Raw genomic sequence first — 144,179 nt, 5'->3', positions numbered from 1 at the left:
ATAGCTTGAAGAATCTGGTGCACGAATACGTTACAGCAGACGATTCTGAGAATGCTAAAACCATAGTCGTGAACCAACCCTGCATAGTCAGATCCAAAAAGAAGTGGGAAATCACAACCGAGCCTCTACATAAAACATTGCGAGTTGTTTTTGATAAAAGGGTCCTGACCACCGACTATAAAACACTGCCTTATGGTTATTAGGCCCATTAGAGAGACAGCCGCCACAGCATGGACACCAGGTTACAGCATCCATTCTCCTGCGTGCTAGCAGGACCCTCAAACTGTGGTAAAAGCTACTTTATAAAAAAGCTCTTAGAAAATGCCAACTCTGCTTTATCACAAACCCCTAACAACATTGTGTGGCTTTATTCATGCTGGCAGCCTCTTTATACAGACTTGGGCAGTCGGTTCCCACATATCAAATTTATAGAGGGTATACCGAATAACCTCAACGATGATGAACTACTACCACCAACCCTTGTAAATATGATAATTGTTGATGATCTGATGCGTGAAGGTGGTGATCATCCAGAGTTAGAGAGAGCTTTTACTCAATATTCACATCATCGCAATCTAAGCATCTGCTACATTGTGCAGAACTTGTTTTACAAAGGCAAGAACAGTAGGTCTATAGCTCTCAACGCTTCATACCTTGTTTTATTTAAAAACCCTCGGGACAAACAACAAATAGCTGTCATAGCTAAACAGATGTACCCCGGAAACACACACTTCTTCATGGAGGCCTTTAACGACGCTACATCAAAACCCCACGGGTACCTGTTGGTAGACTTAAAAAACGAAACTCTAGAAGACTATAGACTAAGGGCTGATATTTTTCCCCAAGAGCTACCTGTAGTTTACACACCAAAGCCCAAGACCAGGCCCTATAAAAAGCAGCGGTGAAGTCTTTTAGAACCATTTACAGGCCAGCCCTTATAACGCTCAGTGGTGACCATGTCTACACACCTACGCCGCAATTTAGCTCTCCTGAAAATGCTTGTTACAGCCAGCCCCCAACACCGAAAGGCCATCCTGGGCACCGCTTCTGACGATTTAGTGGCCGCCATTTCAGAAATAGCCCTAAACACCCTAAAAGGCAACGTCCCTATATCAAAGCGTCAGTTACAGGTTCTGAAGAAGAAGAAGGGGCTCATCAAGAAGCTCAGTAATAAAAGGGGCTCACTCATAACAAAGAAGAAACTGGTGAAACAGTCTGGAGGTTTTATAGGTAACTTGCTGGGCATAGCTATACCTGTAATTACAAGCCTCCTCTCGGGTCAGTGATGGATCATGCCACAAAAATGTATCTGGTTCCTAGGCAGCAAATGGAGCAGCTGGGGTCCACCACGGACAATGCCTGGGATATCCGTAGAAATGAGACTCTACGCCTGTATACTGAAATTAAGGACATTTTGAGCAGGACTGATCTAAACCCCTACGACAAGGCTAACCTTTACAACAGCACTCTAAAAAAATTCTTAAATTACTACACCCAGTGGAATACTGAGAAGAACAAGTTGACTCTATATACCCCAGACTCTGAACAACCAGCTGCTCAGGCCCCCGACCCTCAGCCCCTACAACCGCCTCCCGATGGGGCGACAGCTTCAGATACCTTTGCTGGAGACCTCCTAAAAAATATAGGTCAAAGGCACAGAGGGGCTGCGCAGATGCTGATGAGTAAACTAGCCGCTTCTAAAGACCTAGCCTCTTGGAATGAACGCGGCGAGTTTCTCTACAAGGGCCAACCTGTTGCAGGGTCGCATATGTACGATCTAGTCAAAGGTCTGACACACCCCAAAATCCTAACGCCTCAAAATGCACCGAGAGGCTGGGAGCAGTTTCTGAGGGCCGCTGCTGAACTCAATATACCCTCCACGCTTGTTGGTAATAATGAACACCGGCGCCTGCTAGACAATTTGAAGAGTCCCCTACTGCCATCGCCTACAGGTTCTGAAGGCCCTAGACTATCTCCTACTTGGTCTACCCCTACCCAGCCGACGACATCTCGAAAAAAAAAAAAGACATTGACCCAGCCATCCATCGCTTGGATTTTTGATTAATTGTGTGTGATTTTTTATTCCTAGGTTTCTGCAGTAAAGTTTTGTCAACTAAATATTTGTAATAAACACCTTGTTATAACTTTACAAGCCGTCTCAGTCGTCTTTCAAAAAATCATTTCATGTTGCATGTATATTGAAATAACGAGTCTGAATGCATGTTTTTTTAAAATATAATGTCTTTTATTTTAAACGTTCAACTTTAGACATACAACTGTTATAAACCCTTACAGTTTTGACAAGGTACATATTCTGTTTTCACAGGTCTGACCGACACCCAGGTGTTTTCTTTTACATATTTCGCAACTATACGGTCATTGTTAACAAGATCCCCCGGATATAGATTTAAGAAATTTCTAAACGAAAGACCCTGTGACATTTTACTGATAAAATAAATACAATGTTCCCCGCATGTGATGGCCATGGAATCCTGCACCCTTAGTTTGTTATACTCCACCACAGCTGCAGCTTTTTTCACAAACTTGAATATAGGAGTTGTATAGAGTCTGTGCTCAGGGAACTCTGCGGTACTGTCAAACACTATAACCTTATCAACATCTATAAACATGGCCGCCCAATGTGTCCCAGCCTGGTCATGCGGGTCTGTGTTAAAGACTAGGGTGCAGGGCCTTTCTGCCCCTATTTCGCCTGGTAACCCATCGCTAGGGAAAACACCCAAAAAGTATTTCCTGGCGTATTTATGTCTGCTTAAGAAGTCACGTATCTGCACCGTATCCATTTCACCAATGTTTTTAAAGATAGTCAAACAAAATCTGCCTTGCGTGGTTGATCTGAATGATGCTGTCGAATACAGAGAATACGACCATGTTCACATTAGTCTGTAGTGGAGCTGCGAATCGTATTTCAGCTTTTAGATTCCCATTTTTGACCAGGTTGTAGTGATCGCCATCTTCCATGTCCGGTGTCAGGTCGAATGCGAACAGCGTGTATCCACGGCCATAGCCTTCTCTTGACACGGCTACACCGCAGTCCCTTTGATGCTTTCCTGTTATCGAAACCAGTCCTTGATATTCCCTGATGTAATGCCTTGCTTCAAAACTGGGGGTGTAGGGTTTTGCAGGAATCACATTGCCCTCGTGGACCAGCGCTGCGTAGTTGATGTTGTAGTGTTTAAAATTGAAGGGGTTTGAGCCATAGGTGCCACTAAAAGCTGTATTGTCCACAAACCCTATGATGATGAGTTTTGGTAGCTGTCCCAGAAATAAATTCTGCTGTTGTGTTAAGCGGGTACCTGCAGGGATGCTGAATACCTTCAGAGCTACTCTTTCCACAGCGTACTTGGCGTTGGATATTTGCAAAGCTTCGGCGTGCGCTAACCTGACGCTCGGGGACACTTTCACTCTCTTTACAAACAGACTCGCAGACAGTATGTTCAGCTTGTACTGTTCAGCATCCCCGTTGATGAGGCAGAATGAGTCCTTGTTGCGATTGAGCTTGATCTTAAGATCAATTCCGTTGATGAGCAGTTTATCTTGGAAGAAGAGGTCCGAATGTATGCGCCCCAGGAGGTCAAAGGTACGGCTGGCTGCAGCATGCCCCGCTCTTTTTATAAAGCCCTTATTATCACCATCCAGAGCTGTGATTTCAAACTGTCCGTGTGTATCCCTGTGAAAGAGACCCGCTGAAAGTTGTGTGTCAAGGGCTTCGCTACTGTAATTTAGAATGCTTTCTATGTAGGCTCTGTAGGCGTACATGTTATCGTTCTGGGTGATAAGTCGGTCGCCCAGGGTGATGTCCACTTGATTAAACATGGTAGCTAGAGGGTAAGCGATCGGTGCCACTTTAGCGTCGTCGGCAATGTCGGACCCATCCGCTTTTACGATTTTACACATAAGATGCAGCAGAGTGTTGTTGAGATCCAAATACATATCCGTGGCCCCTGACACATAAAACTCTATAGGTGCCAGAGGTGTCAATGCTGCTAAAGGTGACACCTCCATGAAGAAGCTGTTTTCGATGCTTGTCTGCGTAGGTTTTAGACTAAACAAGTCTAACTCTGATTTGGCGCACTCTCCAGATCCACAATGTACGAAGGCCATGGCTGTGTTTACAAGTCTTTAAAAAATATTTACTTTAGAGCCGGTTCGCTTCTTCGCAGCTCTCTTCCGTCTTGGAGCTCTTCTTTTCTGAGGACGTTTTGAAGAGGTCCTCCTTTTTTTATAGGGGGCTGGGGGACCCCTGCGTCTGGAAACACGCCGTTTCCTTTTGACACTAGCGCGTGGCTTATACACCAAACCAGCTCCTTCTTGAGGTTGCTTGTTCATGCGCTCTGCAACTGCCGATGTAACAGACCCCACCACCTCCTGGGCAATGTTCGTGGCAGCAGCCTTAACATGAGGCTTTGCAATTTCATAGCCTCTTCTCAGGAAAGGCATAGCTCTTCTAAACAGACTCCTAAAGAATCCCCCTAATCCAGCCCCGTACATAACAGGTGAACCTTGAAAGTACGGTGGTCCTCCATAACCGGCTTGACTTCTGTAATAGTCTCTGTACATAGACGGATCTCCGTAGGTTTTCATAACCACCATGATGGCTGCTTAATACCCTCTGTCGTGTCTAGGCCTTAAATGAAGCTTGACAATAACTTTCCCGTATTTAAAGGCCACCGGCTCAGACTGATCATCGTAGATCATAATTGAAATAGTGTCAAAATGGTTTTTAGAAACTGCGACGTAGTCGGGTTTGTTAAATTGTATGTTGACCATGGTATTATTATCACCCTGTACATGCACCCACCTTAACAACGGCGAGTAACTATCACCTATCCTCTGAGACTCTACAATATCGCTGTACACATAGAGCGTGTAGAACCCCCCATTAATATCGGGGCACGTGTGATCTTGTTCCACGGGGCTTTTCACATGTTGTACTGTCCCTAAAATCCTTCTTAATTTACCTGAACAGTTAAACAGGGTGTTTTGATTTATGGATTTAAGAAACACCTTCCTTCTCACATTATCTAGCACCAGATGAATATTCGGATGTGGTTCTATACTGGCTATGGATTTGTTGATGGCTTCGATAATGCTTGTTACGTGTGGGTAGTAGCCTGGTGGGAAGGATGTGTGTATGCCCATGGGGTCCTGGTCCCTCTTGATGTAAAACTTGGTTTCAGCCGCTGTAAATGTATTCCATGTTCTAGGGTATTGTATTTCTGTTAGGGCGACCTCCCAGTCCCCCTTCAGGTCCACAGCCTTAGCCAATTTGACGGTGTAATTAGAAATCTGATTGTTGGGGAACATGTCCTTAGAAGCGTTGGATGGTAAGGTTATATAAAAGGGTGTAGTCTCCATCGTCGCAGCGGCTTTTAGTTCACACACCCTTCAGGGAGCTGGCCAACACCCAACTGTTAAATTTCTCAGGCCATCCGCGCCATTTGACATATGCCTGGCTCTTAGCACCGGTACCTTTCCTTTTCAGAACCTTTTCAACCCTATACACGCGGTTTGGATCATCGGGCACCTTTTGTAACTCTTCCTTGTAAAAGGATCCTGACACCGTTTCCCCATCGTAGTCCTTTAGCCTGTAAATATACACCCCTTCCTTAAGCTCCACACTTTCCACTATAAATATTTCATCACTAAAGGTCTGTTGGTAACCCTTCGTGAAGACTCCTTTCAGTTTTGAAATCCTGACGTGATCACCATTTTTAAAAACAGACTTCTTCACCTTTGTACCAAAGTTAGACCCATACACGTTTCTCCAGGCAGTTAACGAATTATCAGTTGTTACCTCTTCAGGTGCCATTTTGATGGTCCTATGATAACTGGCATTATATACAGCTATAAAAGCCTGTAGAACATCCACGTATCTGTATGTATTGTTGGCCGTAAAATACCGCCACATCTTAGACTTTAAAGTTCTGTTAAACCTTTCTACAACCGCTGCTTTTACCTCCGTGTGTGTTACAAAATGTTGAACATTATGCTGCTTTAATAATTTCTGAAATGACTTGTTTAAGAATTCTTTTCCTGCGTCTGTTTGTAGTTTTTGAGGAATACGCCCCTTATCGAAGATGGCTTTAAAAGCGTCTGTGACGCTAGCTCCACTTTTATCACGCATCGCCTCTGCATACGCATACTTGGACAACACATCTATGACTGTTAATATATAACACACACCGTCGTTATGTTTTGCTATATCTTGAAGGCTGATTATGTCCGCTTGCCACTGATAATCTATACACGCATTAACGATTGTGGGTCGCCTCTTAAAACGTCTTCTGGCAGGTTCATGTAGTGAATATGCCTCCTCTCCTGATAACCATGTCTTCACAGCTTCTCTGCTTACAGACTCCTTTTCAGCCACAGCCCTTCTATATAGAGCTGCGCCGCTTCCAAAGCTGCCAACCCCTCTTGTATCATAATAAAGTTTTCTTAACAGGCCCTCCGACATGTTAGCGGGCATTACAGTACAGGAAATGAAAGACGCTTGTTTTGTGTAAGAACATTTTATTAAAAAAGAATGAGTATTACCATATCACAGACATTTTACATTATTACATAGCAAGTATGGTTTACATAAAGGTATCTTGAGGGTGTAACATTCTACTACATTACTTTAAATGCACGCTATAAGGTCACAATACATCAGGCCTTATCTATTATAAAACAGCCTTTGTGGTGCCAAGGATACCACTTTTCTGTTTTTTAGATACAGATTACACATGCGCCTTTCTATAAGTCTCTGTGCCATCTTTTTGTCACAACACACACCTGTGCCTGGCATACTTCTTAGTTTTGCGTATGGGTCGTTGGCATAGCGTATCTCCTTGACTGTCGCTATAATGATCTTCAGCATGTTCGGATGGACAAAACTATTTTCAGCGCTCAGGCCGTGCACCACCCTTAGCAGTTTATGCATCTTGTACGGGTCTAGCATACTACATATGTACCGGATTACACGGTCTCTGTATGATCCGGATAGACACTCGTGCGCCCCCTGTTCAGGGTCGTTAATACGATGGCCGAAACACAGGCTGTAATAGTCCCTTTTGACGCATGTGTATACAACCACAGCTGCGAAACCTTTAACACTTGATATGTCATCAGTGGTGAACCCAACTCTGGTGAACCCTGGCGTTGGTTTTTCAGAGTCGTCGTTCTTAGAACACTCTTCACACTCCTTAGACATAGGTGTCCCCAGATTTGTGGAACTCCCCGTCTGGTTTGCACAGCATATACAAGACAGATTCAAGCTGCGACCTTTTGCAGTCTGCCCCTGGGCATCAGTTCTTTTCGGTGTTTCATCCTAGGTTCAAAAGATAAATATTGACAACCCGTTAGCGTTAGAAAGACAACAAACGTTCATGTAAAGGGTCTACTCCTAACATTTTATTTTTTTTGACTTACCACCACATTTTCACCATCCTCTGCAGCGCCTCTGAAATCTTGAGAGTCGGTAATATCCATTGGGGGCCCTTCATCTTCCACGCTTGTACCAGGCTGTTGCACAACTACTTCCTGAGGACTCGTCATGTGAACATCCGGGGTTTCATAGATGGGTGTGTTAGGAGCTGGTGCTCTCTAGAGGGGCCAAAAGTAAGATTAACGTTTGGTAGTTGAAGAAATAAAATACATCCTTATGCAAAATAGTTGCTCCTAACATTTTAACTCACCTCCACATTTTCAAACCCCGCGTCGGCTACTCTGACATCTTGAGAGTCGGTAATATCCATTGGTGAGCCCTCATCTTCCACGCTTGTACCAGGCTGTTGCACACCTACTTCCTGAGGACTCGTCATGTGAACATCCATGGTTTCATAGACGGGTGTATTAGGAGGAACTATGGATTCTTCCTCATCCTCCAACTCCAAGAGCATGCTTTGCTCAGACGCCAAACCGTCACTCGAACACTCGCTAGAGCTGCTGTAACGCTTAATCGGGTCCACCCGGCTCGGCCATTGTTTAGCAAACCCACAGCCATAAGGTTCTCCTGGTTGAGCATTATGTTCCATTACCGCAGGTCTGGTTCTGTAAAAGCTACTGACGGGGATCTCTGAGCCACCAAACCAATGTTTTCTCTCAAATGGTTTGTAGCTCTTCCTTTCTGCCATGGTGACCCTTCACGTTGTCCAGCGGCTGCTTGCTACCCCAGGCTCCTGACAAAGGCTTATATGTATTCAAAGAAATCACCACCCCTAAAAGAGGCGTATACCTCTACACCACAACAGGGACACATGGCCATAGGGCTGCTTTGCCACGCCTTTACCTCCAAAAAACAACCCGCCCCCCTGTGACTCATACGCCCCTTCCGGGGCACCTGTCGGTCCTTGTCAACACACGGGCCACCTGTCACTTGTTTGAGACCAGCAGTTTAAGGCCAGGACTGTTTAAGACCAGGCCTGAGCACTCCTGGGCATGTCCATTTTTGCTGCCCTAGCTGTTAAATTTAAGGCCCGAAGTTTAAGACCAGACTGTTTAAGGCCAGATCAAACCCTGGTCTTAAACAGTCCTGGTCTTAAACTGTCAAAATTGAGACCAGAAGTTTAAGACCAGACATGTCAAAAGCTGTCAAAATTGCGACCAGCCTTTTGCGACCAGACATGTCACTTTTGCGACCAGGAATTTTTGATGAGTGGTATCCCGACTTACTACTTACAGCACACAGAACTCTACAGCACACAGCACTCTACAGCACACAGCACTCTACAGAACACAGCACTCTGCACTCTACATCTGAGTCAGCCTTCTGTTTTTCATGGCCCTCGTGGTAATATTTACTTAATCAAATGAAAATGTTAAATAAATATGGGCATTTGCAGTAAAAAAAAATATTTTGATAATATGTTCCGCTAGAAATGTCATTATACCACATACAAGTGTGCACTGTGTAGAAATGAGTCCATCAGATTCGCCAGATATTCCATAATGAGATGGTTACTCACTCAGCACATAATTAGCAGGAAGGACAGCTGAACGTTGGAATAATTGTTTACTTATGCCCGACAACAATATCGCACACCCACAACTGTACTGCAACCTTTACTGGGGTAACCTGTAATATATAAAGAGCGTCGAGCCCTGTTTTTTTCCAGTTACAAATCAATGTTATGTACTGTGCCAAACTGACTAATACTGCAACTCCCACAATGCACTTGTTGTGCTTTGTAGAATGCTCTGTTGCTGTCAAATAAACAAAGAAGAAACCCGGAGCTGGAAACTCTGTGTCTCATATCGCACGGAGTAATGTAGTAGCCCCAAATCTGCTCGATCGGGAAAGGAGATTCATTTTTTAGGTGCATAGTTAGATTTGATGTATAGCAGATTCTTAAATTACGCATAAATGCAGACATCTCGTAAATATGGGTTTAAAATGTATCATACAAACTGTGTCTAGGATGTAAGGTGTCGGTTATTTTTTGCATGCTATAAAAACTCTTAAACAGCAAGACTTTTAAGAGAAACGGAGGTCACAGGAACTGCAGGCCTTATTTGAAATTGAAATTGCATTTATATAGCGCTTACTACTCCCGAAGAGGCTTTTGTCCGCGTGTTACTTACTTTGGGTCTGTGGGCTGCACTCTTACGTGTCTATGGTGAATGAATGCCAGCGCAGGTACGCATGTATGAGGGGTGGGGGCGGTTCGAGAGGTACAGTAAGAGTCGAAGCTTCAGGGGCCGATGTGTCAAGCCCGGGCCCCACCCCAATCCCGCGGGCTGCACAGTGCTGAGACGCTGGCAAAAGTGCCACCTTCGGGGCACACAGGAAGCAAAGTCTGCGGCCCTGTAGTTGGGGCGTTAAAGGACAACCTCTGAGTGAAGTGCACACTTCAGGTGGACGCCAGGCTCCTGGTGCCCGGGGAATTACGCAGCACCACACACTTCAGGAGGGAGCAAGGGCCTCAGTGCCTAGGGCACTGCGGGGCACCACACACTTCAGGTGGGTGACAGGGCCCTTGTTCCCCGGTGCACTGCGCCACAGCACACACTTCAGGTGGGCGACAGGGCCCTGGTGCCCGGCGGAGTGCACGTAATACATAGCCCTCCCCCCAGAGTTAGAGGGCAACAGAAAGTCTGGCAAAGAAACGTGGTACCGGAGAGCTTCTTTGGTTATAAACAACAAAAAGTTACACTAATGCAGTGCGAGGGTTCTGCCATGGGACCCCCGGACCGGCCCCAGCTGCGGCCTCACTGTGCACAGACAGCCATGGGCTCAGGATCCTTAGCTCGAAACGCTGTAAACACCCAGCGGTCTGCCACAAACTCTTCCTCATGGTTCTCCAGCGCCCAGGGGTGCTCAGAATATCAAGCACGCACACCCAACAGACAGTTCCTAACCAGGACCTCTTTCACGCTCTCACAAGTGCACAGAGTAGGAGCAGTGACGGGGGCCAAGGGCCGTCTGCCCTCTGCCCCGCGTCCTGTGTATTACTAACACAGAGTGAGGGGCAGGGCAGAGCTGAGCGCACGAGCGTGCAACAAAACCCGGGCCGGTGCAAACGGCAGCACGGCCAGAGCCGGGTACCGCTCGGGTGACACTGCTTCTGCACGTCAAACACCCGGGCCCTTCACAGTTCTCCGGGGAGCGGGGACGAGAGTCTTCTGGACTCTTGTTCCACCCCCTGGGATGCGGAACCGTCGGTGCCCAGCACCAGTGGCTGCCCTTGTCACACCTTACCTCGAGAAGGCACCTAGATTCTCGGGGCACCAGTGGCCTGCTCCTGAAGCACTAGTGCCATTGAAACCCGGCACTGAGAGCAGGAGTGACCATCACTAATCCCCCCCCACACACACACACACCAACGTGTCACACTCCTCAGTGAAGTGAGACTGGCAGTAACCTGACAGCAGCGCCTGTCCTTGACACACCTCCCCCCAGGGGGCACAAACAGTCTCAGGCAATAGTGCTCCTGTCACCTGCACTGTGAGTGTGAGGACAGGTCACCGGGACAGACGATCTCCTGGCATTAGTGCTCTTTTCACACAATTTCCCTGTGATGCGGGACTGCCAATGTCCCTACACTTGACCTGTCAAACATCCCCTCAGCTGCACTGATAGACTCTAGGCGCTAGCGCTCCTGTCAAACCTCCCCCTTCAGCAACACCGATAGACTCCCGGCGCTAGCTCTCCTGTCAAACCTCCCCCTTCAGCGTCACCGATAGACTCCCGGCGCCAGCGCTCCTGTCAAACCTCCCCTCAGCGGCACTGATAGACTCAAGGCGCTAGCGCTAATGTCAAACCTCCCCCTTGAGTGGCACTGGCAAACTCCGAACACTAATGCTCTTGTCACACTTCGTGGGCATGCGAGTCCTACATTTGCAGTTACTAGCGCCTTATCGCATTTCGCTTCGCAGCGGACCTGACAGTCTTCCATGCGCTAGTACTCTTGTTACACACTCCTTGGCTATCATTTGTGTTTGATGGGTATTGCTTTTGTCACACCTCCCCTCGGCTGATGGAGCCACAACTTTACAGCATTAGCGCCCCTGTCAAGCACACCCTCCCGGCTGCGGGACCGGGGCCCTTGGCCTGGTGACACCTCCCCACGGGGACTAGCGCCCAGCAGACTCCCGGAGAGCGCAGCACATCTGTCTGCGAGAAGCGCCAGCCACTCCCCGGCGGAGCCTCAAGCTGTCAGACTCTGGGCGCTGGAGAGGGCAGGAGGGAGGCTGCAGCATGCCGGGGGAAAGTTATGCGATGACTTCCAAAGTTTGTCCTACCTGCTCCCGCGGGATGCAGGGCAGCGAGGTCCTCCGGTGGGACTTGGTGCCGCCGCCGGACATCTCAGTGGAGACCACGGAGCTGGAACTCCTCCTTCTCCGGAGCACCGGGGTCTCCTCCTCGTCCTCCCCAGGTCCAGCGCATCGGGCGGCCGCAGGCTTGGGGGCGCCCCTGGTGGGGGCTGCGGCCGGCCCGCGAGTTCACTGTGAGTGAGAGGTCTCCCAAGTGCCCTCGTTGACCGGGCCATTTCATTTTTTCCCAAGCAGTATTAAAAAAAACTTTCGGGCGAAGAGAGTCTGGTGGAAAGCAGTGCTCTCCGATGGGCTGCTGAGAACGGCACCACGCACCACAGAGCAAAACAAGAAAATACAAGCCGTGAGCGTGCACACTCCCGAACCTCCGGTTTCGGGATGTGCACGCTCACGGCTGTCGTGGGGCGGGACTTCCGTCTTTGTGAGAAGCCCGCGCCCACGGAGTGGATGGCCCAGAGGACCGGTGGCAGCAGAAGTCAGGAGTGGCGGCTGAGGCCACTGATGCGGTAAGTGGGGCTTGGGGGGCTTGGCACGTGTGTGTGTGTATCTGCGCGTGTGTGTGTCTGCGCGCGTGTGTGTGTGTCTGCGCGCGTGTGTGTGTGTCTGCGCGTGTGAGTGTGTCTGCGCGTGTGTGTGTGTCTCTGCGCGTGCTGTGTGTGTCTGCGCGTGTGTGTGCCTTCGGCCTGCCTGCGTAAGCGCGTCCACAGACCCTGGTCGGCTCGTGCACCGCTCTGTACTCCCTTGCGAGCTTACTCGGCGACAATAGTTCTCGTTGCCGAGACCTAAAAATGACTATACAACAACTTTGAAAACCAGAAATGATCTCCATGAACACAGAATCTGCGGTATAATTAATAGTACACTTACATACACATCATAAAATAGAGGTAATAACTGTATGAACAATTTTGGCTATAAAGCATAGAGGTAATAATTATATGCATAATTCTGGCTCTACAGCCTGACTTGAAGGAGAAAAAACACAGCAGACAAGTGACTCAATTGGATAGCACTAAACTTGCTCCCAAAAGACCCTGTAGAAAGACATTTCACCTTTACCAAAAAAAACCAAAGAGGAACAAAATAACTGCTGAATATAAAGTACACATTACATTGGCAAATGCCTAAAATGATACAAATTGCTCCTTACAGTCCCTGCACCATAAAGTCGCAGAAGAATGATGATCAGAAGCTGGTTCCGAATAGATGACGATGGAACTCTTAAAATATTAAGTCCAAATACAACACAAAAACGTGTACCTGTTGCACAGTTCCACTGTCTTTGAGCCATGCTGTTAGCCGAAGAGGTGCTGAAGACTTAACAGAACTGGATAAATGAGCACTGGGACTTCTTTCAGACTTGTGCTTTAAATGCGCAATAAATACTCAAAGCTTGCAGCTTCTGCCAACCGCAAGATTGCGGCACGTTCATGACGCTGAGCTGGATGGCTCACCACACCAAAATGCAGCAAAGCGTCTCACAGCAGCGCGAAAACTGCGTACCGCCAGGAACATCACAGGGAACCTCACGAGCTGGAGAACACTGCGCGAGCTGAAAAGAGGCTCGTGCTGGACCACAAACGACGGTTGGATGCAGGTGAGTTAAAAGATTTGAAAAATGTGATTAAAAAAAAAACTTTGGGAGGAACGACAGACTTTTAGATGAAAAGGAATACCATAGTATCAAAACCACACCAAATAGCACCTACGCATAGGCACCACACCAACAAAGTCTGTCGCGCAAGAAGTCACTGTCCACAACTTCTTGGTTAGCAAGAAAGGCCACTTTATTAAGACAGGTGTAAATAAAATTCTGATCAAACATCTTCCAATTCATTCTTTAATAAACCAAAAAATTCCTTCAGCTTATCTTAGCATCCTTACTAAAGAGGAAACCGCCACCAAGTTAACCCAAACAAACCCAGAAGCAACTGTCTCTTGTTGATACCCCCTCCTTTCCTTTAACTGCCCGTTTAGGATGGACCAACCCACTCCAGGCTGCCCACGCCCCCATAAAAACCCGCCTAACAGCCGAAAATGAAACTAAAACCTGTCTTAGCGAGGCAAGCCTACGAACATCCCCTACCATAACTAAAGCCCTGAAACCTAAAGGGAACCAGAAAAGAGAGAAAAGAGAAAAAGAGAGAAAACGAGGGAAGGGTGGGTGGGGCAAAAACAAACTTCTCTACCCGCCTCCCGCTGGCACAGTTCCCTCCCCTCCCTTTTCACTTCTATTTATGCCCTCTGCTGCTCGCTAACGGCCTGCCTAATTACCACCTGCTTCTGTGGCCAGCCCTCGCGCGAACCTACCCAGGGAGAGACCGGCTCACACACGGCTCTCCCTGGGTCCGCCCTCACGCAAGAACTCACTGTCCACAACTTCTTGGTTAGCAAGAAAGGCCACTTTATTAAGACAGGTGTAAATAAAATTCTGATCAAACATCTTCCAATTCATTATTTAATAAACCAAAACATTCCGTCAGCTTATCTTAGCATCCTTACTAAAGAAGAAACCCCCACCAAGTTAACCCAAACAAACCCAGAAGCAACTGTTTCTTGTTGATACCCCCCTCCTTTCCTTTAACTGCCCTTTTAGGATGGACCAACCTGCTCCAGGCTGCCCACCCCCCCATAAAAACCCGCCATCCAGGAAAACCGAATACAGCTTTCCTGCCCCACCCAAAAAGAAGTCAAACCCGTTCTTTAGAGCACCAGAGATGAACACCCAATAGCTTGGCAATCAAATCCCGCAATTCCAGTAAATAGAAAGACTGTCCCATCTGAGAAAGGTGGACCCCATCTTCCCGGAAAAGGTGCCGTTCATCAAGCTGTAAATGAGGGTGAGCCAGCGTGTTTTATAACCAATCCCCTTACAAAAAAGTCTCATAGCTCTATTCAGTTTCCTCCTTGCTCTTTCCATAGCCGCTTGATGTCTTGCTCCTCTCCAGTGCAGTCGCGGAATGAACTCAGTCCAGATCACCATGGTGCTCAATCAGGTGTCCTTGATGACCGCCAAATCCAATTGCATAAGTTTAATCAGAGTCAGGCCAGATAAAGCCACCAGATCGTTCTCGCAGGTGGAGTACCAGCAGATCTGGAGGCCCCCCCACACAGAGGGCAGACAACAAAGGAAACAATCCCCCCCAACGTATTGCCCCTTTACCATGCCAGAAAATCTCATATATAAAACTGTTGAGTCCAAGCGATCTCCCACAAATCTGCCGCTCTGCATAAACCGCGGCCCATTTGACGAAGGCGTGGCCCACAATCCAAGTCGTCCTTTTACCTTTGACAATCCTGTGCAGTGAACCTAGGCAGAAAAACATGTATTAACAAGAAACAAATAAAATGGACTACTTTCTAACATACTTTTCGCAGCACTTCGACCTCCAGCACCCAATTCTGCCTATTTGTGACCAGTCTCATCCCAACCTGGCAGCCTCAGTCACCGCCCCAATACGGAAGGAATGCATTCCAAAGAGCAAAGGGTTCTCCCCCAAAGCCAACAACACCTTCCTGAAGACAGCCAACAACTGGGCAATGGAGATTGGACTCCTGTCCACATGACAGAATAGTACACCAGGCGTGAAAAAAGAAGAAACCATTAAAACCTCCCATTTCTGAACCAGGCAACAGAAATCCAAACCACTCCTACCCAAGAAAACCCATTTGCCCCTGCCCAACTGATCCATCTTAGAAGCCTTCAGCCAAAGTCTCAACCTATCACCCTCCGCAAAGACCTCATCGCTAGTCATGCCGGCCCTGGTCCTCAAACCCAAGAGCTCGGAAGCCCGGAACGCCCCAAAAAATAACCATAAAAAACACAATCTAAATTTTCCACTTTCAAAAGCATCATAACAACAAGAGGGCAACTGAAGCAACATCTTCGGAAGCAAATCAAACGTCACTGGCTGCCGCAACCGCTTAGAACCAGCCTGTTGCCTACCCAAACCTTTCAGTACCTTTTTCACCAAACCCCCCCACAGGATCCCACCCCCACTGCAACTGCCCATAAAAAGAAATCCCAGCCAGCTTACCAGAGATAGTGGTATGTGAAAAGCCCTTATCAATCAGGTGCAAAACGAAATTCAACAAAAACTGCTCCCCAGACGGGGAACATCCTTTACAACGCTGTAATGACACCACAGTGCCATTACAACGCGGGTTTCACAACGCAAGTCGTTACCACGACTTGCGCTGGAGGGCGCTCTAGGCTAAGGAATAGTAGATTTACTATTCCAGCACCTTCCCTACTGTACGTAGGCTGGTGTTGGAATAGTAAATCTTACTATTCCTAAGTCCAGCACCCTACAGCGCAAGTTGTGGTAACGACTTGCGTTGTAAAACCTGCGTTGTGATGGTCTGCGTTGTTTTATAATGCGTTGTACCGTCATACATCCCCCCAGACAACCCCCAATGAGAAGGAAACTCATTACCATAGCTCAAAAATTCCTGCCATGCTTGCCGATAACTCCTTCTCGTGGACTCAGCCACCGAATTCTCGACCAGCTGGACAATCCTCAATCCCCCCAAGCCCATACGTACTGTGGGATCGGAGTCTGGTTGAGCTCTGCCCCAGGAGCCAGTCTGCAGAACTCCATCCACTGAAAACGAGACAAAGCGTCTGCTATGCAAATATTGACTCCTGGGATATGCCTTGCTTTGAAAATAATGTTCAGCTGTAAACACCTCAACTTGAAAGCGCGCAGCAACTTCAGCACATGCAAATCCTTCGCTTTCTGCCTGTTAATCAAATTAACCACCGCCAAGTTATCCACATGGAATAACACCGTTCTGCATCGAAACTCCTCACCCCAGACATACAGAGCCACCAGCAGCGGAAACAACTCCAAAAAGGCAATACTGTGGGCCTGACGCTGCCAGTATACTGGCCAACTCGCAGCACACCAGCACCCTTCCCAAAATACGCCAAAACCTTTTGCACCAGAAGCATCCGTGTAAATCTGTACCTGCCAAACCATATCTTCGTCCGCAAAAAACAAAGACACGCCATTAAAATCCTTGAGAAAAGACAACCAAATGGACAGATCCGCCCTGACCGCTGCAGAAATGCGCACCTGATGATGTGGAAGAGAGGCCCCAGACAAAGCCATACCAAGCCGCCTACAAAATGTCCTGCCAGCTCGAACCACTTGGCATGCAGAATTCAAGTAACCTAACAATTTCTGCACTTTCCTGAGCTCCAACTTACGCTCCTCCACAACTGACGACAAAAAGGCAGAAATTTCCGGAACCTTGTCCGCTGGCAAACGTGCTGTCATGTCCAGGGTGTCAATTTCTATCCCCAAAAAGGTCAAAGTGGTGCAAGGACCCTCCGTTTTGTCAATAGCCAAAGGTACACCAAGTTCCTGCGTCATCGACTGAAAAGTCTGCAAAGCCAACTGACACTGCCCAGTATTTTGCACACCAATGAACAAGAAATCATCCAAATAGTGACAAACCAGGCCATGGCCACTGATGAAAGTAAAATGCCACTGTAAAAAGGTGCTAAAGGTTTCGAACAAAGCACAGGACACTGAACACCCCATAGGCAAAACCTTGTTCACATAGAACTCCCCTTGAAAGTGCATCCCCAGCAGACCAAAATCGGAAGGGTGAATAGGCAAAAGACAGAATGCGGACTGTATGTCACTTTTTGCCAACTGTGCCCCCCGTCCCGCAGATCTCACCAACTGTAAAGCAGCATCCACAGAGGCGTAAGCCACACTTGAATCTTCCGGTGCGATAAAATCATTAATGGAAGAGCCCTCGGGCCAAGACAAGTGATGGATCAATCGGAACTCACCAGCTTTCTTTTTAGGCACCACCCCCAGGGGAGAAACAATCAAATCAGGCAGCAGACAATGTACAAAAGGACCAGCAACCCTGCCGGCCTCAACTTCAGCCCTCAACTTCATCTGCACCACCTGTGGAAATTCTTTGGCAGATTTCAAGTTGTCCGACCATCGTCCCTGACGTGGGCCCCGATACCCGATCTTGAAACCCACCTGGAAGCCCCACAGCAAACGTTTGGCCGCATCCACGTCTGGATAGTCCGCCAACCATTGTTGCTGTTCACAATAAACACTGGCGTATATAAGGAAGGCAGACGTCCAATTCTCAATCGACTTCGGGACCCTAGGCCGCCGAGCTAACTCCCAGTCCTCCACTTTAGACCCCTCCTTGGCCTGAATATCCCGATGGAGTAATTAAAAAACATCAACAAAGTCATGGCGCCAAATTCTAGACTTAGTCTTCTCTGACAAATGGGAACGCACTGGCATGCCAATTCCCACGTAAGGCAACTTTTTATGTATGTTCTTATCCTCCTCCAACTGTTCCTTGGAGGTAGAATCCCCCACAGGAATCCCATGGCTGACAGCGACAGCGTTCCCCACAACTGTCCCCTTGTCCGTAGCCTGCCACACTGGCAGCGTCTTTTCAGCACTTGCTCCACAATCATCTCATCCCCAATTCCAATAGACTTGGTACGCTTAGTAAAAATACCCTCCCCTTTGCCAAACAGACCACCATCCTGTGTTACCTTTTGGCAACTGTGACATTCTCCGTTGAAACGCAGCAGGGTCCGCCTGCCGGGACTTGATAGCCGAGGAGACACGTATGTTTGCTGGGCCCGCACCTGACTCCTGCAAAACACTAAGACAACTGGATTGCCCCAAAACACCCATCGTATGTTTCACTGTAACATTTCCAACATCCCCATCACGTAGTTCACCTTCTTCCAGGTCATCATCATCATCAATATCCAAATGTATTGCATCACCATGTCCAAAGCAATCCCCACAGCCACCAGGCAACTCCCCATCACCAACTCCCCCATCATAAAACTGCCATTGAATACCATCACTGCGCACTGCATAGCAGAAGAGAAATCCGCTCTAGATTTGCATATGGCCATGTCTGAACTGGGATGGCAGAGTGGGCTAAAGAACGGTGATGGATTAAACCCAGATCTGTTGACTGGGTGTGAGTGTTTGATTGGTTCAGATTTTCCGTCCATCACCACCCCCTTTTGTACCACTTTGTTCACCATAAGTTGGCAGGGTATGCTCAGACGTGAGTCCCCTGCTCACTTTGCCACTGGATTCAAGCAAGCCGGGCTGAAGACGGCTGAAATGCCAGAAACCGGTCCTCGGAAGCTTGTTTCCGGTCCAGGGAAGGCATGGCTTGGCAGTTCGGGCTGGACTGTTCCCATGAGGCACAGGGTCCGGCTGATTTGCATATGGCCATGTCTGAACTGGGATGGCAGAGTGGGCTAAAGAACGGTGATGGATTAAACCCAGATCTGTTCACTGGGTGTGAGTGTTTGATTGGTTCAGATTCTCCGTCCATCACCACCCCCTTTTGTACCAGTTGTTCGCCATAAGTTGGCAGGGTATGCTCAGACGTGAGTCCCTTGCTCACTTGGCCACTGGATTCAAGCAAGCCGGGCTAAAGACGGCTGAAATGCCAGAAACCGGTCCTCGGAAGCTTGTTTCCGGTCCAGGGAAGGCATGGCTTGGCAGTTCGGGCTGGACTGTTCCCATGAGGCACAGGGTCAGACTGATTTGCATATGGCCATGTCTAAACTGGGATGGCAGAGTGGGCTAAAGAACGGTGATGAATTAAACCCAGATCTGTTGACTGGGTGTGAGTGTTTGATTGGTTCAGATTCTCCATCCATCACCACTCCCTTTTGTACCACTTTGTTCGTCATAAGTTGGCAGGGTATGCTCAGACGTGAGTCCCTTGCTCACTTTGCCACTGGATTCAAGCAAGCCGGGCTGAAGACGGCTGAAATGCCAGAAACCGGTCCTCGGAAGCTTGTTTCCGGTCCGGGGAAGGCATGGCTTGGCTGTTCGGGCTGGACTGTTCCCATGAGGCGCAGGGTCAGACTGATTTGCATATGGCCATGTCTGAACTGAGATGGCAGAGTGGGCTAAAGAACGGTGATGGATTAAACCCAGATCTGTTGACTGGGTGTGAGTGTTTGATTGGTTCAGATTCTCCGTCCATCACCACCCCCTTTTGTACCACTTTGTTCGCCATCAGTTGGCAGGGTATGCTCAGACGTGAGTCCCTTGCTCATTTTGCCACTGGATTCAAGCAAGCCGGGCTGAAGACGGCTGAAATGCCAAAAACCGGTCCTCGGAAGCTTGTTTCCAGTCCAGGGAAGGCATGGCTTGGCAGTTCGGGCTGGACTGTTCCCATGGGGCACAGGGTCAGACTGATTTGCATATGGCCATGTCTGAACTGGGATGGCAGAGTGGGCTAAAGAACGGTGATGGATTAAACCCAGATCTGTTGACTGGGTGTGAGTGTTTGATTGGTTCAGTTTCTCCGTCCATCACCACCCCTTTTTGTACCACTTTGTTCGCCATAAGTTGGCAGGGTATGCTCAGACGTGAGTCCCTTGCTCACTTTGCAACTGGATTCAAGCAAGCCGGGTTGAAGACGGCTGAAATGCCAGAAACCGGTCCTCGGAAGCTTGTTTCCGGTTCAGGGAAGGCATGGCTTGGCAGTTCGGGCTGGACTGTTCCCATGAGGCACAGGGTCAGACTGATTTGCATATGGCCATGTCTGAACTGGGATGGCAGAGTGGGCTAAAGAACGGTGATGAATTAAACCCAGATCTGTTGACTGGGTGTGAGTGTTTGATTGGTTCAGATTCTCCGTCAATCACCACTTCCTTTTGTACCACTTTGTTTGCCATAAGTTGGCAGGGTATGCTCAGACGTGAGTCCCTTGCTCACTTGCCACTGGATTGAAGCAAGCCGGGCTGAAGACGGCTGAAATGCCAGAGACTGGTCCTCGGAAGCTTGTTTCCGGTCCAGGGAAGGCAAGGCTTGGCAGTTCGGGCTGGACTGTTCCCATGAGGCATAGGGTGAGACTGATTTGCATATGGCCATGTCTGAACTGGGATGGCAGAGTGGGCTAAAGAATGGTGATGGATTAAACCCAGATCTGTTGACTGGGTGTGAGTGTTTGATTGGTTCAGATTCTCCATCCATCACCACCCCCTTTTGTACCACTTTGTTCGCCATAAGTTGGCAGGGTATGCTCAGACGTGAGTCCCTTGCTCACTTTGCCACTGGATTCAAGCAACCCGGGCTGAAGACGGCTGAAATGCCAGAAACCGGTCCTCGGAAGCTTGTTTCCGGTCCAGGGAAGGCATGGCTTGGCAGTTCGGGCTGGACTGTTCCCATGAGGCACAGGGTCAGACTGATTTGCATATGGCCATGTCTGAACTGGGATGGCAGAGTGGGCTAAAGAACGGTGATGGATTAAACCCAGATCTGTTGACTGGGTGTGAGTGTTTGATTGGTTCAGATTCCCTGCCCATCCCCACCCCCTTTTGTAGCACTTTGTTCGCCATAAGTTGGCAGGGTATGCTCATACGTGAGTCCCTTGCTCACTTTGCCACTGGATTCAAGCAAGCCGGGCTGAAGACGGCTGAAATGCCAGAAACCGGTCCTCGGAAGCTTGTTTCCGGTCCAGGGTAGGCATGGCTTGGCTGTTCGGGCTGGACTGTTCCCATGAGGCACAGGGTCAGACTGATTTGCATATGGCCATGTCTGAACTGAGATGGCAGAGTGGGCTAAAGAACGGTGATGGATTAAACCCAGAACTGTTGACTGGGTGTGAGTGTTTGATTGGTTCAGATTCTCCGTCCATCACCACCCCCTTTTGTACCACTTTGTTCGCCATAAGTTGGCAGGCTATGCTCAGACGTGAGTCCCTTGCTCACTTTGCCACTGGATTCAAGCAAGCCGGGCTGAAGATGGCTGAAATGCCAGAAACCGGCCCTCGGAAGCTTGTTTCCGGTCTAGGGAAGGCATGGCTTGGCAGTTCGGGCTGGACTGTTCCCATGAGGCACAGGGTCAGACTGATTTGCATATGGCCATGCCTGAACTGGGATGGCAGAGTGGGCTAAAGAACGGTGATGGATTAAACCCAGATCTGTTGACTGGGTGTGAGTGTTTGATTGGTTCAGATTCTCCATCCATCACCACCCCCTTTAGTACCACAAAACAGCTTTGGCCACACCTCCGGCTGCCTTCCTCGCGGGGCGCGTTAGCCCCACTCACGCCTCACCAGGAACACCAGGAAGCAGGAGGTCCTCCCTGCCAGCCTCGCACAGGACCTGGATGGCCCTCTTAATCGCCGACGACGCCTCCATAGCCAGATCAAAACTCCAGATACGTGACGAAGCCCAAAACGGAGCAAAGACGGGACGCAAAAACAAACTTCTCTACCCGCCTCCAGCCGGCACAGTTCCCTTCCCGCCCTTTTCACTTCTCTTTATGCCCTCCGCCGCTCGCTAACGGCCTGCGTAATTACCACCTACCCCTGTGGCCAGCCCTCGCGCGAACCTACCCAGGGAGAGACCGGCTCACGCACGGCTCTCCCTGGGACCCCCTTAAAAAAACATGTCGGGGTGAAAACACAATGGCACATCCAGAAGAAGCAAAGTCCCAAAACATGTAGGCTGTTGCAACACACAAAAACCCTCATCCCTCTCATAGCTCCTCCAAAGCTGCTCTTCTAACATGAACGGTGAAATGTACATCAGGGACACGCCCCAGTAGTTGCTCCACGTTACATGCAAGGACTCTAGAAGCTACTACCACTGGTTGCCACTTATAACTCAGGTAGTAGGCAGGTAGCAGGGAAAACACAGCACCGAGGGCTAAATCCATACACAGTGGTGGAGAGACACAGTTCAAGCAGTGATGAAAACACCACAAAATGACTTAAATCGGCGGCTGCAGGAGACAGGCAAAAGATGAAGAATGGCACCATAGCTCCAGTACAGTTGAAGCAGAACCAGCGAGTACTGGCACACTCGGGTTGTGGGCGACCAATGTCAAGGTCACTGGTGAGCCTCAGAGGTGCCAGTTTGCTCTAAGATACGCAGCTGTTAGTTACAAAAGAAGTTTCTTTACCTTGAAGTTTTTTCAGGCTTCAAATTTCTGTAGAAAATGTTTCCAATTGTCAAAGCTTCAATCATTCAGGAGTAATACATGGGTTCTTTTAAAAATTGTCACCAAAATGTAGTGAACTAAAGTAGATCTGGTCCAAGTAGTTTCCATGTAAGTTTATTCAAGATTGATGTTACAGCGTAGAGCCCCACCAGGAGCAGCCCTCCTGCTGCTCAGCCCATCCTCCTACTTACATCCTCACTCATCCAACATTCCACTGCCACCTCTCACACCAACATTCCATCAACCCAATCACCCTGGCTGAGCAGCAGGTATAACACTGACCCTGTGACTTTCTCCTGGTTTCGCATGACCAGATACCCACTAGTGGCCTTATTTTCACCTAAACCTTTAAAATTATATATCTTCAGGTCTACTAATTTGATTTTTGTCATTTTGGTCTTGATTTATTTATTAAATATTGCTTTCTTTTTTAAACTGGTGTGGGGTTGTTCTAGTGCTGTGTTTTCACTTTATTATTGTTTGAAGTGCTGCATACATACTTTACACATTGCCTCTAACTTAAGCCTGACTGGTCTGTGCCAAGCTCCCAGAAGGTTGAGCACAGGCTAATTTGGTGTTTGCTTGTGTCTCACTCTGATAAGGATTGAAGCTCCTGCTTGAGCAAGGTTTCACCCCCTCAACCAGTAACCCAATGTCTCACAACACATTTCATTGGAAAATGCCCACCAGACTAGTTGTGTCAGGTATTTTTACATTTTTCTTGAACTTAATCCTGCCAAAGGAACTGCAGTTCAACCAGGGAGTTTATGGCACTATATAGGGGATGTTTACTTCTAAACTCAATGGTACCCATTTTATTAGTTTTGGTAGTACGAAAGGCTTAATGGAGCCGCCAGGATTCAGACATGTGACCACAGAGCCAAATACAGATGCATGTAGCAGAGGAATTACATAACTGATCCTTTAGACCCAACATCTGGGAATACTAAAACCAAAGTTAGACGTGCTGACTTATAAACTCCCAAATAAATTACCACAACAAAATTAAAATATACGAGAATGTTTGTCTTCTGTTCTTTCAAAACTATGATACAGGGTTACACCATTCTTACCATGTGAATTAAATTGGACATGCATTTGACTATGTGTTTCTCTAGACTATGGCAGTTAAGCATCTTTGTTTTATTCATTTTAGTTCTCACCTGAGATAGTTGATGACACAGGTGACCATCACTTATTTGCGCATAATTAACTTGCATAACCATGACTCATGTGATTTATACACCTGACTTATGCATTATTTTGCATAATTATTTCACATATGTTGTTTTATATTTAGGTTAAGCAGACTGAATGAACGATATGTTTTAGTTAACTTTAGTAAGCACATGTGTATAATAACATTATCGTGAGCAGTAGGGCTAGGTGCCACACTCTATCATAAATAAACATTGTGTTTCTGCTTGTTGTACATACCATTGTTTCTGCTTCAGGCACCAGAGTCACTGTGTGCTCATTTAGAAATGTTTTTCTTTGCTAGCTTATAGTTGGAAGGCTGTGGAGCAGCAATTAATTAATTAGTACAGTGGCTTCAGCACCTGCATGGGATGGGAAACTGAGGCGATGAATACTCTTTTGTGAAATATTGTGGAGGTTGAAATGAGAGAAGAAGTTGGCACTGTATTATCTATGAGAAGGAGGCCGACTCCAAGTACGGAGAGGACATTGGGTTTCGATTGGTTATTGCCTGGAGGGAACCTGAAGAATGTATCACTTGGATGGAACTTATATTTCAACTATGTGAAGCTTGCTAGTTATTTAGATAACTTGCCCCTGTCCACCTTTGCAGGAGGACATCCTATTCATCTCCTGAAGCCAATGCTCCTTATTTTTCTGCTCATAGACTTACTCTCATTAGTAAGCATATTCCTTCTCGTTCTAATCAGAACCTTCATTTGGTTCTTCTTTCAATGCTATATTTGCTGCTTCTGAGATTCCTTGTCCTGCCCAGAATTTTAGCTTAGCATTATTGAATTTCCTTTATGGAAAAAGAGTTTTCTTTGATTTGCATATGTTGCCTTTAATAATGCAATATTCACATTATTAATTGATTTACTTGGGTTATATGCATATGTGCTGTATTCAGGTGAATATTGAATCATGCTTAATTGATTTGATAGAGATTGTAACTTTACTATTTTGCTAATAGACCTTTATGGGTTGCAAACTCACTCCTCTTTATTGTTATTATGTGGCAAAATCTGCTACACTGCCATTGCAATGTTATTGAATTTGCGATTTCAGCCTCAGTTTCAGAAAAAGGTCCCTCTTAGTGGACATGACAAAGTTCTGAGTTTGTGCTAAGTTAGTCCGGTGTAAACACCATCCTTATCTAACCCACTATCAGTGTTTCCTAAACATTTTATTAGTTTACAAGGGGCTTAGAGCTTACCATTGCTTTCCTTTGGTTGGCTTAACTTTCACTTTTATTTCCTTGCTTCTCTTTGGTCAGCAGGTGCCAGCTTCACTGCCTCTCCCTCCCCTGGAGCTTGGCTCCAATTCTGCTTACTTGTTCATCTGTGTGTCCTGCTACTGCTCTCGCTTTATGGGGATCTTTTCCTTTTTTGTTGCTTGGCATCATCATTGCTTGTCCTTCGATCCTTTTTTGCCCTATCTCTTCCCATGGTGTTGCTTTTGCCTGGTCCTTCACAACCTGCACCTTCTTTGTGTTGCTACTGCCATCCTTCCTACCCTCCTCCTGCTGTCTGTGGTGTTGCCTGCTCCCCTCCCTCATTATCTGGGGTGTTCGAAGCCCACGCCCGCCGTCCTCCCACTGTCCTTCAGGTGGCTTGCTTCCTCTCACCCTCCGTTCCCAGTTGTCTGTGTTGGCCTACCCCACAATCACCATAAAAAGGGCTATTACACTGCCTTCCATTATATTGTAATTTTTATTTTTCAATTTTAATCACCCTGTGTTGCCCTGCTACATTTTTGCTTGCCACCTGTAGCCCTCACACATTGCTTCCTCGCCCTCTACTGCCACAAGAAAAAACACTGTCAAAACCAAATAACTCTTTTATGTGCAAGAGCTATTTTGCTTTGTCAATTTATTTTTGCTATGTTGTACAGCAGTGTTGCTATGTGCAGTATGGTTGGAGGTAAAAAAAAAAGTGCTATGACACGCTCAGCGTTGAATGTATTTTTGAAAAACTTTCTGCCATGCTGCCCAACATGGGCATAAAAAAAACATTGAGAAAGTCAATAGATCTCGCATAGGTGAGACCTATTTGTTTTGCCAATGCTTGTTATTATTTAATTGTTTTACATGGTGCATTTTCATAGCCTGTCTAGATGTTATGTTAACTCATGTCCTAGATTTCAAGATTTTCAAGATTCAAGATCTTGTCCCCTGAAAACACAAGGACTTTTTTGCTGTGTTGAAGCTTCCACTCGCGGAATAATAAATACAATCAGGGGCATAGCTTAGTCAGTGAAATTTGAGGAGTGTGAATCTCAAATTCTCCAACTAAAAAGCAGTGGGCTGCTCATTGGAGGGGTGAGATGACAAAGGTTCAGAATGGACTTCCATCTGGAACAGAGTCGATACTGATTTGCATTGGTGGACCTCTTGTCTAGAATGACACAATAGGTGCAAATGCCACTCAGAGCGATTGGCAGGGGTCAGACGATTTGGAACATTAATCCCATCAACTTTAGGGTGCTTGATTTTTACTAGTAGGCCTGGAAACTTGGGACTAGCACAGCTTTACAAGCCTACTACGGCCAATATTTGTGAATTCCAAAAACGTGCAAATTTGCACCTATTCAAGGAGTGGTTGCAGATTTACTATTTTTTGGTAAACTGGTCACTATATATACTTTTAAGAACCCAATTCCAAGTAGGAACAAGTTCAAACCTCCTACTTAAATGAGGATAACGAGAACCTGACTCAGGACCCCGAGTCCCAAGTACCAAACACCACAGCTGAAGCCATGCCCCTGCCCATTCCATCCAGTCCTGGTAGTTCTCCCTCAGAACTCTTTACTATGCTTATGTACAACACAAAGGACTGGGGTCCATGCCATGGGATCACTTTTTTAAAATGTATTTTTACTGAATGCACTTCTCTTCGTCTATGCCACAAGAAGCTTTGATGGTAGAGTTGTCAAATGTGTGCATTTAGGCAGGGCTCCATGTTTCTAGACCTCGCTGACTGACGGCCCTATCACCCTACAAGCCAGAGTCACAAATAGAGGAGGGTGCACAGGCAAATTAATCCAACTTGGCTCTAAAGGTCTTAGTACGAGCCGAGCCATGAAAATATTTGGCATGTATATTTTCAATAAACATAATGTAAAAATATGATACAATCTTTTCAAATTTCAAAAAGGTGAATTTCTCTAACTTGTAGATGTGGTTCACCTTTGTACAGCAGAAGAATAGGACACTTAAACCCGCATGCTTTTACTCCGCATGCCATTACCCTGCATTTTTACTCTGCAAAAACTTTTACAATGCAGGACTTTACAACGCAATCCGTTACAATGCATTCCCCATTCCAGCGCAATCACTATTCTAACTCCAGGGGGTGTAACTTTGGGGAATGCATTGTAACAGTTTGCGGTGTAAAGCCCCTGCGTTGTAAACGTTTTTACGGTGTAAAAAATGCGGGGTAATGGCATGCAGAGTAATGCATGCGTTGTAAAGGATGTTTCCCACATCAGATTATAATACTGCATAGACAGGCATTGATTAAAACGACAATGCCAAAAGTGAACTAAGATGCAAGTCAGTAGTCGTTTAAACCCTAAAGATGGCCTAGATTCTTGTTTTAGATGGAGCAATATTAAAGTCTATTGAAACAAATGTAATATAATAAATATAAATGTCTGCTTGTACAGAGCACATCAGGAACTCAAGTATGTAAAAGTGCTCTCATTAGTAATAAAGAACACGTATTGGCAATGTCAATAGTCCTGATTTTACAGGAATGTTGTATGATAATGGAAGCACACAACTTCTGACCAATCAAAATATGTATTCCTGGCTCCCAACATGTGGGCGGAGCCAACTCTCCTCTCTAGTGTTCCTCACATAATTATCTGGTGACACCATAAAAAGGAATCTCTTTGAAAATATTTGCCTAGGTCACACAATTTAGATAAGCAGGGGACCTAGTACTGATTCCAGGTTGCCTGGTTTCACATTTTGAAATTCAGTCTGCAGATTAGTATCTCTGGCACTCTTTCTCCCCCGTTTGAAAGGTCACCGTTTTGTCTTTCATTCTTGGCTCACAACAAGAAAAACAGACAAAGAGATATGAGACCCGACTCCCGGGCCCCCTGATCCAACTATCAAAGCAAGAGTGCATTTATTTAGGGGATGTCACACCCCAAATGTCACCACCCACCTACCCCCCTAGCTATCCCCGAATACAATCAGGTTTTCAGATTGGCAAACAAATGTGTAAGCAAACTTCACAACAATTATATATATGTACAACTTTACTGGTATACTTATTAGCCTTACTTAATTTTATCAGTAGGTGGATCATCTTGAACGCTTTAGGGTGAGTGCATGTTGGATTGTCCTGACAAAATAAGCTATTTAAACACACCTCGTGGTTGCCAATTTAAAACAGCGATTCATATTTTTAGGGTATCTATTTAAAACCCACCAAGCCACAATGGCAGTGGAATGTTGTGCTTTAACAGCAGAAAAAGAACAATATATTCCCAAGTCAATCTTTAAAAAGTACAAGTTTCACCAACTGGAATGAGCTCAAAGATGTTATCTTCCATACATAAATTATATAAGATACAGACTTAATAAAAAAACAACTTCTGGCCATAGCACACATCACTTTCATAGTTCTTGTGAGGTATTTTCTGATTGGACCACTTTCCTGTGTGAATATTATGCGAAAAAATGTATCCGGGTGCCCAAAACTCATGTGAAATATGTGAAACCCACCAATAGGTCATTATGAGAGATTTGTAACTAAATTGCTCTGGTATTTTTAAAACCGTTAAAAGTGTCCTGCGGGGTGAGGCTGGAGGGTTACTAGAGAGTTAACTGGCAGTGTATTGTATGTGTGTTAGCATTAACTTAGAATGTCCAAAGTTCTGTTCTATTCTATTCACCAGAATTTGTAGAGTGCTTGGCTACCCAAGATCGGGCTTCCCAACAAACCCAGGTCTGCCCATGCCTCTCCCCTGATGCAGGAGCTGCACTGGCTGCCAATTCGTCAGAGAATTGTCTTTAAAGGACTGTGCATCGCTCACAAGGCTCAGTATGGCAAAGCACCAAAATACCTGAAATCCCGACTATCCCCCTACACACCGGGTAGGACTTTGCGTTCGTCGGACGCCACTCTTCTGTCTCAGTCCCGTTTCAAATTGACCACGGTGGGGGGCCGTGCTTTTTCCAACACGCTCCCAGCTTTATGGAACAAATTGGACCCAGAGCTCAGGAAGGAAAGTAATTTACTTTCCTTCAGAAAAAAACTAAAAACTGTACTGTTTAAACAAGCATGGAGCAGATCTTAGGTGCACAGCTGGTTTCAAGTGAATGTAACATCTTTCACGTAAATCTGGTCAGACAGCGCTTAGAGACCCCTGTGGTTATAACGCGCCATATAAATTAAATAAATAAATAAATTGTCGGACTGATTGGAGTGAGTGAGTTAAAAAAAGACTAAAATAGATTTAGGGGAAAAGATAGGTCTTAAGTTTTTTTCTGAAAACTCATAAAGTTGTCCCCCATTCTGAGGCTGGTATGCAGGGAGTTCCAAAGCCTGGACGTGAGGTAAGGAAAAGATCTACCCCCACTTCTAGCTCTCTTGATTCTGGGGACAAGAAGCAAATCTAGGTTGTTTGATCACAGATCCCTATTGGCATAGTCAGTTGCTGCAGGCCCAATGGGCATGTGTTATGCTTTGCCCGATGTAAGATGCATAGGGGCATATGTATCAACCTGATTTTTAGTCACAATCGCTGCGATTCGCAAAAAAACAGCGTTTGCGATTAAAAAATCGTGAACTCCTATGTATGAGGCACAATTGCATCGCTAAATTAGAAATCGCAACTATAGCGATTTCTTGAGTTGCGATAACCAGACTCTGCAAATTCCCTAGAGATTTCTTAGTTTGAATCGCTATGTAATGAATAAAAAAATCGCAAATAGCGAATTCATGAAATTTGCAATTTAGAGAATCACAATTAACACCAGGTATGAGCAGGTGGTAACCAGGTGCAAACTATTTAAGGAGTCCCACAATACAACATATTTTCCCACAATGGCTGGGCTGTATGTGATAGTGAGGAGGCTGCGACTCTGAGCTGCGCACAGAGGAGGAGACGCCAGGAGAGGATATTCCATGCGCGCATTACCCTGTTCCAGCGGACTGAGGAAGACATCCATACACACTACAGGCTGGATGAAGAGAGCATCCTTGATTTAATTGAGTAACTCAAACCTATTCTTGAACACCCCACACACAGGACACACACCATCCCCACCCACATCCAGGTCCTGTGCTCACTGCACCTCTTGGCATCAGCTAGCTTCCAGGGGGTGATAGCCTCAGTAGGAGGGGTGTCACAGAGTGCATTGTCGAGTTTTTTCCACACGTTCCTTGATGCCATGGTATAGAGGCTGCCCCACCACATCCACTTCCTCTGCATCCCACAGGCACTAGACCAGACCAAGTAGGAGTTTTATCAAATAGCACAATTCCCCCATGTCATTGGATGCATAGATGGAACACATGTCGCCATATCCCCCCCTCCCAGAATGAGTATGTGTTCAGGAATCGCAAGTCATACAATTCCCTGAATATACAAGTGGTGTGTGATGCCAAGCACATTATCACTGACATTGTAGCTAAATACCCAGGCAGCACCCACGACTCGTTCATCTTTCACCACAGTGGGATCCACCGTCGACTGACTAATGGGGAGTTTGGAGAGGGGTACCTTCTTGCGTAGGAAACAGTGACACAACAGTAAAGTACGGCAGTGGCAGGACCGTGTGTAACCTATTTCCTCTTGCCTCACAGGTGACAGTGTGTGTGCAGTCCGGGACTTCATATTGACCCCAAACCTAAATCCTGCAAACGCTAGGGAGGGTAGGTACAACAGTGCCCACACTGCCACCCGCAGTACCATTGAGCGTACCTTTGGTATACACAAGAGCCATTTCAGATGCCTGCATAAGAGTGGAGGAGCACTGCAATACAACCCTGAGACCTGCTGAAAGATGGTTGTTGTGTGTGCAATGCTGCATAACATCACCACTCTGAAAGGCACCCCAGTGGAGCTCAGCGATTCAGACACAGCAGATGAGGAGGGGCCAGCTCCAGGATGCAGGGCAGCCTGTGATTGGAGCGGCAGCCGGGCGACAGAGGCGAGATGACATAACACAGAACTATTTCTAGGTGAGAAACGATGACACAATGCTATAGGATAAACTGTGTTTAATATCCTTTAAGTCAGGATTCATAATATCGCCCAGCCTGTGTGGCACACAATGTGGATAATATTGTCATGCACATGTTGGTTGCATAGTACAAAAACAATAAATTGTTCACTGTTCTCTTTGTGCAATGGGTTGATCCACCCATTTCCATTAGTAAGACCTGGCACCTCAACGGCAGCGCTGACGTCCCACTGCTCTGCGCCACGAGTGCACATTCCCCTCTTCAGTGGCATCTGAAGCCCTGCCATGGCACTCACTACGGCGCCTGTCCTGTTACGGGGGTGGAGTGAGGCTGCTACGACTTGATTGTGCGTCCTCCTCTATTGAACTGAGGACTCCTGTCCCACCAGTAGCAACTGTCCGCAGCTGATCCACAGCACATGTGACCTGTAGTAATCCCCTGACCATGTCCTGACTGCTGTGTGCAACCTCACGCTGCATGCTAATGCTACGCCGGGACTGGATAGAGGTGGCTGAGGCCAGTCGGTTAACAGCCCTTGTGAACAGTTCAAGGTGTGTGTGGAGGCGCTGACTTTCACAGCGCCTAGCAGCACGGTCCCCCCGTACCTCCGCACAGAGTGCCTCCAGGGCACCCGTCATGCCCTTGAAGCCCACCCTAAGCTGTCTTTGAATTTGCCGTATTCCTCTTACCTGCAGGAGCTGTGCCTGAAGCATGTTTCCTTCAAGGCCGCGAAACACTGAGTCCGCTCCTGCCACAGATGTACCTGGGGATGGACGGGCCCTGCGCCTGGATGGAATAGTTGGTGTGGAACTTTGAACTGCTCGTGGTCTGGATTGTGGCAAAGACTGTCCTTGGCTTGATTGTCTTCATCCTCTGTGTCACAGAGTTCGTCCTCCAGCGGTGGCAATGGAGCCACTGCAATGCACCGGGGGCGTTTGGGTGAGATGACTGGGCTGCCCTCCTCTTCCTCCTCCACTTGCCCTGCCACTGCTGCGTTGTGGGACTCTTCCTCCCTTCCAGGCCTCTGGCCCTGTGTTTCTTGTGGTGCTGTGGACGTAAATACACACATTAATTTGCTGTCCAGCCTTGCATTGTTAATGCAATAAATTACACTATTTGGTTTATTACGTGGGTCCTGACTGCTTGTATAATGCCTTCACTCATACACACATACTGCTTGAGCCTAGCTGGATTTCACTGTCCCACTGTTTGTTTAATGTGACTACATCTCCCATAATGCATTGCTGTGGTTGTCTGTGTGCCTTTACTGGATTGGCATTTGTGATGTGTGCCTGGGTCTCTCATGGGGGTGGGGTAGGTCGGTATCAGGGGTGTGATGGCATACTTCTTACCTTGTCTTGGTCCTGGTAGGTCGGAGCTGTCGAGGTCAGCCACGCCTCTCACACTCTACGGTAGTAGAGTACCCTCGACCAATTCCTCCATTGGGGTGGAAGCGGGGGCAGTGGATGTCCCTCCACCAGTCTCTTTTGCCTCCTGCAGCCTGGCAGCATCCCTTTCCTTCAAACGCTGGCGCATATCGTACCAGCGTTTTCGCAATTCCTCGACGCTGCGCTGGGTGACGCCTATGGAATTGACCTTCTCTTGGATCTCCGTCCTTATTCTCTTTTTCCGGGTCTCTGGCACTCTGAGGGATTTTTTGCCAAATAAAATCTCATGGCTCACCACCATCTCCTAGATGAGCACCTCCTGCTACCCTTCATAAAACTTCTGTTTTCTCTTTCTTTGGCTTTCACCCTGCTGCTGCTGCTCCTGTGTAGCCATTTCTCCACTCTCTGTTGCAGTGCACTGGTGCCTCAGCCCTCCTACCAGTCTCTGACTCTGATTTTGGAACTCAGGTGCAGCATGGGTAGTCACACTTCCTGGTTGTGATGTCATCAAGCTGCACCTGAGTTTCAGATTTCCCGTTTTGCGATTCCTTAATTGCGAGTTCGCAAAATCTTCGTATACACAATTAAGGAATCACAAAACGGGTAATCGCAAGAAATTCTGCAATTTTTAAGGAATCGCTATTTATTTGCGATTTTTTGTTTGCATACCGATTTGCGATTCTCAAAATGTGATTCGCTATGAATCGCAAATTGGGAATCGCAAATTCGGGTTTTCATACATATGGCGCATAGTGTCTTAAATTGTACTCTGCAGCTTATGGGCAGCCACTGAGCACAGTGCCGCCTTATTGTGCTTTCCGGATACCTAACAGTATCCAGGCTGTGGCAGTTTGAATAAACTGGAGTTTATGTATTACTTATTCTGGGCTGCCTCAGTACAGAGAGTTGCCATAATCAATACAGTATAGAATTAGATCTTGACTCACAATTCTATGTAATTCAACTGGGAGCCAATTCAGGACCTTTCTCAGGGCTCTCAAAAGGCCAAAACAGCTGCCAGCCACCTTTTTTGCTCAGGAGGCCATGGTTAGCTGGTTGTATAGGGTCATTCATAGGCTCTTTACTTCTGACTTTGCAAATGGGCGCTCTCCTAGGGGAGATAGCCAGATGATCTGATCCCAGAGCATTGGTTTGTTTCCCGGTGCGTAAACATGATTTACGAGCGTATATAAAGGGCGGTCTTGAAAGTCATCAAACTCGAATTAGAGATGATGGGACTCCAGTCAATTGAAATTTTTGTCGATTATGGAGGTCCGCTTTCGGTTTCGTGGACCTGCAAGTAGTATGAGCGCTGCTTCAAAAGAACGTGCCGCATCCGTCAGCTCCGTTCTAATTAGAGTTTGATGACTTTCAAGACCGCCCTTTATATACGCTCGTAAATCATGTTTACGCACCGCGGTTCCTTGGGATTCATTCCCACTACCTCCTGATATATTAACGGGACATCCATAGCGAATGTTTGCTTTACCTTTGTTTACTTACCTAGCAGTTTTTTGATACCCCCCTCCCCCCGTCCTGAGGAAGACCCGCCGCTGAGGACTCCAATAACCCTTTAGCTTAGGGTCGAAACATCGACGCCCCCGAATAGGCCTACACCCTTGTCTTGATCCCCCACATTTGTAAACAGAAGAAAGTACACTGTGGAAATAACAGTCAAAAGTGAACTTGATGTACTGTATCTTACTGTAGATATATATGGGTAGGCTTGTATGTGAATGAGATACCGTCCTTTAAATTACACTGAATCTCATATGTTTTGAATTTACTTGAAATTTAATTTATCCCTTGTTTTCCTTTTTCTATTTCTCCACACTTGAGCACTGACCTTTCACCTACTACTTCCCCTCTGATGATAACCATGTGATATAACATTGAAAAATATTATACATGATTGATTAAACAAGAGTTCTCAATCAGTACCGTTTTTTTAGTTTTTTTGCTGTGTCATTTAAAGTAATGTAGTTATTAACAGTACCGTGCCTTTTTTGTTTTTGTTTTTGAGGTATATAAATATATATCTGTTTGAAGAATTGTTTTTCTCGGAATTAATGGAATAACAGTCTAGGACCAATTGTATCCTATATAGAGTACACTACGACATTCGGTTTCAGTCAGAAACATTCAAACTAGGCTAGTCATTTGGCCAAAATGTGACTTTTTATTGTCTCAGCGTGACAGTTCGACAAACTCTATGACTTGCCTATGAATAGGATATGTGTGAGCTGCTAGGTGAGGTCCTTAGCTACGACCACCACGAGTGGTAGTCACTGGGCTGTGCAATGCTTACAAGTGATGCAATGTTACTCCCACAACTCAAGAGGCCGCCAATCATAACAAAGAATTCAGAGTAGCACTAATCAGAGGAAAGAATGAGAGATTAACTAATCAGAAAAAAATATGTAGTGTAGAAACAAATACTAAGGATCACAAAGTCTATATCTACCATGGATTATATTGAGTTAGCATTACACTGTCTTCCGAAGAGTATTCCTATTTTTTTTTAAGAATATGTGGAGCGCAGTTCCAGAGCAAGGAATATTGGTAGAGTGTGAGTAGTGCTGCGTGACAGCGGATCCTTGGGATACACTGAAGAGTGAGCTAACCCTGGGTGGAAACAAGATACTTGGCACATTTGCAGCTGCATCTGATGTCACACTTTTATGCAGCACCTTTCAGTTATGCACAAGGACTAGGTTGCTGCACCATGATTCAAACCGCATCTCTTAACCTACCCTACGGCACCACACTAGCACCTTCTGTAAAGGCCAAACTACAAGCCTCATCAGGCTGTGAAATGTCTTTAGCTCGTTGTCTGTCTTAGTACAACTGTAACTTGCTTCAGCCATGTGCTCTTACTCATGCTAGGATTGCCCAAAAGATGTGCCTACTTTTGAGGTTGAGGCCACCGGGTATTGGTACTCGAGGATATGGGAAAAGCTTGCCCAGGCGTAAACTGTTTACATTTTTGTAACTCTTGAAAGCCATTCCCAAAATGTTGAAGTGCTCAACTAGACACCTGCCTGCCTGTATTCATTGTGAGAATTTTACCACATGTCCAATACAAGAATCCCATGTGCTGTAGAGTATCATTATGAGCCTTGCCTGTAGGTGATGAAATAGTCTCCGTCGATGATTTAAGGGGACCCCCTGGTCAGTCGACTCTATAATTCACAGCCTATTCATTTTTGTTTTTGTTAGTTAAAACTTTCAAATCCAACCTATATCACGTAGTGATATATAAAATCAATAGTACAATACATGACTTAGGGCCATATGTATTAAGCCTTTTTCCCGTTAGCAAATGGACATATCTCAGAATCGGCCCGTTTGCAAATTGGAAAAAGCCTTTTGGGATGTATCATCCCAAAATGCCATTGCAAAATAGAGAATTGTAAAATTTGTGATATTCTATTTTGCGAATGCAATTAAGGAATTGCAAATTGCGATTCCTTAAGTGCAATTCTGAAAGCGCAAGTAATTTGCTATTTGACCTTAAGGAATCGCAGATTACCACCAACTTGAAGTTGGTGGTAATTTGCGATTTTCTTTAAAAAAAGCACTTTTTTGATTTTTTTAAAGTGCTATATGACGCACATACATGCCCTTAGGGCATGTATGTGCGCAAACTGTGCACGCATGCATGTTTCAGGAGTGCAACAGGGTGTCCTTTTCGCACCCTTGAAACCCTGAAATTGCATTCTCGATTTACGATTCTCTAACTGGTAATCGCAAATTGAAAATGTCTTCCCATTCATTCCTATGGGCCTCCTAGCCCATAGGAATGAATGGGAAGGTATTCCTTCTTTGCGAATCTCAATTTGTGATTCGCAAATAAGGAATATGTAGGATTAGCAACATTTTTAGCAAATCCTACATACATTGCATTTTGCAATTCTCTAATTGCGATTCGCTAAAAATCGCAATTTCAGGATCGCAAAACTCTTTTTTGATAAATATGGCCCCTAGTTCCCATTGGGCTTCTTCATTTCTCTTTGCAACTAGAGAATCTAGCAGAGTGAAAACTGGATTTATAACTCCCTCCAATCCTGCATGCATCTGAAGCGATTACACTCGTACAACTAAAAGCGCCTGTGTGTGGTGAGGTCTCTGTGTATTGTTAATGCAGCGGGAAGTGTGAGACACAGCCGCCAATTAGCAGTGGAAAGAGCAGAATCATAAAAATGACAGAAAGTGAAAAGATTCGCACTTTCTATTGGATTTGTCCATTTACTCCAATCGCTGGAGATGTTTAATCCATTTTACGAGCTCTGATCCTGGACATAAAACGCGTGCCTCCATCTACAGGGGCGCAAAGAGGGCCATTAAGCATGGGTGCCACCCATGAAGTCATACCCAGCACCATCATTACCAGGCCGGAGCGGCCCCACCTGGCGAGTTAAGGGCTCGCGCGGCAAAGCTCGCGATGCTTAATGTCCCACCCGCAAGGGCAATGACCATATTTATCTTTCGCTGATGACCATCAAAGGAAAATCGTTTTACCTGAGGAGGGAAGCAGCTTCCAGCCAAGCCCAAAGTAGAATAAAAATGAAACATGGTGCCAATGTCAATTTTAATAGTTTAGGGTGATTGATTCTATAATAGTGACAGGGAAAATGAGCCCCTTTGAATAGTGTCAGTATGAGGTTAGGCTGATTTAGAAATATTCTTTTTCAGATGTGAATTCTTTAAAAGTAATGGAGAAGTACATTTGCTGGCCTTTCAGTGGTCCAATGCCTTTGTCCTTTCTCAAACTTACTTCTGCTTAAGTTTCCTCAGCTTAGGATCCGAGGCTGTAGCAGTGAAAAGTTCAGGGACATTATCTCATGATAAATCACCGGGTTTCCAAATCAATGCAGGTGTCGCATGGGGAACGGAGGTTAAGAGAATCATGGCCGCGCAAATTTACGAAGACAGGAGTTAAAGACTGCAATCCCCTGTCTGCTCATTTCCTGAACGGGTGCAATGCCACAGACTGGTCAATCTCTATCGACGGATCTCCTCCAGGGCCTAACTGGGAGCCAAACACAACCCTGGCAAGAATGTTCAAAACACACTCGCTCTAGATCTCTTTGTCTCTCTCTCTTTGTCTCTCTCTCTCTTTCTCTTCTCTCCCTCTCTTCTTTCTCTGTCCCTCTCTCTTCTCTCTCTATCTGTCTCTTCTCTCTCTCTCCTCTCTCTCCTCCTCTCTTTCTCTCTTCACTCTCTTCTCTCGTGGCTCTCTCTCTCTGTCTCCCTCTCTCTCTCTTCTCTCTCTATCTGTCTCTCTTCTCTCTCTCGCTCTCTTACTCATTCTCTCTCTCTCGCTGTCTCTCTCTCTCTTTCCATCCATCTTCAGTCTCTTTCCTTGTCTCCCTCAGAGACAGCTTTCTCTGTCCTGGAACCCCCCACCACGACTGCTGCAACCAACAATGGGGAGGTGGAGAGACAGAAAGGGAGGCAGTCACCATCAGCAGCCCTTGATCTTCGAAAACCAGTCTCCAATGATTCCCCCCCACCCCTCCCCACCGCCACCCTAAAATTGGCCGATATGATAAACGTCTGCTTCACTCTTTTTTAGATCTGGCTAAAGGAAGTTTGAGCTCTCTCACGTTCAAAGCCAACAGTTATGGTCTTGGCAAGTCTGCAATTTATTATGCAAAAGGCTGCAACAGGGAGTCCTACAGCACTGACACATACATAGAGCTATTGAAAATGCATACTGCTGGAGTCCTTTAGCACTGGCACATGCAGCTGTTGAAAATGCATACTACTGGAGTCCAATAGCACTGGCACATGCAGCTGTTGAAAATGCATACTGCTGGAGTCCTTTAGCACTGGCACATGCAGCTGTTGAAAATGCATACTGCTGGAGTCCTTTAGCACTGGCACATGCAGCTGTTGAAAAGGCATACTGCTGGAGTCCAATAGCACTGGCACATGCAGCTGTTGAAAATGCATACTGCTGGAGTCCTTTAGCACTGGCACATGCAGCTGTTGAAAATGCATACTGCTGGAGTCCAATAGCACTGGCACATGCAGCTGTTGAAAATGCATACTGCTGGAGTCATTTAGCACTGGCACATGCAGCTGTTGAAAACGCATACTGCTGGAGTCCTTTAGCACTGGCACATGCAGCTGTTGAAAATGCATACTGCTGGAGTCCTTTAGCACTGGCGCATGCAGCTGTTGAAAATGCATACTGCTGGAGTCCTTTAGCACTGGCACATGCAGCTGTTGAAAATGCATACTGCTGGAGTCCTTTAGCACTGGCACATGCAGCTGTTGAAAATGCATACTGCTGGAGTCCTTTAGCACTGGCATGTGCAGCTGTTGAAAATGCATACCGCTGGAGTCCAATAGCACTGGCACATGCAGCTGTTGAAAATGCATACTGCTGGAGTCCTTTAGCACTGGCACATGCAGCTGTTGAAAATGCAAACTGCTGGAGTTCTTTAGCACTGGCACATGCAGCTGTTGAAAATGCATACTGCTGGAGTCCAATAGCGCTGAAAGACACTGCTCTCAAAGGTGTGCACTGCTGTAGTCCTGTATCAAAGTGGTAGAAAGGACATGCTGCTGAAATCCAATGGGTCTGTCAGGCACTGTAGCAGAACATCACATTTAAGTTCACACTTTAGTCCTAAAATAGATAAAACACCACACTGCACTATCCATGCAGGAGAAAACCCACCAACATCCTGAGGGACAATCCCCAGCATCCGCACTACAGAACAGCTGTCATGGTCCTAATTCCCCGCATATCATGGGGGTCCAACCCTTCCTGTGTGACCAGGATCTACAGCCTCATGACCTGCACCGATCCCGGAACTGTGAATCTACATCTCCAACGCGATGGTAAATTTCTCACAGAATGACAATGTTGTATTCCACCCCAGTGCCATCCGGTGTTGATTGCAGAGAGAACGGGTTTTAATTTGATTGGCTGCTGATATGGCCTGCTTTACTGCAATAAGAGTGACCAGGGCCACAAGGTCCTTCGCCCTCCCCAATCGCTAACAAATATATTGTAAATGTTCAAATTGTATCAATAATAAGTCAGTTCCAAGGTCAGATAGATGTACCCCATCATTATGGAATATCTCTGGACCCGCAGCAATTTGGGTCGACTATGTTTCAAATGACCTGAACCCGCAGATAATTTAGCAAGGACTGCTAACCTGGTCTGCCTGACCGATACATTCCTTGTCCTCACTCTAATTCCTAGGTCACAATTACTTCTAATCATCTTAAAAGACATGCATGCATGCATGCATCCGGAAATATCCACCCCAACCAAGCAAACTGCCCTAAAATTCATTCCCACAATCGCTCCTGGCCCATCGCTGCTGCCGGGCCGTAGAATTACCAGGTCTGGGGACTGTAGACCCTCAAGATCCCTACACTGTCTCACTACTGATATCGAGCCACCCGAAGACTTCCTTTAGTGTTGTCGGCTTTAGCTTACAGGAGTGCTGTAATTGGTAGGCCGACCACCGGGCATACGAGTGTCTGATAAGCTATACCATCTTGGGGAACATGCTAAAACAAGAAATCAAACAGAGAACAACGTGAGATGGAATGAAAATTAAATCACAACAGCTTAGGATGTATGTAATGCCTCTAGCAAGCCGAGGACCATATCCCAATGCTTTTGACCTGATCCTCATTGAACTCTGTGCCACCATAATCACTACGCCAATAGAAAATGAATAGGGGTAATTTCCCATGGTTATACCTGCTGGCCCAAGGTGGCTTCAAATACCACAGAAAACTGGTAATGTGATAATACTTAATAGTTCTGGTGTATAAATAAAGCTGGTGATCCTATGTTTAGGGTGCAAGGATCAATGAAACCATGTTCGTACAACTGGACAGCCTGGATAAGAGGGGGCTGCTTGTACAGACATAGTCCCAGTTCACCTGTCTTTGAACAAGCCATCTAAATCAAGAAACAACTGTCTCCTAAATGAATATTTTGTAGCTGCCCCATCCTGAAACCCCCCACCCTTTCCCAGTTGGTTTTGGACTTTCCTACCAGTTTGATAATACTGAAGGCTCCATAGAAACCAATACGGACACTGAAGCAAATAACCCTGCCTCATAATTAGAAGTGGAAACTCAGTGTAAAATAGAGTGGCATTGGTCAACGTCTAAGTTCCTTTCATCTTGCTAGACAGCTAAGACCAGAAGATCTTCTGCTAGCTTTGTGAAAAAGCTGCATGAACTCCAGCATTAGATACTGGTCAGCCCTGTGCCCACAAATCACCCAAGGAAAGGCAGAGTTAGTCTAATGAAAACACGTCACTGCTTCTGTAGTGTAGTTCCTATCATCCCAATAGGCTCTGCGCATTGGAATAATACCTACAGCAGTGAAGGCCTAGACCAGACGTTAACTAGGTCTACTACTGTCGATACTAGACTTAAAGTTTTGGGTTTGCCAGCTTAGCTCAGAGTTCACTAGAAACTTTCTCGAATGTTCAAGGAGGACTTAACTTCCCTGATTAGACAAGAAGGGATTTAGTTTCTGACAACCATAGAACATGACAACTTTGCTCTCCCCTAATCAAGAGTATATCTCGAGAGTCGTGTGAACAAAAGGCAATTTATTTTACTCAGTCAGTACGTGCATTCTTAGTCTCATCAGATTGTAGAGAAAAGGAAGAGACGGGCGTGTTCAATAAAAGGGTGTTATTTATTGATCAGTCTCTTTTCTCATACAAGAGAAATGGATCGATATTATTGCAATACTTATAGTTAAGTAAAGTGCATACATTAAAAGCAATAGTATAAAATAATACTGTAAAAACATTGATATGGTTTCTAAGCCATAAGATGTTTTAAAATGAATAAAATATATTACATACACATATACATTTGACTAAACATACTCAACTGGTGTTTCTAAATACGCCTACCCCGTGTACCTGACCTAAGTCTAATACGTGGGCGGGAATAGAAAGTTACAGTTTAAGTTAAGTTTGTTTTTGCCAAGTGAATAACTAAAGAATTCTCTATGAGGGGTTATTCAGTTCTGTACCTGGAATCTAGGTTGAATGAGGGATGGTATCTCTCGTCTCTGGTCTCGATATTCCAGGCTGCCTGCGAGGGCTACCCAGAAACGCCGGTGCTGGATTTCTCGGCAGGAGAAAGCAGCTTCTCTCAGCGCGTCAGAAAGGCGGGGCTGCGCCAGCGGGGTCTGCTCTGCTCTTCGCTTCGGCAAGTATGGCTGCTCCGTCTCGTCACCACGCGTGTGTTTGCATAGGGCAATATCGGTAATATTTATACCTTTAAGGTGCCGAGATTGACGTAAGGATGGACATAGATACGTCAATAAGGATATCATACGACTTGCTCGTTAGCACATTCTTTTACTGAAGTTCTCGGTGAAATCAAAACAATGGCCGCAGGGTTTTGCCCAGGTTGTCATAGGTTTGATTTGTTATGAGAACTCCGTATGCCTTATCAGGGGCTGGAGGAATATCGCTTGTCTAATTAGATCGCAAGCGTTATGACTTAATCAGATAACACGTTCCTGTGCCGTAGTGTGACTGCGTCAGATAACGGTATCTGCATCATGGGGGTTTTCTGCCTCATGGGCTGACTACTTAGTTAACTTGTTAGTTTGCTTAACCAGAATAGGGTCAGGAATAGGGGGATCAATTCAGAACCTATAGGAATACATTACACCCACTCCACGCTAACTATGGTCATATTTACTAATCTATGCATAGTATAACATAGTACAACATACTACAGAGTATAGTGTATACCTTACCACCCCAAAATACATAAATGCATTTCGAAATTTTCAAATATACGGAAAAATTGCAGTCATATGTATTGTATGCACTCAAGCTGTAGAATAATGCCAAAGTAATCGCATTTGTATACATTATTGCTATTTTGTATATGAGAATTACACATGAAATGGCTCTTAATACAGAAAAAAAGTTCGAGACCATTCCATCACAGAATAAAATATTTAAAATATTTATGAACATACCAGCGGGCAGCTAATGTCTATAAGCTATATCTATAAGCTATCTAAAATTTAGAAACCTTAGTTCTTTAAGAATAGTTCTTACTTTAAGCAGAAGATAGTGTCCCGAAAAATATGAAAAAATATTTTGGGGCTGCTGAAAAATTGCTGTCCGTGAACTGAAGGGAAAATTGTTCATGTGACTTTATTTTTAAAGTTGAAGGCCGAATTCAGGGAACGCCGTGTGCGAGCTTGTTCAAAAGTCTCTATTTCTGCTCTGGTGAGAACATCATATCATTTAGGCTTTCGAAAAAACTGTCAACAGCTTCTTGGGAAAGTTCCACTAACTCGGATATAGATGTAATCATGCATTCGTGCGCATGATTGTCTCCATTGACATTCTGATTCGTATTGCTGACAGAAGGTCGTACCTGGTCGATGCTGCTTTCATCTTGAACTTCACTACCCATCAATCGTAGTGGTGAAGCTTCCACGAATGCCGTCATCAGGATTGGTAGCCTTTGAGGGCAGCACAAAGCATGAACCTTGATCGGGCTCAACAATGTTTCTGCATCCATTGGCGCATCCGATTGTAGCGTCAGACAGGTGTCTAACACGCATTCTTCTCCGCATAGCAGACACCTTAATACAGGTAAAACACATCTTTGCCACATTGGTCGAAATGATAGAAACCAAGTCATGTTCAGGTCTCTAAGCCGGGAGAGTCCCAGGATTTTTGATATCCGGTCCCGGTATCCAATGGCTAGGATTGTTTCTTCCCTTGTCGCAAGAGTTTTGTCTGTGACATGGGTTGCCATAACGAAAAATAAGGACTAAGAATAGGATTCCTGCAATTAGTCCCAAGATCAGGGGAAGTCCGCCAAAAATCGAATGGACGAAATCTGGAAAAATACCCAGTATGGCTTTGAATGGTGTTAATGCCATCGAAAATACTGTCTTAAATACCTTTGAGACCCTATTGGTATCAGAAATATTTAAGATTTCGTTTAGAATTTCCGCGAAATGTATGGGGGAATTAGTTGATAACAATGAATGTATCTCTGCAGTCGTCCTTGCGACTTGTAGATCATATGTTTCTTTTGATGACGTGAGCCTTGTAGGCGTCTGAAGAAGCACTGTTTTCATTCTGCTTAAAGTATCTATTCGAATAGAAGTAATTTTCAAATTGGGCCATGCCCTTGCCTCCCTATCTGGAAAGGAGCTGGGGAACAATGAGCGTCCACAGCACTTGACCTTCGCAGTCGTAGTTAATAGATAAGGAGTCCCGGGCATAAGACTACAGCATCTGCGGTCTACAATTAGAATGTAACTCCCATTATAGAGTCTTTGAAAGAATGGTTCTATTTCTGTTGCAGGTGCGCCTTGCTGGTGACATGAAAGGTTGTATGAATTCCCTTCACAGGCTCCATGCAAACTAATTCCGTTACACAGAAGTGTGCCACTTAGTGACATCGCACAATTGTTGCCACTAAGAAACACTTTCTGTCCTTTATTACTGACACATGCATGTGAATAGGGCAGGTTCCATGTTGTTTTAAGGTACCCCTTTCCCAATTTCTCGTACATGCCAGCCTGTATATATTTTTGGCAGTATTGAAACCTGAAGGTTGAGATTGGAATATTTATTATCCCATGTATTATCCATTCACTGACAGGTCGTTCTGACATTGTCACTGGTAATCTTTCGAGTTTTTCAATGCTCAAGATTGTATAATCAGCACCCTTTTGTGCCATACTGATTTGTCTATCAGTAAGGTTAAAGATTTGGAATAGTGACGTTGTGTTGATTAAACACCAAGGCACATAGCCTGAACGCAGATTTTGCAACGTCCAGCCAAGCTGTACAATAGAGCGCAATTGTGACTGACCGTGTTGTAATAACAGTAAGTCTTGCGACAATATGTCGATTGCTGAAGACACAATGCTGTCCAAAGAAAAAATTCTGGAGGACAGAGTCATTAACCCATTGTCCACTACAGAAAGTGATTTTTCCAAATTAATACGGTCAATTTCCCGTATTCTCTCTGCTGTTTCAATTTGAGTAACCTTCCAGGCCTCATTGTATGCTGCATATACAGAGGCTGCTATGAAACGTTTTTGACGCTGTTTGCGTGGTCCCATTATGAAATCACGCAAGTCAGCACCATCAGTAAGTAAAGTTAGGTGTTGTTTAATTTCTGCCAGTGTGGAAGTTTGTAACCATTGAAGGCATAATTTGCCCACACTGTAAGTGGTTATTATCCCTGGGTGATGTCTTTGAGGATATCTAGGGTCTGGCCTGGTCATTTTGAACCCCTGTGTTTTATTCAGGAATCTGTCTTGACAGTTATTTGTATCTGTGGGCCAGAGCAACCACTGTTTCCAATCAGGATGTGTTCTGTTTTGGTTTAATATATGGTTTACGTCTATCTCTTCATCTGTAGAAGTGTTGCTAAACATTGTTGGCTTTGGAATAGACGGTTTATTTAAATCTTTGATTTTGGCTAGGCCAAGACAGGTGGTTTGTTGAACAGTGTCATTTAAAAATATCATTTGTTCTGGGATCATGCAGGCTCTAAACATAGATTCTATACCCTGCACTTGCCATTCTTTTGTACCCCAAACACTTTTCAATTCAACATTTTTGTCCCAATAATCAAAACCAAAAGTATTCATTTGTTCAAAAAATGAGTCTGAATATATCAATTTTGTGTTGGTTATCATGGTCTTTGTCCCTGTCGTGTTTGACAATTTAAAATAGAATGCTTCAGCATTACTTGTGTTAAAACCTGAAAAGTATGAATATTTGTCATAGAAGGTCCTTGAGCTTCCTTTTGGAGGGGTTGCACAATGTTCCCATTGATTATAATTTAAAACATTTCTAGGTTGTGCAGATCTATGTAAAAAATGGTTACCATAGTGGTTATAACAGTACATACTATCATAATTTGTAGAACCCTGCAAATAATCATGTTTGGTAAATTTAGCAGACATTACTAAGTCAGACATCATATTATTAATGCTTTCGAAGTCCCAATCATCAGCAAATGAGCTTGGTTTTACAAAGTCACTCAAGGAGATCTTAATTTGGTGTGGATATTTCAGGATTTCGACCGGACCATAAATTTCATAGTCAGTGTTGTCCCAGGCTACCCCACCCGGTATCGGATTGGCTGTGAAGTTGACTGAAGAAAGTTCTCTTTTCTCGATGTGTGAAGATGTGTGTGGTTTGAGGATCAAGTTGATTTTCTGACTTGCTGTGTCCATTTTTGCATATTTTCCCTCAATGAAGCGTCCCAAAGTAAGTACCATGATGAGCCAAAGTATGAGGATAAATGCACCAAAACCCACCCAAAATTCAATCCATGGAGAAATCAGATATGTTTCTTTCAGTTGTTTCAAAAGTTCTTTAGCTTTATCTTTAAAGGTTTTTGATGATGGCTGTGTCTTTGATTCACTGAAGCCTTCAGAGGAATCATCGAAGTTTATGAAGTAGCCGGATGCAGTTCTGTCAATTGTTCCAATTGGTTCAGGATTTCCGTTTCTTGCATTTTCACTTGGTACTTCATTATAGATTGGTGTGTCTCTGCTAAATGTTTTTATTTGGGTTTTCAGAGGTCTGAGTTCTATTGCATTGCTGCATAGTCCTTGTTGTTCTTCTGTAGGCGTTTCGAATGTGATGAGCCTCTTCGTTAGGACCTCTGTACTGGTAGCAAACCTTGGTGTTCTGCTACTTATTGGGAGTCCACTTGGCCTACTGTTTGTTATCGGCCACATGTTGTGGTTTTACCAGGTCGATGGATACAACTCGGTTCTCCTTTTTACCAGCAAGTGGCGGTAGTACAACTGATCTTGTCCCGTTGACAGACAAGACAGGAACTGCTTTTCTGTAAGAAGGCCCAAATTCCTTCTTTACCGCGATCTTTTCCCTGACTAGATCCCCGACTTTTGGAATCCAGACAGGTCTTGCTGGGACAGGTGGTGGTTCTTCAGTGGTTGTTGGCTGTTGTTTCAACTTTATGTTGCTCAGGTCTTTTCTTGTTTTGTTTAAGTCCTGCAAAATAGCCAAACGGTCTTTGATATCAAAGCTTTTTCCTTCTACCACTGAAGTCTGACTATCAATGTCAGAGATCAACATCCTAGTTCCAAATAATAATTCGTACGCACTGAATCCCTTCAGAGAATTTCTTGGCAAGTTATTTAGACTACGTTGGACACTTATTAGATGTTTGACCCACCCAGCTCCCGAACCTAATATCCTTTCCGCTATAGATTGCTTTATGCCTTGGTTTTTTCTTTACACCATCCCGTACCCTCAGGAAGGAAGTGAGAAGATTCCCGCTGGGCTATGCTCATTTGGTCATGTTTCCCCTCAGGCTGTTGAGCTAGAGTGAAAACAATGGTCAAACGTAGCATGCTCTTAGCGTATATGCCATTTAGACTCGCAAATCTTTGTATAACAGTCCAGACGTCAGCCGAGTGCTGGTGATCTACATTATAAGTGGAACTAGCCTGTATATGTTAATCGCAACCCTTCCTTTTTACTCCTGATTTTTCCTGGAGTAAACCGACGAGGTATTAAACTGTTTCTCTCCCCACTGCGATCTCTGTTGCAGTTTGGGCAGTTTTTTACAAACATGGTGTGACGCAGGCTCATGCCTGGCCACCAGTACCGTGATTGTAATTCTTCCAGGGAATCTTTTAGTTTGAGGTGTCTGAGACCCTCGCCCATATGTGCGTCTGCGATTAACAAGTTTCTCCTGTCCATGTTTGGAATCACCCTATCCCCCACTCCAGGGATTCGAGCAAAAGGGACGGAGTTTGCATCTATTATGTATGTATAATTGAGTGGATAGTTGATCGGTAACGCTGAGCAGTCGCCTTTTGATGACGTTTTCACCGCCAGCACTGTTTCACCGTCAAAGTATTTTAATGTACGCTTTTTTCGAACTACGGGAGCCGATTTAGTGGCTGCCGCTGTGGCTGTCTCAGCCAATGAATTCCCTGCAACGTGAACGCCATCACGCTGATGACTCAGTGAGTGTGTCACGTGAGTCTTTGGTAGTTCTTTTTGTAAAAGAGCTATTTGTTCCCAGAGCAGTTTCTGCTTTATTGGTGCATCTGTGTCATCTTTGTAACCGTTTCGAATCCATGTCTGCAAATCCTTGTTATATGATTTGACGCAGTAATATGAATCTGACACTATAAGTGTCGGGAATTCGCGATCCGCATTATCTAGCGCCATTTTCAAAGCTAATATTTCAGTTTGTTGTTCTGAATTAGTTTCTACTGAGTGTGTTTTTGTTAATAGAGGTTTTAGTTTACCTCCGCGCCACACTTCTTTTGTAATCCCACATGTGGGGTTGTATGCCTGTTCGCCCCAAACGGGGGGTTGAGCATGTCCGTCTGTATAAATTACACAGGCGTAATGTCGTAAAGGCAGAATATCGATTGGCAGAGGATATGTTTTTTCATATTCTAGATTTTTTAATTCTTCTAGTTCTAGAAGATTGTAATCCAGGCTACACTTGATAATTCATAGCCTACGAACAGGACTGTCAGATGGGCAATTCTGGATTTTTTAAAGTTGAATTTGTAACCCTCTGCAGCGAACCCAAGTATTATGGTGTTTACTCTTTTCAAGTGAGTCTCCAAGTCATCATCTGTTAAGTAAATGTCATCGACATAAGATAATGCTTCATCATCATATATTTGTAGTAATTCTGTTACTCTCGCTGAGAATACTCCCGGGCTGTTCTTGTACCCCTGGGCTAACCGACAGAATTGTTTTTGAGTGCCATTTATTGAGAATGCAGTTAAATATCTGCTCTCTGGTGCTATGTTTTGACAAAAGAATCCATTAGAGATGTCTAATGTTGTTTTGTATTTTTTGCGCACTATGTTATTCATTAGTGCAGCACTATGTGAGTTTTGCACTGCAAAAGTTTTGCAACATGTGTTAAGGTGTCGGTAATCCAAAACTAGACGATATGAATTGTCTGGTTTGGAGACCGGAAACAAAGGGTTGTTCATTTGTGAGGTGCAAGTTTCAATCACCCCCTGGTATTCTAGCTGATCTAGTATTTCATTTACCTGTTTTTTAGCTTCTTGCTTAATTGGGTACTGCCTTTGTGCAGTAGGTTGTGATTTTAACTGGATTTTGTGAGGAGGAGAGTCCTCATCCCATCCCACGTGATTTTTATATAAAGCAGGAGCTAGAGCTACTGCCCACTTTCTGGCAAGTGTGTATTTTTTATGAATTGGAATTTGATTTGAGAAGGCAGGCATAATTACTTCTTCGCCATGAGGGCACTCCCTGACAAACTCTGGTGGCCAGTCTTTTTCAGCTAGAAGGATATCATAGCCCTTGGAGAGATTATCCCAAAATAGTCCCCTTATTTTCCTAGTCTTATCTCCCTCTATACGCAATGTTATTTCGTATATTTTGTGAGGTTTGCTAACTCTGGTGTCCGCAGTTTCCACTTGAAGATATTCATTCGTGTCCACTGTCTCCAGATGATTCATAAGGACTTTGCGAGCTATGCTCACTTCTGCTGCGCTGTCTAGCATTGTCTGAGCCCATTCTCCGTTTTTCAGTTGTGTCCTCAGTATTCTCGGCATTGTTAACTACCTTGATACTGGCTACCTTCTTTTTTGGAAATTGTAATTTCTTTTTTAGCTGAGCAGGTTCCTTGTCTTTGGACTTGGTGTGCTCTTCTCTTTGTTCTGATCGTCCTCTTCTTTCCGATTTCTGCGAGGAAGTCTGAAAAGATTGAGAGGGACGTGTATCAATGTCTTGATATCTATCAGGCTTTTTAATATTATCCCTATTTCTAAGGTTATATCTTTTCCCAGAGGGGTCACTCTGAGGTGACCTGTGTCTTTGGTTCGGAGATTTTTCTCTTCGCCTAGGAGACCTTCCTCGGGACTGGAATTTCTTTTCTTTAGGATTGGATTGTTTGTTTCCATCCCAGTTCTTTTTTGGTGATGTAGAATTATTATTAAAAAATATTTTTTCAGGACTTTCAATTAGTTGCGGTTTTACTGGTATTCCACCTAAACTATCTCTACCTAGTTCCTCATAGGATTTTTCTATGATTCTGGCAATTTCAGCTGGTTGGTCTGCTATATCTGTCTCTTTTAACCTCTGGCGGATCGCCAGGTTTGCTGCTTCTCCCTTTATGTTGGCTAATAATATAGCCGAGACCTGCTTGAAGTCTTTTAGTAATTTCATACCAAGAGTTAAAGCGGGTTCAGGACCATATTCATCTTGAATTTGTTTTAGCACATCTGGTATTACCGAAATGGATGGAACACCGTGCGTTTTTGTGTAGATGGAAGCAAAGACTGTACCCCAAGTGTCACAGTCCTCAATGTGTGGTGCGATTCCCATTGGAAGACAGATAGTCAGAATCCTGTGCTTTTCTAGCGGGGTGGTGTCTGGAAACACCGCCTCTATTTGGGTGATTTTCTGCGCTAGCCAGAATGGTATTTGTTCCCGTTTAGCCGGTACTTTACCTAGGCAGGACTGGATGTTCTGTGGTGTAATTTTATTTGTGTTCCCCTGGTGAGGGGTCAGCTGTGGGAGTTTAATCGCTGGCTGAATTGTTGAAGTCCGCATCACATATTGGACTAATTGTCTGTGTATTTTTATTAGTTGTTTTAGCTGTGTTAAAAGGTTTGGTGCAGACATCCCATCGATGTCTGGATGTGGTGTGTATCCGGCTAGGACCGGCCACGTTGCTCCTGGTCTACCTAAAGGACCGAGCCTGGTGATGTGATTATTATGTTTTAGGGCGCCATCAAATAAGAGCAAATGCTCTTGAAATTTGAGTGGTACTTCCACCTCCTCGAAAGGAGTGTACGTTTCAGGAGGTTCCTCTATTTTGTAATAGTGGAAGTACTTTGTTACAGGATTTGCTGCTGGAAAATTTATCCATGAATAGTATACCTCTGTCTGCCGATATTCGTGTGCCTCAATTACGAATGTCAAGTCAAGTCAAGTCAGAGAATTTATATAGCGCACTACATACCCAGAGGGTCCCAAGGCGCTTAGAGAGGGGAGGAAGATTACTTGTCAAATATCCACGTTTTAAGTTGCTTTCTGAATGCTAGGTGGTTCTGGGTAAGGCGAAGGTAAGCGGGGAGTGAGTTCCATGTTTTAGCAGCCAGATATGAGAAGGATCTGCCGCCCATGGTGGTCTTGTTGATGCGAGGTACAGTGGCGAGGGCTTGGTTGGAAGAGCGTAGTTGGCGGGAGGGGGTGTAGAAGGACAGTCGTGAGTTGAGGCATTCTGGTCCGATGTCGTAGAGTGATTTGTGTGCGTGAGTTAGCAGACGGAAAGTGATCCTCTTATTGACGGGTAGCCAGTGGAGGTCCTTAAGGTGACCTGAGATGTGTTCGTTGCGTGGGATGTCTAATATTTATTTATTATTTTATTTTTATTTTGAGAATTTGTAGAGCGCGACTGATACCTTGCAGGCTTCCTGGCGCTGGAGAGTACTCTGTTAACGGATAACCGGGAGAACAGTCAGACGGACATTTATTGGGGGAAAAGCCAGGTCTTGATACGTCTCCTAAATGGGAGAAGCTGTGAGATCTGACGTATGTCAGTGGGCAGGCTGTTCCACAGCTTGGCCGCTGCAACACTGAAGGACCTGCCCCCTGTTCTGGTTTTATAGAATCTGGGTACCTTTATCAGACAGGCCGAGGATGAGCGTAGGTCTCTGGCAGGAGTGTACCACCGAAACAGGGCTTGCAGAGGTTTGGGTCCAAGTCCGTGCAGAGCCTTAAAGACAATGCAGAGGGACTTGAAGGCCACTCGTTGTTTTAAGGGAAGCCAGTGTAGCTCCGCCAGAGCTGCTGTGGCCGAAGCCCTCCTCGCCCATCCAAGAGCCAGCTTGGCGGCGGCAGATTGAATTCGCTGTAGTCGATCCATCAGCGTGACTGGAGACTCCAGGAGCAGGGTGTTACAATAGTCGAGGCGACTGAGTATCGTACACCTGACTATCGACGCCTTGGCTTGTGCCGGGAGAAGAGGCATAATTTTCCGCAGTGATCGAAGCAGGGCTGTGCAGATCCCCACAGTTTTCGTCACCTGGGTTTCCATGCTTAATTTGTTGTTAAGCATGGCTCCCAGGTTGCGAACCGAGGGAACTGGCAGAGGTTTGTCACTGAACTCTGGGGGCCAAAATTCATTCGGGAACTGGCGGGGTATCTTAGTGCCTGAGCAAAACAGGACCTCCGTTTTAGCGGAGTTGAACTGGAGGGAGTTTCTGTGTAGCCATCCAGCCGTCTCTCTTAGGCAGTCGTGGAAGGTGGATAAGGGAATGGCATCTTCACCTTCCCAAGAGAGGATGAGCTGTGTGTCATCAGCGTAATTTATAGTTTTGATCCCAAAGGATTGGATCAGTTTAATTAGCGGGATGAGGTACACATTAAAAAGGATGGGGCTGATGGAGGAGCCCTGGGGGACTCCCTGGGGCACTGGTGCAAAGGTGGATTGGAATGGGGGGAGGGAAACAGCCTGTCTTCTGTCCCAGAGGTAAGAGTGAAACCAGAGCAGTGCAGTGCCTTCCACTCCCACTTCACCAAGTCTCTGCAGCAGCCTACCATGGTTGACCGTATCGAATGCGGCAGACAGGTCCAGCAGTATCAGCGCCACTGGCTGGCCCCTGTCTGCACGCATGCGAAGATCCTCCATGGCTGTTAAGACTGCTGTTTCGGTGCCGTGGGCAGGGCGGAACCCGAACTGGTGATCATCAAGAAGGTTGTTTTGTTCCAAGTGGGCGGACAGGCACGAACTGACCCATCGTTCGGCGACCTTCGCTGGGAAAGGCAGCAGAGAGATGGGTCGGTAGTTTGAAAGACAGTCTGGGCTCAGGGAGGGTTTCTTCAAGAGAGGGGTGATTAGTGCCTGTTTCCACGGGGTTGGGACAAAGCCACTATGCAAGGACTGGTTGCATATAAGGCGCATGGTGTCAAAGAGTTCATTTCCAAAAATTTTCCAAACTTTTGGAGGTAGGGGGTCGAGTGGAGAACCCGAGGTGACACCAAGCGCCAGTCTTTCAAACTCGAAGGCCGGGATTGGGGGAAATTCCCGTAGTCTAGCCAGGAGGACAGAGCCTGGGGACGACAAGTTCCGCGAGCTGGTGTCTGGTCTCTGCGTGGTAGAAGTTCCTGGAGAGGGAGGTGTTTTCAAGTTATGAATAATGATGTTAATTTTATTAGTGAAAAACACAGCAAGGTTGTCGCAGTAGGCTTGGGTGGGAGGCTGTGTAGAGTTGACACAATCCGGATTAGTTAGGTTTTTGAGTATCTGAAAGATGCTTTTTGAGCTGTTGGTGGCGTTGGTGATGATGGAGCAGTAGTGTTTGGCCTTATTTTGGGCGATGGCAGTTTTGTACTCCCGGAGGTTTTCTTTCCAGAGGGTTTTGTGAGTGTCAGAATAACCCTGCCTCCATTTTCTCTCTGCTTGTCTGCATGCTAGTTTGAGAGCTCTTAAAGAGTCGTCAAACCATGGGGCCGGCGCTCGTCTCTGTGGTTTGCCCTTTTTCAGAGGGGCGAGGCGTTCCGAGGTGTTGGAAATCCTTGTGCAAAGGGATAGATAATTAGCCTCAACTGGTTGGGTAATGGAAAAACTGTCTTCCACTTCAAATACTGGGCCATTCAGTCTGAGTTTGTCCAGGGCCTTCCAGTCTCTGTACGGGGGTACAGGGCCGTGGAGTGCCGGTCTGCAAGACCTGCTGCCTGCTATATAAAATTTGATGAATGCATGGTCGGTCCAGCACATCGGCAAAATATCGCTCAGATGTGCTAGCTGGGGGGAGGAGAAGATTAAATCGAGCTGGTGCCCTGCTGAATGTGTGGGTTTGTTCACTAGCTGGAAGAGTCCCAATCCTTCACAAGAGAGTAGGAGATTGTTAAGTGCAGAATCTAGGCTGCCATTGGGCCAAAGGTTGAAATCGCCCAGAACAATCAGGTTGTTGTGAGAGGTAGCCATATTAGTGAGGGTGGTGAGGAGCGACTGCTGCTGAGTGGAATTAAAAGCTCCCGGCGGGCGATAACAAATCACAGCCGTAAAGGTAGTACCAAGATGACAGTCGATGGAGAGGCCAAGTATTTCGGTCCCGACCACTGGGTCCATAGCAATAGTTTTTACTGACCAGGACGCTCTGTAGATTAAACCGACTCCACCGCCCCGCCCCTTTGGACGTGGGAGATGCAGGATTTTGAAATCTTGTGGGCAGGCCCAATCCAATTCTATATTGCAGTCAGAGTGGGTCCAAGTTTCCGTCAGGAATAGAGCATCAAGATGGTGATTATCTATGAGCTGGGCGATTTCTTGAGCGTGTTTGGGTAGGGACCTGACATTCAGCAGGCCACCTGTAGATAAGCCTTTGCGCACAAAATCGTGCAGAGGATAGGCGGTGTCTTGGAAAGATAGTTGACCTTCATGAGCAAAGTCTCTGAGGAGGAGTAGAGCCTCACGCGTCGAGTGCGGAGAGCTACTGGTGGACGGGGGGAACAGGGCCGCGGGTGGCGCACCTGGCGCTGCCGAGGCGCGGACGAGCGCAGACGAGCTTGCCTTATGCGCGCCTTCGGCGCGCAATCGTCGCGCCCGCTGCGCTCGTCCGCTGCGCTTCTTGCCGAGGCACATAATAAATAGAGAGTAACTGCGTGGGAGGGGGGTGCGTGGCCAGCCGCGGTGGGCGTGTCTGGCGGGTCCCTCGACCAGGAAGTGGCGGCAAGACGCGGGACTAGGGCAACAACAACAGCTGTCTGCTGCTGAGCGCTATCGCCGAAATGCCAGGGTATTCAGTGCACAACAGGTATTAAAATCACAAGATGCGCTGTTAAAATACAGTTTAAAAAAAGGTCGTTGCTCCCGGCTTTCCGCCTCAGGAGTTCTCTGTGTAATGGGTGGCGACGCTCGATCAGCGCGCTTTTATATGAGCCTGGGAGGGGGGGGCGTGGCCAGCCGCGGTGGGCGTGTCTGGCGGGTCCCTCGACCAGGAAGTGGCGGCAAGACGCGGGACTAGGGCAACAACAACAGCTGTCTGCTGCTGAGCGCTATCGCCGAAATGCCAGGGTATTCAGTGCACAACAGGTATTAAAATCACAAGATGCGCTGTTAAAATACAGTTTAAAAAAAGGTCGTTGCTCCCGGCTTCCCGCCTCAGGAGTTCTCTGTGTAATCTATGATCCTGGCTGAGGCGTTTTGGATTCGTTGGAGTTTCTTCTGGAGTTTAGCGGTAGTACCTGCGTAGAGGGTGTTTCCGTAGTCCAGTCGGCTCGTGACCAGAGCATGGGTGACTGTTTTCCTTGTTTCGGTGGGGATCCAGCGAAATGTTTTTCTAAGCATGCGAAGAATGTTGAAGCAGGAAGAGGATACGGCGCTGACTTGTCTATTCATTGAGAGTGAAGAGTCCAGTATGATGCCTAAGTTCCGTGCGTGGTCTGTCGGGGTGGGTGCCTTTCCGAGGGCTTCCGGCCACCAGGAGTCGTCCCATGCAGAGGGGGATGTACCTAAGATGAGGACTTCTGTTTTGTCTGAATTCAGTTTCAGACGGCTTTGTTTCATCCATTCGGCAACTTCTTTCATTCCTTCGTGTAGGTTAGTTTTGGCGGTGCTGGGGTCATTGGTGAGAGAAAGGATTAGTTGAGTGTCATCCGCGTAAGAGATGATGTTGAGGTTGTGTTGGCGGGCGATGGTCGCGAGGAGGCTCATGTATACGTTGAAGAGGGTGGGGCTGAGTGAGGATCCTTGTGGTACGCCACAGATGACTTCGGTGGCCTCGGACTTGAATGGAGGGAGGCGGACTTTCTGAGTTCTTCCGGTGAGGAAAGAGGTGATCCATTCAAGTGCTTTTCCTTGGATTCCGATGTTATTGAGGCGTTGTAAAAGGGTGCTGTGGCAGACTGTGTCAAATGCTGCAGAGAGGTCGAGGAGGATGAGGGCGACTGTGTCTCCGTTGTCCAGCAGAGTTCGAATGTCGTCTGTTGCTGCGATGAGGGCGGTCTCAGTGCTGTGTTTTGCTCGGAAGCCAGATTGTGAGGGGTCGAGGGATTTGTTGGCTTCGAGGAAGGCGGCGAGTTGGTTGTTGACAGCTTTCTCGATGACTTTGGCCGGGAATGGAAGGAGCGAGATGGGGCGGTAATTTTTGAGTTCGGTGGGGTCCGCTGTGGGTTTCTTCAGAAGGGCGGTGAGTTCAGCGTGTTTCCAGTCTTCCGGGAAGGTGGCGGAGTTGAGGGAGCTGTTGATGACGTCTCGGAGGTGCGGTGCTATGACGGAGTCTGCTTTGTTGAAGATGTGGTGAGGACATGGGTCTGTGGGGGATCCTGAATGGATGGAATTCATCAGGCGGATTGTGTCCTCAGTGGAGATTGGGTTCCAGTTGTTAAGGGTGTTCACGGGGGGAGAGTGTTCAGCAAAAGGTAGGGTGGGTTGGTTTCCGGGTTGGTTGTTGAAGCTGTTGTGGATGTCTGCAATCTTGTTGTGGAAGAATGAAGCTAGGGAGTCGCAGAGGGCTTGAGAGGGGGTGATGTCGTTGGAGTTGGCCGAGGGATTTGAAAATTCCTTGACGATGTTGAAAAGTTCCTTGCTGTTGTGGGCGTTGTTGTCAAGTCGATCCTTGAATGCTGTTTTCTTGGCCTTACGGATTAGTTGGTGGTGAGTGCGGGTGGCGTTTTTGAAGGCGTCCTTGGTGCTAGTAGTTGGGTCTTTTTTCCAGGCCTTTTCGAGGGAGCGGCAGAGTTTCTTGGACTTTTTAAGATCATCGTTGAACCATGAGGCCTTTTTGCTGGCAGGTTTGTTTTGACGTTTCTTCAGTGGTGCTAAGGTGTCGGCGGTGTTGGATAGCCATAGGGTGAGGTTGGCGGCGGCTTCGTTTGCGTTAGAAGAGTGGGCTGGGGTGTTTAGAAGGAGCGATGCGGAGATCTGGTCCGTGGTGATTTTGTTCCAGTTTCTTTGCAGAGTTGGTTGGAGGTGGTTGGTGGGTTTTGGTTTGTTGTAGGTGAAGTGAACACAGCTGTGGTCAGTCCAGAGGAGCTCCGTAGTGTGGCTGAAGGAGACATGATTGCTGGAGGTGAAGATGGGGTCGAGTGTGTGACCTGCGATGTGGGTGGGGGATGTGACCAGTTGTTTAAGTCCGAGGTTGGCGAGATTGTCCAAGAGGGTGGTGGTGTTGCGGTCGTTGATCTTTTCAAGGTGAAAGTTGAGGTCTCCCAGAAGGATGTAGTCTTTGGAGGGGAGCGCGTGAGGAGTGATGAAGTCCGTGATGTCTTCACTGAATTTTGCGCGGGGTCCTGGTGGTCTGTAGAGGAGGGTGCCTCTGAGTGTGGTCTTGGGGTCGATGTGGATCTGGAAGTGAAGGTGTTCAGAGTTGGTGAGATTGGCGTCAGAGCTGGTTGAGATGCGGATTGACTTCTTATGGACGATAGCGATTCCTCCTCCTGTGTGGCCGGTGCGGTCCTTGCGAATGATCTTATAATCTTCCGGGATGGCAATGGTGATGTCTGGGGCGGAGGAAGCGTTCATCCATGTTTCCGTTAGGAAGGCGACGTCTGGAGAGATGGTGTCTAGTAGGTTCCATAGGTCCATGGCGTGCCTGTGGACCGAGCGGGTGTTGAGAAGGATGCATTGTAGGTGGTTGGGGTCAGGGGTTTGTGTTGTGGTCGTAGCGGAGATGTTGTCGGTGCCGATGAATTTGCAGGAGTAGCAGGAGAAAGGTCCATGGGTGTGCCCGGGAGCGGCTAGGACGCAGGTGGGGGCGCGACCGGGGTTAAGGGCTAGGAGGGTGGCGGCGTCGTAGGTAATGCGGGGGGCTGGGCAGTGCGAGGGGCAGGGGGTCTGGCGCTGGGCGCGGTCCAGGCGCGGACGGGCGTAGACGGGCTTACCTTTGGCGCACCTTCGGCGCGGATTGGGCGCGGTCGCTGCGCGTAAACGCTGCGCGCGGGAACTACTGTCATATATGGAGAGTGGGGGGGGAGGGGCGAGGGCGGCTCAGCTGGGAGGCGGGGCGGTCTCCAGAGGGCGACCACAACAAACAAAATGGCAGCGGAGGGGTTAACAGAGCGTAGCGCTTGGGGAGAAACGCGCAATAATACAAACAAATGTGATAGCGCTTTAAAAATGGTACAACAGCAAAGCGGCGAGCAGGGCAGGCTGCACGCAACAAATATGAGGCAGATATTCAACAAATATGCGGAGCAACGATACCACAGGACGCCAGGGAGGCAGGGGAGCGACCACTCTGCTCGAGAGCGAAGCGAGTCAATATGACTGTGCCACCTCTAGGTGTCAGTCCATTTTCTATAAGTTTTAAAGTTATAGATTTTCTTTTAATGACCGGGATGAGTATTATATCCGGGTCTGCGTCTTGCATGGTAGCATCAGCTGCTGCGAGTTCAGTTGCTAATCTAACTGCCTCTCTTTCATCCTCATTGTCTGACATTTTACAGACAGGATGGTTATTTTGTTTGTTTGCAGATCAGGTTTCTTATGGAAACAAAGATTAGATGCACAATATTTTGGAACCGTGTATCCTTCAACGTTGACTTGTACCAAGAACCATACATAGGAGTTCCCTCCTGCGAGGTCTGGCGGATATAACCTTTCACCCACTCCAGACGTCTTTGGAGTATTTGGGAAAAGGGGTCTGAATGAGAAAGCACGACTGAGTTACTCTAAATGTCTTACGTTAGTTTTATCGCCCTTTCCAAACGCGTTGGGCGCCATGTAGTGTAGTTCCTATCATCCCAATAGGCTCTGCGCATTGGAATAATACCTACAGCAGTAAAGGCCTAGACCAGACGTTAACTAGGTCTACTACTGTCGATACTAGACTTAAAGTTTTGGGTTTGCCAGCTTAGCTCAGAGTTCACTAGAAACTTTCTCGAATATTCAAGGAGGACTTAACTTCCCTGATTAGACAAGAAGGGATTTAGTTTCTGAAAACCATAGAACATGACAACTTTGCTCTCCCCTAATCAAGAGTATATCTCGAGAGTCGTGTGAACAAAAGGCAATTTATTTTACTCAGTCAGTACGTGCATTCTTAGTCTCATCAGATTGTAGAGAAAAGGAAGAGACGGGCGTGTTCAATAAAAGGGTGTTATTTATTGATCAGTCTCTTTTCTCATACAAGAGAAATGGATCGATATTATTGCAATACTTATAGTTAAGTAAAGTGCATACATTAAAAGCAATAGTATAAAATAATACTGTAAAAACATTGATATGGTTTCTAAGCCATAAGATGTTTTAAAATGAATAAAATATATTACATACACATATACATTTGACTAAACGTACTCAACTGGTGTTTCTAAATACGCCTACCCCGTGTACCTGACCTAAGTCTAATACGTGGGCGGGAATAGAAAGTTACCGTTTAAGTTAAGTTTGTTTTTGCCAAGTGAATAACTAAAGAATTCTCTGTGAGGGGTTATTCAGTTCTGTACCTGGAATCTAGGTTGAATGAGGGATGGTATCTCTCGTCTCTGGTCTCGATATTCCAGGCTGCCTGCGAGGGCTACCCAGAAACGCCGGTGCTGGATTTCTCGGCAGGAGAAAGCAGCTTCTCTCAGCGCGTCAGAAAGGCGGGGCTGCGCCAGCGGGGTCTGCTCTGCTCTTCGCTTCGGCAAGTATGGCTGCTCCGTCTCGTCACCACGCGTGTGTTTGCATAGGGCAATATCGGTAATATTTATACCTTTAAGGTGCCGAGATTGACGTAAGGATGGACATAGATACGTCAATAAGGATGTCATACGACTTGCTCGTTAGCACATTCTTTTACTGAAGTTCTCGGGAAATCAAAACAATGGCCGCAGGGTTTTGCCCAGGTTGTCATAGGTTTGATTTGTTATGAGAACTCCGTATGCCTTATCAGGGGCTGGAGGAATATCGCTTGTCTAATTAGATCGCAAGCGTTATGACTTAATCAGATAACACGTTCCTGTGCCGTAGTGTGACTGCGTCAGATAACGGTATCTGCATCATGGGGGTTTTCTGCCTCATGGGCTGACTACTTAGTTAACTTGTTAGTTTGCTTAACCAGAATAGGGTCAGGAATAGGGGGATCAATTCAGAACCTATAGGAATACATCACACTTCCAAAAACGCCCCTCTATCTGTCAAACGCTCTCTCATAAGCGCTGCACAATTGTTTCACAGGGGACTCTTCCATATTATTTTTTTTTGCAGAGTTTTATATAGCGCGAACTAGAACCGAACCGAATCAGTTATCAGAGCGCTTTACATAGCACCAGTTACGTGAGGACACACTTTCATTTTAGGCACGGGGAGATTAAGTGATTTGCCCAGAATCACAGGGGTTTTTTGGCGTCGTTACCGAGACTCGAACCCAGATCCCCAGTTCCGAGGTCGAGCGCCTTAGCCGTTAGGCCAACCCCTCTCCCATAGTTTCTGCTGGAACATTCTCATGTGTTCTGCTGCTGGTGGTGATATCTCTGGTAATCATTCAGCTTGGAGCGAGATAAACCCTCAGCTGTGTTATTGTGTATTCTGGGTACATACCTGGCCTGACTCAAAATATTCTCATGTGAGCACAACAGCGCTAAGGGTTTCAGTAGCCTCAAGATACATCTGCTGGATGCCCGCACAGATGCAGAGTTCTTCCTCCGTGCTTCCTACTCTCTACCCACGAGTAACCGGGTGAACCTTCTTGCGAGAGAGGAGAGCGCGGGGCAGGCTACTGGGCACCTGTGTGATTCCGGACTCTCTCACACCCCTAGCCAAACAGTCACTACAGGGGAGGAGGGGTAGGGATCCACAGGCACCCACACCCTATCACCTACAACTTCCGATCTACTTCAATTTCCTCAATCTGTTTGAAGGTTAATGTGTACTCCCCCAAGCATGCATGATCAAAATTGTAATATGCCTATGGAAGATTGATTTGAGTTATCAGTCCATTCTTTTGAGAGACTTGGAATCAAGTCACTAAGTGTAGATGCAGTGTAAATCGTTTGGCCCCGGGGAATTCTTCCTGCATCAAGATATTTTTATTGCAAGTTGGCTTCCCACCACCTGTTCAACTCCTTCATTTTTCAAGGTTGCATAATCTCTATAATGGGGTTACAGTTGTGTTACAATTATTCACTTTATCTCTTGTTGATAATTTCGCTTTATTCCCAGTTGTAAATAGAGTGTCTGCTAATACAAGTCTCTTATTGGTGGCAACCATTTTAGGACTCGGTAGTCAGTCCCAAGCAAAAACTAACCTCGCCCTCCAACTTCTCCCCCTAACCCTACAAGCACCTTACATAGGCCCACGTGTATATCTATAAGGTGTAGACACTGCCCTATCATAAAATGAAAACTATACAGATTTTTACTACAGTGACTTTTGCGTAATTTGATACAGATATTTTACATTTTAGCTATTTTTATTTCAATATTTTGTCTCATAGCAGGTCCTCTGAAAGTATGCATATGCAGACCTCAGCAGCATGCAGCTACACCCCTCCCCCCAGCTATCTTATTGGCTAATATGTACTCCGCAGCTTAGAACAAATTATGTAACTAGAGCTCGGGCCCTGGAGAGTCCCAGAACTGATGTAAAACGCAGAGCATCAATCATAGGGCAGAAGATGCATCTATAACGAGCTTCACATACAGAGCACTGCATACCATGTAATGGATTCAGAAGTGCTCTTGATACACTCACAGCTGCTGCTGAGTCAGGCCTTGTGACCTGCAGCACAAAGACGTCCCAGCTACCCTTGGATATTAAGACCCGTAAAATGCCTGGCACCACCAGACTTTGCTGGCTCTGCATTAACAGGCGAGACGATTCGGAAATGAGGGCACCTTAATATCTTGAGAAGCTTTAGTTGAGGATACATTTTCGGGAGAGGTTCTTTTTTAGCATTTAATTAAATTAGGGAGAAATCATTTTCTAAAAACCACGAGCTAGCTAGGAACAAGTTCCACCATGGAAAGAACAGACTGCATTTCGATTCGGGAGCAGTGCTTAATTTGAGCCGGTGGTTTCCGGTACTTAATTGTTGACATGGGGCTTGTAAAAGTCTGCCACATGGTGGCGCTGTCTGTCTAGTTTAAAGATGAGTACAGCAACAGTTGTGTAATTCCCTATACATTAAACTTGGCTATTGACTGCTGCCCCATTCATTCCTACAACTGTGGGGGCCTGGAATAGACTGCATTGTCACCCTTGTAGGAGTGTGATGATTAGTCATGCCTTTAAGTGGGCCAGGTCTCGATGGGGCTCAGCACTGGCAGTTCTAAAAAGCAGATGCTGAACGGGGCTCTGCCAAGCTCTCCATTTTTTGCCTCACTCTCAGGGTGAACAAAAGAAATCTTAACTCTCCAGCAGTACCACCCTTCAAGGACTTTGACGTAACTTCAACTACACTCACTATAATTCGTTCACCGTCTCACCATTTCAGAACTGAAGCAATTTCAATACGCTATACTACGAAGACAGGGTTGTTGCTTATTTATTTTATGAAACTAAGAATCATTGACAAAGCCAATACTACTGGTTTGTTGTAAGTGTAATATTATTTGCTGTATTATATATCTGGATGTAATGACAGAACTAGCAAAGTACCAGTCAAGCAGCAGACTAAGCTAAGCATAGATTTTCAGCTTACATGTTTTTAAGCCACACCCTTAATTTTATTGGTGATGCCCCTTTGAGAGCCCTCCACCCAGTTTTTCCATCCCACTTAAAGCCCTGTGATTAGTAATTGTATTGGTACTGTCTTTGGCAGTGATGGGAGGTGCAATGTGTGGTGCAAGCTGCAGTGGCATCTTGATGAGGGCCCTGACACTTATTTTTCTGAAAATTAAGCACTGTTGGGCAGCATATAAGAGCAGCACCAGTCCAAAAGCAGCGGTTCTCTCAAAACACATTGCCTCATTCTGAAAGCATGCCTGAAGAAAATGGCAGGAAGTTGATAAAAAGTATGTTGACTAATGAAAAGCTGCATGAATTGTAGCTAAACAAACTTTCTAAGGAGTCAGATGACGGTGTATTGGAAGAGATAGGCTTACCTTGATTAAGGCTGTGAAGGAAGTTTGATGAGTAGGTAAGAATGTATGAGAGGCTGAGGAAGGAGAGGTGGCGTCCTGGCACTTCGTGTAGGCTGGGCACAAACAGGCTTGCCTATTCTATGCCACTGGCATGGAAATGCAGAAGTATTAGTTAGAAGCTCACCATGTGGGCAGTGGATGTGGCCTAGGATACACAGTAGCATGTGGACCAAGGTGCATCATGTAAAAAACGGAATTGAGTTACATAGAAGCAAAACTGGAGCCCAGCAGGTCTTGTACCACCCTGCAAGATCCCTTGTCAGTGGTATTACTGGGAAATAAAATCAAGCTGAAGTAATGGTGAGAAAACCAAACACCATGAAATCGGTAAAAAGCACCCTCTGCTGCTGTAATGACTTAATGTTGCAAGGAGCAGCAAGCCTAGGAGCCTGATCTGGAGTTTGGCGAACAGGTTACTCAATCACACATTAATTACAAGTGCCTTATATCCTATGGAACTTGTAATAAGGCGGACGGGATATCCATCACGTTTGTGAAGGAATATCCGTTCACCAAGCTCTAAATCATGCCCCAGGTGTGGAGCCACGCACTTCCACCAATAATACGAGAAGTTGAATGGGCTCAAAGTCTCAGCATCTTCTAGCAGAGAAATGCTTATTGCATGTAGCTCTTGAGTCAGATGCGTATTAACATCAACTACGTAGCCCTCTTCAATTTTATGAAGATGTGACATAATTTTCCCTTTGACTATGCTGACAAGACAAGAGGTGGATAAAAATATCATACATGTGCAAGATTAATAACAACAACAACAACAAAGCTTTATTTTGATATAAAAATATCTTAAAACATTTTACAAGTTATATAAAAAAGCACATTTTAAAAAGGATGCACGTAAAAGTTAAATTAGGGGGGAAAAACAACTCTCAAGGGGTGCAGTTTACTGTACAGGACAATGTAGTGGCTGTTCAGAATTCTAAACACTTAATCCTGCTGCATACCATGACCTGAGAGATTCATTGATCGTAATAATTTGGTCAATAAATAACAATTTAATACGAGATAAAAAATTGAGAAACCCACAGGGAAAAGTTAAAAATCAATTAAACTATCTCAGCTTTGATACAAAACAGGTTTAAAAAAGGATAAAGTCTTCAATCAGGTCCCATCACTTTTAATCTTATCGCCCAAGCCCAGCTTAAGAATTTAGCCACACCGCAGGCAAAAGTTGTGTTAGCATCAGCTTGCAAAATTCTAAGCGCTTCGCGGTGGTTCCTAGTTCCAAGTTGCCAACAAATGGGTTTCAGCCACTTAGCTCTTGGACTAATGTAGGCTGGGCATGCGAACAAGAGATGTGGAACACTTTCAGCTACTCCTTCACAGTGCGGGCAATTTGGAAGAGTTTGATAGAGGGGTTCCATTTGTTTGTGTGTTCATGCACAGGAAGCGTGCCTAATCTAAACTGGATAAAAAGGGCCCTATCCCTGGGTTTCTGAATAAAATCCAGATAGGGCTCTAAGCAAGATTAATAATTAAGAAGCACCTGTGAGTGTAACCGCTGGTGGTACCTCTGCCATCAGTAACTGCTCCACGGAGAGTGAGTCGCAAATTGTGCACCAGCTTTTTTGTGAATCTATTTTGATTTTGTGAACCAAGCAATGCACTAATATGTTGGTTCACAAATTTCCCATTCAGAGTTGTTTACAATCCCATCTACCGCATGAATATTCATGAGGTAGGTCGCAAGTGTGACTCACTCTGATTGGAGGCTATCACAGGATGATGGCTTGTTGCCGTCAGCAGACCACCATGTCTGAGATCACCCTTAACTGAAGTAAACATTTTACAGGAAATGGGGCTTTGTTTAATTTTTGTTAGCATTCACAAAGAGGAAGGGCTCCAAAGTGTACTCCTTTTTTTTTTTTACAAATGAGCTAACCCCTCTTTTGAGGTGTCTTTAACTTTTCAATGCTTTCCAACCGAAATTGCACTCGCAAACCATTGATACAACTGATACAGAATGGAAAATTGAAAGGGACGCCCTAAACAAGCCCCTTTCAATTTATGATTCAGTATCTGTTTCTAAACCCATTTTGGAATTCAGTAAGCCTTTAAAAAATCACAAATTGAGTTTAGCAAATACCAAAAAGGTATTTTGTGGTCCCCAGTCTGCTAATTGTGCGAATTGCAGGGTTTGTGAAAGCAAAACGGCTCAAACCATCTGGCCCAATAACTTAATTATATATAGTGGGCCTCATTTATGAGAAGTGACGCATCGCTGCGTGAAAGCAGCGATGTGTCACTTCTCAGTACGCCCTCCTTGCGACTTGATTGATGCGTCATATTTACTGTATGACGCATCATGTCGCAAGGAGTTACAGATACGTCAGTATTTCTGACGTATCTGTATGGAGCAAAAGTGACGCATTGCTGGAGTGTGTCACAAAAGTGATGCAACTCCAGCAATGTGTCCTTTCACATAGAGCAAGCCCCATGTGAAAGGGCTTGCACCATTCTTACGCCTGCTGTGAGGCAGGCGTAAGATATTGACTCATTTGCACCCTAGAAGTGGCGCAGTGAAATCTGGTAGATTTCACTGCGTCACTTCTACGGGGCTTACTTACGTGGGAATGCTCACCCTGCATACATTATACTTGACGCAGGTATAATGTAGTGCAGGGGTTTACAAAGTGACGCATCTGCTTAGATGCGTCACTTTGTAAATAGGGCGCAACAGGAGGCATGTTTTACGCAGCCGATGCGTCGCAAAAAGTGACGCCACAGAAGCGCAAAACTGTCACTAGGCCTCATTAAGGCCCAGTGTTTCCAAAAGCAATTACTGACCTCAGAAGAATGAAAGGCTGAGTTGGACTTGCCAGTGTTCAAACTTATGACCTGCACTTCACAGGTGATGTCAGTGGTGAGAATGTAACCCAGTGAGCCACCCAGCTGGCTAAGAACTGGGATTTCGTGGCTTTTAAGACTCTTTGTTAATGGGGAAGCACTGGTTTAGGAAAACAGACTTTGTTCCATATGTCTGCTTTGATTGAATATCGAAACCCAAAAGAAGACAATTCCATTTCGCACTTGCTGCTGCACTTTAACAAGAAATCAATCCGTTTCTCTCTTTTCACAGAGCAAATTATCTGGCACGTGCAACCCAGAGAGGCCACCGACGTCCCTTGATACACAAGCAGTAAGATAATGCACTTTAGGACTCATTACGCTAAATATAAAGCTTTCAAATGAGCAAGACAGGGTGGGAAGAGGCGCGAGTCACATTCAGGGAAGGCAGGCACACTCCCGGGTATCTGGAAGCGTCGGATTTCATGTGATCCAATCGCATGAAAAATAGGCCCATAAAAGACGGTACGGTAGCTCTGCCGTGAGTCATCTACCGAAATCCTGCTTCGTGAGATCATTGATTTCTATATTTCATGAATCAATATCAGAAGGTCGTCGAGTGATGGGAAAAAATAGGTGACACGTCATCACCTTGCGTTGTATCTTGTTTCATGATTCATGCTTTCCACTCAATTGCTGTAAATTGCGCATAAACAAAGGTGCCTTTGTTCATGCGCTGTTCCTCAGTAAGCACCAGCGCTTTGATACCCTCGGGTTTACTGCGCTTTATACATTTCATTTCATTCATTCTTTCAAGCAGAGTGAGTCTTGTTGCGGCATACTCGTAGGTGATTGGATGATCAGCGGTTGTTGAAACCACATTTCATCAAGCGAGCTCAAAGTTCTAACCTCGCCCATGAGCAAGCCGGTAAAGGACCCTCGACTGGCTAACTTTTTTGGGACCAATTCCCTGTATCTGTTGTGTCTCAGTTGAGAAGGACGGGAAGTCCCGAATCAGGAAGCAGGCTTCCCACCTTTCCCAGTGACCACTCAGGACTCCCCATTGCCCTGACTTGAAGCAGGCACATGATGTCATGCCTGGGCACCATCCTTTCCCCGTAGACCGAAAGTCAAGCTCTAAAGAGCTGTAGTCAAGATAGGAAGACATCCAGTTACTGTGGACCAGAATTTCACATATGGAATCTCTTATAGGATCTTCAATTAATAAAATCAGGTTATAATAATTACTTTTCTTTTCCTTTATAGGGGAATATGTAAGAATCAAAGTATAGCAAATATAAAGACCACCAGAAGCACAGATTGTGGAAACAAACTTCACTTTTGGGCTCTAGAAACACCATTCAGTCACACCATAACCTAGACGCCTGTAGTGACTCCCTATGCAGGCCAGTATCACCTTCAAAATACAATGCCTTAGTCAGTTATGTGAATAGAAAGTAGAAGTGCTAGGTGTCAGGCAAACTTGTCAGAAAATCTATTGGATCTGCAGGTGATGCTGCTGAGGCCCACCTAGTCCCCAGAATTGCTACACACACACACTTGTATTTTATAACACATCAGAATCTGTAATAAGGTATTCTTGAATAAATCATGTAAACAAGACTTATCATCATAATTGACCCCAAATGATTCTTATTCATTACTCTTCTATAAACCTTTATTATAAACCCCTATATTAGATTTAGACAGCTCACAACAGGACATATTAGTTTAGCATAAAATGTGCAGTTATGTAATGACCCTCTTTTACCCACCCGCCTTAGGGCGTACCCCTATGCCTGCAGGTCTCACACCCAATGTTGACTTTCAGCAGCTAAAACCTTTAGGTGAAAAATGACGGAGCTGATAACTGATGTTGCTGGTTCCATCAAAACTAAGAGGTTGCTGTGTCAAGTGGTCTTCTTGAGAGAAGAGCCTGTCTTGACCTAATCTTTTCTAAACCATTATTACCCCCCTACTATTAAGGGACCAACTTCGCTGGGGTACACAGGTAACTTTTCACTGACAACATTGTTTTCTCAAAGCAGAACTACCCTTTGTAAAACAGATATTTGTTTCTTCCTGTTTTGTTCCAACAGGAACTTACTTCATTGCTCACACATTCAGATAAGACTCTAATACTGGTCCTGGAGATACAAAGTCCAGGACATGGCAAGCACTACAGTGTGACTAGTGACATGCTGGTACCCCGGGTCAATTATGTTGCCCATGTCTCTGTATTTCACAGCAGTTGTGATGCTTGACTTTCCTCTTGTATCTTTTCCTAGTGACTTTTTGGGTAAAATGAAAGCGTCTAATTTGTAAACGTCAGATAAATGTATCACTTGGGTTTCAACCAAGGACACGGTATCACATTTGAACATTTGAAGGCATAGGTTGTTGTTAGGTGCAGCATGCTAGCTTGTTTTCTTATGTTTTTGTTACTTACTTTTTGAAGTACGGGTGCCAATATTTGAATGAATTCGATAGACCATGTGCTGGACAGATAATCAGAGTCAATCTCCATCTTCAATCAAAATAAGACACTGATTTTCAGAGATTGACCTGAGTTGGGAGGTCTTCATCTTGGATGCAGCAGGAATCTTTAGCTTGTGGTCTTTGATGAAGTAAGTACCAACAATTCCTGCCTGATGAGTGGGTTTGAGAAACTTTTCACCTGCACTACCCCTGCTTTAGATGCAGTATCTTTATGAAGAACTGCAAGGCCTAGAGTTTAGAAATAGCCATGTGAAATGCATGCATTATTCTTCAAATGTGTAGGGCGCTGAATTCGTGGGGTATTCTTAAGCTGCTTGTGCTACTGAAAGGCGATTGGAATGGTAAACATTTGGGCGCTTTGCTAGTGAAATCATTCAAAAACTAGAGAGCTGCTATGTAATCTTTTTATAGAGACAGTGAGTAAAGAAGCACACGATCGCTGCTTGTTGTGTGTGTATTCCTGAACTCTTCTAACAATGACAAGGATCCACAAGATAGAATTGCCTTCTGGGGGCATAGTGCTCAGATCCAAGACAGTGTTTCTGTGGTGTAAGAACTAAAGTGGAATGGATATGAGTATGTGGAAGGACTTGTCTCCTGGTGATTTTCTGTCTTCCTTTTTTGCTTAATATGCTACCAGGTTCTATAGTTTGGGGGTGTAAAGTTGGGCCAATAGTTCTACCCTGCTGGTTCTCTGTTGGTGCACTGTGGCTGGCGGCCCTTTTGTTTGGCAGGGTGTGGTAATGTGTACGTTTGTTCACTGTATGGCTATGCGTAAATATTTCTTCAAGTTATCCATTCACTGTGTAGTATGTTTTCATAGGACAATGATGTTGCCATGACGAACTGTGTTCCTTTAGAATTGTATTAGTAGAATGATTACTGTTGAAGAAAATTGTGAGAGCAGTAAGAGTGGGCGAAAAAAGTAAAAAAAATAAAAACACTTCCCTGTGACGGCCGGCCGGTTGTCGCCTCTCCTCTGTCTTCTTCTTCCTGACTCTGGTCCCGCAGCAGGATGCAGGAAGCAGCAGGGAGCACCCGGCTCGCAGCCTCTCGATAGCCAATCAGAATGCTGCAATGCAGCATTGTGATTGGTCTGAGTGCCATGGATCGGAGCTCAGCCAGGGAATGGGGGCCTGGGCATGTTCTCCACACAGGCTGTGATGCAGCCTGCATGGAGAACATGCGAAGTGCGCATGAATGTTTTGCTGTTCCGAAAGGGCCTGCCAAACAGTCATGTGCACTTAGGAGTGGGCTGCTCCTCCCCTGCTGCTCTGTCGTTAGAGGAGTCCCGCCACAAATGCAAAGCTGCAGCAGAAGGAAACATAAAATGATAATAATACAAGTTATTATCATTTTATGTTTCCTTTACTTCACTGCTGCGAAGCAGTGGGGCGACGCTTCTCTGCTTTAGTGGAGGAGCCGCCACTGGTTAGGCCATTGCTCATAAAGGTGGGCGATATGTTTCAGATAAAGATGCCTGAGACAATCAGAGGATTGTCACAGTTCAACAAAACATTCACAGTGACAAAAGTTTTCTGTGGTGCGGCTAAAATGGGTGATGGTCGTATCTGGAATTTTAACAGAAGAGTTGTTATTAATGACCTCCGACCGGTCTTCTTCCAGGTGTTCCCACCAACAGGGAGGTTATTTTTCTGGGTGGCTTGTGGTTCCATACTTACCTTTAGTTTCTAGGATCAGGCCCATCCACTGGTGTTTCTGGAAGTTTTCCATCTTTGACACTCTGTATACTTCCAAGGCAGCTGTACTTGTGGCTGGTTCTCTGCCTGTGCTCCATGTTGGGCCCCAGCCTCTCTATTGCTATTGTTTTGGGGCTTTGGTGAGTTGTTGTCACCATGCTGTGGCTCCCTGCCATATTTCTATGCATGCTGTGGTCCTTGTGCCCTGACTATTCTCCATCCTTCTTCGATCCAGCAGCTAAACAAGCTTTGCAGGGGTCTTCCCTCAGATGCGAGGACCTGCACTCCATTAACGGTGTTTGTATTTAAAGAACGTAAGTATCTCTTCAGACTGATGGTCTGTTGGTACTTCTGCCCTGGTAGCCTCTCTTCTGGGATGAGTTTTCAGTTCCGGGATCCTTGCTCTTCATTAGACCTTGTTTGCTGTCACTTCTGCTGTAGCTTCTGGCTTTCCTTGGCACTGTTGTCAGAGCAGCAGGGCTTTTGTTCTGCCAGCCTTCCAAGTTTCTTTTGTATACTTCTGGCTTGGCCATCTTTTGGATCTGTCCCTCTCTGTTGGCTCATGAACACCATGTGATAGCTATGGTTCCCCTTGGGATTGTAGGGATTTCTATTGTCCACTTAATGGGTCTCTGGGCTCCAATTTGTCCTTCAAGCAATGCTGGCATGTGTTGGGTGTGTGTTCTGTTCTTTTGTAATTGTTATTCCTTGAAATTTGTTTTGCACGTGCCTTCACATTCATTCTTTCTGTCTGTAACCTTTGTCTCATTCCATCTCTTCATCTGCACGTTCTGGAGCTTTAGAGCAGTGCAGCTGGAGTGGTTGGAGTGAGAGAAAGGATAACTATCTTGTGGACCTGTGGTGCTCCTTATCCTTAAATAAAGGACGTTCTTTCAACTTTACTGAGCATCGTTCTTTTCAAATTTGGCGATGAGTTCCAAGGAGCACCTGGACCCTGCGTCAACTTTATCCAAGAAATTCTGCCTCCTCGAGGAATCAAAGAAAAAAATCCGAACTCCTGCCTTTCCCTGCAGTCAGGATTTCACAACATTAAGAAGGTCTTGGTTATCACCTTTACTCCCTCCGTTAAGACTCTTTATTTCAATTTCGCTGGATTTCACGAAGTTTAAGCACATTCCTTGTTGCGCGTCTTTCAAATCTAAAGTTAACGCTTACCTTGTGCGCGCTCAGCATTCTTCTCGCTGAGTCTTCGTTCTCCGAATGCACAACGTACAGTGTTACCAGCTGCGCAGTACCACTCTATTTCCCTGCATTCCTGCATCCTACAAGCACATGCTCCTACGTCATTACTAGTCAATTACAACAATAGAAATCGTCCAGTGAGTTATCGTCATGTCAGTTTAAAAGCGAGTGACTTACTTTGGATTATCATCTATGTCAAGCACTACAATTCAAGTATTTTGTTTTCAATTTACTTTATTTACTTTTATCATTATTTTACTTAACTTTATTCTTCTAAGTGTTTTTCTTTAAATTACATCTAACATCACCCAATTTCTCAAAGTATTTCTTTAACTATTTCCTTGCTACAAGCAACTTTGCTTTTGCCATACAGTGAACTAGTCCCTTCTTTGGGTGAACAACGGACACTGTTTCCTTAAAAATATGGCAGCTCAAAATTTCACAATTTAACCTCCTCAAGCTTTTTGGCCTGCAGGAGCAAATCCTTGCATGAACTGGAGTGAATGGAAATCATATTTCCTTAATTTCATCGCCACCATCGATGAAGATGGGAAAATGAAACCAGAAAGAAAAAGAAAGCTTTTCCTACATTCTATTGGACCACAAAGATTAAAAACGTATAAAAAAATCTGTAAGAACAGGAGATTGAATGTTTTTCAGGATATTTTACATGACTTTGAAGATCACTTTTCTCCAAACGTTTGTATTGGTATTGTTAGGTTTAATTTTTTTTCAGAGAAAACAAGAACCTAATGAGAATATTGATGAGTATGTTGCTGCACTCAGAATATTAGCTGACAATTGTAAGTTTGATCCTTTACAAAAGCTATTCATACGTGATCAAACTGTCATGAATGCATGTGATCCTGCTATTCAGGATAGATTGTGGATAAATAGAGATGCTTGTTTAGATGAGGTATAAGCAATTGTAAGAAAAACAGAACTTTCTTGCCGCAGCGCAAAAGATTTAAAAGCTGAGAGAAAAATTTTAAGTGAGGAAGAAATTTGCAAAGTCAAAAAAAAAGTCATGAGAATTATAAAACAGAAGGAATAAAACTCAGGATTCAAAAAGAAAAGTTCAAGGTAACACTATTGATATCGAAAAGAAAGAAAGTTTCAGGTGTTATCGTTGTGATAGTCCTACGCATTTAACCTCTTACAAACTCTGCCCTCCCCTTAAACAACGAGGTTCAGTAAGTAAGATGGTTGGACATTTTGCTAAGGTTTGCAGGAAAAGACAAGATTTCAAAGTTAAGTGTGATGAAGAAGGCTGTTCCAGTGATGAGGTTGATATGATCAAGAAAAGTATGCATTGTGATATAAATAAAACACCTGAATTTAACTCTTACATTCTAAACATCAATGATAAAATGGTTGAGGAGAAAAAGAAACCTGTGTGTACCATGAATATTGGTGGTGTAGATGTGCAGAGGTATGCTGATTCTGGTTCACCGTTCACGATCCTGGCCAAAATTTTTGGGAACTCTAAATTTGTAAAAAAAATTGACAGTAATATTGTTGAACCGGATGTTACTTCAGAAGGATTTTTTGGTGAAAAAAATGATCTTATTGGTTTTAGAATATTAGGGCCATATGTAGGTAGCTAAATACCGGTCAGTAACAGCCGTAATTCGGTAAATTTCCCGTTACCGGCCGGTATTTAGGCAATTGAGATGTAGGAGCCCAAAAATAAGGATTCGATAAATATGAATCGGTAAATACCGATTCATCATTACCGAATTTAAAATTACCTAATCGGAATTACCGCCTCACCACCACAGGCTGGCTGTGGTGGTGAAGCTGGCTGTGGTGGTGAGGCTGGCTGTGGTGGCGAGGCTGGCTGTGGTGGTGAGGCTGGCTGTGGTGGTGTTGTGTGCCCTGCATTTGTACTGCCCTTCTCTGTTGTGTCCTTCCGGGGTGCCCTCTCTCCCTTGTCCTGCGCAGTCCTGCGTGAGGTCTCGCCTGTGGACAGAAATTGGACGTTAGCTCAGTGTACCTGCAGCCCAGCATTGCGAATCGGTAACTAAGAAACGGTAAAAATGAGAAAAGAGATGTAGGTAAATTCGGTAATACCGAATTTCATGAAATTCGGTATTTAAGAGTCGGTTATTAACACTGACTGAAAGCAGGTGGTAATCAGCCACATTTTATATAAGCAATCCCAAAATGCAACAGTGTGATCACTATGGCGGCTTTCTATATGATTGCAAGGCAGCAGGAGTGAGGATCTGGAGATGGGAGGAGCGCATTTACAGACAGCGCATCACACTCTTCCAACAGACTGAGGCTGAGATCCATGAAAGGTACAGGTTACACCCCCACACCATCCTGGACTTGATAAGGGACCTGCACCTAAGCATGGGCGGATCTAGCGGATCTCGCGTACGCGAACTTGCGGATTTACGGATTCGCAATCCGCGAAGATCCGCGAACTCTAGCGGATTTGCGGATTTTCCCGTTTTTTGTGTTTGCGCGCGTTCGCGCCGATTTTGGGACAAGTTCGCAATTGCGAACTTACTTTTCGGCTCGCAACGGCCGCGACTATGTTGTTTCTACGTCTGGTTTATCATCACAGGTTCACAGCACCCTCTGTTTCACCACTGCCACCCTCTGGGACACCCATGCCACCCTCTGGTACATCCTCACTGCCACCCATTAGGTTTATTTATCACTGTAGATTATGGTGGTTGAAAAAAGCAAGCACACCTGCCCTTCTTCAACTGCCATCAATTAATTTGTGTTTCATTAATGTGTCAGTAATTTTGAAAGTTCCAGTCTGGCTGGCACCTGCTTCCTTCCTTATCTGTAATTTGCTTTTTGTTGCAGTGAATTTTTTTTTTCACAGGACCTTTATGGTCTACTTGTAGCTATTCTATGAGCCTGCTGTTTGGGTCATAGCAGGGTCATAGAATAGTTGCAAACTCTGGAGGGGCCCATCAGGAAGCACTACCTTGAATGTTACTAATGTTAAGTTTGAACTTTTGCACCTGCTCATTGCTTTCAGTTTAGCTAAAATCATTTTTTTCTGCAATTTCGCACGTTTTTTGGGGCGCGAATCCGTGCGAGATCGATTTCGGAAGCCGCGAATACGTGCGAATACAAAATTGTTTTTTTTGCGACGTGTATGTTCACGTGATCTTGCGCGTGTTCGCGAGGCGCTTCTAGCTATACGTTTGCCAAGTTACCCTATCGGTCGTACACGGGCGCGGCCATCTTGTTTGCGTGACGTATTCCGTTTCCGGCCGCTATGTGTAATCTCGCAAAGTGTGCTGCTCGCTAGTACAATTTCGCGCGTACTCGCAAGGAAAATCTCGCGCGAACTTACCCACGCGGTCGTGAACGGGCGCGGCCATCTTGTTTCTCATTCATTGCTATGGTTCTGGGCATGCTTTCTCTATCCTCTCTCAATCTCTGCCATCCTTTGCTTGTTTGAAGTTTTTTTGATCTAATTTTACTTATTATCTATCCCTCTATTTTTCTAGCTCTATATTTTTGTGTTTTCTGCAGCTTTTAGTTACTTTTAAACTACTTTTTTAAACTCTTTTCTTTTCTTCTTCACTATTCTATTTCTTGTTTATCATTTAACTCTATTTCTGCCCAGACCATGGTAAAGGGAGCCGGGAAGCACCCTGAGAAGGGGAAGGGTCCCGCACCCCGTGCCCGGCTCCCGTGCGGGTGTTTAAGGGGGGAGCAAGTGGTCCCGCGGGAGATCTTCAGCGCGGAGGAAGTGGCGGCACTGATCTTCCACGTCCAGCGCCGCCTCCCCAAGACGATCCTGGGAGGCGGCAAGATCGCGACTGGCTATGGCATCCGGGAGCGTCGCAAGCGGTGGGAGAAGGTGTGCCGGGCCATGTACAAGATCTCTGGGGTCCGGCGCACATATAACCAGGCCACCCACCGCTGGACCGATGTCATGGACCGGGAGCGGGACTTGCTGGACGCGCTCGGCGTAGAGGTCCCCGGGCTTGGTGAGTAGTAGTAGTAGTACATTTACTACTCTGTTTTATCCTGCTCTGTTATTTGCAAATCTTTGTTCTTTACCAAGAGCAATAATGCTGCCGATTACATTGAGGTAAATTATATTTCAAAATCTTCTATGCATTTCAGGTGCACTGCTCTCCTTCTCAGTAGCCTTGCTTGCTACTATGCTTCTTTGTTTTGTATGTTGTGTTCAGAAGCATTTCATTGGCCTGAGAAATTATGTATGAGTGTAGCGTAAAGATAAGAACTGCGTAATGCTAGACAGTAAGGGTCATATTTTCAATTACCGGCGCATCCCTGCAAAGTAGCAGGGATGCGGCAGTAATTGTGTGCCATGCCACCACCACCCATTGGCCCAAAACGTCACAGAAGCCTTACGCATCTGTGCCGTAAAGGCAGCGCATTGCTGGAGTTGCGTGCCAACGATGGCGCAGCTCCAGCAATGCTCTGGGGTACCCTATCTCCCCAATGCTGCATCAAGCCGTACGTCGGCTTCAAGCGCGCAGGGTTTGAGTCATGCATCATTGTCCTAAAAGTGACTGATTGACATCTTGTAGATTTCCCTCAGCCACTTTTAGGATTCGTTCCTGCGCAGGTACGTCCTCCCTTGCGCCGGAACGCCCCCTGATGGCGCAGGGCTTTACAACGTGATGCATCGCCCATATGCCCATATGTGTTTTTTTTTTAATATATACGCCGCACCAACACCATGGCGAGTCTTTTGTTCTGCCGCTGCGTCACAAAAGGCACGCAACAATGGAGGAAAATGAGCCGCAACTTCCGCAAGGGACTTCTAAATAAGCCCCAACAGACTGAAGTCCAGTCCTTCCTTTAGACACATGGCTATAAGAAGAAATAGTGGCGGTGGTGGCGGGTGGATTGATAGTTTGAGTATTCACTGATCTGCAAGCAGGATGGACTTTGTCGGTCACTTCGCGTGCTGCGCACTGCTGCCTGCAGTGCCAGGCCTAGGCAAACCTCTTTAGTAGTCTGTTTATTGAGTTACATAGGAACTTTCTAAGTCAACGTTCCGCAAATCAGGCAATACGAATAACGTAGTATACCACATGAGATAGATCCCGTGGAATAGTTGTCTTTCTATTTGCTATTTTTCCAAAATATTTTGTTATTGTTCTTTTGAAATGTTTGATTTGGTTGAAAAATCTCATCCATGTTTTCTGGTTTTTCTTTCTTTCATGTTGTACATCAGCTCCCCCCAAGGGCAAGAGGACACAGGAGGAGGGTGCTGAGGATGCAGGCCAGGATCGGGCAGGCGAGGGCTCCTTTGCTGGCCCCAGTAAGTTTACATTTTAATAAACAGTACCTATTTTTTCCTAGCGTTCCTCATTCGATTTTTTCTAAATCGTCTTTGATCTTCTTGTAGACTGGATATAAATTCTTATCCTGCCTCGAATATGACTCCCTGTGGTATTACTAGACTATTCTTATTAGTCTGTCTGTGTAGCTAACTAAGATTGGACATTTGGCAATTCCATTGGACTCCCATTCTATTCAGCAATACCTCTATGCACTGTCTCCTTACTGACTAGATAGTGTGGCAGAGTCATTCAGCTCCCGAAGTCACCGATTATAGATCCCCAATGATCTCTAGATTATCGTACGCAGGACAAGAGAGTAGTACGGAGTCACAGCACAGTCAAGAAGTGTCAGAGGCACTCATGCTTGCAAAAATTCCAAAACCTTTAGCTCATCCCCTCTAGTCTGGAGGAACAAAAACCACAAAGTCTATTTAGGTTTAAAAGCTTTATTAAAAGTAAACACATTTATTAAAATCTACTTTGTCATAAAACTATTTAACTGAAAACGGAAAAGTGGTTAGTGCTGACGATTAATTGGACACATTTCTTGTGGTCGAGCCGAGCTCTCACCTGGTTTGAACTTGATCCTGGTCGTGTTCTTAGGAGTCAAGCTTCTGTCTGTTAGGAGAAAAAGTGGTGCGTGTTAAAAATCAAAAGCAAGCATTCATCAGTTGTGCATAAAAGTGCAGCAAGACAACAGCCTTCCCTGGAAAATGGGACATTTTTACTATGGAGTAGACAGTCACAAATTATTAATTGTATTCAGTTTTTTTAACATTTCTCCTAGACCAAATATTATATAGTAGTGAGTGGTGTATTCTAACATTCTTAAATGTACTTTGTAGGTGTAACATCTGGTGACGGGGCCAGCGCGGAGGTGGCTGTGTTGGGCGAGGACTCGGAGGACTCTGGGGAGGAGGCGGTGCAAGAGCCGGCGGACGGTCCTGTGGGGGTTCAAACGGTGGTGGCGGAAACAGGTAAGCTATATATTCCTTACTTATTGAGATTGAAGACTGCATAGTGTGCTTTCTGCACGGGTGTATTACAATTACAAATCAACCAGGTAGTAGCCTCCTCGAAATGTACTTCGACTTAGCTGTGAAGTTTTTGGTGATAAGAATCCCAATAAGTTCTTAGACGAACGTGATGGATGGGATGAACGAAAAGCGAAAGAAGGGTGTAAGTAAGTGGGACGCGAACTTGTATGATGGCTGGCAAAGAAGAACGATATGTGTTTGCTTGGCCCCCGAGGTGGCTGGGAAGGAAAGAATATGGTATGGTGCATGGCTGGGCCAATGATGAAGCAAGGATGGGTGGAAGGACAGCAGCCTGGGTGGGTGAAACAGAAACTGTATGTGTGCGTATACTGTGACTGAATGGATGCCTGGAGCATGGTATTCTCTGACTCTTAGATAGCACATGTGTATCTAGAGAGAGTAGATGGTCGCCAGGTGAAGTAAGTGTTACCTTGAAGAGCATGTACCACCGCACCCGCACGTCCGTTCCAGTGCAGGGAAGGCAAGGAAAAGAAATTGTAAATGTGTCCAATACTACCATGAATAGTAGCAGTACTTTGTATTGCGTTTGCAATCACAGCATATATCTGGTTATTACGGTGGACACTCCGTACCTCTCTTAATAACTTTAGTTTACTTGTAGTACGTCATTCATGTGTGGGTGTATCACTGTTCACTCAATATTAAGCAAAGCACCTAAAGTCATCTCATATGTCATCAAATACGTCCCATGTGAAGTGATAGATAATCAAATTAGTTAGCTTCTTCATTTTCCTTTTCTAGTACTCATTTGCACTGTAGGGTGAAAGGTAAATTAATTAAGCAGTAGCCCTTGTAACAGAGTATTCTCAGTGCCACCCGTAATAGAAAAGTAATAGCTTCACCACCTGCATGTACTGTACCGGTACAGTAACGCAAGTCTGTCTCACTCATCATGGTGTGCAACTTTTTTTCTCGGGTGCAAGTTCACTGTGCTGTCCATGTCATTCTGCCGGCTTGCATAAGATAACGTACCAATTTCCCTAAACAAGAGAGAAGAAGAAGAATAAGACTGGTGTACTGTCATAGATGACTGTAATGGAAGTCCATAGTGGTCATAGAATTTGTTCATTAAACTACCACTAATGTTAGTGCAAGGATGCAGAAGTGGGAGGTTACATAGATACTGTCCTCAATAGTTATGTACTGTGCTTTCAATTTGCTACTTGTACTCTGTGACCCAACTTTCGGCTCAATCACTTTGTGTTATTAATAAGGAGCATTGGTTACAGACTATGTCTTTCTTTCTTCATATAGTTGCTCCTTCCAAATCAACAACACGGAGGGAGCAGGCTAGACTGGCCCGGCAACGGAGGCTGGAGGCCACTGTCGCCGAATATCGGCGGCTGGTGGCCCTGGAGGAGGAGGAGGACACGCAGTCGAGCGGGGCAACAACGACATCCTCGACTGTGACCACTGCATCCTCCTCCGTGACTAAGCCAGCGGGACCGAGCCGGGCTAAGAAAGACGACCGCCACCGCCAAGCAACCGAAATACCAGCTGCCCCCCACAGTAGCTGCAAGGAACGCCAACGCCGCCTACGAGTCCGCATGTCCAACCTGGAGCAGGAGGTCCTGAAGTATAAGAACTTGGTTAAGGGCCTCCGCTCCGAGCTTGCCACCCTCCGCAAGGAGTATGATGCCCATGCCGCATCATGCACCAGCACCAGCACCCTCCAGTAGTGGAGTGTCCCTTGCCCTTTTTTTATAGACTTTTGGGGGGTGGGATTTGGGAGTTGGGATCGTTTTGGGACGTTTCAAAGACAATCGTTGGGGTTAGGGTGGGTGAGGGAGATTATTTTGTTAGGGCTAAATAAATATATTTTTAAACTTTATCTGACCATACCTGTTTTTTACTGCTTTTCAGTCTGGTGGGTGGGGGGCGGGGGTGTAACAGTAACTTTGTTTTCCTGAACAGTCGTAGGACTTTAGTAGTACAACCGTCAATCTCTTGTCTACTCCGAAATAATACTCCATTATACTACCTCCCACCAAACGCTTATCTTACCTGTAATTTGTGTTAGAAATTAGTGCTAGGCCCAGGGCTGGCTCCAGGTGAAATGGGGATTAACGTTGTCAATCCTGGGCGGGTGACATTTCCTCATTGCGGTGGTACTAGTGGTGTGACACAGTGGCAGTTGCATGCCTATGGAAAAAAAGAAAACGAAACCTTGTTTGTCCTCCTTACTGTAGCATTACAACGGTTACGGTACGATCGAGAAAATAGCAGGTGACAGTACACTAGAACAGTGCCATAATGTAGCCTAACAAATGGTAAAGTATTTGCTTGCAAGTATAACTAGTACTTGCGTTGAATTTATTTGACATTGGCTACTACTACTAGAAGATATAGTACTGAAGCTGAGTAAGTCTAGAAGATATCCTCGTATTCCTTCACCAGCCTGTTGCTATGACCTTATCCTCCCCAGCAAGTGTGTGGAATTATTGATGTCATTTTAGTCAGACATCAAGCAAAACAACACAGCCCGGGGGAAGAGGGTTAGGGTTTGTAAAATGGATGGGAATGGGGGTTTCTTTTTGGGTAGGTTTTGTTGAGAGAAGAAAAAAAAAGCAGAGCATGGACAAACAATAATTGAAGATACAGACAATCTTTGGTTACAAACTAAAGGTAAGCACATGCAGTCACACTCATAGAATAAAAGACAACAATGGATACTGTATCTGTATTGCGTATGTTGTTGGAGTTGTCCTGTTGAATTTGGTAAGTAAGTTGCATGCAGCAAACAATTCCTCTTATTGGCGGCACTCCTCCATTCCAGCTGACGCTTCGTCCATCAATGTGGCTGGTGACCACTGACAGAAGACACCCTGTCCACTGCCTGCCTGGCGGATGTTGACTGAAACCCGGCCTGTAATTATTGAACGGAAAACAGGAAGTGCTATTACAATACAACTGATAAATAAATAAAAGGTATGTACGCTGTGTGGTTCAAAAAGTGACACTTTGATTTCCCTAATAGACAGTACAATATTTTTGAAATTGCGTGCTCTGTCTGAGTCACCTTTTTAAGGATCAATAAGTATGGCCAAAATATTATAGCGGATCTTTCCCCTCAAGGTAGGTGTACTGTAAACTGTGTTTTAGAACAAAATTTGACCTTCCCAGCAATGCTCCCACCAAGACCCTTACTAAAGCCAGTCGCAAAAATGTAGAAGAACCCCAATCAGATCTCCAAAAACGATGCCTAGCAGAAAAATGGTTACAAAACGTACTTTGAAAGTAACAGTAGGCCCAAATACAGACCGTGGATTGTATTCAAACCACTTGCAAGCAAGCAAAAGTATCCATAGCCAGCATCGCTCCAACAGTGCTCTACAACAACAGAACTGCGTTGTAATAGAACCCCCCGAAACACATGCAATCCTGCTGCTAGGGCTAACCCTAACGAACCCTAACTTACAAAAAGTGCCAAAACTGGTGTTTCCTTATGGATTTTGTCCAACAAACTTCTATCCGGTATTAGACCTTCCCAGGAATGCCCCAGGCAAGACCCGCCAACCCACCCGCAAAAAAACACCCGACAACACCCCCAAACAGCGAAAAAGCTAAATCTCATACTTACAATGTCTCTCGGCCTTTGGTCCAAACGCGGCGCTGTGCAGCTAGGTCATCATCATCATCAATCATCATAACTCCTGTTTTCCACCACGGATTTCCTGAAAAGCAAATGCAATCAAGATTAGACTGTCGCAGCAGTGCTTCGACAGAGATGTGGAAAATTAGTGCGTTTTGGTGAACATTATCTGCGCCATCTTGCCTCTTCCCTGATGCCACACTTTTGTCGTGCGCGCCCGCCATTTTAAGATGCCCCGATCAGAACAAACCCTTTTGCATGCCGCTGGCCCCTGACATAGCCCTTTGCCTTCGCTAAGCCTGCACGCTGACCACCCCCTGCTTGCACCTGCCTTGAGTCATAAACCCCTCTTCGGCGCTGCTCTGCCCCAGGCCCTCATCCTGTTCCCAGCGCGACACCTCCCTGCTTTCCTTTCATGATCTCCGGCCCTTAGATGCAAACCCCCTTTTTCCCCGTGTGCCCGTTTTTTCCTCCCCGTTCCCAAGCCGACACCCAGCTCTGCCGATACCATCCTTGCCCCTCCCCGTACAATAGAAAGCTTCCCCCATCAAAGAATCCCCGGGTTGATCAAAGCCCCCCACCCCATGAGATCCGATCAAACTCCCCACATTCCGTGAATCGGCGGATTATCCAGCTGCGCGATGCTCATCACCTGTTGTGACTAGGGTGGGGACTTTAACTGTAAATGTGTGTGGGAACGGGCCCAAAGGGGAGTTCCGAGAATGTCTTTTCCGTACTTCAAAGCTTTAAACATGTATGTGTAATCTGCAATAAAGTCATAAATGTGGATATAAGAGGCCAGGCCTCAGGGATGCAGTTAGAGCACCTCAGAACGATACCTTCTGTCCGTTTCGTTGTGTTCTCCTCCGGAGAGAATAAAAAAAAACCTTGTTTCCTGCTTTCCAGTCTCCAGCGCCTGCCTCTTCATTGATTTAAATAACTAGAGGGTCACAGAGGCAATACCGCCGGGCAAATATCGATTGTCCCCGACCCGATTGAACTTTTTACAATTGGCGTCCCAAGCGTGGGGCCCATCAGCGACTCGTGGATCCAGTGGGAGAGGTCCCGACGACAGAGTGAACGACTGCAACGATCGGGAGAGCTCTTGCCCAATAGACCCTCGTCTGGCAGCCGATCATCCGAACTTCACTAGTTCCGAACAGACCTCTCTCGAGTGATCTACGGTCCTGACTGGGAACCATCAGGAGTGCCGTGAGAAATACGAGAAAAAGAGGACGATCGGGCGCTGGATTCGGAAGACAAGAAACTGTCCACATGGTCCGGGTAAGGTCGTGTTGCCACGACAAGTTGCGAAATTTGTTTTGATTGCTTGATTGTTCAAAATACTGGTATTGCTCTGTTTTTTTTATTTAGAGATTCACTGTCTGCAAACGGAGAAACAACAGGCTCCCTCTCCCTTTGCAAGCAGTGGAGGATAGGTAGGGTAGCAGCCGTGCTTGTTCTTTTTCTCCCCCACTCAATAATTGCTTGAAACTGAACTGTTGTTCACAAACTATTGTTTCCTGGAGATTCCCTGTCTGCAAGCAGGGAAGAGACCACCCTTTTTGCAGATAGTGAAAAGGGTAGGTAACGCAGATCTTTGCGGTCCTACTCATTCTCCCCATTGTTATTTTGTTGGTCTTTTGGTTTTTTGATCCATGAGGTATTCACTACCTGCAAACAACGTAGAATAGAAATATTCTGTCTAGTCTTTGCACCTAGTGATAAGATAGGCAGTGCTGACTTTTAGTCCCTCGTTACGAGCCGTCATGTCTGTCTTCTCCCCACTGATAAATAGCCTGTTTAGCCCGGACCGGGTGCTAGAGGTGGACCATATAGCTCCACTAGAAGGCACCCCTAATAAGGACATGTTCATAAACTATGGGTTAGTCACCATAGCTTATAATAAATTATGGCACAGGTATACCGAAGATAGCCAAGACAAACAGTGGCCACTGGCAGGATCCTTTGACCTTGATAAAATAGAAACGTTAGAAATAGCCCTTCGAAATAATAAGACAACGCCAATTATGCTCGACAGTCTCGGTATGTGGCGCAGAGAGGCTACGAAACGACAGAGAAAAGACGAGGATAAACCAAGTAGGGAAATATACCGACAGGACAACCCCAGGACACCGCTACCCACAACTTATCCCCCGACACTATGCAAAGGACGACCAGACTTAGGGTCAGACCAATGCGCTTTTTGTAGGTATGTCGGACACTGGAAAGCCCAATGCCCGACTCTACTGAGCGTGAGTAAAGGCAAAGGGCCGACAAGAACGACAGACCGACAGTACGAGAAAAGGCGCGAGACAGAGAAGAACCCGACTTACATAGACAGACCAGACAGAACCACCACGTTTGATTATGCCCGATGGCACAGATTTCGCCAGGAAAATCTCAGCGGCATGATCAAGTTCTCCTAGGTCGGGCAATGTCAAGACGGGAACCCAGCCTCGTTTAAAATTCACAGACGGAAAGAGATAATTATGACCAATAACTGTTTTTATATTTGTCTTGGGTCTTTGTATGTCGTACTTGTACTGTCCCCCGTCTGAGTTTGTGTGTATGTAATGTACAAATCTGCGTCATCCCTCTACACGTGTTTCCGTGTTACTCGACCCCTGTTAGCAGAAACTTAGCATAAAAGCAACCTGGAAAGAAAGAAATGATAAAACAAAATCCGTAGACCATTAATAAACTTGAACTTTTAATTTAACACAACAAACAAGGAATAATAACGATAAACTGTAGAAAATGAAAGTCAAACAGAACATTCGCCCCCCCCCCCATTCTGGAACCTTCCAAAGTAGGGCAGGGTTACGGCTACGCCCAACCAACGGCAACCCATATAAGGCGAGCCCCGCCGCCAACTCTTGGTCAGGAAATCTTAACGTATGGGGGAGCCGGAGGAGAGGCAGGAGCCCGCAGCCTGGGCATTTGCAGGTAGTCCCGCCACATGTCTCCTTGGCCGGCCGCAACGGGCCTGGAAAGACTAAGGTAGTCCCGCCACATGTCAAGAGGAGAGCGAGGCACCTCTTCCTTTTCTCTTCCGTCACAGCCGCAGCAGTCCTGGACGGCGGGATGTCCTGCACGTACCTCCACAACAATTTGTCCAAGTTGGGCTGGGAGGGAGAGGCGACGCGGACGAGCCTCTCCCACCTCCACCGGTAGGAGGTTTCCCAGCCCCCAGCCCGACGCCGAACACCCCCAGTCAGGCGATGGTGCCCATACTTCCACAGCACCGGACACACCATGGTGGCACCCCAGTACTTGCGCAGCACCGAACGTACAATGGTGGCACCCCAGTATTTGCGCAGCACCGAACGTACAATGGTGGCACTTGGGGAACACCGGATGTGGAGAGGCCTTCATGCGGGGCGATGAAAAGGAGCGGCATGGAGTGCACCGGGAGAAGGAGACGATGTGAACGAGTCTCCCTCGCCCCCCCAGGTGGGGGCATCCCAGCTGCACCCCAGCTGAACGTCCCGCTCTCACAAAACAGGGACCTCTTCCTTTCACTCCGAAGGGTCTCTTCCATTCTTGCAAACTCGACGAGAGTGGCCCCTGTAGGGCCTCAAAATGGCGTCTGGATCCGCTGGAAGGCGGGCCCCGGCCACTAGAATAACTTTTGCCAGCCATACAACTCGAACATTTGTCCCATGGAGCACGAGCCCCCATCTCCGACAGCATCTCCGCAGCCTTGAAGATCATACAAAGGTCCCCGGCGGAACCTTCGGCCTTTGCAGGTTTCCGGTAAGGGACGGCTGCCTTGATCGCCAACGAAACAAACATGACATTGCCACACCTTCTGTTAGCGTGAATTCTAGAACTGCCGAAAAGGACTCTGGTCCAAACTGCCAGTAATGGAAACATTTCCCCCTGATGCTGCTTCCGGACTGTGCCGGCCCCGCCCAAAATGGCGCTGGTATCAATCGGAACTTACGAACACCTCGTGGTGTTCCTTCGCACTAATATAAACTTGATGTTCTGAGATTTTTGTGATCCTTTGTACACTTGGCTAGAAAAGACAAGGAGAGCTCACTCGACGAACAGTATGAAAGAATCCCCATTACAAATGTTGATTACAAATGTACACTGTATTATATTTTTATAACCGATTTAAACCCCATTTACGACGCACACGTACGGTATGCATATAGGAAATATGATTACAACTATTGTGATTATGCTTCTAAATTATGAAAATATATGCCCCCGAACCCCCAGCCAATTAATAGACGTTTTAGTCTCTTACAAATGAATGAGTAAAACTTTCCGATGTTTTTTTGTTGCAAACAACACCCCCCCACTGTACGCACTTTAGCCATTGCCACGACCGACCAAATACGACCACACCCTCCTAATCCATATGCTGAAATGAATTTGCAAAATAAAGTCTTTGAAACTATGGACGGGTATTGCATGCTTTATTTTAAAACAATATGGGATGGGTAGGAAAGTTCTTTTTCTGTGCACCCTACTCTGCTCTCTCTTTAAGGTTAAAGGAAGATGGTTGCCCAGCCCTGGAGGACGGATCGGATCGACAACACGACACTCCGCCTTAAAAGTACGCGACTGACTCATGAACTCTCGCGTAGAGGAAGACCGTGACTTCCAAGGATGGGTAAAACGAATGGTGTAAATGAGGGAATGTAAAAGGAGGGTGAAATGAAATAATGTAAATATTGTAAAGTACAACGTTCCAAAGTAGCAGGGACCCAAGAACCGAAGAACTTTAGAACGCCACGGCGTTGAAAGAGGTTTAAGGATCCCGATAGTGAGATATATCCTTTGACTAGATACCTCGCACTAGGCACCTCTGGTTTCCTTTTTATGTTTCCCCGCACACGCCCTACATGAACACACTACCCCCCCCTCGACTCCGAAAACCATATCCCCGGGGACCCTGCCCCAAGGAGGAAAGACGAGTAAGAGGTAAGTAAAGGACTTATGAATCCATGTATTTGAATGCGCGCGAATGCTGTCTCCCCCACCCCCCCCTTTTTTTTCCCTTCCTCTGCAGGTTACATCAGAGATTACAGCCAAGGTGTGGCGAAGGTCTGAGACCTTGCCATGTCTAAATACACGAAACGGACTAGCGCCGCAGGGTGGTGTCTAAGCACGCCTGCAAACTACTCACGTATCGAACAAACCCGAAAAATTAGCACAACCTGATAAAAAGTGATCATCCTTAAACCAGACCGGACGAATGAACCCATGTCACGTATGATGCGAAACTGTGAGGGAATGTGTGTGTGTGTGACTGAGGCGTTGACCCAACTGGTCAAAGGACCGAGAATGCGAGAAAGTGCGACAAAATGGTACCTCCTTTTTTTCTTCTTTCCTTTTCTCAAAGCACGTCCCCTCTACCCTGTCTAATGCTCAAACTGCATGATTACAAGATTCTAACGCGGACTCGTGAATACCCTTTACTGTGTAATGCACTAAATAGCCTTTCTTGAATGCACTGCCGCCCTCTCTGTTGCACGTGTACTATTTAGCCTGCCGTTGCACTCTCTCTCTCTCTCTCTCTCTCTCTCTCTCTCTCTCTCTCTCTCTCTCTCTCTCTCTCTCTCTCTCTCTCTCTCTCTCTCTCTCTCACTCTCTCTCTCTCTCTCTCTCTCTATTTTTGCACTACCACTCTTCCGAGTGGTTAGCCCCGAAATTGGCAGATTGCCACCCCTAGCACACCACCTAATTGGCTTCAAATACCGTCAGTATTCGCACAAACGCTTGTCTTTAATACAATCACCCTGAGGCCGCGTCATTACCTCTCCTTTTCCGCTAGAAGTCAATGAACCCAGGTTGGGCCGTAAGGGAAAGGACAGGTAAGACGACAGAGGTTCCCTAATCTGGCCCGAAATAAGGGAACTACATGTCAACGGCTCCTATAGTATAAAACAAGGACCTCAGAATACGCGACCCTCCCCTCCCCGAATCGTCGCAATACCCAAACCAGAAAAACGATCACCCCCGTTACCTCCCCTGTCTATGTCCCTGGTTGTTTCCCATAAAACCCCTGTCCTTCCTAGTTAAGTAACCGGGCTGTAAAAGGTTACGTAGGACCCAGAATGATGTTTTACAAGGTTAACAGACTAGACCAAGGTAAAGAAATCATCAAAATGAACCCCGCAGTAGTTGAAAAACAGGATGCACCGATAGAAAGGAAATGTTTAGCCCTGTTCGTCTCTCAGCAAAATACCTGTGTAGTACCATGTTGACGACTCACTGTACCCTTTTGTAAATGTGAAACTCTAGAGAACGGCATATCTTTGCCAGATTTGTCTCCCGAAGGTGGGTTACCATCAGATGAACTGTCATGCCTGTAATAAATGATTATGAAGGAAAGTCGTAGTAAATCCAACAGGTCCGCCACTGGTCATTCATATGCCAGTTGTGAACATTAAAAATAACGGACATTTTCATTCTTTGCCTGGAGCTGGGAGAGAAATAGACTTTTTGATTATCTTCATCTGCAAATTTTCTAAAGACTGTCTTTTCAAACTTGTTTAAGGGTACTGCTGTTGGAGGAGAGAAGGACCGGATGTGGGAGCACGAGGCCCGACTGCAGACTAAGGGACACCTGCGACATTAGCCAAGGCGAGACCACGACTGAAAGGAGCTGCAGGACGAGGCACTGTTTTCGACAGCATGAAAAGAAAGGGTCGACCTGATGCCCCTGCTCGACGTCCAGTGCCTGTCGACAAGTCCCCGCTCTCTGAATTCCGTCGCACGCCCGCCCATTTGAAGTCTCTCGTTCCCCTAGTTTGTTCCCAATTTGGCCTTGCTCCATCCCCCTTTTTCCTCTGACCTACCCTATGGACTGTTTTGAACGCTCTTCTTCCATCGGAACTTTCTGACAATCACCTCAAAGGACACAGGGCGAAAAGGACCTTTCCGACCAGAAACGCGAGGAAAGGGTCGTGCCCTGCAACGCAGAACTTAGAACAGAGCTGGACTTGTAGCTCCACCGCCGGTGCTCAACAGCGCCAACGAAAGACCACAAAGAACAATGAGAACTCATAAAACTTCGAACATTCGACATCTTCAACCACCGTTTTGCTACGCCTCATTTCTCTCCCAGCCGCCATTGTATTGATCCTGCTCCAATCCGAATCTGAAACATGTATTAACCTGCCAGTTCACGTTATGATATGTACTTGCTGCTCGCCGTTTTTGTATTTCATTCCTATGACTTTCCTGCTTTATCAAATAGGTGCACCTCCTAAAAAAAAAAACTAGAAACCTCAAAATGTATTGTTTACAACTCTTTTCCATCTAGGGTTCCTACCGTTTTCTTTCTCATGCTCACCACAGTAGAACCGAATAGAAAATGAACCAGCAAGATGTCTTGAATATGTTAAAGGGAGGACTGTGGAAAATTAGTGCGTTTTGGTGAACATTATCTGCGCCATCTTGCCTCTTCCCTGATGCCACACTTTTGTCGTGCGCGCCCGCCATTTTAAGATGCCCCGATCAGAACAAACCCTTTTGCATGCCGCTGGCCCCTGACATAGCCCTTTGCCTTCGCTAAGCCTGCACGCTGACCACCCCCTGCTTGCACCTGCCTTGAGTCATAAACCCCTCTTCGGCGCTGCTCTGCCCCAGGCCCTCATCCTGTTCCCAGCGAGACACCTCCCTGCTTTCCTTTCATGATCTCCGGCCCTTAGATGCAAACCCCCTTTTTCCCCGTGTGCCCGTTTTTTCCTCCCCGTTCCCAAGCCGACACCCAGCTCTGCCGATACCATCCTTGCCCCTCCCCGTACAATAGAAAGCTTCCCCCATCAAAGAATCCCCGGGTTGATCAAAGCCCCCCACCCCATGAGATCCGATCAAACTCCCCACATTCCGTGAATCGGCGGATTATCCAGCTGCGCGATGCTCATCACCTGTTGTGACTAGGGTGGGGACTTTAACTGTAAATGTGTGTGGGAACGGGCCCAAAGGGGAGTTCCGAGAATGTCTTTTCCGTACTTCAAAGCTTTAAACATGTATGTGTAATCTGCAATAAAGTCATAAATGTGGATATAAGAGGCCAGGCCTCAGGGATGCAGTTAGAGCACCTCAGAACGATACCTTCTGTCCGTTTCGTTGTGTTCTCCTCCGGAGAGAATAAAAAAAAACCTTGTTTCCTGCTTTCCAGTCTCCAGCGCCTGCCTCTTCATTGATTTAAATAACTAGAGGGTCACAGAGGCAATACCGCCGGGCAAATATCGATTGTCCCCGACCCGATTGAACTTTTTACAGAGACCCCGGCCGCAACCCACCCACGAACAGCAGGAAGCCCCCCAAAACGCTACATTGAGCAAGATGTCAGAAGAAATAGCAAAAAAAAAGGCTGTTCCTTATGGATTTTGTCCAAAACACTTCTATCCGGTATTAGACCTTCCCAGGAATGCCCCAGGCAAGACCCGCCAACCCACCCGCAAAAAAACACCCGACAACACCCCCAAACAGCGAAAAAGCTAAATCTCATACTTACAATATCTCTCGGCCTTCGGTCCAAATGCGGCGCTGTTCAGCTAGGTCATCATCATCAATCATCATAACTCCTGTTTTCCACCACGGATTTCCTGAAAAGCAAATGCAATCAAGATTAGACTGTCGCAGGCTCGCAGCAGTGCTTCGACAGACACCAAAAATTACCCACAAACACCCGGAACCCCGCCAAAGAGCACCTCAAAGGCAAGCAAGTCAGCAAAAACGGCAAGAAATTTCCACCTCATATTTGGTACAAAACACTTTTGTCCATTATTAGAGCTTCACAGCAATGGGCCCAAATCCGTCAACTCACCCGCAAAGAAGTACAACACCCCCACAAGTGCTGAGTCTTTCTTCATTGGGCGTAATCCAGCACTCTGCTTGGAGGGAAATCGCAGTCTGGAGGAGGAGGATAGAGGAGCATGTTCTTCAGAACTTGTGAACCTGAGGAATGTAGACTGCGGCACCTTCAAATCAATAAGCAAACAAGTGAAGACAGTTCTGATGATGGTCTTGTTTTTGGGATTAGGTGATTAAAGTTTGAATTAAATTAACTATGCAAAACAAAGAAAGAGAGACACAAAGCACACAGGAATAAAAGTTAAAAGGACGAAAAAGAAAGTTCTTGATTGATTGTCTCATTTTCAGGGCTCGGTGTCAGGGAATAAGAACAAGATTTCGTCATCATACTCTGCGAATTCAGGCTGGATGAGGTCAGTGCCACCGAACAGAGAACAAATGCCCTCATCTACGTTGCCGTCCTCCTCGTCTTCATGCGGCGTGCTTTCTCGTACTTTGTAATCTGGTGGTATGAGGTGCTGATTCATCTTGATCATTGTCAGCCGCTCCACATTTTTGGGCGAGAGGCGGCTCCGTTTGGGAGTTACAATGCCACCAGCAGCACTGAAAACACGTTCAGAAGACAGACTTGCGAGTGGGCAAGACAAATAGTTTATAGCCAGGTTGAAGAGCTGTGGCCACAATTGTTTTTTGCCATGCCAATACTGCAATGGCTCATCATTAAGAAAGACCTCTGTTGAGTCATTCAGATAGTCCTGCACCATCGACTCAAGGTCATCAACGGTTCCTCCACTTTGCTTACTTTTTGCTGTGGCTGTGACATTTTTTCGAGAACCATACCCAAGCAAACTTAGCCAATCCTCTACAACAGCCACTGTTTTTGTTGTGTGTGGTGCAGATGATCCAGTTGCCGGTGTCTTTAACGGCTGAGAGGTCACTTGTGCCCCAGCCACAGGTGCAGAAGTGGATTCTTGTGACTGGGGATGGCCTGCTGATGCTGATGCTGATGTACTGGCTTCTCCTTCAATAACCTGCCGTTCTTTTTCATACCTCTTGGCTGACCAGGCTAACCAATGTTTGTACTTTTGAACATCTGCATCAGCAAAAGGAAAGAATGCTTCGCCTGCCAGCGCCTTTTTGTAGCGTGGATCCAGAATAGTAGCACAAATGTAATGCTGATCTGACTTGATCTTTTCAAGACGTTCATCACCACGTAGGCGCTCTAATAATTTCTCAGACAAAATAAAATGGTCTTTTTTTTTTCATCTTTTTCAAACTCAGAAGACACCGCCATCAGTTGGTGCTCCAGCATGCACAACAATGGGATAGCTTTTCCCAAATTACAGTCCTCCTGGCTGACTGCACGCGTGAAGAACTCAAAAGGACGAAGCATGTCTGTCAGGCTTTTAACTATGTCCCATTGCGCCGCACTCATCCGCAGGTCCTCCTTCTGAGATGTACCCTCTGTGAAGAAATAGTGATCGAGTACCGTATACTGCTCATACAGACGCTCAAGCATGTAGAAGGTTGAGTTCCAACGTGTTGCCACCTCCTGGATGAGTGCTTTCACTGGCATTCCACGTATAAATAGCAGTCTCCGCAGATGCTTCCGGGCCTTAAAAGAATGGCTGAAATGGTTGCACATTTTGCGGCAGGTGGCCATTACCTCGAACGCTGTACTCTGTTTATCCATCAAGAATTTTTGAACTACCAGGTTGATACAGTGCGCCAAACACGGCACTCTAACATGGTCACCCTTCAACATGGCCTTAACTACATTGGCGCCATTATCCGTGGAAACATAACCAATCTTGAGTTTTAGGGGGGATAGCATTTTCAACACCTTTTTGTTAAACTCTTCCAAAAGGTTTTCTGCTGTGTGACTTTTCTCCAAGCCAAACATGGCTAGTGTTGCATGTTTCCGAGCAGCTTTGAAAACTTTGTCCGGGTCAACACCTGCGTTTAGCTTTGCTATAACACCTGAAAAAGAGACCCAGTGTGCAGTGATGCACATGTAATCAGCGCCTGCGCCACTGGTCCACATGTCTGTTGTCAGATGTATTGTGTGAACAGCACTCTCCTGCAAAGCTGCCCCAATCGCCTCCAGCACATCTTCATGTAGTGCTGGAACCGCAACTCTGGCAAAATAGAACCGGCTCGGAACCTTCCATTTAGGGCAGAGCGTTGCCACTAATTCAAGAAAACCTACCGCTTCTACAAAAGAAAAAGGTAGAAGGTCCACAGCTAGCATTTTAGCCAGCTTAGTGTTATACAGACGCGTCAGTGGGTGGTTGCGTTCATATGGCACGTCTGAAGTAAGCATTGTTCTAATGTTGCCCTGGACCAAGCATTTACGGGCTGATAATGACTTCGTTGACCCAATTTTGCTCGCTGGTGAACTTTTGTGCGTTGGTGTCTCACTCGCTCCAACACTCTTAGTGTGCCTCACATTGGGTGTGCTGCTGACAGGGGTACTGGGTGTAAGGGAAGTGTTTGACACGTCTTCTTCCTGCTCGTCATCATCAGATGAAACATCAACGTTTCCTTGAATTTGGCCTTTCTTGATCGCATCTAGGTGCGCAAACCATTTGACAGTGTGCTGTCTCCTAAGATGACCTCTCTGGCCTCCGTTACCAAAGTTGGTACCTGGCTTACCACGACTAACTGCTTGCTTACAAATGGTACAAATGGCAAACTTTGGATTTTTTGGACAAACAGTAAAGAAGTCCCAAACTGGGGACTTGAAGTGTCTGTGGGACATGGAGGAGGCGGCGATACTGGTGGTGGTGGTCATGAAGCTAATGCCAGATGAAGTGGAGGATCTGGATTGCCCAACTTTTGTACGTTTTGCACTTTCACCGCCACTAATTAAGGTCGAGGTTGACGGAGGTCTCTTCTTGCCAGAAAGAAATATGGAAGCGGGACGAGTTGGTGTACTACTTAACTCCAATGATTGTGGTGTTTCCACTGCCTCCTCATCGACAACATTATCATCATCATCACACTCAGCAGCTCTTCGGGCTAGGGTCAAAATGTCTGTTTGCTGCATGCCCGCTGGGGCTGCAGTGACCTTTATGATGACTGGGTCGTCGTTGGCAGAGTCTTCATCAGCAGCAGTATCCGCCACTTCTTGTTGAGACTCATCACACTCCATAACTCTGAGACTTTGGACGAGCTTCCTTTTACGCTTAACTACCTTTGTCGGATCATGGTGTGCCTCACTCTCAGACGGCTGTGGTGCTGGTTCCCAAGTTTGATCTGTATCATCAGAAGGAGGTGTGCTTGAAGAAGATGTAGACACCACCCTTGATCTCTTCCTTGCTAGGGGTGTGGAAGACAATGAAGGATCATCAGGAGGAGTGGCTTCCTCAAATGATACCTCGCCTTGATTGTCGATTTCCTGATGTGCCCCTACTTCGGGAGGAACAACTATTGTGGGCACTTGTTGTGACCCTCCATGCACCTCTGCTTGCGCATCTCCTTGCGCTGCCTCTCCTTCCACATGTACTTGGGCTTGTACTTGCACATGTGATTGTTGTTGCGGCTGTGGTTGTTCAACACTCGTCAGATGAGCTACAACAACCTGTGTTGATTGAGGGACATTGCTGCTGCTTTCTTGCGATGAGCCAACATCACTGGTCGATGGTGATTGAACAACTATACTGGCTGCATCTGCAGCACTCAAGGGCTTGGACTTAAGTTGGCGTGGTGGTGGTGGTGGCACTGAGCCCAATGGAGCGGGGGTGCTGCTGCCAGCTTGGTCCCCAGCAGATCCCGCTGCTGCTGCTGCAGGCATACTTTTTTTTTTACTCCCAAAAAAAGGGGCGGGCAGCACACCAGTGTCCTTGGTAACTTGCTTCTTCTGCTCCTTACTGGCACCTTTCTTGCTAGAGGAGCTACGGGTTACTTTTTTGGGGGCCATCTTCTTCAGAGCAGGTCAGCACGGCAGCAGTTGCACAAGTTGCAGAGGGTTCTGTGTCCAGACGTGACGTCGCGTGACGTTATGCTGCACACACACACCGCTGCAGGACTTCTTCCTGGCACTGGTGGTTCTCTTGAGTCTTTTTGTGCACCTAAAAGCAATGGAAGACAGAGGAACATCAGTTCAGTTATACACCCCAAAAAATCGACAAAGCACAGAAAAATGAGCACAATCCCATGCCATCCATGATGTTTACATTGAAGACACCCCACAGAAAGACTAGGGAGTGGGACATGCAAGTATGCAACACTCAGTCACTACCCCTGGGCATAATGGATGAAAAGTAGGCAAAATAAGTGCAGGCCTCAGACACTGCCTCTCCTCAAAATGGCCCCTCCCTTACACCCCAAGCACATGTTGCCTGTACCAGCCAGCACTCAAGATGGCCACCACCACCACCCACATGGCCAGTCCACATCAACAGTACACCCCCAAAAAACAGAAAAACAGCCAGAAATCACCACAATCCAATGCCATCCATGATGTTTACATTAAAGAGAGTGAGACCACACCACAGGCACACTCAGTCCATGCACCACCACCCCTGGGCAAAAGGCCACACCAGCACCCCCCCAAAAACGACAAAAAACAATAAAATCAGCACAATCCCAGGCCATCCATGGCCTCAATTATGTTTAAATTCAAGAAGACACCCCACAGAAAGACTAGGCCCATGCAACACTCACCACCCCTGGCCAAAGGGCCCCACCAGCAGGCCCAAAAAAACGACAAAAAACAATAAAATCAGCACAATCCCAGCCCATCCATGGCCTCAATGGTGTTTAAATTCAAGAAGACACCCCTCAGAAACACTAGGCCCATGCAACACTCACTACCCCTGGGCATAATGGATGAAAAGTAGGCAAAATAAGTGCAGGCCTCAGACACTGCCTCTCCTCAAAATGGCCCCTCCCTTACACCCCAAGCACATGTTGCCTGTACCAGCCAGCACTCAAGATGGCCACCACCACCACCCACATGGCCAGTCCATATCAACAGTACACCCCCAAAAAACAGAAAAACAGCCAGAAATCACCACAATCCAATGCCATCCATGATGTTTACATTAAAGAGAGTGAGACCACACCACAGGCACACTCAGTCCATGCACCACCACCCCTGGGCAAAAGGCCACACCAGCACCCCCCCAAAAACGACAAAAAACAATAAAATCAGCACAATCCCAGCCCATCCATGGCCTCAATTATGTTTAAATTCAAGAAGACACCCCACAGAAAGACTAGGCCCATGCAACACTCACCACCCCTGGCCAAAGGGCCCCACCAGCAGGCCCAAAAAAACGACAAAAAACAATAAAATCAGCACAATCCCAGCCCATCCATGGCCTCAATGGTGTTTAAATTCAAGAAGACACCCCTCAGAAACACTAGGCCCATGCACACTCACTACCCCTGGGCATAATGGATGAAAAGTAGGCAAAATAAGTGCAGGCCTCAGACACTGCCTCTCCTCAAAATGGCCCCTCCCTTACACCCCAAGCACATGTTGCCTGTACCAGCCAGCACTCAAGATGGCCACCACCACCACCCACATGGCCAGTCCACATCAACAGTACACCCCCAAAAAACAGAAACACAGCCAGAAATCACCACAATCCAATGCCATCCATGATGTTTACATTAAAGAGAGTGAGACCACACCACAGGCACACTCAGTCCATGCACCACCACCCCTGGGCAAAAGGCCACACCAGCACCCCCCCAAAAACGACAAAAAACAATAACATCAGCACAATCCCAGCCCATCCATGGCCTCAATTATGTTTAAATTCAAGAAGACACCCCACAGAAAGACTAGGCCCATGCAACACTCACCACCCCTGGGCAAAGGGCCACACCAGCAGGCCCAAAAAAAGGACAAAAATCAGCACAATCCCAGCCCATCCATGGCCTCAATGGTGTTTAAATTCAACAAAACATTTGTATCATGCACCCCTAACCAACCCTGGTCCTACTGGATACTGTGGCTACCCACAATATAATTTATTTAATGTTCTGAAAAAGTTCCAAAATTTTACTTGCAGCAACTGTAATGCCCCAAACAAACTTACTTGTGAAAGTTGATTTCTAATCCAAAAGTGATCCAAAGACAGTCAAAAAGGCCTCAAATCCAAATATCCAGCAGCACCCACAAAAAGTAATCCTTCCAGCTCCAGATCCAAATGAAAGTGACCAGGAGATGGACAAAGCACTGGGAGGAGCCTGCTGGACAGGAACAGGAAGTTGGAGACTGTGGGGCACTTCCTTCCTCCCCCCCCCCCCAAAATGGACTCCTTGCAAAAAAAAAGGCCATGCAAATGTCAACCTGAGGAGTGATTCTGATAAAAATCATAATTTTCTGAAGGTTTATCCTGTTTGCTGGTGATTTTCTTGTGCGAAATTGCAAAATCTCTATTTCGCAAGTGCGAGATTGTTCCTTTCCGCCGCAACTACGTGTTCGCAATTGCGAACTCTCGTGAGGTGTGCTGTGCAAGGTGGCAAGCCGCGAGTACGTATTCGCGGGCGCTAAACTCCCGCGGGAACACGCAGCAAGATCTAAAATGGCGCGTCACTCGCAAAGAAAAACAACTCGGCAAACGCTAAATGACGGAAAGTGAACGCCGTGCACCACGCCGCGCGCCGCAACCAAGCAAAAAATCCGCCGCGAGCGGATTCACGGATTTTCGACAAATTCGCGAGAGTTCGCGGATTGCGAATTTGCCGAAAATCCGAAAAATCCGCGATCGGAGCGGATTTTACGCCCATGCTTACCTGCACCCACTCCTGGAGCACCCAACTCCAAGGGTGCACGCCATGTTAATGTTAATGTTAAGCTAAACTTATAAAGCGCACTGACACAAGTTTCCTGGCGCTAAATGATGATTGTCGGGAGGCAACCGAGAGACTAATTGTACTTAGGAAAGAGCCAGGTTTTCAGACTTTTTCGGAAACTCATCAGGGTGCCCGAGGTCTTAATTGCCAGGGGAAGGGAGTTCCACAGCTTAGGTGCCAAGTAACTAAATCTGCGGCCTCCCTGCTTTTTAAGTTTAACCATGGGGGTGACCAGGAGGTGAAGATGGGCTGAGCGGAGGTTGCGGGCCGGACAGTGCGTGACAATGAGTGACTTCAGAAAATCAGGACAGTTGCAATGGAGGGCCTTAAATATTAAACAGCCAATCTTAAAGGCGGCCCTTTGTTCGATTGGCAACCAGTGCAATTTGTGCAATAAGGGTCTCGCTGACTGCCATTTTGGGGTTTTATAGATGAGCCTTGCTGCCTGATTTTGCACAATCTGTAAACGGTGGAGCAAGGACTGCGAAAGGCCAGTGTAGAGGGAGTTAGAAAAATCAAGACGGGAGAGAACAAGGGAGATTACGACTTGTACTAGTGCATCGTGTGAGAGCAAATAAGAGATTTTATGAATTTTCCGCAGCGGAAACATACTGGACGAAATAACAGCCCCTACATGGGTTTTAAGCGAGAGGTCAGAGTCGATAGTGACGCCCAAACTCTTGACCGCGCCAGAGGGGCTGGGAGATACGCCCAACTCCGTTGGCCAGAACTGTGGCCCCAATGAGCCGCACTATTGCCAGGCAGGATGAGTTCTGTTTTCTCCGGATTCAATTTAAGTTGGTTATGAATCATCCATTGCTGGATATGGAGCATCACTGCCTGGAAATCTGATGCGGCATCGGGGGAGTCCAGGGGGAGGATGATCTGCATGTCGTCAACATAGTTGAGGACAATGCATTTCCAGTTTCTTAACAAGTGGATTAATGGCCGGAGGTACAAATTAAACAATAAGGGGGTAAGGGAGGATCCCTGCGGGACTCCGCATGTCGTGGATACCTGAGTTGCCATAAAGGGGCCTAGATGGACCGTTTGTCTTCTACCCGAGAGGAAGGACTTAATCCACTCATGGGTAGGGGCATGGATGCCAGCTTGTCCGACACGATGGAGAAGGATGTCATGATCCACCGTGTCGAACGCAGTCGACAGATCCAGGAGCACTAGTGCCTGTGGGGACCCCCTATCTGCATTCTCCCGCAGAACATCCAAGACTTTCAGGATGACAGCCTCAGTGGAATGAGCTGGCCTGAATGTATGAGAACAACAAGGACCCCCTGATTGACCAATTACAGATAATTCCTAGGTCAGGGATATAACATTTGAAAATAACAACCTAGGCAATTAACAATAAGCTTGTAAACTATAATCAAGGAGAGGCAATGAAAGAAATGACATAAAAAGTTATTGCTTTTTTATTAGATCCGTGGAATTAGCAAATAAAGTTCAGCGTTAAAAAATATACATTATTAAAACATTATATAGCTCGCGGGAGCGTGAAACAATGACGACAATAAAAATCATAAATTCATACAATTACAAAGAACAAGGATTTAATATAAAGACACACAAGTGGCGCAATATTGTTATCTCGACGCGCGTTTCGGCGACCAGCGCCTTCTTCAAGAGTTGCCACGTTCAATATGTAAATATAACAGAGACTTTTTAAAAAAAATAAAACTCGTTCTGACAAACAATTAATAAGAAAGAACATAACTAAATAATACTGCTAATTTCTGTTTGACAAAAAAGCAATATATCAAATGTCTAACCTCTCATTTTTACAAGCAGGAAAAAAGACAATTAGATACGTCTCATTTTAAAACATCAAAAACGTTTCATTGCTCAAGGTTTCTAATCATCAGTACAAATATGAAGATGAACAAGGGGTAATCCATATCTGTGCTTTAAGATAAGTGAGGTGTAAGTATCATATAGGGATTCGTGTCGATACTTACAGTGCTGGATATTTAAAAAGGTACTTACAAGGTTGCATGATAAGGTACTTTAATAAACTTTTTTCCCAACAGGAGATTAGGATTTCTGAAAAAATTACATTTCATATTTGTATGATTATATGCATATTTATTTAAAAAAAAATCCTTTTTCTATTTATCAGCCTGTTTATTACCTTACTATTTCACTTGATTTCAGAAACGCTGGTACCGACTGAAATGATTCTTCGTGATTTGTATGGTTACTATTCAGGTCTTCACAGAGCTAGGAATAGATTATGAACACCAAAGAGTCATTTTTGTTATATATATATGTGGTCCTAATTCTTTTGGTTGGGGGGCGCATTGAACGTATTTACCTTGTTTTTCTGGTACGTATTAACATTCGGAGCCCAATATTAACCTCTTTGTACGGAACTCTTTATGATTTGGCGGGTACCGATTGAATTAACTACAGATAAGAAGACATAAAAGATGCCCATTTTAAAACAATGAAGAAAATTTATAGTTGACGTTTATTTCGTGATAAATCAGCATTATCCGATTTACCTGGGCTAAGTTGTCTGAGATCTGAAATAGTAGGGTAATAAACAGGCTGATAAATAGAAAAATGATTTTTTTACAAATAAATATGCATATAATCATACAAATATAAAATTTTATTTTTTCAGAAATCCTAATCTCCTGTTGGGAAAAAAGTTTATTAAAGTACCTTATCATGCAACCTTGTAAGTACCTTTTTAAATATCCAGCACTGTAAGTATCGACACGAATCCCTATATGATACTTACACCTCACTTATCTTAAAGCACAGATATGGATTACCCCTTGTTCATCTTCCTATTTGTACTGATGATTAGAAACCTTGAGCAATGAAACGTTTTGATGTTTTAAAATGAGACGTATCTAATTGTCTTTTTTCCTGCTTGTAAAAATGAGAGGTTAGACATTTGATATATTGCTTTTTTGTCAAACAGAAATTAGCAGTATTATTTAGTTATGTTCTTTCTTATTAATTGTTTGTCAGAACGAGTTTTATTTTTTTTAAAAAGTCTCTGTTATATTTACAGATTGAACGTGGCAACTCTTGAAGAAGGCCCTGGTCGCCGAAACGCGCGTCGAGATAACAATATTGGGCCACTTGTGTGTCTTTATATTAAATCCTTGTTCTTTGTAATTGTATGAATTTATGATTTTTATTGTCGTCATTGTTTCACGCTCCCGCGAGCTATATAATGTTTTAATAATGTATATTTTTTAACGCTGAACTTTATTTGCTAATTCCACGGAACTAATAAAAAAGCAATACCTTTTTATGTCATTTCTTTCATTGCCTCTCCTTGATTATAGTTTACAAGCTTATTGTTAATTGCCTAGGTTGTTATTTTCAAATGAGCTGGCCTGAAGCCAGCTTGATTGGGTTCCAAAAAGCCGGAGTCCTCTATGAATGTTGACAGGCACATAGTTACATGGGCCTCAAGAAGTTTAGACATGTAGGGCAAAAAGGAGATAGGCCGGTAGTTAGCGGGATTGGCGGGATCAGCTCCCGACTTTTTAAAAAGGGGTACTAATATCGCCTCCTTTAATGCACTGGGACCGTGCCAGTATCAAGAGAGGCATTCAGGAAGGGGAGAATACTATCAGGAAGGGAGGAAAAGACCGCCCTAAGAACTAAAGGGGGGCAGCAATCCTTGGGGGACCCTGATTTGATACGGGCTGTGAGCTCAGAAAGAATGCTAGGGGTTATAACTGAAAATTGGGTAAAGGAGAAAGGGTTAAGAGGGAGAGAGTCTACCAGACTGGCAGAAATGGGGGAAGGGATAGTGTTCTTGATGTCCACAATTTTCTGGATAAAAAAGGTATTGAGCGCGTTGCAGGTTTCTTGGGTAGGGGCCTGGGTGGGGAGAACTCTGTGATCTGATGAGAAGTCGTTCATAATTTTGAAGACTTCTTTAGATTTATTACGGGCTGAGAGGATGCTTTCAGAGACATGTGAGGCCTTTGCTCTAACGATTGCACTTTTATATTCTTTACGGGCCGTCACAAACAGCAATCGGTCCGAATTGGAGTAGCCACGCCTCCAATTACGTTCTAATTGGCGTAGCTTCAGTTTTAATGCTTTAAGTTCTCCTGAGAACCATCGGTGGGAATTGCCATGTCTGGTATGTGCAAATTTAGTAAGGGGGGCAAACCTGTCACTGGCTGTTTGCAGCCAATTAGCAATGTCACCCTCCATGGAGTCAACACCTGATTCAGGGTCGATAATGGGACAGGTATTGGTCACAAAGTCAAGGAACCCTTGGGAGTCATAGGAGTTCCATTTGCGAGACGACCCGCCTGCTAGAATGGGGGCGTTGGCCCTACCTTCAATTGTGATAGTGACCTCTATCAGGTGGTGGTCCGACCAGATACAGGGGGAAATAAGCGGACAGGATAAAACTAAATTATGAGTCCAAATATGGTCAAGAATATGACCCCTAATATGGGTGGGTGCAGTGATATGTTGTGTCAAATTGAGGCTAGTTAAAATTTCAAATAATTCCATGGCATGTGGGCCAGCTTGATCGTTATCGAACCAATAATTAAAATCGCCAAAAATAGCGATTCTAATATGGTGAGTCAACAGGTCAGCTACCTGTTCACTCAGGGAAATGGGAAACAAAGGCATCGACTGGGGGGACGGTAGAGCAGTACAAGAGCTAGGGCACCTGCCTCAGTTTCAAGATTGATGACTACGTTGTCTACCCCAGGCAGCATCAACGAGGCAATGGCAATGAATTTAAATTTTTAATGTATAATGGCTGCTACCCCTCCCCCGGGGCGGCTAGATGATCGGTTAGCATTAAAGATGTAATAGTCCGGGAGGAGGGCCGCCAAAACGTCCGGATGGGAGTCACACGTAAGCCATGTCTCAGTTAGTAGCAAGACTTCTGGTTTATCCGTAGTAAGTAGGATAAATAGGTCTAGCTGGTGTTTCACCATAGAGCGCGTGTTGAGATAGAGCACCCGAAGCGGAATGTCATTGCTTAGTGCCTGTGGTGATTTTTTAGAAGGACAGCGGGTGACCTCACACTCACTCCTTACCCAGGGACTCTGCGTGTTCGGAGAGATGGCCAGGTGTGAAATGCGCTCACGCGTACCTGTAGATAGCGAGATGTCCGATGACTGTAACTCTCTGAGCGCTTTAGCTGGATAAGCAATAGGTTGGCCAGAGTTCCTGGCCCCTGGGCCCAGACTGGCGCGGACGGGCGCAGACGGGCGCAGACGGGCTTGCCTTTGGCGCGCCGCCGGTGCGCCCGCTGCGCCCGTCCGCTGCGCTCCCGTGAGAGGTACTGCATTAAGCCGGAACAGCCCGCCTCCAGGCTCCACCCCGTCAAGGCCGATTGGCTGAGGCCTCCGGGAAGTGAGAAGGGGGTGTGTTAGGTGAGGGGTCGCGATTCGAAGTAAGTAACCAACAGTTTAAAAATACATACAAATTATTACATCAATTTTTCTTTTTCGCAAGATGAAGCAGCGCAAATAGTACAGACAGCGCGCACCAACAATAAAAAATAAAAAATAAATCCATACCACCACATGTGCAGGTGCAATGTAGCCTACATCTACTCGCATCTGGCAGTTACCAGGGGGTGATAGCTGCGGTAGGCGGGGTGTCTCAGAGTTGCCTGTCCCGTTTCTTCAAAAAGTTCCTGGATGCCATGATGTAGAGAATGCATCACTACATCAGCTTCCCACACACACATGCGGAACTGCTGAAAACCAAGACAGACTTTTACCAGATGGCACAGTTCCCGCATGTCATAGGCTGTATTGATGGCACACACATTAGAATTTGCCCACCAGCAGCCACTGAGTATATCTACAGGAACAGAAAGTCCACCCACTCCATAAATGTGCAGGTAATCTGCGATGCTGCCAACATAATCACTGGCATCATAGCCAAATTTCCTGGGAGCACCCATGATTCATACATCTTCCAGAACTGTGGGATCTACACACGCCTGGCTGTGGGAGAATTTGGGGACGGATACCTGCTAGGTATATCACTGTGACACTCCCTTATACTTACTGCAGATTAATGTGTATTGGTGTATGTGACTAATGGCACTCTCATTTCCACCTAGACGACAGTGCATATGCCGTGCGGTCATTTATCCTCACTCCCTACCTAAACCCATCAACCCTGAGTGAGAGAAGATACAATGTGGCACACAAATCAACACGGTACGTTGTGGAGCGAACGTTTGGACTATTGAAAAGCAGGTTCTGCTGCCTCCACAAAAGCGGAGGAGCACGTCAGTACACACCCATCATCTGCTGCAGAATCAATGCAACTTGTGCAATGCTGCATAACCTTGCCACAAAGAAAGGTACAGAAGTGGAATTAACTGGTTATTAGGACCATGATGATGAATTTTCACAGCCAGAGCCCAACACAGCAGGAGTGCCACCAGCAACAGATTGGAGACAGAGACGGGCAGAGATCACATGCAACTATTTTTAAGTAAGAAAGGAGACACAGCCAGTTGTTGAATGTAATGACGTAGTTTAATTTCTGGGCACTACGCCACAACAAAAACCTCCAATTTGTGACATCCCTAGTAGGAAGCAATGGATTATTTCACCCAATTCTGTCCTGAAAGTGTGGGCTGCATCACCATCTGTGGCCACGCACAACAGTGCTGGATGGCATTGACTGACTTTCTTCACTGGCTGTGGAACTAGTGGCGGCCCCATGCTGTCTGCTGCTCCTCCGAGTGTCTGTTACATGGGAAGTAATGCTGCTCCGACTGGTTGTGTCTTTGCTTTCTGCAACTTCGACAGCACCAGTAGTGGCAGAGTGACTCGTAAGCAGCACTTCAAGAGCAGTGGTCACCTTTACCAGCCCCCCTAGACACATCAGTGCTGCAGTGGGCCAGCCTCTCCTGCATGGCCACGGAGAGCCTGCAAAGTAGAGAAGTGGCAGTGCCAGGCGGTTTACTGCCCTCGTATGGTGCCCCATTTTCTGCCTCTCCCTGTGCCTTGTTACTCTGTCCTCATCAATTTTGCTGCACAGCAGCATCACAGACTGGGACATGTCCCGCATGCCCGCAGCCATCTCCTTCATGCCCTCAGCCATTGAGTTAATGCCCTCATCAATGTTGGTCATGTTGACATTGAGGCACCTCATTTGTCGCAGGACTGACTGAATTGCCTTTCCTTGTAGGCGCTGCACCTTTACCATTGTGGTCTCCAGCCCTCCGAAGACACCATGGCTCTCATCCTGTGGAGGTGGACTGCTCACATGAGCCATGCGGCGGCGTCTGGCACCTGTGTGTGCTCCCTCAGTCGTGGCCACCAAACCAGCATTGCTGACATCCAGTGGCACAATAGTAGTTCCCACCCTCATCGAGTCTTCAGAGGAGGACTCAAAATCCAGCAGTCTGGCAACAGCACGCCTTCTAGGTCTCACCACTGCAGGTGGTGTTGATGTTGTTGAGGCTGGCTGTGGTGGTGAGGCTGGCTGTGGTGGTGAGGCTGGCTGTGGTGGCGAGGCTGGCTGTGGTGGTGGTGAGGCTGGCTGTGGTGGTGTTGTGTGCCCTGCATTTGTACTGCCCTTCTCTGTTGTGTCCTTCCGGGGTGCCCTCTCTCCCTTGTCCTGCGCAGTCCTGCGTGAGGTCTCGCCTGTGGACAGAAATTGTACATTAGCTCAGTGTACCTGCAGCCCTGCATTGCAACAATTAAAATACATTTCTGCCAAACTATCTCATTGTCCGCTGCCTGCTTATCGCTGATGTGTGTCACATGCCTTGTTGTTCAGTGTGATTCCTGTCATGATAGGGGTTTCACTGACTACATCTCCCATAACGCATTGTTGGTCTGAACTAAAACCTGTACTGGAGTTGGATTCACATAGCCAAATTGGGGTTTTTGGGATAGGGGAAGGGGGGCACAGTGCTGTGCATGCTTCTTACCTTGTTTGGAAGCAGCTCTGGCAGAGCTGTCTGCATCCCCAATTCCACAGACGCTATCTGGCTCTATCGTGGACTCCACGAGCCTCTCAAGTTCAGTCAGGGCAGGTGACCTGTGCCTTCCTCCTCCTGTCTGGCTGGCTTGTTTTTTGCGGTCAGCCATCTTCCTCTTGGTGATGATCCTGATGTTATACTACCGCTTTTTGAGCGCATCAATGTCTTAGGGGGTCACTCCAATGACATTCACCTGGGACTGGATTCCAAGCCAGATGTAGCGTTTTTCAGATGTTGCTACTTGCAGGGACTGCTTTCCAAAAAGCTTTGTGTGCTGCGTCACTACCTCCTCTACAAGGACCAGCAGTTCCTTCTGACTGAATTTGAGTTTCCTCTTCCTTTCCCCACCTTCTGTGTCCTGGCTGGCCATTGTGCTAGGTTTTCAGATTAAGTTCCGGCAGTGACTCTGTTGCTCTCCTCTGCACTCCCAGCCTCTCCAGAAGGTTCTGATTGTGTGCACCTGCCTGGGTGTGGCCACTTCCTGGTTGGGAGGGGTGGTGGTTGCATGTGCTTGGCTGATTTCTCAATTGCTGTGTATTTGAATTTCCGATTCGGTATTTACCGTTTCGGTAATATTTTCCGAATCGGTATTTACCAATTCGGAAACACCGATCGGTATTGCGGATTCGGTAAATATTTACCGATTTTTATCGAGTCAGTAATATTTACCGAATCATTACGTACATTGGAAATACCGATTTCTGAATATCGGTTCGGTAAAATTCGGTAATTAGGAATCGGTATTTCCAAATTACCTACATATGGCCCTTAGTGTTTAAATGTAAGAACAGAGAATCAATGGGAAAGCTTTACATCGCAAAAAAAGGCCCTTCTGTTTTAGGTTGGAAGGACCATCGAGACTTACACATTATTCTTAACCTCATGCATGCTCGTGACGGAACCGCTCCGTCACGAGCCTCGGGTGGGCTGTGCTGGTGACGGAGCGGTTCCATCACGGCCCGGCCGCCGCGCCTGCGCGGCGTGTTCTATTGAGTGGGTGGGGCCGTGACGGAACCGCTCCGTCACAAGCACAGCTCACCCGAGGCTCGTGACGGAGCGGTTCCGTCACGAGCATGCGATCGCCGCACGGCCCCCCCCCCCTCAGCGCTACGGCGGAATGGCCGCCGCAGCAAAGGGGTTAATCCAAATAGCCCTGAACCTGTTCTAGCTTTGATGAGCGAAATGATACAGGTACAAAGATGCTTAGTAAATTTCCTGAGGTTTTTAATGGCAAAATTATAAAATTATAAAATTTTAAGCACAAAATAATTTTGAAAAAAAAGTTTTCTCCAAAAACGCATATAGTAAGGAATATCCCTATACTACTGAGAGAAGAGGTGGAGAAAGAATTAGAAAGGTTAGTTGAGGCTGATGTAATTGAGCCGATAGAGTCTTCGCAATGGATTTCTCCGGTAGTCATAGCGAAATGCATTGCATTAATTTACGCCATGTCAACCACAACATTGTTGTTGATAAATTTCCATTACCTAAGATTTTAGAAATGCTCGGTTTAGTTAAAGGTGCCAACTGGTTTTCTACTATTGACCTATCGGCGGCGTACCATCAGATCCGCCTTAAAGAGGAAAGTAAACACATCACCACCTTCATAACACCCATTGGTTGTTTCCAATATAAACGTCTACCTTTTTGTTTTAGCTTCGGCTGCGGCAATTTTTCAAACAGTTATGTATCAACTCTATAGTAAACATTCTAAAGTAAATTTTTTAGGATGACATTTTAGTCTTTGAAAAAGACAAATCAGAACATGATAAAGCTTTAGAAGAAGTTTTTTGAGTTCTAAAGAAGAATGGTCTTACAGTGGAACATTCTAAATGTACGTTTGCTGTCAAGTCTGTAACTTACTTAGGACATGTTCTGTGTGGTGAGGGTGTAGCTACAAAACCCAAACTTGTTGATGCAATTCTTAATGCACCTCACCCCTCCAATAAGGATGAGCTCTGATAATTTTTAGGTCTTGTAGAATTTTATAACAAATTTGTGAAGGGGTTTTCAAGTAGTGTGTTCAACATTAGACAACTGTTAAAGAATAAGATCAAATCTGTGTGGTGTGATAAATGCAAAGATGAATTCATTGATGTTAAAAAAGCTATTGCTGAAGCTCCTGTACTTTCAAGGTTTGATCCAGACCTTGAAAATATCATCACTGAGGATGCAAGTAACAAAGGACTGAGCTGTGTTTTATCTCAGATTGACCAGAAGGGTAAAGAATATATTATTGCCTATGGATCACATGCTTTATCCCCTACAGAAGAAACATTTTCTGTAATAGAAAAATAAACTTTAGCTTGTGTGTGGGGTTTAGAACATTTCCGTACTTTTGTCTGGGGCAGACACTGCACTGTCTGCACTGATCATAAACCCTTAGTGAGATTGTTGACAACAGAGGGACTCTTTAATACTTCTGTAAGAATCGCAAGAATGTCTATGCGTCTCCAAGATTTCATTTACAGCATGGTTTATGTCCCTGGGAAAAGCAACGTATTCGCTGATTTTCTTTCACCTATGCCTGTTGATTTGCAAGAATGTAAGGACAGTGAATGGGATGATTTGAGTATAGCTTTGGTTCATGACCAAGGCGTTCCTAGAGTGTCTGAAGAAATTTCTCATGGTAAAGAGGTACAACAAATCATCACTTAGATTAGACAAGGTTGGCCTAACAAATCCAGTTTGAAAAACCAAATGAGAAGTTTTTGGGAAGTTAAGGAAGAGTTATCAATTAACAATGACACTATTTTCAGAGGCGATAGGGCTGTTCCTCCCGTGTCTCTCAGAAAAGAAGTTTTGGCTCTCTGTCACGATGGTCATTTCGGGGTGATTAAAACCAAACAAAGGGTCAAGAAGTGGTACTAGAGGCCAGGTATTGATGTTGATGTGGAGAGGTTGGTAAGGAACTGTATAATTTGAGCCAATTCAGACAAATCTCTGAAAAACGTAAGAACTCCCATGTGTGAACCCATCATTGCAGCAAAATCTAGGCATACAGTAGCTATAGATATTATGGGACCGGTTGGTTCAGCCTTCCAAGTATGTTATAGCCATGATCCATGTTTTTATCAAGGTGGCCCATTATTAAAGTAGTGGATAATATTAACTCCACAGAAGTACTAACATTTATGGACCACGTCTTCATTAATGAGGGTTTACCCTCACAAATCATCAGCGATGATGGTGTGCAATTTAAATCCAGTTTAGCCAAGAATTATTTCGACAAATTAGGAATCAGACACAAAACTACCTCACTCTATAATCCCGGTGGTAATGGAATGATCAAGAAATTTAATACAGTGGTTAAAGGTAGTATTTAGATGGCAATCAAAAATGGTTTAGATTGATTTACAGATGGGTGGGTCCTCAGTATGTAGACAGCGGAGACTGCCAGATTTAAAGTGGGCAGTCACATAGCCTGTTTTTACTTTTACAAACTGCCACCTTAAATGAAACCATGAAAGAACACTCCCAGGGTGGGGGTGGGTGGGGGGTGTTTATTATTTTCAAATACAAATCCGGCTTTGGGATTTTGGTTTTGAAAATTAAAAAAAGGAAATGAAAGTGTGCTGTTTGGCACCTTTATGTTGACGGAGCAGCAAGGAACACATTCATTGAATTTACAGGAACCACCATGACGTCTCTAAATGTGGAGGGTGGAGTACCCTCGCCATTGCAGGAGTAAATTACTCTGTCATCGCGACAGTACTAACCTGTCTGCCAACATTTAAATTAAGTCCTTAGTCCAGCAGTCCTGGGTTGCCTTTCTGGGTGGTTACTGGGTCTAGCTCTTGGTGCTAAGCTGGGTCACTGTGCTGGCCTATGTTTGTTGCTGAGTCACAGTGGGTCCCAGACTCTCCTTAGGTTTCCGTGGTCTCATCCCATCATTAGCTCTTGCGGTGAAGCTTCCTAGTGGTTGAAGAAGTCGTGGACCACTCCACATGCCTCTTTCTTCCCTTCAGTTCCTATGCAGGTTGCAGAGGGTCTACGTTTTCTTGTGAGCTGCATTCACATGGCCACAAACATTGCCTTCATCCTTATGAGGGGTGTCACAGCCCCATTGTAGTAGTTGTCTGACAATCCCTAGATGGAGCGTTTGTTATGGTGGCTTTGCCAGTGGTTTCCTATTGTCTTGCATGTTCTCATGAATGTATATCATGTGCAGATGTGTGCTCGTTTTCAGTTCTTCTGCACCCTGTTACCATGATTGTGGTAGGGTATCATCACTCATATTAATAGCCATCTAACCCTACAGAGGGATGGTTGTGGAATGCCAAATCTGTCTCCAGTAATTCTCTAGACTGAACACTTTGCATAGTATCATCCGGGTCATTTCATCTCTTGTCTGTGGTAGTTTTGTGTGTAGTATTTGTTCTGGAGTAGGTTGTTCACAAGGACATTGGTTAAGTCGTATCTTTGTAAACATTCCTGATCCATAGAGACTAGAGAGATCTCCTTGGATTGAATCTTCTTCTCTTTGTGCTGACCTCCATCTCTGTGTATTTCACATGAATATTATCTGTCATGCAGCGTTGAAGCTTCTTGGGCTGCATCTCTTCTTTCTCTTTCATTTTCAATATTTTGTTGTTGTCCATTATGAGCATTGCTGCTTGTGTTTGATTTGTTGGATTTTTGAATGTTGTATGCTATCTGCTTTAAATTTTCTTTGCATGCTTGGGTGCTTGGCCTCTCTATACAGGTCCAGATGAACTAACATTTTGCTTCGAGATTGAGTCACTTTTTTAACGCAGCCCAGGGCAAAATGTATTTCTGGATTTACTAAGCTGTGCAAAGCCTGTTTTGCATGGCTTGGTTAAAAGCAGCTTTGCATTACTTTACATCGGGACGTGTTCCATGGGTGGAGCATGGGCGTTCCTCTGCATCCACCCATGGATTTGGAGGCAAACGCAGATTTACCAAAGGCGATAAACCTAGGATGGTGCCAAAATGGAAATGGTGCGCCCACCGGATGCTAGTTTAACGAGGAGCAATATCTTCATTTCTCCAAGTTATTTCCTCTGATTATTATGTGCAGTGAGCTATTCCTTCCTGCACAAAATCAATCCTGCCCGTAACGCAGCATTGGCCCTAGGCTGTCTTAAGTGTACCATATCTTAGGAGACATGGTAGACTTCTGCTCTCTCCCTTCCATGCAACGCAGCACAGAAAGTTGCCTTGCTGAATTGCATTGCGCAAAAGGTTAGTAAATCTGGCCCACAGTGTCTTAGGTGATTTGCATTGTTGAGCCATGCATTTATTACTTTGCTGTACTCTTTTGTTTACTATGATGTTATTTTAATTTGACTTTGTTTTTCTACTTTTATTTGTGTTTGTTTTTAGGGCTCCTGCCCTGCATTGCCCTGCGCAGCAGTGTCGCGCAGCGCGAGTCCTTTAGTAGGTGAAAAACAGGGTTTGGAAGCTGCCCTAGGAATCGCAAACGCTTGTGCGTGTGCTTTTCCTTTTGTGGGCAGTTATTGGCCTTTGCATGCATCTTTTAATGAAAGACTGCATACAATAGGCCACAAGTGGGCGCATTGCTCCGCCCATGGCCTATTGGTGTCTATTACGGGCTTGGTGTGCGTAATAGACACCAATAGGCCATGGCTCGCAGTGGCGTACGCGCGCACTACTCGCGGGCTTTTTCAATTGGAAGTGAAAGCGAACGCTTTCCCTGCCCCTTTCCTCACAGCTGTGTGCTGGTTCTCCATTCTATTGTGATGAACCTAGTGAAGAACTTCAACACAGTTTGGACTTTAAAAGTGTTGTTTTAAGCACTATAAGTAAATAAATATCTGCATACCATTGTTCGGGAGTGAATAACGATGTGATTCTCCCTTGACTGTGTCTATCTATTCAATTAAACACTGTCCAAAAACCCGGAGAGGAAATTCCAAATGTCCAAATGCAGTAAACAAACAGCCGGTACAAACCATTAACAGAAAAGTTTGCAAGCACCAGCATTTGATAGAATGGGAACTACCACAGAAAGGAATAGGGGTGCGTATAACTTGACGCACTTAACAAACGCACTATTGAAGATGAGCGGAAAGCACATGTCTGGCGAAGGCCCCAGAATGTGTGACCCTCTCCCAAACACAGTGGTACAAAAGGGGGTGGTGATGAACAGAGCATCTGAACCAATCAAACACTCACACCCAGTCAACAGATCTGGGTTTAATCAATCACTGTTCTTTAGCCCACTCTGCCACCTCAGTTCAGACATGGCCATATGCAAATCAGTCTGACCCTGTGCCTCATGGGAACAGTCCAGTCCGAACTGCCAAGCCATGCCTTCCCTGGACCGGAAACAAGCTTCCGAGGACCAGTTTCTGGCATTTCAGCCGTCTTCAGCCCGGCTTGCTTGAATCCAGTGGTAAAGTGAGCAAGGGACTCACGTCTGAGCATACCCTGCCAACTTATGGCGAACAAAGTGGTACAAAAGGGGGTGGTGATGGACGGAGCATCTGAACCAATCAAACACTCACACCCAGTCAACAGATCTGGGTTTAATCCATCACCGTTCTTTAGCCCACTCTGCCACCCCAGTTCAGACATGACCATATGCAAATCAGTCTGACCCTGTGCCTCATGGGAACAGTCCAGCCCGAACTGTCAAGCCATGCCTTCCCTGGACCGGAAACAAGCTTCCGAGGACCGGTTTCTGGCATTTCAGCCGTCTTCAGCCCGGCTTGCTTGAATCCAGTGGCAAAGTGAGCAAGGGACTCAGGACTGAGCATACCCTCCCAACTTATGGCGAACAAAGTGGTACAAAAGGGGGTGGTGATGGACGGAGCATCTGAACCAATCAAACACTCACACCCGGTCAACAGATCTGGGTTTAATCCATCACCGTTCTTTAACCCACTCTGCCACCCCAGTTCAGACATGGCCATATGCAAATCAGTCTGACCCTGTGCCTCATGGGAACAGTCCAGCCCGATCTGCCAAACCATGCCTTCCCTGGACCGGAAACAAGCTTCCGAGGACCGGTTTCTGGCATTTCAGCCGTCTTCAGCCCAGCTTGCTTGAATCCAGTGGCAAAGTGAGCAAGGGACTCACATCTGAGCATACCCTGCCAACTTATGGGGAACAAAGTGGTACAAAAGGGGGTGGTGATGGACGGAGCATCTGAACCAATCAAACACTCACACCCAGTCAGCAGATCTGGGTTTAATCCATCACCGTTCTTTAGCCCACTCTGCCAGCCCAGTTCAGACATGGCCATATGCAAATCAGTCTGACCCTGTGCCTCATGGGAACAGTCCAGCCTGAACTGCCAAGCCATGCCTTCCCTGGACCTGAAACAAGCTTCCGAGGACTGGTTTCTGGCATTTCAGCCGTCTTCAGCCCGGCTTGCTTGAATCCAGTTGCAAAGTGAGCAAGGGACTCATGTCTGAGCATACCCTGCCAACTTATGGCGAACAAAGTGGTACAAAAGGGGGTGGTGATGGACGGAGCATCTGAACCAATCAAACACTCACACCCAGTCAACAGATCTGGGTTTAATCCATCACCGTTCTTTAGCCCACTCTGCCACCCCAGTTCAGACATGGCCATATGCAAATCAGTCTGACCCTGTGCCTCATGGGAACAGTCCAGCCCAGACTGCCAAGCCATGCCTTCCCTGGACCGGAAACAAGCTTCTGAGGACCGGTTTCTGGCATTTCAGCCGTCTTCAGCCCGGCTTGCTTGAATCCAGTGGCAAAGTGAGCAAGGGACTAACGTCTGAGCATACCCTGCCAACTTATGGCGAACAAAGTGGTACAAAAGGGGGTGGTGATGGACGGAGCATCTGAACCAATCAAACACTCACACCCAGTCAGCAGATCTGGGTTTAATCCATCACCGTTCTTTAGCCCACTCTGCCAGCCCAGTTCAGACATGGCCATATGCAAATCAGTCTGACCCTGTGCCTCATGGGAACAGTCCAGCCTGAACTGCCAAGCCATGCCTTCCCTGGACCTGAAACAAGCTTCCGAGGACTGGTTTCTGGCATTTCAGCCGTCTTCAGCCCGGCTTGCTTGAATCCAGTTGCAAAGTGAGCAAGGGACTCATGTCTGAGCATACCCTGCCAACTTATGGCGAACAAAGTGGTACAAAAGGGGGTGGTGATGGACGGAGCATCTGAACCAATCAAACACTCACACCCAGTCAACAGATCTGGGTTTAATCCATCACCGTTCTTTAGCCCACTCTGCCACCCCAGTTCAGACATGGCCATATGCAAATCAGTCTGACCCTGTGCCTCATGGGAACAGTCCAGCCCAGACTGCCAAGCCATGCCTTCCCTGGACCGGAAACAAGCTTCTGAGGACCGGTTTCTGGCATTTCAGCCGTCTTCAGCCCGGCTTGCTTGAATCCAGTGGCAAAGTGAGCAAGGGACTAACGTCTGAGCATACCCTGCCAACTTATGGCGAACAAAGTGGTACAAAAGGGGGTGGTGATGGACGGAGCATCTGAACCAATCAAACACTCACACCCAGTCAACAGATCTGGGTTTAATCCATCACCGTTCTTTAGCCCACTCTGCCACCCCAGTTCAGACATGGCCATATGCAAATCAGTCTGACCCTGTGTCTCATGGGAACAGTCCAGCCCGAACATCCAAGCCATGCCTTCCCTGGACCGGAAACAAGCTTCCGAGAACCGGTTTCCGGCATTTCAGCCGTCTTCAGCCCCGCTTGCTTGAATCCAGTGGCAAAGTGAGCAAACACAGCAGCGCCCCAAGGACATGGGGTGCCAAAGGGCTACTGGCATATCCATGCGGGGGCCAGGAGGGGTCAGAGCTCCGCTCCCCGTGACCGCTTCGGGTGCTCCGAAACTGAAGGAAGCCGGCCGGATAGAGGCGATTGTAATGTAGTTGACAGTCTAGTAGTTGGGGGGGCCGAGCTAGTCGGGTTGAGGGGAAGAGGAGGAGCCCGGACAGGATGAGGGCAGTTAGAGTAGGGAAAGGGTTGACACTGGATGTGAGGAATAAAGCTCCAGTCAAACCACAAGCTGTGTCTGTGATTATTAGTAGCGCGATGCTACAACTGGCGACGAGGGTGGGATGACTAAGCCCACTGCTCACAGAACCCCACGAGAACACCCTGTCCCAGGCAGCGTCGAGGAGAACGCTGCCGAGTGAAGCCGAGCTGCCGCCTGAGCAGAAGAGGCCAGCAGCAGGTGACCCTGCCCCTCCAGAGACCGTGAGGGATCCAAGAGGGGCCGCAGGAACGAGCGCTGAACCGGAAGAAAAGGAAGCTGATCGCGCCGAAGCGCGACTCACGCTGGAAGTGTGTGCCTTGGGTGAGTGCTGGAAGTGCAGAAGTCGGGAGCCCACTCTGACCCTGCCTCGCACCCAAGAGCGAAGAAGAAGTGTCCCAGCGTGGAGGACGCTGTCCCCGAAGGTCCGCTGGCAAGCGCCGCCGAGCGCGTTGAAGTCGGGGCTCGAGTGCCGGTCGACGTCGGAAAATCGCACGCTCGATGCGTGAGTTTCGGCACGCTGTCGCCGAAGAAAGCGCAGGACCTTGCAAAGTAAGGCGGGAGCCCACCCCAACCTCACCTGGTGGTAGCAGTGGCAGGGGAGAAGTGAATCCTGATGTGTGCTGCCTCCTGAAGGCGCCCGCCGGTGAGTTCTGAGTGAACTGGGACCGAGTGAAGAGAGAGAGAGAGAGAAAGCCTCGTGTGCATGCAGTGACGGCGGCCATCTTGGAGTCAGGCAACTTTGAAGACAGACCCCTTGATCTTTGTGGAGCGGCCATTTTGAAGTCAGGCACACAGCAATATCAAGAAGCATTGGCAGAAGCAATTAAACAAGCATTAGCGAAGAAAAACAAACAAGCATTGACAAGAGCAAATAAACAAGCATTGACCAAATCAAATCAACAAACAGTAATAAATGTGAGTGAACTACAAAAAACAAACATTGACAAACGCAAGCAGTGTAGCAAGAAAACAAGCACATGCAAAAGGAAGAGTGAGAAGCAAACAACGACACAATGGTGACCCCCACCACTTCACCGCAGCGTAATGAAGCCAAGCCCATCATTGCGGGAGGATCACACCTGCGAGCCCCAGAACCCCTGACCCTGACCACGGGAGGGAGCATGGGCCCCAAATGGCAAGAATGGCTAGAAGACTTCGAGGATTATATTGAGGGGTCCAAAGTGACGGTAGACAAAGAAAAGTTAATTGCCCTCAGCAACCTAGCAGGCCGAGAAATAAGCAAAATAATCAAGGACCTTCCGCCTGCAGATGCTGGAACCTATGACAAAGTACGTGAGGCATTAAACAAGAAATTCCTCCATAAAAGAAATGTGGACTACGAGCGCCATGCATTTCATCAAGCGCGTCAAGGAAAAGAGGAAGCGATGAGTGCATTCATCACCCGGTTACGGCGGCTGTCGAGACACTGTGAATTCGAAACCTTTTCGCCTGACGCTGCCATCAAATCGCAAATCATTACCGCCTGTCACTCAGAAGCACTCAGAAGGCGGCTGCTGAGAAAACTCCATGAACTAGAAGAGATCGAAGAAATGACTCGTGACTATGACCAAGCTGAAGAACACGCTGCCACCATTGAAACAGGACACAGTGTAAGTCATGAGCAAGCGCACCGTGTTCAAGAACAACCCAGTAACAGACGAAAGTACTCTCAAGAGAAACAATGGAGACCGCGACCGTCCTCTCGCCAACAACGCCCGGAATACAGGAGGAGAGAACCCGGGCGAAAGGACCGAAAGCCAGAAGGGACTAAACGATGTTACCGATGTGGATATGACTATCCCCATGTAGACACCTGTCCTGCCATGGGTCAGCGATGCAGGAAATGTGGGTGGTCGAACCACTTTGAAGCAATGTGTGGAGACTATTACAAGGTGAGGCGAAGTGAAACAACGAGATCGTCTCGCTCAGACATAAGAAAACATCACATACGAGCTGTTCAAGGTGAGTCCATGCGGTCCCCAGGCTCATCACATTCCAGCCGAGAATCACGCAGGTCACGATGGGAACGCAGATCCCCGTCTCGGGACTCGAGATCATCATCCTCCAGGGACTTGGCGTACACCGTTGAATACTTAAACATGATTGCAGATCCTGATCAACTCAAAAGATATCCACGCCTGGACATTAAAGTGGGGAATCATGACACCAAATTTGTAATGGACAGCGGAGCTTCGCTAAACTACATTCCTGTTACGGAATAAGAGAAAATGACCCCGAAGCCCCCATTGACTTTTGCACCAGTCCGTGTCTTCACGTGGATGTCCAAGAAGCCACTCCCTGTCTGGGCAAATTCCACACGACACTCACTCATGACACCATTACCATAGCAGCGGTCATTCATGTCATCAAAGGACCTGAAGCCGACTGCCTACTCAGTCTCCCCACTGCAGAGCGTCTTCGTCTGGTGGCTATTTTATTCAAAGTCAATGACAACCAGAACTGTGTCAGCAAGTTCCCCAAGCTATTTCAGGGCCTGGGTAAGCTGAAAGGGTGTCAAATTCATCTGCACATTAACGAACAGATAAAACCTGTTGCTCAGCACCCACGACGTGTTCCATTTCATCTTCAAGGTGCCGTCGAGGACGAACTTCAAGAACTTCTATCTGCGGACATCATAGAGCGCACGGATGGCCCAACCCCATGGGTGTTGCCGGTGGTCATCGTACCTAAGAAAGGGACTCCCAACAAGGTGAGACTGTGCATTGACATGCGCCTACCCAACACTGCGATTGAAAGGGAGCGACATCCTGGACCGCATCTGAGCGACATGATCGCTGCACTGAATGGTGCAAGGGTGAGCACGACATCGCTCTTGATCGTGTTTGTCATGCCCTATTGGATGCAAATCTGACGTTGAACAAGGAGAAATGTGAGTTTCACCAGGCTACTCTAAAATTCTTTCGCCATATTTTCTCAGATGAGGGCATGAAGCCTGATCCGGACAAGATTGCAACCCTGAACAATACCAAGACCCCGCAGGACGTCAACGACTTGAGATCGTTCTTGGGGATGGCCAGCTACTGTGCCCGCTACATCCATGACTATGAGACCATCAGTCACCCCCTTCGGATCCTCACCAAGCTGGGTCAACCGTTCGACTGGACCCCTCAGTGCGAACATGCGTTCAAGGACATCAAGCGCGCTGTAGGGTCGGCCGACAGCCTCTCATACTTCAACCCTCAACGGAGGACCGAGATCACCGTAGACGCCAGCCCCGTTGGCTTGGGGGCCATCTTGGCGCAATATGAGAATGACTCTGACCAGAGACGGATTGTTGCCTATGCCAGTCGCAGCCTGTCTGATCCCGAGAAGAAGTATTCGCAGCCGGAAAAGGAAAGTCTTGCGGTGGTCTGGGCATGTGAACACTTTCATGTTTTTGTATATGGCAAGCACTTTACCTTGATCACCGATCATCAGGCGCTGGTCACCATCTACGGCAACCCAAGATCCAAGATGCCTCCGAGAATTGAGAGATGGGGTCTCAGCCTTCAAGAGTACACGTTCACCATTGTTCATAAACCGGGGAAGGCGGAGAACCCGGCTGACTACATGTCCTGTCATCCTCAGCCATCATCAGAATCCAAACCATCGGTTGCTGAGGAGTATATCCACTTTGTGGCTGATCAAGCACTGCCACCTGCCATTCCCATGAACATCATCCGGGAGGTCACCGCCCAAGACGCCGTCTTGCAGATAGTACTCCGCCGGATTCAAACCAATCGGTGGAGACATGACCCACAAGAAGAAGACATAGACCCCACAGTCCGGCAAGAGATACAAGCATTCCGGCATGTCTGCGATGAATTGTCGGTCACCACCGATGGAGTCATTCTACGAGGTCAACGACTTGTGATCCCTAGTCAACTACGGCAGGGAGTTGTCAATTTGGCCCATGAAGGTCACAGAGGAGTAGTATCTACAAAGCGAGCTCTACGGGAACGTGTCTGCTTTCCTTTTCTTGACCAGATGGTAGAGTCTACCCTGAAGGATTGCCATCTTTGCCAGTTGACCAACAAAAGCAATCCACCGGCACCACTACAAATGACCACCCTGCCCAGCGGAGTGTGGCAAGAAATTGCCATGGACTTCTACGGACCGCTGCAGTCTGGAAAATATGTGGTTGCAATAATTGACGAATATTCAAGATTTCCCATCGCACAAATAATATCGTCTACAAGTGCCTCTTGCACTCTCAAGGTGCTAGATGAAGTATTTGCAACATGGGGTGTCCCCAAAGAGGTTAAGACGGACAATGGGCCCCCATTCAATGGACACGAATTCAGTGCTTTCGCAAAACACATGGACTTCAAGCACAGAAAAGTTACACCACTCTAGCCACAAGCAAATGGCACCATTGAAAGATTTATGGCTACGATCAAAAAGACATTTCAGCAAGCCACGGCTGAGAAGAGGGAGCTGCAGGCCGCCCTGAATGAAGTCCTCAGAGCTTACAGGACAACTCCACACTCAACCACCGGACAATGCCCAGCGACCCTCATGCTAGGGCGACCGATGAGAAATCGCATCCCAACATGGGATGGGGCCTTGCAAGCTGTGTCGCCAACTCACAATCACCGAGAGATGGCTGTGACTGACAAACATAACAAGAACAGAATGAAATCATACGCCGAAGCCAAAAGGAGAGCGAGGTCTCCATCCTTGCATGAAGGAGACCATGTCCTCGTCAAACAGGATCAACAGAGAAAGACTGATTGCCGATTCCGTGATGAGCCACTGCTGGTTACCCAACAGAAGGGCACCATGCTAACCGCGGAATCTGACCAACGTCGAATCACCAGGAACGTCTCTCACTTCAAGAGGTGTCCTCGAGACATGAAAGGACCTTTGATGAACCCGACTGGCACTCTCGCACTTGAAGAACCCGACCATGGTGATACAGAAGGCAGACATCAGCAGAATGGACCCTTGCCGAGTGTGTCCACTGGGACCATGTCTTTGCGGCCACGTCGTGATATCCAGCCACCAAAGAGACTCATTGAAGAGATGGATTGAAGCACTGTTTGTTTTGTTTTATTAAGAAAAGGGGAGATGTAATGTAGTTGACAGTCTAGTAGTTGGGGGGGTGGAGCTAGTCGGGCTGAGGGGAAGAGGAGGAGCCCGGACAGGATGAGGGCAGTTAGAGTAGGGACAGGGTTGACACTGGTTGTGAGGAATAAAACTCCAGTCAAACCACAAGCTGTGTCTGTGATTATTAGTAGCGCGATGCTACAGCGATGGGGACGGGTGAGTCACAGCCCTGCTGCCGCCTCAGGTGAGGCGGGGTAAGTGGGCTGCAGTGTAATTAAGGCAGTTCCCACTGTGCTCGGAGGGAGAAGGAGCGACCCTCAGTCTGCAAACCCCCCTCAGCCTGGGGAACCGGTTACCACTTCCACTGCAGAGCCCGGGCTGATTGCAACCTGATGTGGGGGTGTACGGTGGCAGCTCGGCCCTCCCTGCCAAGCCTCCATCCTTATCCAGAAAAAACTTTGAGTTCCGTACGGCAGTCCAGGTCGACCTGGGCGCGGGGAAGAGGTGGCAGGCATGTGTATGTTTTTTTGGGGGGGTTGATTAGAGTGAGTACCTAGTAGGTGAGGCAGTGTGCATGCATGTGTCACTGTGAGTGTGTGCGCGCGTGTCTCAGTGCAGATCTACAGTGTCAAAGTGACACTCACTATGTCCCTGTGCGAATGTGTGGCTAAATGTGTGTCTCTGATAAAGTTGGTTAGTGTGTGACGGTATGTGTGTGTATATGTAGCTTGTGTGCGTGTTGAGTGAGTAACCGTGTAGATTTACTCGGCTGGTTTACAGTAAACGACGTGCCACTGAGACAATGAAAGTGAATATAAAAAAACTTGTTGTCACAATATATCCCAGTTCCCCATTTTCGCAGACATGGTGATGTGTGTGGTTTTCTGTAATCAGCCGGCACTGAGGAAAAACGAAACTATAGAGCAGGGTGTGTTGCTATGTTGTGAAAACCGTTACGTTCGCGAACCCCAATTAAGTGACTGGATTTCAGGTGCCACTGGAGTGACCGAACTTGTGCTCTTGGGCGTAATATCTTCACGTGCGCCCATTACTCGTAGGCACCTTCCATATGGCGTTTACACACCGCTAGTGCACTGCACACACCCCCCCCCCACAAGTGCTAGTTACCGGGTGCGAATGTTCTGAGTATGAGGTACCCAGGGAAGTTCTCGTTCTGTGGGGTACACCCCCTCAGAGTGCATCTGCCGAAAGCAGTAGCTGGGAGAATGCGCGAATCAGGGGGAGGGCGCTAATCTCAGTGACTCACTTAGTGCTGGACCCTGGGCTCCTCTTCCTTTCCCTCTCTCTTGCCCTCTATCCCTCTCCTTTTCTCTCTCCCCCTCCCTTTCATGCTTCCTCTCTCCCTCTTTCTACCCCTCCCAGTCATGCTTCCTCTCTCTCCCTCACCCTCTCCGCAAGACAAGGCAACAGTCTCAAAAGCATTTGCAATGCAATAGGTCTCGCGTTACTGAAGTTTGAGCTATTGGTGTTGCATTATTTTAGCAATGCCAATAGCTCAAACTTTAATAATGCGAGACCTATTGCATTGCAAATGCTTGTTTTATCTTTTTCCTTGGTAATTTTTTTGGGGGTTACTTGTTTTTGGGTGGGTGATAAATGTGTAATTGTGCTTCTTGCATAACTTATATGTGTTTCCTCGCAGATTTTGTAAATGGGTTTCTGACTCAGGTGTTTGTTCATGAGTAGTATGTCTGATTTGATTTCTACAGACTCCCTATTTGCTCCCAATTGTGATTGATGTGTGATCTGCAAAAGGTAGTCTAGTGAACTATATTTTCTCTTGGGCTAACAAGGATGCTGTGGACACATAGACTATCGTACCCACTGGCAGGAGAGTAAAAGCAAGCCATAATTGGGGTCCATTAGCTCCTCACAACTTTGGGTCAAGGCCACTCTGCACTTGTAGGATTGATAGTTACACCCCTATTTTTTCACTGCACGTCCACTTGCAGACTCTACACTCACGTTTTCCGATTGGGCCCTTGCTCGAACAGGCTTATATGTCTGACAGCAAGCGGGAGGCTGTAGCACAGCAAGAAACAGAGAGGCAGATTTACAAGCCCCTTGTGCCACTTTTCCCATGTTAAAAGTGACGCAAAAGTGGTGCAAGGTTCTTGTAAATCTGCCCCAGACTAGTTAGTGACTTAAAGGTTTGAAGAGATGTCACAACCATGCTGTCAGTGACATGTGTGTATACCAGATCCTAGACTTGCACATATATAGTTAGCAGGTTCATCTTTCCAGGAAAAATATGCACATCAAATTGTCTCTGCAGATTTTCTGCGCGTACATTTTTTTAAAAATTGAATGTTAAATGCCTTTTAATTTTTGGAATGTGGGCTCCCTTTGTCTGGGGTGATAGTAAATTGCAAGGGGCGCGTTTACAGCCTTCACTGCTCTAACCAGGACGGTCGCCGCTTTTGTTCAGCATCTCTCTCTTCGTGAACCGGGGCTCACCCTCTCAGCGGTGCAGGTGGCCGGTCCCAGGGCGCCGCCTTACCTTACCACGACTGACGTTTGTCACAATCAGAGCGCTAATCGCCATGAACGGTGCGGCTCGGTCGATACCGACAGGGCGGTATGCAGATGCAGCAGGATCGGCCGCTGTGCCAACTGAAGCCGACGAGAATGAACAGACTCTGACAGCCTGCGACTCCGGCATGACTTTGAGAATCACCTTCAGCCAGTCTTTAATACCAACTTTTTCTGTCTTCGATCCTCCGTGAGGGACCAACGGAGCCTTTAATTCGGCAATGGCGTCTGTCATCCCTTTCCATCTCTCGACCACTGCCCCGACCTGTTGTATAGATTCAGGCCCTGCAGAAATAAATATATGGTTGTGGAGCAGATTAACGACTGGAAAGCGCAGGAGCTTCCCTCTGGACCAGAGACTTGCACATCACATGTTCAGTCTTAACAGGGGAGACAAAGACCTTCATGCTTTCAAGGCCAGTACAGTGTGCAAGCCCATAGTCACCATTCTGTTTGTGGCAGGCGCGCAACGCCCATTGGACTCAAGGAGCTTCAGCCCACCCACCCCCCCTCCTCGTCGTGTGTGTCAGCCCCAGCTGAGACAGCTTCCCAGGCGCACACACGGCCGCACCTGAGTACTTCACAGGTCTTTTAAAGACCTTTTGCTTGTTAATGAGGCTTTGATGGTTTTCGCCCCTTCTTAGGGCCCCTGCAGCTCCACTCTGCCTTTTGCTTGAAGAATCAGCCCCCCCTCCGAAATTTTTTCTTGGCCCACCGCCCCCGTGCCCCCCCCTTCCCCCGAAATGTAACTCTAGGTGCGCCTCTGGTTTGTGCTGTGGTTGCTATAGAAATAGCCACTATTATTCATAAAATACTGAAACAGAAAATATCCCTGGCTCCTAAGTAGAAATATGCCCTTTACAGCACAAAATGCTCATTCATTTTCAAATGTATTTACAAATTTTTATGGATTCCTGAAACATACGTATAGAAACCTGCCTCTAATTTTCTTATTACAGTCCAGTTGTGACGTCTCTTGTAAGAAAACGATGTAGGTTCTCCGCTGTAAATAGTTATTACAGTTAACTTGTACATCACAGTGCTTGCTGGCAGAGCCATCAGACAATGTGCAAAACAGGCCACCGGGAATCAAAGCCTCTGTTTAAACAGTCTAGTGAAATAAAGAGCTAATTTTTCAGCCTTTCAGAGCAACTTTTCCTGAAAATCGTCAATCGTTAACAGAGAGATGACAATTTTGACAGTTTATTTCTTGAACTGCTAGTGTTAATTACACAAGGAAGCATCCTCTCTGCACTTTTTAAAAAAAATATATTTTTATTAGGCATTTTTAAGCCATGAGTACACTGGATAAGTACAGCAATAGAAAAAGCACATACAACAAAAAGGAAAAAACAATAGGCCAGGGGAATAACAAAGCTCTATCATTTCATTTGGTCATATTAAAATAGTTATTACCACAATAGGAAGCTGAAAATGAAAGAGCATAAGGAAAAAAAAGAACAAGATTACAAAAAATGGTAATAAGAAGTGGTAAGTGGCTAAACCCATTGTAGACCGGACCAGACCCTTTTGAGCCTGCCCAGTGCGCGAGGTCCTCTAGCCTTGGCCAGGGCTACCTCATATTCAAACACCTGTCCGAGTAGTGCCCAAAACTCTTTAACATTTGGACTGATGGGACTTATTCATGACCTAGCGATACAAAGGCGGGCACAGACAATGACAATAGAGAACAGAGCCTTCTCAGAGTTGTTTACGTCATGCTTAAGACCAAGAAGGATTTCTTTATCAGTAAGCTGGATCTGGCGACCGCTTTGCACTGCTAATGTTGTACAAACATGCTGCCAATAAGTCCTAAGCATTGGGCAATCCAATAGCAATAGCATGTGAATTGCATTTAGGGCAAAATGACTTATCAGGGAATCGAGATGTTGTCCACTTAGAGATGAGCTCGGGACTATAGTAGAGTATGAACACTGTTTTGTGTTGTTGCAATTTTAAATTGATAGAGGCAACTGCCCTATCTAGGGTACTCAGTGACCCACTGCACTTCTTCGGCTATGAGATCAGTGTTCACTAGCCGACTTAGTTTCATAGATATACGCAGGTTGTCATCAAGAACAAATGCCATAAGTTTCTGATATATTACATCTACAGCGCCTTATCAATTCTTATACATACCAGTCAAAAACTCAGATGTGTTTGGTGGAGTAGGTCATTTTATCCCATTTGAAAGATAATCTCTTACCCGGAGATATTTAAAAAAAGAGTTACTAGGAAGCCCAAACTCATCTCTGAGTGCCATAAATGAGCGAAAATGCTGATTGTCATTGTTGGACCTGGCCCTTTTTGGCAGGTTCATCCCGAAACGTTTTGCTTTTTCGTAGCCTGTTTCTGGAACCTGGTGTTGGTGATTTTAGGCCTTTGCGCGCTTTTTCACTGTGGTACAATGTAAAGTGTGTGAGCTCTCTTTGTATGTGTGGTGAGTGACCTGCCCTCCCATAGGAATGCATGGGGAATATGTGTGACCATGGTAGTTCCTGATGTGTGGGGAGTGCAGGGTCGAGTTTGGTATGTGCGAACTCGTGAGATTGAATGCTGCGTAATGATGTATGCGGCATGATTGTGTCTAGTATAGAAGTGCCATTTTTAGAAGTTGGCATATTTGTGTAATTTGTGTCTGGCGTGTGATTGGCGGAGGCTGACTGGTGAGCCTGGCTCCAAGAGTCTGGGAGGGTCTGCCCCGGTGGTGAATCGAGTGTTTAGCATGCTGATGTGAGGGGAGGAGTGAGCCTGGGCCTGCTTGTGGATTAACCGTCTGGTTTGAGGGTCCTGAGTGAGGCTGGGTTTTCCCCACACAATGCTGGCTCCACCACCTGGGGTGCGTCTGATGTCCCTAGCCTGGCCAGTGAAAGGAATTCCCTATAACCAGTTCTAGCTGGTTCTCACACTGCCTGCACCCTGCTAGACAAAGGATTTCTCTGTATAAAAAGGGGCCGTGTCCCCTTCCAAAATGTTCTTGTTTCTAACTTGAATCCTGCCAGGGGTGTGCTGCTGCTTGGGCCCAGGGGAATCCCTGGGCCCTGCCCAGCCCCTGGATGCCTGGAGGACTTCTGGGGGACCCCTCTGCCTTGCCTGGGCTGATAGGGGGACTTTGCTTTGCCCTAGATACCTGATGGACTACTGCAGCCCCTGGACCCCTGAAGGACTTTTTGGAAGACTTCACTGGGGGGGCTTTATTTCCCCTTTTTAGCGCTTGAGGGCGCTTTTTCTGGACCTTCAGCGCTGGGGAGCGCTGTGAATTGCTTTTAGCGCTGGGGAGCGCTTTATTTGACTTATCGCCAGGATTGCGGAGCCTATGGAGTGCCCACCTCGATTTATTGTTTATGTTTTAACAAGCCGGTGCCCACCCGGCATTTGCCCAGGATTGATGAGCCTATCGAGTGCCCACCTGGCAGGGTTGCCGCCTGGTTCTATTATTTAATTAGCGAGGGAGCCCACCCCTCGTTAACCCGAGAAAATCACCGCCGCTGGGTCCGCCTCCCTGCCGAGGGCCGCGCTGCCATTGGCGGCCCTTAGCACAGGAAGTCAGGCAGGCCGGGAGCAGGACCACGAGACAACAGGAAGTCTCGGTAGGTCTCGGTAGCTTCCCCTGGGGCTCCCGGGAGCGAGAGAGAGCCCCGGAGTGTACCGCCAGAGGAGATGCCGCCCGTCCCGCAGCGGGGCCCCTGTGGTGTGGGGAGAGCCCCGCAGCTGCCAGCGGAGAGAAGAAGGCGAGCCCCCCGAGCCACAGGAGAAGAGCTCCGCCGCACCCGAAGAGACCGGTGAGTGGTTTCCGGTATTGGTGGTTGCAGGAGGGGGGCGTCAGGGCACATTGCCGGTGCCTGCCCCTCTCTCTAGTGAAAGGCTCGTGGGGGCCTTACTTGTCTTTGAACCTAGTGAGAGGCTCCGGGGGCAATACCTTGGCATTTATGAGCCCCCGAGGCTCCGGGGGCCATTCTGGTTGTTTGAGGGCCACAAGAGGCCCTTGGGGGTCACGATAATTTTAGGATCCTGTGCGCTCCACGATGGTGGTGCAATTAGGGCGGCCCCAGTTGGCAGCGGGTCACCCCAACATAGTCTAGAGCCCCGAGAGGTTCCCTGAGGGCATATTTTGTTTCAGAGCCCCTGAGGCTCCTGCGTGAGTTAGGGGGCCATTGTCCTTTTCTAGAGGGCCCTGGGGACACATAGTTTCAGAGCCAGTGTGGCTCCAACGTTCTGCACAATGGGGCATGTGTTATGTCAGAGCCTGTGTGGCTCCAACGTGGACACGAGTGTTTTCAGAGCCTGTGTGGCTCCAACAGTTGGTGCAGTTCTGTTCTAGGGTCAGTGAGGACCCTGTCGCAGTTTTTGATTCCCAGCTGCCCAGCAATTAGTGGGCAGCTGCACCGTTTAGGTCTTGTGATTGTCCACAGGTGCCCAGCAAGTAGTGGGCACCGGCAATGTTTAGGTTTTGCGCCGGTGGCGCACCCCTGACTGGCGCTGCATTGGCAGCGCGCCCTGACATTCTGGACACAGGGCTCTTTAGTCCCTTTATTAGATGGGGGCTGGTATGTGATTTTATTTAGGCGCAATGTGATTATCTATGTGATGGTAATTGCCTAATGTGAGTTTTGCGCAATGTGATGTGGTGATAGGAAATGTAATGCATTTAATATGATTACGCACCTTGATCTTACATCTCTGAATGTTTTTATGCATCATGTGTTTTTGCGCTATTGAGTTATGTTCTGGCACCTCTGAATGTTTTTATGCATCATGTGTCTTCCTTGATTTTACACCTCTGAATGTGTTGGTTTATGCATCATGTGTTTTTCCTTCCCTGCACCTCTGAATGTGTTTTTGATGCATCATGTGCCTTGTTCTTACACCGCTGAATGTATGTTTTATGCATCATGTGTTTTTCCTTCCCTACACCTCTGAATGTTGTGATGCATCATGTGTAATGTGTTCTTGCTTATACCCCTAATTGTATTGTGATACTTAGGTGGTTGTTCTTTCTAGTACAGGTGGTCCTAGTGAGGTCCGGGTTTCCTGTGTGACATTCTCCTAAGGTGGTTAGGGTTGCGTGGGTGGTACTTACCTGTTACCAGTAGTTACTGGTTATGATTTAGAACTGTTATTTTGTGCTATACTTATTCTAAGTTCTAGAAGTGCTATTTCTACTAAGTGCTGATTATGACAGTGGCCCATGTGGCCCTGTCTTGTACATAATCCCTTGTGAATATTGCCCGTGCCAGTTGGCACAATGTACATGCGTGATTTTTATCTGATGTGTTTTGACAATACAAAAGTTATTTTCATATAACCTTGTGTGGAGTTCCTTTTGTGGTGTGCCTAGGATGTTGTTGCTGTTGTGTGCTGGCGCAAATGCTTTACACATTGCCTCCGAGTTTAGCCTTACTGCTCGTGCCAAGCTACCAAGGGGGTGAGCAGGGGTTATCTTGGCGTGTGACTCCCTTGCCCTGACTAGAATGGTGGTTTCTGCCTAGCTTTGGCGTCAGCCTTAGCCAACCAGAAATAGCCAGTTCTAACAGTCATATGGTTGACCCAGCCAGATAATGCCTGAAGACTGCCAAGTTCTTCCAACTGTATGCTAGAATATGTCAGGCAGAGTAGGGTTGCCCCATAAAACTGTATATTAATACAGCAGAGGCAGAGAGTACCTCTTAAATATCTCAAGCCAGATCCTTGTTATGTCCCTGATTACCTTAAATTTGACCCACTTGTAATAGTTGGGATCAGAGGTCTTATAAAACGTGAATCCCGTATTCTTCCCACAAGCCAAATGATAAGCCAGTGAAGAATGTCCAGCCTCCTGCCCATTCAGCAGACTTGAGGTTCTGTAAATTACGAATTCGTTCGTGCGCATCCTCCATTTTGTGAATTACCGCCATCTTGTGTTGCCCTCACTCAGGCAGCGCGGCGAACGCGATGTTTTTGTCGTTTCCTGCATTTCACGTGTCAGGTGGCTTCTTTGCTTATGTTTGCTAACGAGTGTCAGGGTCTGGCCGAGTACACTAATTCCTGTCTGAGCTGATTAAATCCCCGTCCGGACTATCTGTTGGTTCACACCATTCTTTCCTTCAGGTTATCTTATCTGTTGTCCTTCGCTACATGTCTCATGTATTCTCCTGTTTCACGACTGTTTTTCTAACACATACAGCTGTGTTTTCTCCGCTTGTAAATTTAATTGTGTGGATTCACTCGATAATTTAGACAAGGGGTCGAGTAACAAACACAACAGGGAAACTTGAGTTACTTTGGGCTTAAAGCATTGTGTCTAACATTTGTTTATGTCTCCTGCTCTTGTGTGATCGCATTTTACATTGCATTGTACCGTATATAAACCTGCGCGCCACGGAGTTAAGGGGCAGTCTCTTTTGAACCTCGTTGTACTGATGACTTCTAAGACCACTGTACTAGCTGCAGCTAATAAATACCATCTTCTATGCCAGACGAAGAGTCCGTGTCTCTGTATTTGACAAGGCAGGTGAATCCCGGGGATTTTAGGCGTTCCCTGCACCACCGGGCCTTAAGGCTGCGGTTCTCCAACTGGCGCCCAAGTGGGGCGACTTCAGAGGTAGCGGTTAAGCCAGAGGGTCGTGAGGAGCCCCGCAAGAAAATTCTGGAGGATGCGCACCACGTGATCGACCCCTGTTTGTCGCAAGTGGACCGAAAGTCTTTGACAGCGCGGCTACTCCTTTCCGACGGCTACTGAAGACTGCTGCCCCGAGTGTCGCCCTGCCTTGGACCCTTCTGATGATGTTTGGTAAAGCGAGACGATAGACTGACCTTCGCTGGTGTAGGACGATCCTTAGTTAAGTATTTGGTGGGTCTCTCCCACAATTCTTTGTTTTTTGGGTTTTTGATTCAGTTATTGCAATTACTGAAGCCAAGGGGTGAGTACGTTTGTACTGTTTTATTGACTTATACCCCTTGTTGTTTGTGAATAGCCTAGAGAAGTAACGATGCCTGGGTTAAGTATGTAAGCATTGCTCGGTTAATTAAAATCATTACAATGTATAACATTCTGCGGCATTTAAAACAACTTTTAAGGAATGGGGAAGGAATAATAAGTAGCAGAAGGGAAGGGGAAGAAAGTTTAAAAGACGAGTATAAAAACTATGTTACAAAAAGGCTGCCTGGGTTAAGTAAGTTCAGAAGAATTTGTTGTTTAGGTTGTACGAGGGATTCCCAGTTGGAAGATTCGTGTCCGATTCCTCCAGTTGGTACTCCCACTTATGAGCTCTATTCTAACCATGGTATTGGTCCCATTACTTTTAATGAGACATGGGTCCGATACACGAAAAATAGTGGAGTTTTGAGATGGCCCCCAAATGGTAGTTTTGACTCCGCTATATTATATAATTTGGAAACGATCCTGTTTACACGAAAAGCCCGGCCGGCAATGTTTGACTCGTTCCTCCTTTGGCATAAGGAAGCCAAACAAAAGGAAATTAAGCAAGCAAAAAAGGATAAGAAAGCACAAAATATGTCCATTGTAGAGGCGGCTCCACAGTTTAAAAATAATGAAACAGATGGTGCGAATGAAATATCAGACAGACAGCATCGCATGGCGATAGATAGATGCTATCCAGTGTTGCCTACTCCCCCTTCAGTTAAAAATAAGGAATTAGAAGAAGATTCCCTGATGTCTTGTTTATTGAATTCACCTCCACCCTATGCCCAAAATACTACTGTACTGTTATTTCCCCCTCCTATTGCTCAACCAGTGGTTGTTCAATTGCCGATTATTCAGCAACAGTTTCAGCCCGTTAATGCTCCCCTGCTTGCTTCTGCTCCGTCTTCACAGCCTACAATTCAGCCCCCACCCCTACCGATCCCCACTCTTATTCCTCAGCCAGCTCCATTTCAGTCTCCGTCATCTTCTGCATCTGGATTGCCTCCCATTCTCTCGAGGGATTCCCCTACGTCGCATAGGAGATTAGCTGATGCTGTCTCCAATTACTTTTCTCCTCTTCTCGGATCGTTGAATCTGTCTCCGGCTTTTTCTAGACGACAATCCCGTTGTCAACTTCCTCTTTTGAGCGAGAAAGTAGTTTTGGGTGCCCTCGCTCGTAATTGGATTGAGAAAGGACCAGATTATAGTACAGATGATATTATGAGTTCTTTTCATCAATGGGTGGAGCCCACACAGAGATATGTTTTTAATGTTATGTGTCAGACTCTCATTAAATGTTGGGAAGATATGGAATTAGATATAGTTCCTTCTGAGCTATTGCAGTTGCAAGCTGATTTTGATAAAGGCTTTATTGTAGGGCGACGAGTTAAAGATGCGGCAAATAAACTCATTGCGTTTCGAACAATGTTTCTGTTCTTGTCTCTTTCCGAGACTGATCCTACCAAAAAGAAAGGCATTAAGAATTATCCGAAGCGTGAAGTTCCTCCCGTATGGAGGGACGCAATAGTTGGTCCGCCTGCTGTCCCTGCCCATTTCCAACGTATATGGGTCCATGAACCCTGGAAAAGGTCTGAAATGTTGGCACTTAAACAAACTCTTCCAGATCCGCGTAAAAATCCAGCTGGATATTATAAGGAACTGTCCCAAACAGTTGACGCTTGTATTATGAATTTGGCCGATATTGATATGTTGTTTGGAAATGTTGTTCCGCAAGCATTGTGGGCACGGGTTTGTAAGGAAAATCATAATGCTGAATTAGGTGGTGATTGGGCTGCTATTAGAGCCGCGGATGCAGGTCAAGTAGGTGGTGATGCGAAACCCGATGATCTGATCACGGCCCTACCAGGCAGAATAATCGAATTGATAAAAACTATGATGCCCGTGGTGCGAGTTAACTGGGATAAACTAACCGCGTGCAAACAAAAGAAAGACGAAAGCATTTCGGATTTCTTCACTAGCTTTGAAGAAACGTTTATTGACCATAGTGGTCAGGATTTGAGTACAGAGGGTGGCCAGCGATTGTTTGTGGACAAGTTTGTATATAACTTACTCCCGAATTGTCAAACAAATTGAAGAGTTCTGAAAGTGCATGGGCTGTCTCTTCTCCTGCTAAAATACTGGCGACTGCACAGTACTATGAGAATAGAGATAAGGAGGAGAAGGAAATACAAGAAAATAAAAATAAAGATTTGAAAACAAAGTTTCTTTTGCAGCAAGCTTATCCCGCCACGTTCTGCACAGCCTCAGTTTTCTCAACACCCACAGTTTCAGAAGGTGTTTCAGAAACCTAAGTATTTCACGCCACGTCTCCCGTTGGGTCCTAATCAATGTGCATATTGTAGAGAAGAGGGACATTTTAAGAATAGTTGTCCGGTTTTATTACAGCGTAATAATGGAATGTCTGCTCCCCGAGGACGTGGAAATTCTCAGTCAGGATCTAGAGGTAGAGGACGAGGTGCGTCCTCTCAGGAACAGCGTCCTACTGTTCCCTCTACTACAAATTATTTTGATCAACAGAGAGTTCAGTCCACGCAGTATTATAATGACGATTATTGTGATGATAGGACTGATGATTTTCAGACTGAATAGGACAGCCATGGACGAAGTGAGGGAGTTGTGTTGATTCCAGTAGATCAAAATGGGCCATATGTCACGATCAATACTATGGGTGTTTCAGAACCGTTTGTTTTGGATACTGGTGCGATGAGAAGTTCTATTATGCATGCTAAACTCCCTGGGGCACCTTTGTCTGGCTTAATCAATACTTCTGTAGGATTCTCTGGCGCCCCAGTTCGTAATCCGGTTTCTTGTCCCTTGCCTGTTTCGATTGGTCCCTATGATTTTAATGCTTCGCTTATTTTGACAACTGGTTGCGGTGAGAATTTGCTAGTTTTGGATTTGTTAAAAAGGCTACATGCAACGTTGTATTGGTCTCCTTCTGGTGTGCATTTTACATTGGGTAAGAAATTGACGTCTTCCATTTATTTATCTCGAGATTAATTCCCACCCGAATTGCTTTCTCTTCCTGAAAGTCTTTGGGCTACAGGCCCCAATGATGTAGGTTGCCTTGCGATCCCACTGTATGTTGTTACTGTGAAAGAAAATGTGAAACTGCGGCGCATTCCACAATATCGTATCTCCAATGATGGAGAGAGAGCACTCTTGGCTATTGTTGATGATTTTATTCAGAAAGGTGTGGTTGAAGAAACAAGAGGAAATATTTGTAATAGTCCTGTTCTTCCGATCCTTAAAAGAACTGATTCTTCACAGCCCCCTGTCTATCGATTTGTTATTGACCTTAGAGAAGTCAATAAAATTTTGGTGCCACAGTTTCCTGTTGTTCCGGACATTACAGCTTTGTTGACAATGATTCCTGCTTCGGCAGCCTGGTTTTCGGTCATTGATCTCAAGAATGCTTTCTTTAGTATTCCTATTGCTGAAGAAAGTAGAGATATATTCGGTTTCTCTCTCGGAGGCCGAAGTTTTAGATTTAAGAGAGCTCCCCAAGGCTATTGTGAAATTCCTTCTATCTATAGCAAGGCTCTTAAATCACAACTTGATGCTCTTTCTGTGCCTCCTGGCGCTACACTCATTCAGTATGTGGATGATTTGCTGGTGGCTGCTGATACGGAAGATGTGTGTAAGGTAGTGACTGTTGCATTGCTGCATCATTTGTCTGCTCTACAACATAAGGCGTCTCCCTCTAAGTTGCAATATGCCCGCCAAGAAGTTACCTATCTCGGTCATCTCTTGTCGAAGGAGGGAAGGCGATTGATCCCAGAACGCATTCATGCTATTTCTCAGATGTCTGTACCCACCACGCAGAGAGAAGTACAGGCCTTTTTGGGTATCACTTCCTATTGTAGACAATGGATTCCTAACTTTTCACTTTTGGCTAAACCATTGTTGGCATTAACGTTGAAGGATATCCCACATCCGCTACCTTGGACGGATGAATGTCAGAAAAGTTTTGTTGACATACGTACTGCTCTATGTTCTGCTCCTGTGTTGGGTACCCCAGATTATAGCCAGCCCTTTACATTGTATGTTCATGAGAGAGAGGGTTACGCATTATCAGTTTTGACACAGTTATTTGGAGATAAGCAGAGACCATGTGCCTATTTCTCCGCTACATTAGACCCAGTAGCTAAAGCTTTGCCTAGTTGTCTCAGAGCTACAGCAGATGCAGCGATTTCTATCAGACAATCTGCCGGATTAGTGTTAGATAACACACTCATTGTTATGGTTCCACATGCAGTGGATACCTTGTTGAACATAACCAGAACACAGCATCTTCCGAGTGCTCGTTTGTCTGGATACGAGCTGACACTTCTAGCGAGTCAAGTATACATCAAAAGATGTAACACGCTAAATCCAGCTACACTATTGCCACTGCCAGATGAGAAAGATGTTCAGGAAAAACATGATTGTTTTCTTCGAACGGAAGAAGAAACGAAGGGTAGGATTGATTTGAAGGACACTCCGCTCAAGGATCCGGATGGGACCCTATGGGTGGACGGTTCTTGTTTTAAGCTTCAGAATGGTGCGACTTCTTCTGCTTATGCTGTCACCACCTTATACACAATTGTTGAGACGGCACGTATTGGACATAATTCAGCCAAAGCAGCTGAATTAATAGCCTTGACTAGAGCATGTGTGTTGGCAAAGGGAAAGAGAGTGAATGTGTACACGGACAGCCAGTATGCTTTTGGCGTCGCTCATAGTTTTGGCAGGTTATGGAGGGAGAAAGGATTCTTTACCTCACACGGGGCAAAGATCCAACATGGTCAATTAGTGACCGAACTTCTTGAGTCACTTACCTTACCTGCACAGATAGCAATCCTAAAGTGCAGCACACATAAGAAAGTTACAGACGATGTGGGTAGTGGAAATGCGTTTGCAGATGAAGTAGCAAGAACTACAGCTAGAAATACAGCTAGTCGAATGTATGTGGCAGGTCCTGCAAATTGGGTTAGGGAAATTGGAATGTGTGAAGACACGATTGAGAGTGTGAAAACGATTCAGGGAGAAGCAACTGAGAAAGAATTAAGAACGTGGAAAGAAAGTACAGGAATGTTGGACTCGTCGGGTTGTTGGACATAATTGTCAGAACATCAGCGATGGTTATTACCGGATGCTTATGTATTGCCGGTTGTAACTATGGCTCATGGCCCTGCCCACATTAGTGCGAAAGGCATTTGTAAACTCTTGGCTCCGGTGTGGCAGAATGAAGGAATTCCAAAATGTGCAGAGAACGTGGTTAAGCGTTGTATTGTTTGTCTAATGCATAACCCAGGAAAGGGTACCCCAACTCCAGCAGGTCATTTTGCTCCCCCGTCATATCCTTTTGAAGTGTTGCAGATCGATTACATTCATATGGATCGATGCAATAATCTTAAGTATGTTCTGGTGGTGGTATGTGCCTTTTCCCGCTGGAGGCCTACCCCTTGAAAGATAACACTTCTTTGTCAACTGCTAAAGTGTTGATTAAAGAGTTCTTCCCCAGATTTGGTGTGCCGCGAGTGACAATGGAAGTGAATTAGTGGGTCAAATTATGCAGAAAGTATGCTCTGGTCTTGGAATCAGACAAAAATTTCACGCGGCAAACCATCCACAGTCAGCAGGTTTGGTTGAGTGTTATAATGGTACACTCAAGCTTAAACTAGCTAAGATTCAAGCCAGTACAGGTCTTGCTTGGCCAGACGCTTTGCCTCTAGCTCTTTTGTCAACCAGAACTACTGTACACTCTCGTATGGGGCTTAGCCCATATGAAGTGGTATTTGGACGCCCAGCCAATGTTTGGGGTGTCCCTCGCCCCAAGAAATATTCTGACATACCATATCCTCTGTTGATTGATTATTTGCATGATTTGACTACTAAATTGAGTATCATTCGTCAACAGGTACAGAGTGTTTTACCAGAGGCCTCCACGGACCCAGGTCACACTATTCTGCCCGGTGACTGGGTCTGTGTGAAGAATTTCCAATGGACAAAGAATTTGGAGCCTCGTTGGTCTACACCTACGCAAGTTTTGCTCGTCACCCGCACGGCTGTGAAAGTGGTTGGCAAACGGAACTGGGTGCATGGAGTGCACTGTAAAAAAGTGCCACTACCATTGCCCTTTGACCAGTGGATTCGTAGTGGTATGAGAGAATCGGATACTGCAGCCGTCCCTTGTTTTGTGCCCTTCAGTGATGCTCAAATCTGTGGAACTCAGTCTGAAAAAGCAGATGACGACATTCTCCAAGCTGCTGTGCCGACGCACCTTCGAATAGACACTACAGATCCGAAAACATTATTCAAGGACCAGACAGTGCCGAGCAAAACTCGCTACAATCTAAGGTCGAGAGCTGACCACAAGAACTGAATGTTTTGAAAAAATTTTATTATTCCAAAGACATTTTTATACGTGTTGATCTCTTGTCTTCTTGTTTTTGTGCGATATTTAGTATTAGATGTGCCATCCGTCTCTGTTGCAGGGTCATGGTAGGAGACTCAGACTGTAACCTGGTTTTTGCTCTCTTAGTAAGTGGCTAGCGCCCCAGGATATACAGACGTACACAGCTGAGTGATTGAAGAAGATTGCCATGAGCGACATTTTTTTTAGATAAAGATGGATGGTACACCAACCTTAGGTAGGGAAAATAGGGAACAAGAAATGAGAGTGAAATATTGCAAATTATTGCGTAGTCGGTTTGGCGTAACTTTGTGTATTTTTATGTTTCTGTGTATTTTATTAGCCTGCATAGGTTGGATTGTTCATATTCTACACCCGAGAAATGTTGTTAATTCTACTACTTCTTTGCCTTCTCGTCTTTCTGTCTTTTCGCATAAAATGCATACTCTACCCCCTCATGAACAGATAATGAGAGCTGAATATATGAATAATACGTTTATACAGTTATTGCTCCAACACCAGTTGGCCATTAATATGACTGACTGTTGGGTGTGCGGTCTTATGCCACATAATACACAGAAGGGAATGCCTTATTTGGTCTTCCCTTTTTCATATGAAGGTTCGGCTTGGGCTTACCTGACTATGTTTTCGGCTGCATACCACAACAGACTTAGAAATCCTGTAAAAACTTCTGGGACTGGATTGGATTTTAGCCACAGCTCTTTGATCAAGGGTATAGTGGTGATGGCTAAGATTGTAGAAAAGGGTAAAATTCCGCTGGATGAGAAAAGAGCCTATGAAGGATGGAATGTTACCCACTATGTTTCTGGTCTTGGTGACAAAACTAGAAAGGGTGAGTCTTCTCCTGTATGGACTGTACCCAATCAAGGTAATCTTTGTCTCCAAGTCAACAGTAAGAAAACTGACAATAAGTAGAGTTGCTTACACACCTACATTTTCTTATCCCCTGATTTCCCTCCATTGGTTCTGTCTCAGGGAACATATTTTGTTTGTAAGGACAGAGCTTACACCTGGCTCCCTTCCAACTTCTCTGGAACTTGCTATGTAGCCTCCCTTCTTCCCCCTACGTATTCGGCTCCGTCAGACCACCATAAACTTAGATATAGCCGAGGGATATTTGATACCAAGGACACTGCAGCCCAGGAAGGAGGGGATTTCCTCAAGGGATTTTTCCCTTCTGGGGCCCGATGATAAACAGCAGACACATCAGGCAATTGGTTTGTGTGGTCGAGACCACTAATAATGTTACTGCAGGCGCAATAGGTAACATTACAGCAGAGCTTCAGGCTGATCATCTTATGACCTTGCAAAATCGAATTGCGTTAGATGTGATCATAGCAGACCGAGGAGGTGTCTGTAGATTGATCAGATCTAGTTGCTGCATTTATATTCCTGATGACGCTCCAGCAGTATACCAAGCCATTTCCAAATTGCATACCATCTCCAAGTCGATTCATCAGGACGAAGGAGATTGGCCTTTTATGGGATGGTTTTGGAGACTATTGTCAACATGGGGATGGAAGATTTTGACATTCCTGGGAGCGATTTTGGCCATCATATTTTCTTGTTGCCTGTGTGTTCAACGTGGTCCCGCAATATGTGGCCTATTGGCTACTTTATGCGTCACACGTCCTGTAACTCAGAGGACAGAGAACATTAGGATGATGGTGCAGCAACAGCTCGAGGACTTTATGAACATCGATGCTGATTCTGACTCAGATTAGCGTGACTTGGTTTGTTTCTGCCTGAGTAATGGCAAAAGGAAGGGCTGAGGTTCTGTAAATTACGAATTCGTTCGTGCTCAGCCTCCATTTTGTGAATTACCGCCATCTTGTGTTGCCCTCACTCAGGCAGCGCGGCGAACGCGATGTTTTTGTCGTTTCCAGCATTTCACGTGTCAGGTGGCTTCTTTGCTTATGTTTGCTAACGAGTGTCAGGGTCTGGCCGAGTACACTAATTCCTGTCTGAGCTGATTAAATCCCCGTCCGGACTATCTGTTGGCTCACACCATTCTTTCCTTCCGGTTATCTTATCTGTTGTCCTTCGCTACATGTCTCATGTATTCTCCTGTTTCACTACTGTTTTCTAACACATACAGCTGTGTTTTCTCCGCTTGTAAATTGAATTGTGTGGATTAACTCGATAATTTACAGAAGGGGTCGAGTAACAAACACAACCGGGAAACTTGAGTTACTTTGGGCTTAAAGCATTGTGTCTAACATTTGTTTATGTCTCCTGCTCTTGTGTGATAATATTTTACATTGTATTGTACCGTATATAAACCTGTGCGCCACGGAGTTAAGTGGCAGTCTCTTTTGAACCTCGTTGTACTGACGACTTCTAAGACCACTGTACTAGCTGCAGCTAATAAATACCATCTTCTACGCCAGACGAAGAGTCTGTGTGTCTGTATTTGACAAGGCAGGTGAATCCCGGGGATTTTAGGCGTACCCTGCGCCACCGGGCCTTAAGGCTGCGGTTCTCCAGACTCCACATCCGTTCTGTAAATGCAGCCCAGAAGTAGAGTTTAAAGTCTGGAAGACTAAATCTCCCTCGTTAGTAAGGCAATTTCATATAGCTAAGGGCCCTTCTGGCACGTCTATAACCACATATAAACCTGCTTATTTTGTTTTCAAAGCGCTTAAAAAAAGAGTTCGGAACTCTAAGAGGGATTGAATGAAAAAGGTATAGAAATGTAGGTAAGATATTTATTTCAATTATATTGCACCTGCCGATAATACTTAGGGGGAGCCGATGCCAGCTGCGTAATTTAGCAATGACGGCTTTAAGGAGTGGTTCATAATTCAAGGATATGAGCTTGTCTACCCGGCTGCACAGGTAAATACCAAGATATGTGGCTATTTTAGTGACTCCCAAAGATGTTGGCAAGATATCGGGCTCGTAGTTAAGGATTGTTTGAGTTTTTGATAAGTTCAGCTTATAGCTGGAGAAAGAACCGAAATGTTTGGCTTCATTTGTTATAAGAACTACCGCTTCAACAGGGTTCACAGAATAGACAGCAATATCGTCCACATATGCGGTAAGTTTTAATTCCATACTATTCAGGCTTACTGGGAGAATACCAGTATTTTGCAAGAGATGCTTTATAAAAGGCTTGATGTAAAGTGCAAAGAGTAAGGGGGAAAGTGGACAACCCTGACCGGTGCCACTTTGAATAGGGAATTGTGTAGATGATAGCCCATTAAAATAACAACCGCTACTGGATTCTTATATAATTTCGGAGCAAGAGTAATAAACTGGGTCCCCAGTCCAAATTCTAACATTGTCCTCCAGAGTGCCTCCCATGCTACACTGTCAAAAGCCTTCTCAGTATCCAGCATGATCATACCGATCGATGTTGCTAGTTTGCTGGATACTTCGAAGGCCGCTATAACGGTGTTAATGTGTGACTCTGTATCTCTCCCAAAAACAAACCCATGCTGCTGTGGAGAAACAAGCTGGTGTATATTAGAAGCCAGACGTATGGCCAAAATATTTGAAAATACTTTAGCATCCGCGTTAATCAAAGAGATGGGACGATAGGAGCATATGTCTTCCGGCGACTTTCCTTTCTAAGGAAAAACAATAATAGCAGTCCGGCTCCATGAAGTCGGAGCTTGCTATCCGTTAGAGATATACGTAGTAGGACCCATAAACTCTGGAGCCAAAATATCCCTGAACACTTTATAAAACTCCAGAGGAATAGAATCCTCGCCAGTGGCTTTACCCGAGGGCAGAGCCTTGATTGCATCCTCCACCTCGCCTAATTATATTTCTTCTTGTAATATCACTGCTTCTTCGATATCGAGTCATGGAAGATGACTCTCTCGTAGATAATCAGTAAGCCTGCTTTTATTTGAGACTGATTCCCCATATAATTTAGCGACTCTGAACTGTTCAACACTCTATTGAGATTGAGTGTAGAGGAGCCCGTCTTCTCCCCTTATTGCATTAATATTCGATTTTGCCTTACTATCTGCTATCTGTAACACCAGAAATTGACCAACCCTCTCCCCGTATTCATATTGTTTAACCTTGTATTTATTAAAATTGGCAGCAGTTTTCTCCATAAGTGTTCTACTCAGCATAGACCGATTTTCTAAAAGCTGGAAATAGATTTGACGTTCAGTCGTATCCCTGTACTTAACTGCCAGTGCATGCTGTTGTTCTAAACTAATATATTCACAGGGCTTTTGTTCAGTTTCTTGCGCTAAATGTCTGTCCTAAGCCAACATAAACTGTTGGGTTGCACCCACGTGCCAATCTGCCGAGATGAATGAAGCCACGGATCGGCAAGGAGCACAGCCTGCACATCTGTATTCAGTTAAGTCGAATCGCCCCAATTTCCCATGTTAGTTACTCTCCATCAGGGAGGAGGGGAAGACAGGGGCCAGAGGATCGGTGGGAGTCCGAGTGGTGCTCTCCCTGGCGGGGTTAATCCGCCATGAATTTGAATTTGAATTTGAATTTAAAAAGCTTGTATAGCGCAACATACACCATAACGGTTTCTTGGCGCTTTTGGAGGCATGACGAGCAAAAGGAAGAAGGGACCGTTAGTGTGGGAAGGCCTGAACAAACAAGAAAGTTTTCAGGCCCTTGCGAAAGAGGGAGTATTGTTTAATCGCTCGTAGATGGTCAGGAAGGGAGTTCCAAAATACGGGGGCCAAAACTGAGAAATTGGAACCTCCCCATTTTTTCCTGGTATAGCGAGGAACCTGTAAAAGGGACTGAGATGATGATCGAAGCTGTCTAGTGGGGACATAATCTTTTAAAAGGGAGGAAATGAAGGCAGGGGCCTTTCCTGCCGTGCCTGGAAAACCATGCACCCAGTCTTGAAGAGAGACCGTTGCAGAACAGGCAACCAGTGCAGCGCTTTCAGCAGTGGTGTAGAGTGGTGGAAACGGGGGAGGCCATACACCAGCCGAGCTGCCTGGTTCTGCACAAGCTGGAGTTTACGTAGGCTGTATGCCGGGATGCCGTTGTACAGGGCATTGGCATAGTCTAGCCGGGAGATCACCAGGGCAGACATGATAAGTTTGAGAGCCAGAGGGGAGAAAAACCGGGAGACAGTGCGGATAGTGCGGAGCATCAGAAAGCAAGAAGAGACGACAGAGCTGATTTGTGAGTGGAGAGTGAGCTGATTGTTAATTTTTATGCCCAGAGTCTTGACCGTAGAAGAGGGAATAGGAGGGGAACCAAGAGTGGAGGGCCAGAAAGAAGAGTTCCAGGGACTGGAGGAGCCACCAGTGAGCACCAGCTCGGTTTTATCTGGGTTCAGCTTCAGATGGTTGTGGCTCATCCAGTCCCTGATGAAAATCATAATAGCTTGAAAATTAGAAATAGCGTGAGGGGAAGAAGAGAGGTTGAAGACAAGCTGGAGGTCATCCGCGTAGTTATATACAGTGACCTCCAGCTGCTGAAGCGCAAAGATAAGAGGATAGATATAGAGATTGAACAATAAGGGGGACAGAGAGGAGCCCTGGGGGACACCACAAGTGATCTTAAGAGGGGCTGCCGTGAACTCTCCCAGCCGGACCGCCTGTGTGCGATCCCGCAGGAAGGACGAGAGCCAAACTAGTGCTGAGCCCCCGATTCCCGCCGCTCCGATACGTGAAAGCAAGATGGAATGATCCACCGTATCGAAAGCGGCGGAGAGATCGAGGAGCACCAGGGCTTGATGTTTATTTTGGTCCAGGCCCTCCCTGAGGTTGTTCAGGACCGACACCACAACGGACTCAGTAGAGTGCTTGGGACGGAAACCCGCTTGGCAGGGCGCCAAGCCTCCCGTAGCCTCTACATGGGCACCGAGCACCGAGGCAACATGGCGCTCGAGCACCTTGCCCAGGTATGGCAACAAAGAGATAGGCCGATAGTTGGTTAGGATAGCTGGATCGGCACCTGGTTTCTTCAAGATGGGCACGATGGTGGCCGCTTTAAGAGCCGGGGTCACAATCCCTTGTGAGAGGGAGCTGTTAAGAAAAGTGATCGGGGGCTGTATGCAAACTGAGTAGATTTGTTGTAGGATGCGTGCCGGACAAATATCAGCAGGGGAACCTGACTTTCTCTCCCTCTGTGCCTCCTCTCCCCTCTGTGCGCTTTACAATATCTTTTGAATTACAATTGTTTTTAAAGTGACTTACATTAAGCAGCTAATACGCTTTGCAACCATTTACTAGCAACGTATTTTTTCCACGCTATGCTATCTGCATTTTTCAAGTTCTCACTAAGAGCCAGATTTACTGTTTAATACACAATAGGGCAACTCAATCTTCCGGTAGGTGATAGGTACGTAATGCAAACAACACAAAAACTACTGAAAGAATTGTATTAGAAAATATTTCAGACATACATTAGATGATTTGTCAAATAGATCCAATCAAGGAAATCAATAAAAATCAAAAACCAAACATACCAAAATAATAGAAAATAGTAAGAGACGTATTCATTGCTAGGATTCTAATAAAATATGTTTATGTATTTTATTTGAAAAGTTTTATATAGCGCTAGCTAGACCCGTAGGTATCAGATCGCTTTACAAGAGGATCAGCGAGTTACAGGTTGCATAGGTACATCAATTAAATCAAAGAACCACAGATGGAGGAGGAGGGGGAGGGAAATTTACACAATGGGGGGACGAGGAAAACAATGTCAGATGACGGCTGGGTAGGTGATGACCAAGGGGGTGAAACCAAGGCCAGACTCCTCTATAGCTGCATATGACAGCTCCACTGGGCATCGGACAGGGTTGCTCGTGCTCCCAGGTAAGTACAAACAGTTTTGGTATCCGCCCAGGGGGCATCGGCAGAAGTCCATAGAAAGTTCCATCAAAGTTCCACCGGGTATGGGCCCTGTTGATCCAGCTCCATGGTGTGTACAATGCTCAAGGTTTCGGTCAGGGGGCATCGTCATAGATCAAATTGGTTGCACCCATCTCGGAGTTACTGGGAGAACAAGACTTACAGGCTGGTGCTGGCCGCTTCTTGCAGCATTCGCCAGGTCCTGGCCCACCAGCAGCAACAGGAGAGACCCCCAGAGCCCCGGGCTGCCGACATTACCGCCTGCACACCGGGCCTCGGCTCCCACTGAATTCAGCTGGTAATCACTCCATCCCGCACTGCAAGCCAAGACATATATTAATGTTAGTGAATAGTCTTTGACAGTCAATAACATGTATAAATCAAAATCATTAGCAGGATTTTTCAATTATGTTTTTTTCAATAGAAACATGACAAATATTATCAAACAGTTGAATACAATTTCCTTGTAAGGTCGCATAGACATTTGTTACACAGCAAGGTCATAAAGTATTTCCCTGAGTATTTCCGAGAATAGACCTTGCATTATTGAGAACAACCACTCAGCCAAATTCAAAAGACTCGATCCCTAGAGTACATGTGGTATTTTTATCTAAATTGTAAAGGCTGATATGGGGTAAAATGTTGACGTTTTGGTCTCCTAGTGGATCAAAACTATGAGACCACCTTCAGGATGGAGAAATTGAATAGAACCCGTAGAGGAAAAAAAGGCATAAAATGTAAGTGAAAAAAAGAGTTTGTAAAGCCTCTGAAAACTGTAAAATGATGTCGAGTACATTGGCGTATGTCAACACACAACCCTTGAAGCCCTGTAAAACATATATGTTGGAGATTGCCCATGAATAAGGTGATCTCAGAAAAAGTGTGGTGGACTAAATGTTGTTCCACACAAGAGGAAAGTTTAAGCGGCAACACAGAGGTATATGCGAGAACAGAAAATGAGTTAAATACCTATTACCTTAGGTCTGCACAAAAACCACAGGTTTCATCCACATAAGTTGTTGGCACAGATCCAAAACGTTTTTTGGATTGACAAGGTATGACTCTAAGGGCCAGATGTAGGTAGGCATTTACCGGTCGGTAACGGCCGAATTCGGCCGTTACCGACCGGTAAATGGAATTTGAGATGTAGGGGGCATATTTTTACAGAATCTGTAAATTTACCGATCGGTAAATTTACCGATTCTGTAAAATACCGAATCGGTATTTTTACCGATTCGGTAAATTTGATATGTAGGTGGGACTCTTCTGAGTCCCACAAGCCTTACCGAATCGGTATTTTACCATCAAATTCAATTTGATGGTAAAATACCGATTCCGGTGTGCATGCACATGTGTGCATGCACACCTGTGCCATATGACAGGCAGACCTGCCCTTAGGGCAGGTATGCCTGCCACATGGCACCCAAACCTCTTTTGGGGGTGCTAGAGGGTGTCAAAGTGACACCCCCTGCACCCTTGTGAAATTCGGTATTTACCGATTCGGTAAATACCGAATCGGTAATGCCCATTCATTCCTATGGACTTCAAAGCCCATAGGAATGAATGGGCATTACCAGTCAGTATTTACCGAATCGGTAAATACCGACTTTTACAGATTCGGTAAATCTACATCTGGATTTACCTACATCTCCCTCCTTATATTTTACCGATTCATAAATACCAAATCGGCAAAATTCGGTATTTATGAGTCGGTAAAATATATTTACCTACATCTGGCCCTTAATCTTTATGAGAAGAAGAAATATTTTTTAGATGACGTAAATTGCAAAAGTTCACGGATCAAAAATGTTTTTGTGAATGCAGCTTACCAAATGATAAGGTTAGCAGCACTTCTTTTAAATAGCGAGTGAAAAAGAGTATTGAATTCCCTAAAGAAGAGAATAAAAGTGAACAAGGAATGTGTTGGTACAGTCAATATTATAAATGAGTATGAAAAAGCCCAAAATTAGCTGCCATGCAGCATCTTACCATGGTGACAGTAGGTGAACAATCAGTTTACAGCAAGGAGCGGGAGTCAAACTGATCTTCGCGGTTGAGTGCTGTATAAATATGGCCACTCGCGGTCATGACACGGAAGTGAAAAGCAAACACTGATGATAATGATTGCCATATTGGAATGGGAGAGGGTAGATAATTGAGTGTAGACTGAAGGATGGATATGCTGTTTCAATCCAGGCACTGTGGGTATTTGAATAGAAAATGAAGAATTAGAATAAAAACGTTGTCAAGATCTCCCAAAAAAACCACTGGAAGGATTATCATCTAATTCCAAGGTATGCACCAGAGTTTAAAAATATATTTATCCATGCCATGTTAGAGTGGTAAAATAAATGTGAGAAGCTGGCCCGGTACATGATGTCCACAAATTAAAGTGGGCACCTTGCACCAGTCCAAACAACCCTTATGTTGATTTAAGAGGGCAAAGATAACCTTAGAAAGTTAACCAAGTGGTAGCTGTGGAGAGCAGCCTTCAGATGTAGTCTTAAAGTAATGTTAAGCAGCTTGTTTTACCAGAATACAGCCTTATTTTAATGGTTAAATGAAAGGAGAACCACAGTGTAGTTATAAAAATATGTATTTATTATTATAACACATCTTAAATACCTCACAGTATCTGCTACATGCAGATAAACACAAAGCACACAATACTGTAGCACAGAAACAAACATAAGTAGCACTAATACACAGTGGCTCCAGGGGGAGACCAAACCATATCCAAAATAGTGGTATAAGAACCACGACTCGAGTCAAGACAGTGTCTAGATGTTGTGGAATCACTGGGACCCCAAGGAACCACCCAGGGTGAGTAAGGAGGGACCGCATGGAGGACAGGTGCAGTGTGAGAACACAACCGCGTGCTACATACAATTCAATGAGAGAGTCATAGTTGCAGTTTTAGTGTTTATGGACCTTTCCCAGTGGATTAAGAAGAAACCCTTTAGAACATAGAAGGTTGGAGAGCCACCCCACCTGTGGATACCAAAGTACCAGAGTTACCTATCCCAGGGAAGCCGGGTGCATAGGGTCGAAGTGGCGTCGGAAACCGCCGCCATGCTCAATGGGAGTCTTCAAAGAAATGCTACTGCTGCAAAGAAGAA

Source organism: Lissotriton helveticus, chromosome 5_1, assembly GCF_964261635.1.
Source record: "Lissotriton helveticus chromosome 5_1, aLisHel1.1, whole genome shotgun sequence".
NCBI lineage: Eukaryota > Metazoa > Chordata > Amphibia > Caudata > Salamandridae > Lissotriton > Lissotriton helveticus.
This window is presented reverse-complemented; position numbering follows the sequence as displayed.